Raw genomic sequence first — 109306 nt, 5'->3', positions numbered from 1 at the left:
ATTTATAGCCATATTATTTACTTAATATTTTTATTATAATTAATTAAAATTTTACATACATAACATTAATTTTTTTTTGTCTTCATATTGTTTAATTTATGGTTCTTTATAAATAAATAGATTCAGCATGTGGGAAAACGATTATAACAATCATAGTAGTGTTAATTTTTTTTCTTGGTTCTATTATAAAGTAATTTTGGTTTAAAACTAAATGATTTTTTTTTAAAAAAAAAAGAATTCTTCAAACATTACCAACAAACGTTCTCGTTATTACCAACTCAATCGTCATAATTACTTCTGAAGTAACAGAAAACCTCTTATGTTTCGAATATTGATTATGGAGTGTATTTCGATATAAAGATTTTTAAGAAAAACTTATATTGAATAGAAATTGCAGAAAAAAACGGGCGCTTGTTGTGGGTCCACCTAACATTCCATAACTTCAAGCACTATTTGTTATTTTTGGCTTGCGAATAATAATAAATCATCATCATCGAATTTCACGTCGTCTTTTTGCAAAAATTTTATTTTAAAAAGCATTTGTTTTATACTTCTTAATATCATTCACTAGTAGTTGTAACGGAAGAAGAAATTGTAACACAAGAAAGGAATAAACAATATGAAAAATATTTATAGCACGTCATTTACACGTGAAAGTTTTTTGATTTACATTTAATATTCCAAATCAATAATTGAATGGACAAACTAGCTATATTCTATTTCTCTGAAATTTTTTTTTACACAGTTTTCTTAGGAATATCCATTATTTGTTTACTATATAATAGAAAAAAATAATAACCTTAATGAGTGGAAAAGCAATCGGCATTGATTTAGGAACGTCATATTCCTGTGTTGGTGTTTGGCGAAATGATAGAGTTGAAATTATTGCAAATGACCAGGGTAATCGTACAACACCATCATATGTAGCTTTCACTGATACAGAGATTCTTATTGGAGATGCGGCCAAAAATCAAGCTTTTATAAATCCTCATAATACTGTATTTAGTGTTCATCGTCTTATTGGTCATAATTTCAATGATAAGAACGTCAAATCTGGTATGAAGGTATGTTCTATATAAAAAAAAAAATTTAAAAATATTATTTTGTAATTAGTATTCATAAAACAGTAAGAAATATTTATAATAAAAAAATATTAAACAATTAGTATTGGCCATTCAAAGTTATTAATAAACCAGTTATCAATGTAGAATATAAAGGAAAAAGAAAAGATTTCACACCCGAAGAAATTTTATCCATGGTATTGGTAAAAATGAAAGAGACCGCAGAAGCATCTCTTGGCACACAAGTTAATAATGCTGTAATTACGGTACCAGCTTATTTTAATAACTCCCAACGACAAGCTATAAAAGATGCCGGTTTGATTGCGGGTTTAAATGTACTTCGTATCATTACTGGACCAACTGCAGCGGCTATTGCTTACGGATTGGATAATAAAACTACTGGAGAACGAAATGTTCTTGTCTTTGATTTGGGTGGTGGTACCCTTGATGTCTCTCTCTTAACTATTGAAGAGGGGATTTTTAAAGTAAAAGCCGTTGCTGGTGACAATCATCTTGGTGGTGAAGATTTTGATAATCGTCTTATAAGTCATTTTGTACAAGAATTCAAAAGAAAATTTAAAAAAGATATTTGTTCCAATGCACGTGCTGTCCGTCGTTTAAGAACAGCATGTGAACGTGCGAAACGTACACTTTCAACATCAATAAAAGCTTCCATTGAAATTGATTCTCTTTATGAAGGTATTGACTTCTATACCTCTTTGACGCGAACCAGATTTGAAGAATTAAATCAAGATCTATTTAATTCTACAATGGAACCTGTTGAGAAAGTACTTCGAGATAGTAAAATTGACAAAAGTCAAGTCCATGAAATTGTCTTAGTCGGTTGTTCAACGTATATTCCTAAGATTCAAAAAATGGTATCTGAATTCTTTGATGGTAAAAAACCAAACAAATCTATCAATCCTGCTGAAGCCGCAACCTATGGTGCTGCCGTACAAGCTGCTATTTTATCTGGTGATACTTCTGAAAAGACTCAAGATCTACTTTTACTTGATATCGTTCCTTTATCTCTGAGCATCGAAACTGCTGATGGTGTAATGAAGCCACTAATTAAACGTAATACTTCAGTACCTATTAAGAAATCTGAAATTATATCTACAGATTTTGATAATCAGTCTAGTATATCAATTAAAATATATGAAGGTGAACGTACTCGAACAAGAGATAGCAACTTACTCGGAAAATTCGAATTATCTGGAATTTCTCCTGCTCCAAGAGGTGTTCCGCAAATAAAAGTTACCTTTGATATTGATGCAAATGGCATCTTGAACGTTTGTATTTAATAAGAATATATAATTTTATTAAATTAATTGTATTTAACTTTTTAATTAATTATAGGTTTCTGCAGTTGGTAAAACAACCGGAAGATCAAATAAGATTACCGTCACTAATGACAAAGGATTATCGAAAGAAGAAATCGAACGCATGGGTTTGAATCAATTTTTAATATTCACATTTTAATAATCATACTGTAATATAAGTTTAATTATTTTAATAAAGTTGCAGAAAGAATGCAATATGCGCAAAAAATGGAACCACAAAATTGCTTAGAGTCCTATGCATACAACTTGCTTACTGTTGTTCGAGTAAGTTTTTCAGTTTTTTGTTATAGTTCTGTCTACTTGATCAAATTTATAATCTTATTTTAAATGAATTTGAATTTAGAATATTGATAATATAAAGAATGAACTTCATGATGCAGCACAAAAATCAATTGCATGGCTTGAGAATAACCGAGAAGCAAGAAAAGATGAACATGACCAGGAACAAAAATTACTTGAAGAGATTGTCGACCAAATAATGAGTAATCTAAATAACGTAAATATTTCTTCATAGTTTTCCTAACTCAATAAGTACGTTTTGTAATATTAAATCTTAGGTAAAGTCAAACCAAGATCATAATTGTACGTAATAAAAGGTGAATAAATTGACATTAAAAATATGCGGATTTTTGGAGACGCGATTAGCAAACAAAATTATAAGTTAATACGAATAATTTTTTCCACATGACCACGAAATTACATTTAATAAGGCTTAGTGCAAAATGAATTAAAACCTTTATGTATAAATTTTTATATTATATTATATTTTACTTTTTATGGAAATTATTGATCAAGTTAGTTTAAAATAAATTACATTTAGATCGAACATATGATTAGCCCATGTAAGCTTTAAGTATTAAGCTAACCTCAAAATTAACCTGAGGCAATTTTCATTAACCGCTCTTCACGCAAAGAAAGAGAAATAAATAAGATCTAGGGAAAACAATTAATAAATTGCAAAATAATTCTAAATGCAATTCAATATTATTTGACCTTACACTCTGCTTTTCTTTGGAGCATCTGCAAAAAATGACAGAATTGTAGACAAAAGTTCTTCTAATATGATACTGTAGTCATGATGGTTATGAGTATAAATTTAGTAGGCATAAATCCTAATTTAAATATACTTTATATTATTTAATTATAAGTCATGGGAAAACGAACTATTATTACGATGGTTTATATAATTACGGGCACAAATTCTTAAAAAATGAAGTTAATTACGTATATATATATATTCTTATTTACTTTGCGCGTTTATGATTTAATTTATAACATATACTGAGCTTATATACTGTAGTTTTGAATTATAAATTACTACTTGAAATCTTATGAAATAAATTTTTTATTTATTTTTATTTTATTTTATTTTAATAATGTAGGCAATGACGGGAGCTATACAAGTCTGTGGGCTGAGCCCTTAAAAAAGGAAAGACTACTATACCCATAAATTTTTTATCAGTAATCCAAATTCTTTTTCGTCTTGATTAGTTCAATTCACGTGATCAACTCGAAGTATATAATAAAATAAGAAAATTATCTCTGTAAAAAAAAATAGAAGGCTACTGAAGGTTTATGAAATCTTTACTGCGGTGATTCTGTTAAAAATTATTAAAATTATTTTATTTATAATTGAGCAATACTAACATGTGATATGATGTTTTAAACTCCAGACTTTATAAGTTGTCTCATTAAATAATCTTTTATTTTTTATTTTTTATTTTCTTTTCTTACTGTTCATTCCATCATGATCCTTCATCTATATCAGTGTAATTTTTAAGGTTGTAATAAGAGTAATCTAATAATTCCATTCGATAATAAATAATATGCTTCATTACAAGAATTGAATATAATTTGGCCAACAAAGTTATTATCTTAATTAGATAAATTTAGATTATAGTCACATTAACAATTAATTATGTCTTAATATTTTAAAAATAATTATAATCAATGTGTAGGGAGAACGATTATAATAATGATATTAACTTTATACTATTAGTTTCATAAAACTAATAAATAAGAAACTAAATGATTTTAGATAAAATAAAAAAGAATTTTCAAATATAACCGAAAGCTAACTAAAAATGAATCCAAAAGCGTCAATGTTATACCAAACCAGTTGTTATTATTACTTCTGAAGTACTATCAGAAAATTTCTCTATGATATAAATGACGTAAAAGAGGAAACAAAATTATCCCTGTATTTGAGGGTTCAAGTCAAATTCGCCTTCAGTTGGCCATTATGTATTATGATTAATGATCACATGGTAAAAAATATTAGTGTTTCTGTTTTAGACATTTGGCTAAGTTATTGATTATGACTTGTATTTTGAAAAAAAATAGCAAAAAATGGGCACTTGTTGTAAGTCATAGGACCATAACGTAATTTCTTTGTAAACTGTTGGATAATATTTTCATAAAAATATATGGGTTGCCTAAAAAAAATCCTGGAAAGCTCCGATAAATGATTCATTTTTCTAGTTTTCATTCCGAAGAAACAGACACGTGATCATTTTTCTGAAAAATTTTTTATAGGGTTGATAAATTATAATAGATTTAATTTATACACATTTATAAAAAAAGATAGATACTTGTACTTTTTTTTGCTCGCCTTAAAGAAGGCACGACTGTTATTTTTTGCTTGCGAATAATTCCAAGTCATCTTCACCGAGTTCTATGTCGTCTTCTTTCTGCAAACCGATATTTAATATGATCAACCTTAAAGGAAGTGAACAAGAATTGTAACACAAGAAGGTGTATTACTAATTAAACCGTCCCATTAATCAAGCGTATTGTTTGTTGGTCAAAAATTTTCCTAGTTTCTAATTACTTTTCTTTATTAAATTGATACCATTCAAATACTGGTTTGGAAATGCTGAATGTAAATCTTTGTCATATATATTACTATATATATGTTTATGTGTCGCAAATATTTTAATAAATTGCCATATTCTATTTCTCTGCAATTTTTTTACTCAGTTTTTCCTAAGAATATTCATTTATTTATTTACTATACAATAGAAAAATAATAACCTTAATGAGTGGAAAAGCAGTCGGCATTGATTTAGGAACGTCATATTCCTGTGTTGGTGTTTGGCAAAATGATAGAGTTGAAATTATTGCAAATGACCAGGGTAATCGTACAACACCATCATATGTATCTTTCACTGATACAGAAATTCTTATTGGAGATGCGGCCAAAAATCAAGTTGCTATGAATCCTAATAATACTGTATTTAGTATTCATCGTCTCATTGGTCGTAATTTCAATGATCAGGACGTTCAATCTGATATGAAGGTGTGTTCTAAAAAAAAAAATTATTTGATTAAAAATTAGTATTTATAAGACAATTAAGAAATCTTTATAAAATAATTAGCATTGGCCGTTCAAGATTATAAACAAGAATGGCAAACCAGTTATCAATGTAGAATATAAAGGAGAAAAAAAAGATTTCACACCCGAAGAAATTTTATCCATGGTATTGGTGAAAATGAAAGAGACCGCAGAAGCATTCCTTGGCACACGAGTTAATAATGCTACAATTACAGTACCAGTTTACTTTAATGATTCTCAACGTCAAGCTATAAAAGATGCTGGTTTGATTGCCGGTTTAAATATACTTCGCATTTATACTGGACCAATTGCAGCGGCTATTGCTTACGGATTGGATAACAAAGCTCCTGGAGAACAAAATGTTCTTTTCTTTGATTTGGGTGGTGGTACCTTTGATGTCTCTCTCTTAATTATTGAAGAGGGAATTTTTGAAGTAAAAGCCGTTGCTGGTGATAATCATCTTGGTGGTGAAGATTTTGACAATCGTCTTGTAAATCATTTTGTACAAGAATTCAAAAGAAAATTTAAAAAAGATATTTCATCGAATGCACGTGCTGTCCGTCGTTTAAGAACAGCATGTGAACGTGCGAAACGTACACTTTCAACATCAATAAAAGCTTCCATTGAAATTGATTCTCTTTATGAAGATATTGATTTCTATACCTCTTTGACGCGTGCCAGATTTGAAGAATTAAATCAAGATCTACTTCGTTCTACAATGGAACCTGTTGAGAAAGTACTTCGGGATAGTAAAATTGACAAAAGTCAAGTCCATGAAATTGTTTTAGTTGGTTGTTCAACTTATATTCCTAAGATTCAAAGACTGGTATCTGAATTCTTTAATGGTAAAGAACCAAACAAATCTATCAATCCTGCTGAAGCCGCAGCCTATGGTGCTGCCGTACAAGCTGCTATTTTATCTGGTGATATTTCTGAAAAGATTCAAGATCTATTTTTACTTGATGTCGCTCCTTTATCTCTGGGTATCGAAACTGCTGGTGGTGTTATGACACCACTTATTAGACGTAATACTACAGTACCCACTAAGAAATCTGAAATTTTTTCTACGTATCTTGATGATCAGTCTAGTATATCAATTAAAATATATGAAGGTGAACGTACTCGAACAAGAGATAATAACTTGCTAGGAACATTCAATTTGACTGGGATTTCTCCAGCACCAAGAGGTGTTCCACAAATTGAAGTTACCTTTGATTTTGATGCAAATGGCATCTTGAACGTTTGTATTTATATATAAATATTATATAATTTATTAAATTAATTATATTTAACTTTCTAATCAATTATAGGTTTCCGCTGTTGATAAAATAACCGGAAGATCAAATAAGATTACCGTCACTAATGACAAAGGACGATTGTCAAAAGAAGAAATCGAACGCATGGGTTTGAATCATTTTTAATATTCATGTTTTAATAATCATATGTAATATAAGTTATTTTAATAATTACAGTTACCGAAGCCGAAAAATATCATGCAGAAAGAAAAAAATATGCACAAAAAATAGAAACACAAAATTTCTTGGAATCCTATGCATACAACTTACTTAACGTTGCTCAAGTAGGTTTCTCAGTTTGTTATTAAAGTTCTCTCTACTTGATAATTTATAATTTCATTTTTAAAATGTACCTGAATTTAGAATATCGATAATATAAAGAATAAACTTCATGATGTAACACAAAAATCGGTTGCATGGCTTGAGAATAACCAAGATGCAAGAAAAGATGAATATGAACGTGAACAAAAACTACTTAAAGGAACTGTCGACCAAATAATGAATAAACTTAAATAACATAAATATTTCTTCATAGCTTTCCTAATTCAAGAATATTAAGTACGGTTTATCTTATACTGAATAAAATCGAAGGTCATAGTACTATATTTAACAAAAAAGTTGATAAGAATAAGTTAAAGAATGATTATTATATAAGTGATTAATTATTTTGAACTTATATTTTTTATTGTTAGAAGATTATACATTAGTCCTGTATTTTTTTTACACTTGTACAACGAATGATGGACTTTTAGCCCGTGTAAACTCCATTCTGGGACTTTAACACTAAATTGACGGTTACTAATTTCCTAGTATTATAAGACTCGGCCTGAAAGACTGGCAAAATATTTTCCTAGATTTTAAATCCTTGACTCTAACTATTTTCATAAAATTTTAATACTCGTTAGATTTTAGAAATATGTAGTAGAATTTTTTTTCTAAATAGAAAAAAGTCTTAGCCTTTAATTCTCTATAAACGTAGGATAACGAATACCTTAAATGGTTTAATGTTTGTCTGGAAAAGTTGTCATAGTATAACGTTTGTCTGTTTACTATCATGAATCACGTGTTTTATAATAAAACAACTGTTCTCAACACAACTCTGCGTCCGAATGGATCGTATACAATACAATCATTTTATTTTTCAATGTATCATTCACAAATGTTGTAATTCGACCCAAATTCGACCCTTAAACCATCCTACTATGCCTCAAATAAATATTAATTAAACAATATATGTACAGTATGTCAAAAGCCGTTTATCAAGCAAGAGTCATTCATCAAATAATCAACTCAAGTATGTATTTTCTTGTTCCTCTTTATTGCTTTCACTGTTCCATATTAATTATATATACTAGCAACTATTGTATAAACTACTTTAGTGTCGCTCTAGCCAGCCATTTCAAAAGTGTCAAAATACAGTACACTAGCTTAAACAAATTGAAAAATACATACCACTTAAATATTCACTTTCATAATTGGTAGTTGTTACAGAACCAATATCTGTGAAATCAATCTTGTAACACGTTTTACAGATTTCATCTCTTAAATAAGTAGCTATTTTAGCTATTGGTCTTGACACCATGTCATTCAAGTGAACTTGTGATAATTGGTGTCGATATATTTTAATTGTAAGTTCCGTATGAGATTCATTCCAATCAAAATGGTCTTTTACTTATCATAAACTCTCATGATGATATCAGAATCTATTTGCTATTATCATTTATAGATTCAGTCTTATTACATTTGCGTATTCGTGTTTTCTCTGTTAAGTATTTCCACTAGTATTCAATCTCTACTATCATTGCCCGGCTTACCCGGCTAAAGTAATAATAATTTTTATTCAAATAAGAAATAATAAAATCGTCTGATTTACCAATATCACAATAACAACACATTAGTTTCACCATAAATATCCAATATAAAATTTTGTCAATTATGTAGAATATTTATTACAGTACCTTATTTAATACTTTTTAAATTCTTTATTATTAAATCTTGAGAGCGATCTCACACTCAGGTTAACGGTTAGTTGTTGAAGTTTATGATTCCACTCAAAAATTTAGCAATTAGACCTGCAAATTTGACTAAACCCTCATATTGTCTTTATGTTTTTCGCGGTTATTTCGTGCAGAAATATATTCTATAATTTGAATTTGTCATAGATAACTCTCGTCTGATTTTCAGTTCATTTAAAAAAGGATTTTTGAACATTATATCCGTGATTATCCAATTCGTTTCGTAACAAATGTGACGTTATGATAACTTACATCTTAAAGTTTTTCATCTTGTTACATTCATTACATTTCTTATCTTTGTGTTTTTACAGTAACAACGCAAGTCTTGCTTGGTAATCTTTAAAAATATATTGTACTGTAAAATTTATGCAATACCAAAATGATCAGCATACACGGGATTTCAATTCGACGATTAAAAAAAATTTTTTTTTTTTTTAGACATTACCTTACGCTAAGACAATATGATAATATAAAAACTCGTTTCAACCCATCTAACATAGTTACAACCCATCTAACTTAAGGTAGGTCATATTATGATTTATGAGTTATATGAATGGTTATAGTCAATGTCTTTATTTCATTTTTTTTAGTTGTTTTTCTATTTCCATTTCTTTATTATATTTTTATTAAAAAAATCTTGCTCTAACTTCATTTTTTCTTCTGTAATTCCTTACATGCAAAAATAATTTTAGAAGTAAACATTGAAGGAAACTTAAAATTGTAAAATTGCATTTTTAGTACTTTTATCTTTATTCTTCTATTACCTTTTCCCTTGTGAAGGATTGTTTTGAACGAATTTTAAATAGAGTGGCTTAGTATTAACATGTGATGTTACAATAATCTACATATTATATTTTTTAGATCTTGAGCACAAAATGCAATGTCCCAAACTCACAATTTATACAATCGAATGGTAAGCCTGGTATGTATAAGTATAATCTTGACATAAAGTGTCCGACAAAAAAATTTTTTTTTCTTACTTTGTTACTTTTTATATTATAGTCGGTATTGATTTTGGAACGTCATATTTCTGCGTCGGTGTTTGGCAAAATGATGATAGAATTGAAATTATTGCAAATGATCAGGATAATCGTATAACACCATCATATGTAGCTTTCACTGATACAGAAATTCTTATTGGAGATGCGGCAAAAATCAAGCTTCTATGAATCAACATAATACTATATTTAGTGTTCATCATCTCATTGGTCGTAATTTCGATGACCGGGAACGTCCCATCTGATATAAAGGTATGTTCTATATAAAATGAAAAATTTCATTAAAAAATAAATATATTTTTTTTGATCGAAAATTAGTGTTTACTAAGGATTTTTTACAATATAAAATATTTATTGTATTAGAATTTGCCATTCAGGGTTATAAATAAGAATAACAAACTAGTCATCGATATAGAATACAAAGGGAAAAGGGTAGATTTCACGCCCGAAGAAATTTTATCCATGATATTGGTAAATGAAAGAAACCGCAGAAGCATTCCTTGGTACACAAGTTATATATATTACAATTACAGCACCAGTAGTACCAGTTGCTTTAATTATTTTCAACGTCAAGCTATAGGAGATGCTGGTTTGATTGCCGGTTAAATGTACTTCGTATCTTTATTTAATCAACTGCAGCGGCTGTTGCTTATGGATTGGATAACGAAGCTCCTGGAGAACGTAATGTTCTTGTTTCTCTCTTTTAACTATTGAAGAAGGGATTTTTGAAGTAATAGCCGTTGCTGGTGACAATCATCTTGATGGTGAAGATTTTGACAATCGTCTTGTAAATCATTTTGTACAAGAATTCAAAAGAAAATTTAACAAAGATATTTGTTCCAATGCACGTGCTATCAGTCGTTTAAGAACAGCATGTGAACATGCGAAACGTACACTTTCAATATTATCCATTGTAATTGATTCTCTTTTCGAAGATATTGATTTTTATACCTCTTTGACACGTGCCAGATTTGAAGAATTGAATAAAGATTTATTCAGCTCTACAATAGAACCTGTTGAGAAAGTACTGCGAGATGCTAAAATTGATAAAAGCCAAGTCCATGAAATTTTCATGGTTGTTCAACGTATATTCCTAAGATTCAAAAGATGATATTAGAATTCTTTGACGACAAAGTACCCAAAAAATCTATCAATCCTGCTGAAGCTGTGTTACTGTACAAGCTGCTATTTTATCTGGTGATACTTCTGAAAAGAATTAAGATCTACTTTTACTTGATTTTCAACATTCGTCTCTGGGTATTGAGACTACAAGTGGTGATATATTAAGCGTAATACTATATTTCCTACCAAGAAATCTGAAATTTTTCTGCGTATTCTGATAATCAACCTGCTGTGATAATAAAGTATATGAAGGAGAATGTACTCGAGCAAGTGGTAATAATTTGCTAGGATCATTCGAATTGTTTGGGATTCCTCCGGCGCCAAGAGGTGTTCCGCAAATTAAAGTTACCTTTGATGCTTATGGAAATGGCTTCTTGAACGTTTGTATCTATATAAGTATATGTAATTTAATTAAATTAATTGTATTTAACTTTTTTAATCAATTATAGATTCTGCTATTAATAAAGAAACCGGTAGATAAAATAAGATTAACGTCACTAATACTTTTGGACGATTATCGGAGGAAGAAATCGAGCGTATGGGGAATCAATTTTCAATACTCATTTTAATAATCATACAATAATAATATACTAATTTTAATTATTACACGCTCATTAGGATTGTGCGGAATTCATTGTACCGATATTTTTGTTATCATGCCCGATATTTTTAATGATGATCGACAATATAATTATATTAGCACACGCACTAATCCTAATATCACGTATAATAATATTGTTATTGAACGGGGCTATATCGGCCTTCGGCCGATATTTTGACGCCCCGTTCAATAACATACAATTATTTCATAATTACAGTTTTTAAAGCTGAAAAATATCATGCAGAAAGAAAGCAATATCAGCAAAAAATAGAAGTGCAAAATGGCCTGGAATCCTATACATACAACCTACTTAATGTAGTTCAAGTTAGTTTCTCAATTTTGTTGTTAAAGTCCTATCTACTTGATCGAATTTACAATCTCATTTTTAAAATGAACTTGAATTTAGAAAATCGATAATTTAAAGAATAAACTTCAAGATGTAACAAAAAATTCGATTACATGGATTGAGAATAACCAAGAAGCAAGTAAAGATGAATGTGAACGTGAACAAAAATTACTTGAATGGATTACCGACCAAATAATGAATGAACTTTGTAATGTAAATATTTCTTCGTAGCTTCCCTAGTAATTCAAGGATATTTTATTAAATTATAAAATAAAATCGAAGTCCATACTGTATTTAATAAAAAGTTGATAGTAATAATATGAATGAATAATTACCTTATAAATAGTTCGATTTTATATTTATATTTTTTATTATTTAGAGCGAAGCGGAAAAATAATTTAATTTTGCATTGTATTTTTTTGTACTTGTACAACGAATGATTTAATTGCGAGGGACTTTAACACTAAATTAACGGTAAATTTTGCAACCTTGACTCTTGTCAAACTATAACCTGTTAGCACATAAAATTTTTAATACTTGTGAGGTTTGGTTTACTTTATGCAGTAAATACATATTTTTTTAGAGAAATTACGTAATTATTATTATTTTTTTTTTTAGAAATAGAAGTCGGTTGGGTATTTCTTAGCCTTTATTTCTTTATAAACAAGTTGTATGATAAAAACGTCTCGATTAAAAATACTATGATAATAAATATCTTAATGTTCGTCTCGAAAAAGTTCTATCATTCTAAGAAAAATAATATTTGTCCACGTTTCAGTTCAGGATCTTAATAATGTACCGAGGAAAGATCATAAATCACGTACTTTATAATAACTCAGTACAACTATGCATCCAAATGAGATCGTATACAACCAAAAATTTGCAAACTTGCTAATAAAATTTCATGTCATATGTACTACAAAAGAACGTAATCCAACCAATCCATCTGATGGATCAATACCATTTATTTTATTTTTGGCTTTGAGGTTACTCTATTTTTAAGGCTGATTCGGCAGCTAAAGTGTGCCTTACGTAATTCACCATAATGGGCCAGGATCGAATGTGGAACATGAATCGAATAGCTTTTGACCATGGGCGGGTTCAAGTTACAATTCCTTAAGCAGTTAATCAAGAATATTCATAAAGTTTCAGATAAGTGTAAATGTAGTATAATTGTCTCAACTCTCACTCAAGTACTATTTATTTTCTTGTTTCTCATTTTACTTTCGCTGTTCTATAATTATTATAATAACTATTGTACAAATTACTTTTAGTGTTGTTCTTGCCAAACTATTCATTTTTAAATCATTAAATAGCCTTCTTTTAAACAGATTAAACAATATTAAAGGTTTACTTTTATAAGTCGCACCTGGATTTAATGTAACAGCTCAATATCTTATGACTTATATACATTTAAATTTTATTTCTTTATGTAAATTGCTTTTGGTCTTTACTTAGATCGGACAATTAATCTAACATAGTATCCTTCAATGGTTGTAACATATTTTAATAAATTCTATATTCATTTCAAAATGGTTTTTTGTTTGGTATAAACTATAAATAATTCCAAAACTATATATGTCTGAAGTCTCTGGTGCTGTATATGGGATAATAATATTACAATTCACATTACTATTATCGTCTGTGGATTCAGTCGCTCATTTATTATGGTATCTCATTTAACTCCTTGGATACAATACTTTAGTTATTTATTAAACCTTGAGAATATCATTCTCACGGCAGATTATGATCATATTCAGAAATTTTACAATTAGGTCTGTAAATTTGACTAAACCTTAAAATAATAATAATAATAATAATAAATTTAACTAATTTTTTTACTTTTTAAACCATGTAAGTTTTGCTTGGTAGTCTTCATCTAAAAATGTAATATACAGACAAAGAGATTTATCACAGGCCGTTGACAATATGACAAAATTACAAAATAAAGCGCGCATGTATTAAATTTTTTTAAAAAAATCAAAATACTGTCAGGAATGTTTGATTAATTACAACTAATATTATTACAAGAGGTATCATTTTTCGACAGTTTAACATCTCTAATATTATGATAGATTAACTAGTATTAAGCTATTAGTAGGAACCCAACGCCAGTCGTTCTCTTTCATCTTGCAGAAGTTTCCAAAAGAAATTCGTTATATAATTTCCTTTAATGTCGGTATTGTAATTGATATGTTTAACGTAACACAAGAGGATAGAATTTCTAATCGGGATGAAATGAATCAACCATTAACGTCAGATGACATTTATAAACCATGCTATAATAGTATTAGTTTTAAAGAATATCTAGATTTTTATTTTGAATTTTATAAAAAAAAATTAAATTTGGTACTAGCCTTTTTAATTAAGATAAAATGAACTTTGGAAATTTCGTATCACCTGTTACAAAATATTTTATTGTTGTTTATAATTAAGCGTTACCTGTTACAATATTAGGGAGTTATATTTTTGCTCTTTATATATATCCTAATCGATATTAAAACAGTGTTACTACAACATCATACAACATTATTTGTAAATATCAATAATAAATATTTGACACTATGATTCGAGATTATTGGCTAGATTGATTAAATTGGATATATAACAATAAGGTCTTGAACGTACCTATTACAAAAATGCAATGTTTCAATCTACTCAATTTTTTTTAATATAAATATTGATTTAACCTATGTAATAGTAAAACATCAAACATGAAAGCTGGTATGTACACAATATCTCGATATAAATGCTCTTCCGACAAATATTTTTTCTTTACTTGTTATAACCTTTTAAAATATAGTCGGTATTGATTTGGGAACGTCATATTCCTGTGTTGGTGTTTGGCAAAATGATGGAGTTGAAATTATTGCAAATGACCAGGGTAATCGTACAACACCATCATATGTAGCTTTCACTGATACAGAAATTCTTATTGGAGATGCGGCCAAAAATCAAGTTGCTATGAATCCTCATAATACTGTATTTAATATTCTTCGTCTCATTGGTCGTAATTTCAATGATCAGGACGTTCAATCTGATATGAAGGTGTGTTCTAAAAAAAAAAAAAATTATTTGATTAAAAATTAGTATTTATAAGACAATTAAGAAATCTTTATAAAATAATTAGCATTGGCCGTTCAAGATTATAAACAAGAATGGCAACCCAGTTATCAATGTAGAATATAAAGGAAAAAGGATAGATTTCACACCCGAAGAAATTTTATCCATGGTATTGGTGAAAATGAAAGAGACCGTAGAAGCATTCCTTGGTACACAAGTGAAAAATGCTGTAATTACAGTTCCAGCTTACTTTAATGATTCTCAGCGTCAAGCAGTAAAAGATGCTAGTTTGATTGCCGGTTTAAATACATTTCGCATTCGTACTGGATCAACTGTAGCGGCTATTGCTTACGGATTGGATAAGAAAACTACTGGAGAACGAAATGTTCTCGTCTTTGATTTGGGTGGCGGTACTTGTAACGTCTCTCTCTTAACTATTGAAGAGGGGATTTTTGAAGTAAAAGCTGTTGCTGGTGATAATCATCTTGGTGGTGAAGATTTTGACAATCGTCTTGTAAATCATTTTGTACAAGAATTCAAAAGAAAATTTAAAAAAGATATTTCATCGAATGCACGTGCTGTCCGTCGTTTAAGAACAGCATGTGAACGTGCGAAACGTACACTTTCAACATCAATAAAAGCTTCCATTGAAATTGATTCTCTTTATGAAAGTATTGACTTCTATACCTCTTTGACGCGTGCCAGATTTGAAGAATTAAGTCAAGATCTATTTTGTTCTACAATGGAACCTGTTGAGAAAGTACTTCGGGATAGTAAAATTGACAAAAGTCAAGTTCATGAAATTGTTTTAGTTGGTTGTTCAACTTATATTCCTAAGATTCAAAGACTGGTATCTGAATTCTTTAATGGTAAAGAACCAAACAAATCTATCAATCCTGCTGAAGCCGCAGCCTATGGTGCTGCCGTAGAAGCTGCTATTTTATCTGGTGATACTTCTGAAAAGACTCTAGATCTACTTTTACTTGATGTCGCTCCTTTATCTCTGGGTATCGAAACTGCTGGTGGTGTTATGACACCACTTATTAAACGAAATACTACAATACCCACTAAGAAATCTGAAATTTTTTCTACGTATTCTGATAATCAACCTTATATATCGATATCAGTATATGAAGGCGAACGTACTCGAACAAGAGATAATAACTTGCTAGGAACATTCAATTTGACTGGGATTTCTCCAGCACCAAGAGGTGTTCCGCAAATTGAAGTTACCTTTGATATTGATGCAAATAGCATCTTGAACGTTTGTATTTATATAAGTATTATGTAATTTATTAAATTAATTGTAATTTAATTTTCTAATCAATTATAGGTTTCTGCTGTTGATAAAACAACAGGCATATCAAATAAAATTACCGTCACTAATGACAAAGGACGATTATCGAAGGAAGAAATCGAACGCATGGGTTTGAATCAATTTTCACTATTCACATTTTAATAATCATCAGTAATGTAAGTTTAATTACTATCTTAATAATTACAGTTGCTGAAGCTGAAATATATCATGCGGAAAGAAAACAATATGCACAAAGTATAGAAGTAAAAAATCACCTCGAATCCTACGCATACAACCTATTTAATGTAGTTCAAGTAAGTTTCTCAGTTTGTTAGTTAAAATTTTTGACTACTTGATCAAATTTATAATCTCATTTTTAAAATGAATTTAGAAAATCGATAATATAAAGAATAAACTTCAAAATGCAGCACAAAATTCGATTACATGGATTGAGAATAACCAAGAAGCAAGTAAAGATGAATATGAATATGAACAAAAATTACTTGAAAGGATTGTCGACCGAATAATGAATAAACTTCATAACGTAAATGTTTCTTCATAGATTCCTTAATTCAAGAATGTGAGTATGTTAAAATAAAACCAAAGGACACCTAGTTTGATAGGAATAATAAAAAAATAATGATTGTTATTTTATAAATGATTAATTATTTTACATTTAATTTTCTTTTATATTACAAAACTCAGTCTTGATAGTCTAATGGCAAAACATTTTTGCAATGTTTTGTTTAACTTTGACTAGCAAGAATTGTTAACTTGTTCACACGAATTTATCACATAGTAGTGATAGTACTCTGAATTATTTCTTTAGATACTGCAAATATATAATTATATTTTTTAAAAGCACGTCATACGATAAACAATTATTCTTTTTCTTCTAAAAATAGAATTTTTTTGATTCTCACAACACAATCGATATATATATATATAAATTGATTACAGACAAAATGTCATTTAAGTTATTCAAAATAGTCTGAAAAAAAAAAAATGACTGACGCAATTAATTGGATTTTAAATCGCTTACAACCGATTAACAGCTGCTATATCCGCAATTCACATAAATCGTATGTATGTATGAAATCGAATGAATAAAAGCACGTCTATTCTTTTTTTGAAAAGTTACTCCAATTTTTTTTATTTACTTATGCAACAACACACTAAGAATATTCTTGTTTGAATAAAATTAGATTTATATATAAATAAAAGTATTTGTTAAACTATTCGGTATCATATAGATACAACAAAATACTGTATATCAGATATATTTACCTTAGCTTTAATTGGATAAAAGAATTTTTTTTTAGTTCGACATAATCATTTGAAAGTTTTTGAAGATGGATTTATTATCACGCTTTATTAAAAAAAAAGAATTTATTTATCAATAAGGAATATTTTAATTCGATGTTACAATAATTTTTTTTTTTTCATCCAAGAAAATTAAGAAACTTGTTACCCGGCATTAATCTTTACGATACTCGCCTGATATCGTATAATTTACTTTTGTTTCGTCGTGAAACGATTATTGATTTTTTTAAAACAAAATACTGGATTATTACTTGTATATTATCACAAGTCTAAAATAAAGATCTTTATTTTGCTCTATACAGAAATAAATGTTCATATAAGACAAAAAAAATAATGAAAAAAAGAAAATTACACTCTATTTAAAGAAAAAGCCAAGCGGAAAAAAAACAAAGAAAAAGAAATCCAAAAAAAAGACATACTGATCAAACGATTGTGTTTGTAATAAGAAACGGAATAAATAAACTCGAAAAAAAAGCGAAAAAAAAATCTAACGAATACATTAGTTCGAGAAAAAAAATCGGTTGTTCGTTTGTAAATAAAAAGAGAAATATATAAATACAGAATAATATGAATAAAAAAATTCTTAAGATTTTTACATTATTTATACTTGGTATTTATCGGCATTTATGTCATAATCTTCGCAACTTGGCAAGTTTGACAAGTCAGAACCTTCGCTTTCTGATTTTTCTGTTGTATTGCTTGTATTGCTTTCATCAGTAGAAATAATATTATCTGATACACTGTTGTTTTCAGAATTAATACGAATAATAGGACCAATACTATTAAGTACTGAAATTACTTGATGAATATCTGGTCTATCATCTGGTTTATGTTGCCAACATTCTATTTAAATAAATAAATTTAATGCGAAAAATCGTTATAAAATTATACAATAATTTATCAATAATTTATACAATAATTTATCAATAATTTATACAATAATTTTATACTTACTTTTGTAAAGCACAACGAATTTATTGTTTGTATTAGGAATGGGATTTTCTCTTTTACCGTCAAGGATTTTAAGAATTATTTTAGTAGGTTCATTGTTTGTTTCGAAATTAAAAGGGGATGAACAGCTTGTTAATTCCCAGAATACTATTCCTAAACTATATATGTCGGATTTTTCAGTTAAATCATAACTTTCAGCATTGAGAATTTTAGGATCCATGTAAGGTATTATGCCACGAGGTTTAGTAAACCCTTTAGTGTAGTAATCTGATCCTTGTAAACGTGAACATCCAAAATCTGCTAATTTTATTGTATGTTGATATATCAAGATATTTTTGGGATGCTAAATAGAAAAAAATTAAAAAAACAATGTGTTAATTATACAATAAAGATAAATTATAATGACATGTAATTATACTTACAAGATCCCCGTGTATGATTTTTTTATAATGTAACCATGAAATTGCAGCTGCAATTTCACTAGCAAATTTTAATTGAGTTTCCCATTTAATTAAGGTTGTTGCGTTATCCCTTAAATATTTTTCTAATGTTCCACCGTCTGCATATTCAAGAACAAGCGATAATAATTCGTCTAAAAAAATAAGTAATATGTTTAATATAAAATATAGAATATTTTTTATGTATTAATTATCTTTTACCTTTTAATTTCGTGACCCCATAAAAATGAATTATTTTTGGATTAGTAGCAATTATCATTAAATTAACCTAGAATGAAATAAAAATAAATCAGTTATTAAATAAATAAATAAATATATATATATATCGAAATTATATTAATAACATACTTCATTAATGATTTCTTTCATAGAAATTTTATCTTTGTCAAATTTTTTAATTGCATATTTCGTTGATGTATCCTTCCAATATGCAACGTGAACCGACGCAGATCCTCCAGAGTCAATCTTGGAAACATTCTTAAAGTCCTGAAAATCATAGTAATTTTCTTCCAATAATTCATCAATAATATTTAATTTGATGCGTGGCTGTTATAATGAAGGTTGAATTATCAAAAGATGGCAAAGCAGATCTACAGCACAGCATGCAGGGAACCATGGGAACCATTACGTGCGGCATTTAACAAGCAAATTGTAGAAGATCAGCATGCTGGCTGAGAAAAAAAAAACCATTTTAGAAAAAAATCTCCGATCGATCTTCTTTTTTTAGCAATTGATTGATTGATCTTTTTAGAAACAGGTTCTGTGGCTAATTTAGAAGTTTTTGTGGCGAGTTATTTTCTTGGCTTCTTTCTATCTCTCCTTATCTTTATTGTAGCGAAATTTATAGGTCAACAATTTAAATATCAAGGTGAATAGACTTTCGTCAGCAGATAAAGTCTTAGATTTATCTTTTGAAATGTTGGGAGGTAAAATTAAGACAATAACCCACAAGTTTTTGACGGAACTTTTAACTTAAATTGACCATATTGAAAGGAAAATAATTTTTAACGAGCAAACCGTCATAAAAAACGAGTTCTGCCTCTTTTTATAGAGTTATGATATAGAAGCTATACCTAGAAAGACTTCATGATTGCACGAATGTACCTCTTCGTATAACGCATATGCCTGCATCGGGTCTCGGGGTAATATTTTTTCCGTACGTGACTTGACCAAAGTTGTGTTACACTATCCTTTGACAAACTATCACGTGACTAATTAATAATTATACGAGATTATAACAAAATATAGCTTTAAAACCGGTATCACTATTATTGATAAGAATTAAGAAATATAGATCAACTTAAAGTTTTCCGCCCTTTAAAAATATCGTCTCGTTTAATATGACATTTATTAAGGAATTTTATAGTGTATAGTAATCGAAAAAAAAATATTTTTTATTTTGTAACTTATTCGGATAAATAAGGGGAATACAGTTATAATATAATATTTTGTAGGCATTATAATTTAGTAGAAATTGTAAGTGAAATTTAAAATTTTATAATTTAGAATCCCTTTTTTTAATATATGTAACATCAGTATATAATATATTAATTTAAATGTTATTTAATCAAAATTTTAGTATTTTACTTAACTCGTTATTTGCATCTTTAATTCCCTTACCTAAGGACTGGTGTTTTTTATTGATAGCAATGTTACTTTTGTTTTGTAAGTCGTATCAGTATAGTATAATAATACCTACAAAAACAGTGAAATAATAAATTTTAAGATAGCGGAGTTTATAAAGTAAAATTTTATATAAAAATTTATGTCGTATAAATATAATTACCATATAATAATTACAGTATAATATAATATAACCAAAAAAAAAAATTCAAACGGCTTATACCTTAATGAATATTCTTGGGAAAAGTACGAATATTTTGCAAGCTTCACTAGGATAAAATATGAAGAACATTGACTATTGTTACTTGATTTCAAAATATAGCAAATTAGCAGGAGGATTTGGTATTATTTATAAGGCCTTAATTAATTAAAAAGTTGTTGCTGTGAAAGTATTTTTTTAAATTCTCAAGATCTTGGCAATAATTTTTGAATGAAGTAAAAAATATATATATCATACTTATTATTTATTACTACAAACATACGAGGATATATTGATTTATTATGCAGCCAAATAGTTTAGATAAATTATTATTGCGTAAATATCTTTGATGTTTTTTGACGCATTACGTCATATAGATTAAGTATCACACACATCTAATTTTTGTAGGTAAAATACCTATTGTTTACTATGCTTTTTATATGGAACATGATCTTGGTGCATGATAACACAGTAATTGAGTAAAGAACTGATTCACAGTCCGGTGATATTTCAACCCTCCTACCCAATTACTATTATATAATTTATCGAGACGTAAAATGTATTTAAGATGATTTAAATTTATTAATGTTTAATGATATCATTAAATGTTCCTTATTTCTTAATAATATATTCATTGGAAACCCCTTAATAGTCGTAAATTCATAATTTTATTAGTAAATATTCTTTTACAACAAAAAGTTTGTCATTGTGTAATAAAAATAGCATCGCAATTTGAAATCGTAATTGTTTAGATTATAAGCATATAACTCATGTAATGTTGTTATTATGGTCTTATTCAAGATAAAATTAAAGACAATAGTATTGATTGACTTCTTAGAATCACAATTAGCAAAATTCTAATTGTATAAATATTTAAAGTTAAAATTATAAGATGCAATTTCTTTTGTCAAACCTAGAAAAATACTGTCATACCTAAAAGATTTCAAGCATAAAGGCGTAGTTTAACTGAAATAATAAGAATAATTTCATGATTAATTTCTTCCAATTTATAACAACATGATAAATTTTTGGTCACTTTTTTATTTATTCATTAATACCTTATAATTATCAGTTCAAAATTTAAATTATATTTAATACTACAACATATATTTATTAAGACTGATAATTAATTTGGTAAAACATGAAGAAGTAGTTATAAGTTATTCTTATTACATAGTAATTTTTTAGTAATATAGGACAAGAATATGATTCTTGAATTATAAAATATTATAAATTTTTCAATTTCTATTCTAATTCTATAAGAAGATAATAATCTTTTGTATTTGCTGTATTTGCTGGTCCTGTTATTAATTTCTCAAATTTTTCAAAGTAATGTAAGGTCATCCTATGAGAAGCTTAACGATAGGCATATTAGATCTTTATCATTCCAATGCTTAGGTGATTTGACAGCTTTCTTATGGGTTTAAAAGAAGTTTTCCTAAAAGTATAGAGTGTAAGAATATACTAGTCTTTTTTGTGTTCTTTGAAATTAGCTTAAAGTCTGGTTTATTTCATATACAAAATATCATCTATAATGAGCTTTAGAAAATTGGTGGTAATAGACATTTTTTCTGCAATTATAATAAAGAAAAGAATTTTCTCAGTGAAATGTTCTCTAAGGAATATTTCACAATAATTTAATAGGTTTTTAATAATGAATTTATCAGACAAATATAATTAACATTCAACACTGTATTAGGGTAAGAATATCTTCAATTGAAGTAGGGTTCTCACAATCTCACCAGTATAGAGATCGGGCCATCTTTTGATGAATCTTTTATACTGTACTGTAGCTATTTGGAGAATTGTCGTACAAGCAAATAAACTCCCGAAGAACTTGGAAGCAAATGAAAGAAAAATTTTATGTACAAGAAAATGTGTATTTCAACCTATAGAAAATATCTCCATCTTCTGTATAATAATGAACACTATGTTTATGTAACTACCTATAGGAAAGTTTTTTTTTTTGATAAAGGCGTTAAGTCGAAATTAAAGAAAATTAAGGTAAATTTATGAAAATCTACTTCTAATAGACAGGTTACATTTTGAATTCTAGCAAGTTATAAACCAAATCTCATTTTCTCATGATATTACTACAATAGTTTCTCACGTTAAGCGATTATGATGTTATCCTTGGTGAATAAGGATTATATTAACACAACTTAATAACAATCAGCGTTAGAAATAATCTTGCATCATTCTGTCACCTTTAATTAGATCTAATTTTATTATTAGTCTATAGTAAGCTAAGATATTTAAGAGAATAACGTCGAATTAATTTATGGTCTACTAGTTATTTTCATCATGTATTTTTTAGGTGAATTTGTTGAAGGTTAGGTGAAATATCGGATATATGAGATTAAAATAAGAGAGATGAGAGAGTATGATAAAAGAGTTGAATTGTTTGGATTGGGTAAATTTACCAAATTGGTAGGTTGGTAATACTAAGATTGGGATTGGAAAATTATAAAGTATAGTTTTTTTTGTTGAACTTTTATGTAAACTAGTTTAACAGTTCTGATTAATTTTGTTTCCGTATTGGCGATGACAAGTTCTTTATATATTTACAGATAGATGTGTGTTAATCAAAAGAAATAAACAAACTACAATACATTTTAATTCACAAAGTGATTCGAAATGAAATCTAGATTCTTGAAAACAAAAATATTTGATGTTTAATTGTTATAAAAACGAATTCAATCAATATTATTCCATCTTTGATGAGAACTTATTTCCAAATTTTTAATCGTTTTCTTATGTTAATAATTACTCATTAGTAATTACTAACATTATTTATTAGATTTTTCACTTAAATAATAAACCACAAGACTACCACAAGTGTAATGCTTATAGTGCTTATTTAAATAAAATAATTTTGACGATATAAACTTACAATAATCATTTATTTTATTAAATACTTAAATGGAATACACCAAATATCCCACAAACTATTAAATGTTTATTAATTTAAAAATGCTAGTATTGAAACAAATGTAGTAGTACATAATATACACATCTTACATCTTAAAGTTCTCATTTACTACATTATCAAAAGACTCACATCTAAAATCTTTAATAATTCTATTATCTTTATATTTATTAATCAATCTTACATAATTTTCTTCTTTATAAATAGATCTACATGTAAATATGGAAAGTGCAGGTCTGCCTCTCCATTTTTCTAAAAATTCCTCCAAGGATTCCAAAGAAAATTTAACATCATAAAGAAATCTAATCTCTCTTAAGTTAATCGGTGCTGATTTAATTAATATTTTCAATAATTCTTCTCCATTTTCAAAAAGTATTTCTTCTTCAATTTCAACTTCATTCATATAAATAACTAATAATAATGACTTCAAATTTTGACAAGTTTTTAGTAATTTTTCAAATTCATCAAAATGCTGCTCTGATGGTGGAAATACAAGAGACAAATGTTCAATTGAAAGACAATTTTCATAAACTCTACGAATAAAAATGAGGGAATCATCATCAAAATCACTTATATAATCATCAAGTTCATAAGATGATCCTAAAAAAATTTTCTTTAGACGTCCTCCACTATTTTCAATTATGATAGAAGCTGCTTTTAAATCATAATAATCTATCTTAAAGATCTCAAGTTCACGATATACACACATTTTTAATTGTTCTTTACTAAAGGAAAATCCAAAACCAGTTATTAATGTTTTTAGTTTAAGAAATTTTGGGAATACATTTGGTGATGTACGACTAATAAATATAAAGTAAATATTTAGATGAGTGATAATATTTGCATTTTTTTCCAATGCAAGAAGAATCTCTTTGTAAGAATCTCGATCTGGTCCAGGAGCATATATATAATGATCATCTTTCCATTCAAAATATTTTAAATTTTTCTGAACTCCAATTAATTCAGCAACCCCATGATAATCATTTGGATCTACATTAATAATAATGAGCCTTTGAATATATTGACATAACCACGCCAATCCATAAAAATATGAAGAATCTATTGATGTGTCGCATATTAATTCACAAAGTGAATTTAAACGAAGCCTAGCTTCTGAAAAATAAAATATTTGATGTTTAATAGATTTCATGTCCAAATACTTTAATCCTGGAAATTTTTTCATAAAGAGACCATAAAATTCTTGTTGTAAAATAAATTGATTATAAGCTAAAGAAGATCCAATAGAAGATATTATATTCATAGTATTTATATTAATACTTCTACAGAAAGATAAATAATCAAATAAAAGTGATTGGTGCGAAAATGATGGTAGTTGGATCCCTTGTCTCGTTAAGAATACTTTAATATCATCACATAAATAAGAAGCAATGATTATAAATAAGTAATTTTTATTTTTATAATTAATATCATAGCACCAAGGATTTCTCCATAAAATCGGAATCACAGTTTCACACCAAGGTCTATTGACCATTAGACATGAGAAGAGGGATTTCGAATCATCATATATTTCTTCAAATATTAAGAAAAGAATATCTTTATTGAGTTTTGACATTCTTTATACAAAAATAATGAACAACATTTTAGAATAAATTGTTTATAAATGAAATATTTTCTAATAGGGTAAATTTAAATATGGTTTTACAAAGTGTTGAGACAATCTTTTTTTTTAAAAAAAAAATAAAATAAAATAAAATAAAAATAAAAATAAAAAGAAGAACGAATACTATTAATAAATGCGGGAAATCAAACTCCGGACAAATTAAATTGTTCTGTAAGACCATAATGATGATCATCACAAACATTACGCAATCCCCATGTTTTTATGTACTTTTTATTATATATGACAAAATAAATTAAATTTCAAAATTTAGACGTATTTATTTTTAAGTTCAAATTTAAATTTTTTGGTTACTACTGGTTTTTTAATAATCGTAAGAATGGAAAGTGCAGGTCGATCCCTCCATTTTCCTCAATCAGTTTGAATTTAATATATAGTTAATATATTTTCCGCGAATTTTCTTATAGCAAAAGATTATCCAATAAAGATATATTTATTGATTTCAAATATATTGATTTATTAAATTTTATTAAACAATTAGACTATCAACTTGTAATTACGACTAATAATAGATTTATATTGTAATTCATGTGAATACTCAAGTTTATGAACTTATCTTATGGAGTTGAATAAATTTTATAAAATTTGTAAAGCTTATGGATATGTTAATTGGATTTTTAATAGAATATTATTTATTGATTGCATGACCTTAATGGAACTTTTTCAATTAGTAACAGGGAATATACTAAAATTATAAAGCATATCTTGGAAATATCTTTTATAGAAATTTAAGATTTATCTCGTAATTCAAGAATCAATGTCTATTACTTTGTTTGACAAATTTAATATCATAGAATATATAACAATACTGTATATACAGATATTACACTTGTATTAGGGATGGCAAAAAACATGTTTTAAAACATTAAACACTTTACTAGCCTTTACGACGTAATACATATTTGCAATAAAAATTTAAGCACTTTATTATATAATATATATTTAGAGTAACCTTGTTGGGAATATAGCTTAGTGATACTAGTGATTCGTTAAATAAAATGTGCGCTAACTCTTAAAAAAATATAATATAATCTTCTAATCAATCAATTAAATCAATAACTAATGACATATCCCACAATAATTACACACTTTTGGAGAGGTGTTTTTCGTAACTTTTCAAAGTGTCTTTCGATGATGGTCTTCCACGAGAATAAGTTTAAAAAAAGGTTGCTTAAAAATACAAAAAATGTCACTAAATAATTGCGCAATAATCATGCCGATCAATGTACTAAGCTATTTTTTTTTTTTTTTGATTTTTTTCTTATTATCCTATTTTTCTGCGTTTTCTATTTTTCTAAAACACTTTACTACGCTAAAATTGAAGATAAAATTGCTAAAGTAGAATAAAACAAAGAACAAGAAAAACGAAAAAATTAATACATTAAAATAAGTTATATCTAATTTACGCCTTGACGGAAACGTATTCGAAATTAGCCAAAAATTCTCCACTTGACTACGTAATCTGCAGCCCTTTCCAACGCAAATTAAACAACCATTATATTCAATTTTGTTTAATCTTTGAATGACCTGTAAATTGTTTATGCGCACTCAGAGTCGTCTCGGCTTCCCTGAGATGTCACCACGTGTTTCTTATTTTCATTCAGATTGTCGTTTTCCAGCTCCAAAGCTTTATCATCACTTGGTCCTTTCGTTGACTCGTTGACGTTAAGTTGATTAATCCTCTCGCTAAAAGTATTATTCAGTTTGTCAAAATTTTCAAGCTCTTCTTTGCTTCTAGGCACCGTAGAAACCGCCGATAACTTAGGACTTTGCGGTGCGTCTTCAAATTGTTCGTCCTCCGATGAAGCATGTGCACCATCATTTGTCGTCCTACGTCGCAGTTTTGTAAAAATACCGTTCTTTCCTATTATCTCATCTTGATCTTTCATCTGTAAGCCCTTACCCATGTCTTCTTCCATTGTTGATGTATAAACGAATCTCGCTCATTGTTAAAATACATTAAAATATATTTATTTTGTTAATTTTAATGGTTTTAGCGAAATGGGCATTCTTTAATTATATTATTTTCAAAGTCCAGGTAAATAAAAACATTTCATTAATGGCTTAGAATTTTTTCATTATAATATATTTATCTAATATACAGTATACAATATACATAACTAATAAACGAATCGAATTCTCTAGAACCAATATGGAATTATTAGTCAACTTTATGAACCTGATATTGGAACTAACACAAACACCATCGAAGAAACAGCTACAGCCACTGCAACAACCAATAATGGCCCCGTCCCTTCGAATAATGGCGACGCTGCTACTTCTAATGATACAGCAGACGAAGTAATATAAAAGGCATTAGTTATGACTCTTATTCTGGTAAGTTATAAATCACAGTAAAGATAGTCCAATAGATGTTAAACTATCCGATCGAAATGATTTATAAAATTTACCCATATAAACACATGACTTATACCAATTATTACCATTAAATTCTGATGCTTCCCAAGATTAGTCGCGTCGGAACTCGGAACGATCGATACACAAGATATTGTGACTAAAAAGGTTCTCATTTAGAAAGCTACAAAAATCTCATTGATTATCTGCTAATCTCTATGCAAAGTTCTCCAATGAAAAATTTCATAGAATACTAAAATAAAGACCTAATAGCTTCTAGAAATGATGGTATATTTTACATTTGTTAATAAAACAAGCACTGAAGCATCGTAAAAATATAAAGAATACGTTAGCTTTCTCTAGAAAATCATTACAATGATTTTTACCTGTGGGAATTATTGCTAAATTGGAGTAATATCTTTATAATAATTTTTCGCTTGGGCAATTGATTTTTAAGAATAGTAAGAATCAAAAAAATTATTTATTTAATAAAAGACAAAAATTTTGTTAAAAAAAAAAAAGAAAGCTAAAAGATTCAATAATGGTTATTGGTTAGCTTGATGCTGACTCTTCCCGCATTTTTATAACATCATATACTGTATGCTTAAGCTTAAGCTTATTTCTAAGTTTGGAATATGTTTTAAGCTTTATTGGATCCGCAGCTAGATTCTTAGGTTAATTAATATATATGAATGAAATACATAATAAAAAAAATGGTAAACTAAATAAAATTAATAATCATAATCACTTACTTATGAAAAATGAAAATAATATTAACTAAGTTGTTTTGCGCATTTAAAGTCTTACTAAAAAAAAAATTGAAAAAAAATGTTAAAGTAACTTTGTTCACTTCTATATCATACGTATTCACGTTAATATTACCATTTGTAAATTTCTGAAAACCCCTTCGGTGTCTGGAAAATGTCTATATTCTGGACGCCGGCGAAACATTGTAAATTTCCGGAAAATGTCCAGAAAATGTCTAGGAGGGCTCAGGCCTGGTATCCTTAAAATGTCTGGAATATTGAATTTTCCAGACATTTTCATTGACAATTTCCGGACATTCTTTATATATATGTATAGAGACTCGGTTCATTGGTTATCCTAATTCCAGCTAACAAACAATAACTTTAGCTAGTTAATTGCTATTACACAAATATCTTCCTATAATTAATATTTATTATACTTACCAAATGCTTTATTTCACCACAAAGCATTTCAAGTTGAGTGCGCAAGCGTTCAAATTCCTGTTGGATGTTATATAAACTTAGATGTACGAAAAAAAAAATCTTCGTTAGCCAGGCAAATCTTAATCTCTTTTTCTTTTGAATAACGTTCGGCTGTATCTTTATTTCGACCTGTCTGACCAACATATTGAAGATTGGTGACGCGTTCCGATATTTTTCGTCGTGTAATTAAATCTAAATTATAATTCATACGATGAATAAAATAATTACCTCAATTAGCTCATTTAATCTTTGATCAGTTTGTTTCCATTATCTTTATTTGAGCGCTTTCTCAAATTCTTTTTCATACAATTCTCTATCCTTATTTCATAATTTACGTGGCTCGAATGCATTACGCTGTTCAACAGGTTCTTCTTTAATTCGTTAACTTAAAATATTGAATAATATCTGCATATTTAATTAAAGAAATTTAAGAGATAAATTATGATTGATAAGTACTGAAAATTGAATGAATAATGTAAATTCAATCGGTGTGATCCTATAACTGATAATAATAATTACTGCGTATAATGATCACATGGAAGTCTGTCGTAATAAGATCATTTGATCATTTATATTAAATCTTATTGAAAATGAAAAAATACCAAATTAATGTAGGGGTTTATATTATAATTATAATAAGCCCAAGACGCTAATCAACTTTATTTGTCTTTTTTTTACATATAAATTTAATTTTTTTTTCTGTACACAAAATATGTCCATCTAATTATGAAAAACATCTTTACTTTTTAATCTTCAACTGGATAGCGTATTGATTTTGTACTTAATGTTTTTATTAAAGATAAAGATATTACTATATGGACTCTTTTAATTCATTTAAAAAATATTTTGATAATAAACTATTGCCCATGGACACTATGATATTGTCGATGATATCGATAGTTTATCTCTTTTGGATGCACTACGTCATGGGAATTAGTTGTTGAAGATAAATCATCGAAAAAAGGAAAATTTTCTTTCCAGAATATCCATAACGGTGAATTTAACAATTCGTGTGAAAAAAAGATTGTACAATTTATGTTCGGCGTCGATCCATGATGGGATAGTACAGTCGAACCACTAAATAATTACACCCCTTGAAAATGTCATATGATGTGACTAAAGAGGAGAAGCTCAATCTGATATCCTAATTATACACTTATCACCACTAAAAACTGTTACCAAATTCAAGTCCATTATTACTTTATTTATTCAAACCTTTCATAATGCCAAAAAGAAATTTAGATAATTTATAAAAAAAAAAATTTATTTCAATAATAATGAAAATAAAAAATAATTTAAAAAAATTTTGAAAAAAAAAGAACTGAAAAATAAAAAAAAAATTTTTTAGTTTATACCTGCTACATCATCTGACAAATTGAAATATGATTTATAAGAATAAAACTTTTAGCACCGATCATCACGGGTTCGGGGCACACCACTATTAGTTATCTCAATTACAGTAATAAATACGGAATAGATCAGGCGCAGACACATCACGCGCTTCATGCTGCACAATTTATTTCTTAATAAACTCATTTCTTTTGTTAACGTTAAAATTATGTATCTGGTCTACAGTTACATTATTTGCAAATTTAACATGATTTACTATAATTAAATATTATAATAAAAATTTGTACAGTTATTGTTAACGAGATAGAACTTAAATGCGATAAGTTATCAATGTTTCCGCCTTATATCACGGAATTTATCGAGAATGTCCGTGAAAGGCTCATTTTACGGAGTTTTAACAGAAATAACTAATAAAGGGGGCATTGTTATCTACAGAGAGTTGTTACGGTATTGTATATGTATAATACATGCGTTCAAAAGACTAAATGATAATTTGCTCAAAACCATTTCAGTGAAATATTCGATAATAGTTATAAAGTCATATTTTAACTAATCGCTGACGGCACAGAGTCTTTATTATAAACCCTGCAATTTTTGAAGGATTTTAAATATAATCTGGTTTCGGATAGCGTTTCTTTTATGTACAGGATCAAGTTATTATTAACTCCGTCTTCTACGTATAATAAAATCATAAAATAAAATGCGACACTCTTTGTGGCACTCTTTGATGTTATGCATGCGGTAAATTAAAAAATGTTGTACCATTGTATATCTGTATGCAAGTAAACTGAAGTAAACTGATATCAACATTATTAATTAGGTTAGAATCTTATACAACGGTCATCTCCTGCGGCTAATGAAGAAGCCCAATGACATTGTAGGATGTTTATTAAGAAATTCCAAGTTTTTTCCAAGAATTTAAGAATTATGTAATGAATGCAGAAAAAAATAATACGATCTTTTGAAAACGGAAATGCATGGACAAAGGAAATCTGTGAAAGGAACAATAGAAAAATCTATTTTTAGTCATTTATTATAAAAAAAATGTTTTTGTACTAAAATTATAAATCAAGATTATGATTTCATAACAAATATATATGTAAAGAAATATGTCGTATGATTTCACAAATTTATAAAATGAACTTCCAAAAAATAAAAAAGAAAACTATCAATTAGAAATTTCAAAATCATATATATATGCATGTATGTTAACGGTTCTAACAGGTTTTAAATGAACAATTTATTGATAATAATTTTAAATATTATATTTTGGAGAGTTCAATACGTATTGGCGTCACGGAACTAATCAATTATCATCTTATTTATGTTCATAACAGATAATAGCTCTTTTAGTAATATCTATTTTTTTTAAAAAAAAAAAAAATTGAAAGTAAAAATATCCAATATAATTTGTTTAAATTATTCCTTTATTTCTACTTTTTTTTTGATTATTTATTTTTTATATTGTTTTAAACAAAAAAAATTGAAGATTGGCTAATTATGTCATAGAACTTTTAAAAAAAAGCAAAGTCGTCGACTGCCGATGTTGCACGGATGGATCTACATTATTTTAATTGATGGGCAAACAATGTATTTTCAAAATCGGGCAAAACATGATTTATAATACATTATATTTTTCCATTAAAAGTAAAAAAAAATTTTTTCTAATATAAATAAATCTCAGCCCTCTGGTCTAATGAATGCATATTATTGTGATATCCCGATTTTTGCATGAGTTATTGTTGCTTTTGTTGTAAATATATAGTAATAATTTACCGAATATACCAGAATATTTACAGTATATACCAGACGCAGTACTAACTGAACGCTGTAAAAATTTTATATACTGTAATAAATTTCATATTACGCAAAAAATCAATCGGTTGTTCCGAATATATTGTATTGTATATAAATAAATGAGAAGATAAAAATAATGTATACGAGATTACAATGACTCAATTTTCAAATAACTGATTTCGGGTGACAATGTGAACAGAACATTTAGTCTTTGAATTCTCTTTAATTAGTTAAAACTTTAGAAAACAGATTCCATGCTTAGACTTTTATTATAATTATTATTTCCGTATTTCCGAAAAATTTCTTTTTTTCGATCAAATAATAATTAAATCTGATTGTATCATATTACAGTATTACAATACATTATATATATTATATTATACTATATTATATTACATTTTCATTTATTATTAATAACAATAACTGTATATATAAATTTCTTAATATTTATTAATCAAATCTTATTATTCAATTAATAGTCCAAAAAAAAAAAGTTAATATATTAAGAAATCTTTCATAGATTTTTAACTAATCTTTTATATTCAAATTTCTTTGTTATTTAGAAACTCCGAAAATGGTTGCACACAAGAAACCGTTGTCGTCATCATTCTAATAAATACGAGGTCATCCGCGAAAGAAAAATTCAAAAACTCCTTTTTTTTTAAAAAAAAAGAGAGCATTTTTTTTACATTAAATTCTTGAATCGTTCAACCCATTAAACTCATTAAACCCATTTAACTCTTTTTTTTTTTTTTTTTTTTTTTTTTTTTTTTTTTTTTTTTTTTTTTTTCTTTTTTTTTCAAAAAAAAAAATCAATTTTTTTATCTTTTTTTCGTAATCACGAAAAAAAATTTCATAATACTTTTTTTTCTTTTATTATATTTACTATAATAAAATGTCTTTATTCGATGAAGCGGTAAATACATTTATATTATATATTACTTAACAAGAGTATAATACTTATCTATTGTTTATTATTCTTGTAGAGTAATGTCCTCATAAGAGAATATATGGATTTATATAAAGACAAACATAATAAGTTTGTCTTGATAAGCAAAATGATCCCGAAATATAAGCCAAACCAATTGTCTAATTGGTAAGTTAATTACATATTATGTATTCATATATAAATCAATAAGTAAGTATAAAAAAGTACTAACTATTTCCTTTTTTCCCTAAAAAATATTACAGTTGGCACAATTATATCAACCCGCATTGTATGTAAATCCTTTTTAAAAGTTTGATTTTTTAAAAAATACTGCATTATATAAATTAATAAAATAATATTACGTATTTCCCCCATTTTACCCATTTTAGTATGCCTCGAACCTTTAACTGATGATGAAAAAAATCTTGTAATCATTGAAGCGAATAAGAATAGAATGAAAGACGGAAAAATAAGTTGGAAACATGTCGTAGCCTCATTAAAGAAAAATTACGGATTGTTAAGATCCGAAAACAAGGTCAGAAATTTTTGGAATTCCAAAAAAAAAAGTGATGAAAGAAGAGCTAAAAGACAATTACGTATGATCGAAAAACGAAAAATTACTAAACCGCCTTCCGATAATTTAATATCTGATCAACCAACGCTACCCATAACGGAACCAAAAGTTTTAATGGAGCCAAAAATTTTAACGGAACCAAAAATTTTAATGGAACCAAAAGTTTTAATGGAACCAAAAATTTTAATGGAACCAAAAGTTTCATTCAACGATTTTAACATGCCACTTAAAATGGTGCCTCTTTTTTAAAGATTTTCGATTGCAAACTAATAGAATATATAATTATATCTTATCAATTTATTTTATTTTTATTTTTATTTTATTTTTTTATTTATCGATATTCTTTATGGATTAGTTTAAATAAGTATATTATTTAGTTAATCAACTATTAAAGATAGCTATTTTTTTTTTTATAATTCAGTCTTTATGTAAAGAAAGCTGGTATTTTTTTATAATCATGCTTCGTCTTTTAAATAAACACATCTTTTAATCTTGTGCAAATAATTATCGAACCCCAATTTTATAAAACAAATTCTATTTTCGCGTCCAGAATATGTTTAATAAAATTTATTATCCATAAACAAAAAGTATATGTTGTGCGTTAACTGTCTCATCTGACAGCTGATGTGCATCAACTTGGCATTATAATATTGGACAATATCAAGCCAATAATGTTGGCCGGCATCATCTGACGCAAATCGAGGGTTTTGCAAGGTAAATTTGAACGGATTCTTTTGGATAATGGATGTGGTAAGTTACTGTATTCAAAAGTTTAATTGAATTTTTTTTTATTATCAGCGAAGAGTTATAACTTTCACATATTTTATGTACGAGAAAAATTTTTCATAAAATCAGATCAATTATATCAAAGATCGTTGAATCGCGGGAAAACCGAAAATTTGATTTTCTCCGGCCGACACTCATTGATCACGGGCTAAGTTACAAAGATTTTTTCGCGTTTGAAATCTTAATGTTCAGTCATTCGCGAGATTATTAATTTAATAAAAACTATGGTAATAACGATTGGGTTATTTGGATTATTTGAACTATTTAGAATGTGTTAGACACCTATTACGGTTTAGACGCGTTTAGCTAGACAGCATCTAATTTGACTAAAATTGGAAAACGAACTTGGAAAAAATGTGTGTCGTACTTCCATTTCTTTTAAAATTGCGATGTGTTATTTCCAAAAATTTTTGTTTTTCTTCTTTACAACGAAGGTAAAATAAAGAGAGGAAAAGAAAATTTTGATTTTATAATTATCTTCTTACAGTAATAATGGCAACTGGTTAGTGCAATAATTAAAGTTTGAGCATCTAATAAACCATTTCTTTCTTTTCTTTTTTTTTAAAAAAAAGATTGATAATTTTTTTTTTCCTCTTAAAAAACTTCTTAGTCGGTATTGATTTAGGGAATACATATTCTTGTGTCGGTATTTGGAAAAATGATAGAGTTGAGATTATTTCCAATGATTATGGTAATCGTACAACTCCATCATACGTCGCTTTCACTGATAAAGAAATTCTTATTGGCGACGCGGCAAAAAATCAAGTTTCTATAAATCCTCATAATACCGTTTTTGATATTATCCGCCTTATTGGTCATGATATCAACGATTTTGATCTTCATATGATGGTATATTGTAAATCGATATTAAATCTTTTTTCAATTAATAATGCAATCTCTAACATTTTGATGTAATTTTTTTTTTTTTATGTATCATAATAATTAGCATTGGCCGTTCAATGTTGTCAAAAAGAATAAAAAGCTATATATCCGTGTTAAATACAAAGGTGAAGATAAAGATTTTGAACCTAAAGAAATTTTATCCATGATATTGAAAAAGATGAAAGAAATCGCAGAAGCTTTTCTTAACACTCAAGTTAAAAATGCTGTAATCACAACACCAGCTTTCTCTAATTATTCTCATTATAAAGCTTTATATGATGCTGGTTTGATTGCCGGTTTGAAAATACTTCGTATCATTAATTCACCATCTGCTGCTGCTATCGCTTATGGGTTGGATAAAAGATTCACTAGAGAACGAAATATTCTCGTCTTTGATTTAGGTGATGGTAGTTGCGACGTCTCTCTTTTAACCATTGAAGAAGGAATTTTAGAAGTAAAAGCAGTTGCTGGTAACAATCATCTTGGTGGTAAAGATTTCGATAATCGAATCGTGAATCATTTCGTACAAGAATTCAAAAATAGATTTAATAAAGATCTTACTACCAACGTTCGTACTATCTGTCGTCTGAGGGAACAATGCGAACGCGCAAAACGTACACTTTCAGCATCAACAAAAGCTTTTATTGGAATTGATTCTCTTTTTGAAAATATTGACTTTGATACTACTTTGACACGTGCTAAGTTTGAAGAATTGAATCAAAAGTTATTCCAATTTATAATGGAACCTATTGAGAAAGTACTTCAAGATGGTAAAATCTACAAATGTCAAGTTCATGAAATCATTTTAGTTGGTGGTTCAACACGTATTCCCAAAATTCAAAAGATGATATCCGAATTCTTTAATGGTAAAGAATTAAATAAATCTATTAATTCTGATGAAGCTATCGCTTATGGTGCTACAATACAAGCTGCTATCTTATCTAATTATAATTCTGAAAAGATTCAAAATTTAATGTTACTTGATGTTGCTGCTTTTTCTCTTGGTATCGAAATCTGTGGTACCATGATCCCATTTATTGATAGTAATACAACTATACCTACTAAGAAATCCGAAATTATATCTACAAGTCACTTCAATCAAAATTATATAATAATTTCAATATATGAAGGGGAGAATAACCTAACAAGAAATAATCGATTGATTGGAAAATTTAAATTAACTAAAATTTCTTCTGATGTTCCACAAATTGAGGTTACCTTCGATATTGATTCAAATAGAATATTAAAGGTTAATTATTTATATATAAAAAATAATGTAATAAGTTTTGTTAGTAAACAATTTACATTAATATTTTTTCTTTTTTTTTAATTAACTTTAGGTTACTGCTGTTGATTTAATAACTGGTGGATCAAATATGACAACTATCAATAATATTTATAACCGACCGAAGAGTAAAGTAATTAAACGCATGGGTTTGTAACTAAGTTTTTAATCTTACATTTTTAATGGTCGGATCGTTTATGAAATAAATAATTTCTTCTTAACAGGTGCTGAAGCTAAGAAATATCATACAGAAAGAAATCAAGTTGCACAAAGGATGCAAGCACGAAATGAGTTTGAAAGTTATGTATACAGTTTACGTAACTCATATCAAGTAAGTTTTTTTAGAGTCTATCGTCCTTCGGGATCGTATTGCGCATCTTCTTATCTGTTGAATCGAAGTTTTAATAAAAATTTCCAATCCTATCAAAAAAACAAATTTAGAGTATACTCAAAGAAGCAATCCAAGAATCAATTGCATGGCTTGAGAATAATCAAGAAGCAGAAAAGTATGAATATGAACATAAAAGAAAATTACTCGAAAAGTTTATCAACGTGAGAGAAGAAAGAGACAATATAGACAATAGAGATAACAGAAGAAGAACATATTAAGCAATTATTATTTTTTTTTTTGGATAAATTTATTACCATTATCATTCTGAAGAATTAGTAAATACTAAATGTTAAGAATGTATAGGTTTAGGTTTAAAAAGTTTAAAAAAAATTTATATTTTTCTTTTTTTTTTTTTTTGAAATTGTGCAAACTAACTATATTAAATATCGATATATCAACTTTTTATAGAATATAATATCTAATATATTATTTTAATCATTGTTTTAATTATTAATAATCAATGAAAGTAATTTAAGAAAAAATACAAAATTAGTAATATATTCTAGGAAAATATTGTTGGCGTTAAGTTTACACTAATGCGCACATACTTATTTATTGATGCAATAATTGACGTTTAAATCGTTTAATGCTTTAAAGTGAAAAATCAATAACAATTAATTAAAGTATATATTCAATAAAATATATTAGATTTCATTTTACCCAAACTAATATAATAAAAATAAAGAAAAGAATTTGTTTAAGAGATAAAGGAATATATTGTACTTTGATAGGAATAGTAGCAATAGTCACGTTAAATCATTGATCATTTAGGATCATTATTGAAGAAACTCAAGAAAGTAATTAATTTTGCAAATTTATTTTTTTAATTTACGTGAAAATCTTGTACCTTCTCATAGACAATCAATGATTAAGAACTACGGCCCTACGCTCCTACCATAAGGGACTTCCATTTTTCTGATCACACCGATTATCAGAATCTGCCGATATTTACGTCTTTTATTTGTGACACAAACAATTTATCAATATATATTCTCAAAAGTATTCTCTAAAATTATGTTTACGTTTAAATCATCCGTAAATAATGAAGAAACTACTACCAAAACTGAATGTCAATCAAAAGAATCCGAACGAAAATTTTGTTAATCCTATCATCAAGAAAGTAATAAAAGATATAACTTCGAATATGAAAGATAAAGATTTGACAAGATTATTTGAAAATTGTTGCCCAAAATACCTTAGGTAGATAAATAATTTTCTGATTCGATGATGATAATAATTTAAGATTTAATGTAATATTTTCCATACGCAGATACGACAGTAGCTTGGTTTTAATGTTGGTGAAGATTGTCCAAGAACGTTCATTGTTATTGAAATTCCGTAATTTATTCAATTTTTTTTTCTTCAAAAGGATAGTTTGTTTTGGTTAAAGACGACTAAATACATAAATAATTTTTTTTTTCTTAGTGCAGTGCAGTGGCTAAGAGATTCAACAAATCAAATTATCTCTTATATCCCTTACGCAAAATATGACGATAAATTGAAGAATCTTATTTAGGTGTTATACATGTGCAAGCAGAATTAATTATCAGTGTAGGTTTTATTTTTCAATGGTATTTTTTTTTTAAAAAAAAAATCACATCTTTTAATAAATTTTTTCTATAGGATTCATATGCGAATGCATATTATGCATCAACTAAATCTAGACTTCCTCATCCAAAAAATCCATGGTCAAACACTTCCTTCAAGTGCTACATGGGAAAGAAGTGGGAGCTTGACTCTTTAGTTTCTTTTTTAAAATTATCTCATAATTATTGGAGTAATACTAAAGATGATATATATTTAACAAATAAATTTGGTTAGAAGCCGTTAATTCGATTTTAGATATAATGGAAAAACAACAATTAGGTACAATGCAAGAATTTAGAAATGAAGCTTATAAATTTTCTTGATTAACAAGAACTACCACTGAAACCTTGGTGAAGGAATTGGTGAGAAATTTAATATGTACATTTTAAATCATATATTATTTTAATTATAAAAAGTCTATCCATATTTTATTATTATTATAGGAGTGCCTGTTAGAATGATATTATATTTCTATTATTATTATAATTATTATTAATTCATAATTGTTAAATAATTTTCAGGTCTTCAGACGATAGTACAACATTCCCTTTCTTGATTTCATCCAGCGCTTTTGCTTCAGTTGAACTTTCTCAACTTTATAGAGATGATTGATTTCACATCACCTGATATTACCAAGAAAGCTAAAAATTTATCTCAAATAATACGTGATACTATTTATTCAAATGCTATAATTAAACATTTTGAATATTATTGCTTATGAAATTAATGGTTATGTTCATCAAATTTAATGGATGATGCAAATTTACCAAGTTTATTAAGTTTATTTTATTTTGGTTTTATTGATAACGATGATATTTTATTTTAAGTAATTGGAATAAGTTTTGGTTTAATGGAGAAAAAATTTCAGGGTGTTGATAGTCCTCATACGGGATTAGGTTACAATTGCCAATGAGTTTATGTATGATGGTATAATAATAATGTAATTATAATAAATTTAAGATTTTTTTTTTAATTTAATTTTCTTATATATATCTTTCTTTCAAATGTAGATTTTAACGTCAACAAATGATCAAGAAATTTTAGAAACTTAGAGCTACTTAAAGAATCTAGTGCTGGTACTGGATCTTTTTATTATAATGATCCGAATAATTATACAGCGATTCTGTCAATTGCCAGGAATTCAAATTGTAGAGGACAAAGATCAGCTTCCAAGCATCAATATTTAAAGAAAAAAGTTCAAATTATGAGACTAGTAATTTCAGAAAAAGATACGTATATTTTGTATTACACGTTTCGTAGAGAATTTAGGAATTCTTTATTAAAAAAATATATTTCTATTTACGAGAAGAAAAAAAATTTTGTTATACATATAATAACTGAATAAAGTTCATTCATTTTCTATAAACTATAAACTACTAAAAGAAATGCATAATCTATAATAAATAATGAAATATAATGAAAAAAAGAAAAAAAAGGATTAATTAGATTGATTTCGTGTGATTTACATGAACATTTCTCCTAATGTTTTCCTTATTTAATGACTAAATAGAAGAATATTTTATATTAAAAAAAATATATATATATATTAAATAAATATTAATATTTTTGAAATATCATACTTGTCGTGTTTTGGTCGTAAACCTTTTTCTTTTTTCTTTCGGATCGGTATCTTTATGATTTCTTGGCGTTGCATGTTGATGATTACCATTATCTGAAATTCTACTATTTTTTCCTTCTTTTTCTATATCGTTTCTTCGACTTCTTATATCAATATCTTCTAGTAACTTGTCTATTTGACATATTGCTTTATTGATCCAATCCCAAGGCGAAATATTTTCATCTCTATCTTTATCATCATTATTTATTTTAATTTCAATTTGTCGAGGATTTACTTCTGTATTAATGTAAATGCGTGTACCAGTCCCTTCTTCAATGGGTTTTAGGTTACGTCCTTTACGACCAATCAATTTACCAATTTCAACATTTTTGGGAATTTCCATAGTAGTCGAAACGGTTGAGTATCTGATGGAATTTTGCATTTGTTTTTCCATTTTTTGTGAAGAATTTAAAGATGATATATTATCGTATTTATTATTATTATTAAAAAAGGAGGAAAAAAATATGATTTTTTTTTTGTGAAAAATGCAAACTCAAAAAGGGGAGCATTTATAATTTAACAGTTATCGCAAAATTATAAACAAAAACACATCGCAAAAAACTTTCTATTAACATAAAACCAACAGAATTTTTATATTATTATTGTCATTTATTTATTTTTTTTTAAACAAAAACATTTTTAACTAACAAAGCAATGGTTTTGATGACGAGCCAATCGAGCCATGAAAAAAAAATTTTTTTTCAACTGATAAATGAGGGAAACCTATTTTTAAATCATGTTTTTATTCTAAAAGGTAATTATTCTCTCTTAAGCGTGAAAAGTAAAAAAATTGTTATTGAATTTTCATGCGTTTAATAAAACTGATGGTCAAGACTATTACAAAAAAGGGATAGCTGGATACTTTTTGTCTTGATCATCGGTCTTGCGCCACAAATTGTTATTCTGTTATGTTTTTGTTATCAGTTATCAGTTATCAAAAAAAAGTAATTCATACTGCGTTATTAATATCAACTATTTTTTATTCATTATTCATAAAAATTAAAAACTTTTTTGAAACACAAATAAAATTTAATGATATAATTACCATTGTAATTTGAAATATTTTTTATCGTGTTTGCCCGAGCCGTGATATGTCCAGATTTCTAGAAACTAATCATTTGTTATCGTATACTTCATAAGATGCTTCGCTTAAAAGATCATCCATTATTGTCACGTTTAAAGAATCATCTAGATGTTGCAATAATGAAAAGCCAGTTTATAGTATCAGAAGATATTTTACTTAAATTATGAGTCATGCTTTGTATACACCTAATAATTTGTCACGTAAAAATGATTTTATGATAATCAGTTAAACAAAAGTTTATGTAATAGAGAAAATGATGTAATATCATCATAACAAGTGTTATTAGTCATAGTGTATCGAAAGAGGTTTTTACAAGTATATATATACCCTCAAACTTTTTCCAAACCTCTTTTCAACTTCAAACTTCTTTCTAACATTTTATTATTTTACAAAAATATTATTACTTACGAAACTTCAACCTAAAAAATACACCTCAGTCTTTCCATGGGAAATACCGTAGTATATTTAATATAAATTTTCCTTACGTTGTTTATACTTCCTGGCAGTCTAAAACTTTGGAAGGTTGACTTTACAAAGGTTGAGTTGTGAAAGCCGTTCCTCCAGCATAAGGCTGGAGTGGCTGTAGCGCTCAGTGCAATAGTTGGTACCACTGTTGTAGCGTCGAAGGCACTTTCAAGAAGTAGCAACAACTCCAAAAATAAATAAATAACCAAGAATTTTCTACAAAGATTCGTGATTTGCGGTAAACTATATTAAGGTAAGCTTGCGCTCCCTGCTTAGCATAGTTTTAATGATACTGGTTTACAGATAAAAAAAGCTGAAGAGTAAGAATATAAGAGAAACTGGCTTTCCTGGAGCAGGATTAGCCTATGTACCTGGCTCTTATAGTTGGTGTCATGAATTATCAGTGGTTTACCAAAGGACTACATGGTGGGGATTTAAAAATAAAAATAAAAAAAATAAAAAAAAAAGAAAAAATAAATAAAAAATTAGCAAAAAATAAAAAAAAAAATTAGCAAAAAAATGAAAAAAAAATAATGAAAAAAAAATAAAAAATAAAACAAAATTTAAAAAAAATAAAACAAAAAATAAAAATAAAAACAAAAACAAAAAAAAACAAAAAAAAGAATTGTCTTTATTGTGCAAGTTCTAGGTGAACCACTTGGTAGCATGATACTAACACTTTTCTGGAAGCTTTTTTTTATAGAGTATGGTCCAACCATACTAACGTTTTTTTTATCTTGCTTAGATATCTTACGTCTTACGAACTTTATCATATCGTTATCCACGTGTCAAGCTTTCATAGATGCTAAGTAAATAAAAATTTTGTAGATCGATCAAAGTAGCCCTACACGCGCGAAAATTTTCCAATACGCGCAAAATTTGCCCTATATGTGCAATTTTTCATAGAGAATTCTAGCTTTGACTTTGAAAAAGCGTACAACAATTAGGCGGGAATGTAATAAATCCTCAAGAGTGAATTATAATTTTCTTTAATAAATTGTAAATAAGCATTTTTAGCGGGTAGGACATGTAGACATGTAAGCGTACAACAATTAGGCGGGAATGTAAAGCATTTTTAGCGGGTAGGGCATGTAAGTACAATAACATTTAAAACATTTTAGTAATAAATAATTTTTTTTTTATGCGCTTATAATCTTACTTTTATATGTAAAAAACATAATAATTTTTTTTGCGCATATCTTTTTAAATTTGACGCACCTCCTGCAAAACTTCAATAATTGTGTCTTTTGACGACGCGATAATCGTAAATGAAGTCCTCAGCATAATAGAATTCATCATTTATAACTATTGGTCTTTAGTTTTATATCCACAGTTTATATACTGAATATGTTTATGTCATGTAGGTAAACAGTCTTAGTAAATCATCTGGGAGGAAATCTACCAGTCCATCTATATTACGTTGTTCCGGACATAAATAATATTTTATTAATTTTCGTTTTCAGAACTATGTTACAACAGGAGGCGACAAATATAAAGGATGGAATGTAACTACTGAATGGATTTGTAATAATATATTAACCAATATATTCTCAAGATCGACTTATTAAAATATAAAGGATGGAATGTAACTACTGGAAGGATTCGTAATAATATAACCAAATATGTTCTCAAATAAAGTTCGATAGATTTACCTTTTATATGTGAATCATGTGATGTTGAACCAAAGTTACGTGAATAATAAGAGTAAAATTTTAGGTTTTAAAAAAAACCATGACATTTTGTCACGATTATTGTCAGTATAAAAAATTTTTTATTACGTTGTTGGTCCCATCTAACTTATTAATATATATATACAATACTCCCACTTTCTTCAAATGTATTCATAAATTAATTTCAGAAATCTGTAACGTTCTATCTAGTTACTAATAAGTTTACTTTCACGTAAGCTTTTATATTTTTCAAGGGTAGTATTTTAACTTTAAAAATATCAAAAATCATATAATTGATTATTTCTTATGCATTTGAATTTGTATTTTAAATTAATTTTTATCATCTATTTAATAGCTTTGACGCCTAATTTGTCATAAATTATTTAGAGCCATTAAAAAATTCTTTGAAGCGACCAAACCAATTTCAGTACTTGACCTTCATCAATTTTAGCATCCCTTCTATATTTAACGCAATCAATCTATGGAATTCAGTATTATTCGTTACTGTATATTCAAATATTATAGTTAATTTTAAAATTATAATTTTAAAAATTTTTAATGCGTTCATTAATACGCTCTTTTATAACTAAATAAGAATAAATGCCGGACGACCTAAATCCAAAAAGGGTTGGTTCATTAGTTTGTTTCCTGTTAGGGTAGGGAGGAACAAAAGTTACTGGGAGAAAATACCATTGGCCACTGAATACAGTAGTTACAGTACCGTGATTAAGTCGTACGGTACTAAAAAAGATCTTAATAGTGATTTAAAAATTGTAAACCACAATATGTAATTTTTGATGCAATTATTTAACAATCTTTAACTATTAATATTAGTACTGATCGTAATCTATTTACAATTATTTTTACCGGAATACTAGTATATAAGAACTACGTAAGGCCCGCATATACAATATCCCCACATAGTATATCCCCGGTACCCACGGGTACTATTCAATTTTAAAAATCAATAAGACCGCGTGTACTGTATGCAGTGGCCTATTTGGCGATGATTATTTTAGAAATCGTAATGTATGTTGACTCCCGTTGCTAATTGTAGTTCATATGCTATATCATCAATTTTTTGTAAATTAATACTAATAAAGTTAGAATTGGTCATTTAATAATCAAATTGGATTAAAACTTGATCCCCATTTATCCAAAAGAATATATTGTGTTCTGTTGATCTTTACTGAAACCATATTTAAATAGTAAGAATAAAAAATCAAAAAGATAAAATTTCATATTCCTTTTATTTTTTTTATTTCGAAAACATATTTCTTTACAATTTAATAAAAAATGGATATAGAAGTAAATACTGGTATATATATATAGTATATGCACTAATTTGATATAGATGTTTTTAAATTTATTATTAATTTAAATAATGTTAATTATAGTTGGTATCGATTTGGGAACCACGTATTCTTGTGTCGGTGTTTGGAAAAATGATAGAATAGAAATTATTTCTAATGAACAAGGTAATCGTACAACACCATCATATGTCTCTTTCACCGATACAGAAATTCTTGTTGGTGAAGTAGCCAAAAATCAAGTTGCCACAAACCCTTATAATACCGTTTTTGACGTTCATCGTCTCATCGGTCGTAATTTCTACGACTCTGACTTCCAAAATGATATGAAGGTATCGTACGTTCTATCAAAAATTACTCTTTGAAAAGTTATTTATTTATGTTGGAAAAGTATTAAGAAAGTTTTTTCTGGTACAAAATATTAATCAAATTTAGTACTGGCCGTTCAGAGTCATCGAAAATAATGGAAAACCATATGTCCGTGCCAGATACAAAGGCGAAAAGAAAGATTTCTCACCGGAAGAAATTACATCTCTGATATTGTTAAAAATGAAAGACATTGCAGAAGATTTTCTTGGCACATCAGTTAGAGATGTCGTAATTACAGTACCAACTTACTTTAATAGATTTCAACGTAAAGCTATAGAGGATGCAGGTTTGATTGCAGGTTTGCATGTATTGCAAACCATTAATTCACCGTCTGCTGCTGCTATCGCTTATGGATTGGACAGGAGAATTGTTGGATTACGAAATGTTCTTGTATTTGATTTGGGTGGTGGTACTTGTAGCGTCTCTCTCTTGGCTATTGAAGAGGGAATTTTGGAAGAAATAGCAGTTGCTGGTAATATTCATCTTGGTGGTGAAGATTTTGATAATCGTCTAATGAATCATTTCGTACAAGAGTTTAAAAGCAAATTCAATAGAGATCTTACTTCTAATATACGTGCTCTTTGTCGTTTGAGAGAGCAGTGTGAACGTGCGAAACGTATTCTTTCGGCGTCGTCACAAGCTTTCATCGAAATCGATTCTCTTTTTGAAAATATTGACTTTCGTACTTCCATAACACGTACAAGATTTGAAGAATTGAATCAAGATTTGTTCCAATCTATAATAGAACCTATTGATAGAGTACTTCGAGATAGTGATATCTACAAAAGTAATGTTGATGAAATTGTCTTAATTGGTGGTTCAACACGTATTCCCAAAATTCAAAGGATGATATCTGAATTTTTTAATGGCAAAGAATTAAGTAGATCTATCAATTCTGATGAAGCAGCCGCTTATGGTGCTGCAGTGAGAGCTTTTCATTTAACTGGCAATTTTTCTGAAAAGATTCAAGATTTATGCTTAATTGAAGTCAGTTCTTTATCACTGGGTATCGAAACCCTTAATGGTGACATGTTGCCGTTTATTAAACGTAATACCTCAATGCCTACCAAGAAACTTAAAATTATATCTACAGATTTCAATAATCAATCTAGTATATCAATTCAAGTATATGAAGGCAACAATACTCGATCAATAGAAAACAATTTTCTTGGAGAGTTTGAATTAACTGGAATTCGTCCAGCACCAAAAGGTGTTCCACAAATTGCAGTCACTTTCGATATTGATTTAAATGGAAAATTAAAAGTATGTACAGTATTTAATGTAAAGATTTCATTAGCGTTTTAACCTTGCTAATTTATAATCAACTATAGGTTTCTGCTGTTGATAAAACAACAGGTAGAATGAATGAGATTACCATCATTGGCGGGCTTTTAAAGGGAGAAATCGAACGCATGAGTTTGTAATCAATCTTTAATATTTAATCATTTATAATAATTAAATAATATCAATTATAATATTTTATTTTTTGTAATAACAGTTACTGAAACTGAAAAATATCGTGAAGATAGAGAAGAAGTTATGCAAAAAGCACAAGCACGAAACGCCCTAGAAAGCTATACGTACGATTTACGTAATGTGATACAAGTAAGTTTTCTCTGTTTATTGTTAAGTATTCGAGTTTATAATAGTATAATAAAAAAATGAACTTAATTTAGTATATCGAAAATTTAAAAAACGAACTTGAGAATGTTGCACAAGATTCAATTACGTGGCTTGATGAAAACCAAGAATCAGGAAAAGAAGAATATGAATTTAAATTAAATTCGCTCGAAGAAATTGCTAACCCAATATTAAAGAAGCTTTACGGGAATTATTCTGATTTCTTTAATGGTACTTAGCAAGCGATCGAGTATATAATACACACACATATTCGTTTATTTTCTTAAACGTAATTAATTTTAAATCTTTTAAAGTACAATGTTTAAAATAAATAGCGACTTTAAATTATTATAAAAACGTAACAACATTAACATTTAATTTATAAATCTACGTATTTAAGAAAAAATTAATCGAAGAAATCGAGCAGCTTAGGGAGTTGTTATTAATACAACACATATCTCTGCTTCATTTGTATAAATGCATTTTAAAAGTTAATTTAATTCCGGCCGGAATTAAAACCTAATTTATGATCGATCTCTTAACCGGTTAATCGTCTTAACTAATTCCCAAGTTCCGCTTCAGAATCTATTTCGACATATCTCTCAATTTCATTTACCGTTTATAAAGTATAGTTTCACAATAACTCATTCATCTCAATGAAAACTTGTGATCAGCACGAGTTTCTCTATCCGCAACGTGATCGTCAGCCAATGGATCGCAAAATTTAGTAATTAGTTTTATCTTTTTTTCGCTTTCCTAGTTTTATCAATGCAATATATAAGAGCCAAAAAAAAACAAAATGATTATAATGGTATAAAACTTCAATGTCAAAACAATATTACCTATAGAAAAAGTAAACGAATAATACAATAAAAAGAGACAAGTCAAGCATCACAGCAAATTAAATGCAAGGTATGAAAATGGTTCATGTAGTGGTGAAAGCCGCTATAAAAATGCCAGCTGGCTGTGGCGCTGAGCCGCGGAAATTAAATGATTGCCAACTAAAGTCGCTGAATCAAAATAAATAACACTTAATTATTATATTATAATCGTTATAAAAATACATAACAAAGAGAAAATAAAAATTTAATGAATAACTACAAATAATAATTTGTCTTTAAATAAAACTTTCTATTGTGGAATCGTGGTGAACCTTAGGTAGTTACGTCATTTTTTTCAACGTCCCGTCAGTAGCATCACAATTGTCGTATGACGCCATAAATGACTTTTGGCATATGGATTTTTTTAGATTTTTAGACTTACATAAACTTTTGACGTAATTACTTTTAAATTTTTTAGGCTTTATATAATGAACTTTTGGTGTAACTACTTTTAAACTTAATATACCTAATATAAATAATATAAACTTTTATTTTTTATTTTTTTATTTTAAGTTTCGAAATTTAACATATCGCCATATACTACTACTTTAATTTTAGAAGATTTTATAGATCTACAAATCCAATCTTTCAGGATGGAGAAAATGGATTGCGTGAAGAACTAAATATACCTAATACTAGTAAAGAAGTTAATAATAATATAGAATTTAATCCTATTAACATAGTTGATGATGTTTTAAATACTAGATTAGAATAAATTGTTATGATTTTATATTCTTCGTTTATATACTAGTAATGCATATAGAAAAATGTTAAATAATGCTGTTAATTATAAGAAGCAGTAATCGTTATTATTTTAATTATATATAAATAATATAAAATATGCTAATTTAATTTAATATTTTTATTTGTTTTAATTATTTAATTGTTTTTTTAATTACGTCATACGTCATAACTGTATGAAGCTACGTCCATGATGTTACGTACTTGAGACCGCACGCATTACCATCAAAAAGTTTGCACCACTATTGTGGAATAATTCACTTTTTATCATTACCATTCTGTATATAGATTTCGAGTTTCATTTCGTAGTTATCTTCACTTTCGGAATTTGATTCACTTTAAGGAATTTTTATTTACATATGTTTTCTTCAGCCAATTTTTATAATTTAAGGCATCAAGATCGAAATTTTATTACTTGAAAATGTTCGTCGGTTTCGTTTTAAAAGATAAATTTATCGGTACAAAAAATTTTACATTGATTACCCAGACAATATTTATTTTATTTAATTCTGGCTAAATTTATAATTCAGAACAGAATAATGAAGACATGTGCAACATACTTGGTCAGAAACTAATACAAGGCATTAAAAATAAGTAATATGCTGTTGAGAAGTGTTGTCAAATGACACTGAAATGACATTGAAATGACATCAAATGATATTAAATGACCGATTTTACTATGAAAAAGTATGAGAAATGACAAATGACATTTGAAAAATGGGCAAATGACATGGCAATTTAACAACACTGCTGTTGAGCAGTTCTTCTATTATCGCTTTTCAAACGTTTTATAATTCGCATAATACAAATAAACTAGGAAAACGGAAAACGTTAAAGCCCGTCGCGTTTATTTACTCAGTTTAAAACATAACAAACAATAAAAAATTGATTACGAAAAATTGCACATATAAAATATAAAATAAAATAAGCAGTGTTACAAACTCATCAGTTACAAGGTATAATCCAAAAAGGAAAAAGCAAGGGCTAAAATGTGAGGCGACGTCAGGGGATGAAAGGGAGGAAAATTGCATGGGTTAACACAGAATCGTCTGAGACGTCTGAGTCGTCTGATGCAGTACAGTAGAACGCTCCGAACAATTATATTTATTCTAAAGATAGACGTCTAAGTCGTCTAACTTACCAATAGTCGGTCCTAATGTAACAGACAACTTCTTTAACTTCTTTATTATAACTTTATTGCAATCGAAAAGAAAATGTTGTAGGGATGGAAGTAAAGAGATATAAAGAGAAAATGTTGAAGTCTTAAATAAATCGAGAAAGAAAAAAAAACCATTTGATTATACTATAAAATAGTTATAAAATGTATAATGTTAGTCCTGATCCGGACCCGGTTTAATCGCAGAAAATCCCCTGGAATTCCACGACGATCTACGCCTGAGCCGGGTCCGGATCACGGTGCGGCTAATTATTTTTCTGCTAACTACAATATAAATATGAACGATACAACTTTCTCTGTATTTTTAATTGGCCAGAGCATCAAAAATACCACATGAATTGAAGTCGGCTTCGATATGGTGATACAAGTGATTCAAAACCAGTAGCTTGAACGCATAAGTTCGTAATTAATTTCCATGAAGTAGTAAAGAACATCATAAACTACACTACGGTATTTAACTAAGAAGATTACTATTTATCATATTATAACTATAAATTTTTATAATTAAAATTCGTCTTATCTATGTTCCATTCTAATTCTACAAAAATATTTCAAATTCTTGCTGTTTCTTCCATGTAACAATAAAATTTTTTAAAAGTATACAGTATATTTGAGCTAAAAGATTTAGGATTTTTAATAGGAAATGTTTTTAATGCTATTAATAAATTTTGTTATACCTTTTTTGCAGGGAGTGAAACTATTGAAATGTGACAAGTAGCACATACCGGCGGTCTAGATTCCTTTCGTCTTTATGGTGTAAATATATACACATACTAATTGTGATACTCGCATCATTTTATGCCGCAATTTTATTAAAACAATACATTTTAACTTACTTTCGTCTCCAATTTAATAAATTATAAATACAAAGATTATATATATTTTACGAGTCAGTATATATTACCCTGTTCCCAAATGCTTGATAAAATATATATTAAGATTTTCATTAAAAAAATAGATTGAAATTTATCTTTTTATTGAATACTTCTGCAATTGTACTTGAAAAGAAAATGTGTATACAGTTACTGCAGCACCAGCAACTTGAATCAACGTCATACACTAAATATTTAACCGTATTTAACGAATTGCAACTTTGATTCCTTTTTCATAAGTTATTACTTTCCTTTAGTTTCCTTATGTTACAAAAAAAAAATTGTAATTTGAAATTTTGGCTGATAAATTTAATTTTGGCAAAACAAACTATTATTTGGCTTTCAATGTAATTTCCAACGAGATTATGAAATTGGTAGCATAATATCATTTATCACTTTGCCTATTTCCAGTACATAAAAGTGTATACAAAAATAAGTTTAAAATTAAAAGTTTCTCTTCTTTTAATATTATGTAACATTTTCCATAATTCCATCATATAAATTATATTAAAATTTTGTATCAACAAAATTCTGCCTTTGTGCAGTCTGATCGTCCGTTGTCCGTGCCTTTACTTTGAAAATATTGTGAGACATTTTATTAACATAAATGTAAAATTCTATCAAAAACAAATAAAGGCTTATAAATTAATCTACATTAAGTTAGAATTATTTTGATCAGCTTGTTGTTGAACTATATGATAATTTAAAGAAATCACTATTACATAAATGTATAAGAATCTTTCAAAAAAAAAAAAATGATCACGAGAAATTTTATTAATTAATCTCAGTTATGATATTATAAAGTCCTAATAATTGATTCATAATTCTAATTTTTTTTTCTCCACCGTAGTAACATCATTGGTACTTCCGGTGTAACATTGTCCATAAAACATGAGTTGAAGGTTGAAAAAGATAAACAATTATGCACACTATGTGAAACCTAATAACTAGAGAGAGTCACATGAAGTAAAACGTGTGAAATTTTTGATTCTTTTTTTTTTATTTTTAATTTTCCTTATAGAAAACGCATTAAGTTACACCATATCGTGAAAGAACGCTTTATTATGATAAGTAAACGGACAAAATCGGAAAATTGGGTCATAAGACAGCGGTCAAGTGACCACAATAATTATTTCGCGCTATATTATAAAACGAATGGACTTTGAATTTTTTTTCACTTACATTTTTCTTCGATTATACATATATATATATATATATTTATTTATTTATTTAAAAGTAAGAAGAGATATATATTGCATTAGATTCGTTATTTAATCAATTTATTAATTTATTTAATTTATTACATATTTATTTAGTTTATTAAATTCATTAAATTTTCAAATTATCATTTTACGTACGGTAAGAAAATGATTTAAAAAATGACACACTTCCATAAATTTCTAGTTCAGTAATTTCATTAAAATTTCGGTAATACGTTATAATTTCAAATAAAAGAAGCATTCGCTACTTTCTCATTTGATAAATTGATGTGATTCCTCTCTTTATACCTTCTAATTTTCTATCGATTTTAAAAAGTTTTTTTATTGTGAAATTTTCTAATGAATTTTATTTGTCATTATTATCATTATAGAATTACGTAATTAGATGATCACGTTTCTTCCTACTCCAATTTTAGTTTCAATTGAATCGAACGGATTAAAAGCTGGTGATGAAATCATTGTTGTATATAAAACTAAGTTCTTTCTTCCTGCTTACTTAACCGCCCTTTTAGCATTGAAACCTTTTGATCATTTTGATGTATTTCATGTCAAATCTTATTTATCACCATCGTCAACACAACTTAGAGAAAGTTCCAATTTGTTAGATAATCATTATACCTATGAAACTAGAGCGACTTTAATTAATGATGTTGATCATCATGAAATTGGTTGCTATTTGATTATAATCGATAATTTCGAGAGAATTTGTGGTCAATTTTATGTTAAAAGTCTGAGTGGTAAGTTAGAAAAAATTAAATTTCTCTTCTCTTTTTTTAAAAAAGACACAATGATTAAAACCAATTTCCTTCCTTTGAAAGTTGTAGATGATAATCCAAATCCTGCTGTTAATCCTAATATTACTACTACAAACCGTGTAAAAGTTAAATGCACAAATTGTACTATTAAGAAAACTCCAGTTTGGAGATTCTTAGAAATTGGAAAAGTCTGCAACGCCTGTTACATGTAGTAAGTAAAAAAAGAAAAAAAAATTTTTTTTAACATCAAACTTCAAAATTATTGACTTGAAAATTTAAAATTGTTAGTTTTAAGAAAAATAAGCGTCATAGACCTTTTACAACAAACAAGGGTAAGGTAAGTATTATTAGGAAACAAAGGGGTAACAAGAAGAAGTAAAATTGGAAATGTTGGTTCTAATTGTAGAAACTTGCGGCGGGATCGATTCTTTTTACCATTACAAAAATGGAAATATCAACAAAGCAAAGATCAGCAAATCGTGTAGTAATACAAATAGTACAATAGATATATTCTTGTCTTGTGATATTTTTCTGGCAGGCTCAGAACTTTATTATTCATTATTTTTTATTTGTGTGAGGAACAAACTTCCTTTTCTATTTTCAATAAAGTTACATATATATATTTTGAAATCAAAATTTTGTTAAAAATGCTGCTTCTCTTATTAAGAAAGTAATAAAAGCTTTTAGAGAATAGTTTTAACAATTAAAGTTACTTATATAACTACTAATAGTAAATTGTACAAATATACTACACTTATTTTTTACTTATTGAAATACCCCTTGATTTCTTTATTGTATAACAAATTACTATTTAATCCGTAACGTGAGCAAGCACATGGCCATTGTCTTGAGAAGATTAGATTATCATTGGTTATAAATAACCATATATAGAATCATTATACGAAACGATCCAGAACGATCGCTTACAATTCTTACTTTAATTGATAATAAAGTAAATTTTAAATAAGTAAATAAATAAATCATAAGATTTCTTTGAAAATACAACAAAAAAACATAAATGGTTTATCTTTGAGAATAATATCAAAAAGTATTACTAACTTTGTATGTCCTGGTTATCAAATAAGCATTACTAATTTTTTGTATCCTATTTTTTATTGCATAAATTGTGGTATCTAATTCTTTAATATTCTTTGAATTTACTGCGTCATTAAAAAGGTTGTCTTTTTTTCGATATTATTTTAAATATTTCATGTAGTAAATAAACAGAAAAGTTCATCTAATTTTAAACACAGTTACACGCATGGGTTCTTGGCTTTGAAATATTTATTTATCATTTAAATTTGATCTAACCTAAATGCTTTGTTAAAATGTTTCATAATTTGGTGATATGTTGTACCTAAACGTTGCTCAATTTTGTCGATCTTTGCCTATAAATTCACGGAGTTGATTCTTTATTACGGTGTTACTGACTTAATTGTTTTTTGCAGTTCTTTAAGTTCTTTAGCAGTTTTTTGTAGTCATAATATTAACCCGAAAGAAATACTTCTAAAACTAACGAAAGATGTTCGTAAAGGACCGAATTTTATATTCTATAAAATAAAGGATTTGTGTTTCGAATATTAAATTTCACTTTTCTTCGTAACGAAGATACAAATTTGTTTGTACAAATATTTTGTGCTTTTTTCTCATATATATATTTTGGTCAATGTTACCTTTTTATTTTTCGTTTTTAGTCTGTAACACTTTGACCGGAATTTTCAATAATTTTCCTAACCGGAACGTGACAACACATGGGCATTTGTGTCAAGAAGATTAGATTATCAAAAATCATAAGAAAGTGATCATATATACGGAACCCATGCAGAATGGTAGAATGATCGCTTATATTTGATATCTTAATTGGTTAGAATAAGTTAAATAAATAAACAAATAAATGTTCATGAGATCTCTTTGAAAACAACAAACAATCCATAAATGGGTTATCTTTGTGAGCAAATATCAAAAAAGCATTACTAACATTATATACCCTTTTTTTTTATCGGTATAAATTATAGCATATTAGACTGTACCATTAAAAGAAAATGATATTTCAAACCTTTATGAATCATGAAAATATATATATATTTTTTAGTATTAATTTTATCATTGTGTGTTTCGGATATTAGTTTTTTTAACTTTTAAAAGCCAAGACTTATGAAACTTGTGTAAAAGTTTATTGTTTACTATTTATTGATCTAACCTAAATGCTTTGTCGTAAATTTCGTGATACGTTGTTCAAAGGAAAATCTTATCACACGACCTTTGAGAATAAGAATGGTTTGTTCATTTTTGCTGATCTTTACCTATAAATTTATGTCATTTCAGGTTTCTTTTGTTTTGCTTGTTAACCTAAATGAGATTTAATCGTCCCTTATTATTCCTTGCATTCATAGCATTACCGAATAAAATTAAAAGGTATAATAATATATTATTTTAACCATGACAAAAAAAAGAAAAAATTTAAAATAACGAAAAATCAAAAAAAAAATGGTTTCCGAATTTGCCCACAGCATCCGGATAATATACCGAACCTTTCATGTTTTGGCTCCTTTTTCTGAAATATTTTAAACTTGTAACGTTCCGAATATCATATTTTCATTTAAAAAATATTATCCCGTTATCTAATTCTATGTTTTTTTACAGCATGTTCACGGAATAAACGGATTTTTATTCACTCAACTGGTTACCGTACACTGAACAATTTATGGAGTCAATAAGATTAATCTTGAAAAATATAAATATTATTGCGTTTGAGTAATTTACTATTTTCAGCGTGATATTGAATAATAAATAGAATTTCACACCAAAAAAATCCAAATCTCTAGAATACAATTCTACCCGGGTGTGATGCGAGGCGACCTCTCGATTTTATTTAAAAAAAAAAATTTATATTTATCTGATATGAATTGTGATGATTACCCTGACGAGTGATTTTACTCGGTTAGAATTATCATCAATCGCACAAACAACCCAGAAATATTTTTTTTTAGGGCTGGAATTATGAAACGTTCAGCCAATCTAAAAAAGGTAATAAAATATCAGTAGGCATTATCACAAAAGATCTACACAACGCAACTCTTTTATACCGTATAATATAAGGGAGATCTTGACTTCCGTAGGTTGGCTTACTGGATTATGGATGAAGCTCATTACACAAGGCTGCTGGAGGGGTACACTACATTACTAGTTATGATCGAAATAAAATAGGCGGCGTTACAAAGAATAAAGAAGACATTTCTGATAAATTGCAATTCATAATGAAACAGATGCTTTTATTCAGAAATACAATAAAATTTTAAATTTTTTAAGTTTTTTAACTTCAAAATCACCGGGGGATCATCACCGTTGGCCAGAATTATCGATTTTTACCGGCACTATATTTTTTTAATGCTGGTCGATCGTCATAGTTTCAGTCACCGGTGATCATCACCCCCGGTGATAGAAAAATTCTTACAGAAAATAATAAATTTTATTCTTTTTGCTAATAATGATGATGAATTAAGTCATTAGGGCGGTGGAAATAGATATTCAAATAATTAACAGCGATCCACTATTCTATTTCGCTGTAATTTATGATCAGATTAATCTGTGCTAATAAACGATAAATAAATCTTTATATATATCTTAATTTTCACCCTATGATGTCTGGTGAGAATATCTTTTATTTTTCGTCAATCTTTGTTATCTCCTTATTTACTTATAATATTGCTTTCAAGCAATGTACCCAAAAAACATAAATCTAATTATAATTGGGTTTAAAATTTGTGCACACCCGCGCATGTGCGCATCCCCACGTGATTTATTAATTTTATAAAATTTAATTTTCTAAATTTTATTTGTTGATTTTTTTACACACGATCATATTACACATCTCTTATTTTTCATATTATACACTTCTTTTTTTAAAGCTTCACTTAACAATTAACGTTAAAAATTTAACCCTTCTCCCTATCTTTTTCCGGTATTTTTCTAGCTATAACTTTGAAAAATGGTAAGTTTAAGTGTTAATATATTATTGACGTATTTATTTCTTTAATTAACTGCTGTTCTTCTTTTTCTTTTAGGTATTTTAAATCTCGGCTGTTAGTAGTATTCTTTAACACATTTACTTAAACTTGGTTGCTTTTTCTTTTTAGGCGCGACTTTCTACTTCTCAAGGGTATTTAATATGAAAAGGGAGATCAGTTCCTTTTGTTATAGGCTTAGGTACAGATTTCTACACATTACTTATAGATATTATTATGTTCTTCTTTCTTGTTTTCATTCATTCATTCATTCTTTATAGCTAATTCTGATTTCTTTTCGAATATGATTTTCTACTTCTTCTGTAGGATTAGGTACAGCTTTTTGCTCCCCTTGTAAGTGATTTTATGCTTTCTTTTTTTTTTATTTCGTTCTTTTATGTTCTTTCGTTTATTTTTTGCGTTAATTTTGGTTTTCTTTTAGGTGCAACCTTCTACTTCGCCTATAGAACTAGGTGCAGCTTTCTACTTTATTTGACGTAAGTTTTTCTTCTTTATTTTGATTTTTTTATTCATTTTTCATTTATTTTTCGTTGCTGATTTTGAATTTCTATCTCTTGTAACTTAGGTACAACTTTTCACTCTCTTATAGGTACAGTATTTTTATACTTTCTTTTTTTGTTTTAGTTTTTTTATTCATTTATTATTACTAATTTCAGTTTTCCTTTTTAGATATAGTTTTTCTAAACTTACTGTACACTTACTTCGCGGGTAAAGATATAAGGGAAAAATGAACGTGAATTTGCATTTAAGCTAATTTATTTATTGAATATTTCTTTTTCTAAAAAGGGGATATATTTGAAGAATGTTTTTTATTTAGAACAATAAAATGAGATCTATAATAAAAGCTCCAGAAAATGTTATTAAACATTTTAAACTCGTTTCCATTTTCTTTTTTTCTTTTTAATCTTTTAGCAACTTTTATTCTTCTGTTTGATTAGATCAAGATTTTAAATTAGTTTTTGTAAATGTAGAAAATAATTACTGTAATTTTTTTTACACTTTAAATAAATTCAATAAAAAATAATAAAGTGGATTTGTATATGGAGAATAATAAAATGATTAAATTATGCAGTATCGTTTTTTGTAAATGAATCTATTCGTTAAAAATATGTTAAAATTAGCGTAAAAAATAAATGAAAGAATATAAAAGAACGAAAATAAAAAAAAGAAAAGCATAAAATCACTTACAGGAAGGACAAAGCCGTACCTAATCCTACAGAAGCATACCCAAAAAGAAATCAGAATTAGCAATCAAGAATGAAAGAATGAACGAAAACAAGAAAGAAGAACATAATAATACCTAAATAATGTGTAGAAACCTGTACGTACCTAAGCCTATAACAAAAGGAACTGATCTCCCTTTTCATATTAAATACCCTTGGGAAGTAGAAAGTCGCGCCTAAAAAGAAAAGCAACCAGGTTTAAGTAAATGTGTTAAGGAATACCACTAACAGCTGAGATTTAAAATACCTACAAGAAAAGAAGAACAGCAGTTAATTAAAGAAGTAAAATATATGTCAAAAAGATACATATTAACACTTAAACTACATTTTCAAAGTTAAAGCTAGAAAAATACTAAAATGTTAATTGTTAAGCGAAGTTTTAAAAAAAGTAGTGTATAATATGAAAAAAAAGAGATGTGTAATATGATCGTGTGTAAAAAATCAACAAATAAAATTTAGCCAATTAAATTTTATAAATTAATAAATCACGTGGGGTGCGTTCATGCGCGGGAGCGCACAAATTTTAAACCCATAATAAGAATAATAATTTACTATTAAGTTGAAATATTTAAATATTGAAAATTATCATTTTATATTATAAATACAGTATATATCTTTGGTGCTTTTCCGCCTAATCCTGACTATGGTTTTTTTAAACGGATCATGAGCGTTCTGAGAAAAAAATGCATATATAAGGAGTAAACTTCTTCATCCTGCATATGGTATTTGTGAATAATGAATCTGTTTATTTGAACTGAGTTTAGTTAGCAAAACAAACAAGTCTCTTATTTCAAATTATCAATTTCAGAACTTTCTATAATTATTAGCTTCTTAAATCCGTATATAACTATATAAGCCACAGAATACATTTTAAAATCTTTCAATATTTCCGACATCACACTTTGTAACAGGTAAATAGAGAATCATTAATAAGATATACTAGTACTTGTTTGATCACGTAATTTTGAACTCAAATTTTCCCTAATTGTTTTAATTCATTGATTACTTTTTTAATAATAGCTACAACCTACTTCATATGTTAAAATTACTTGAACAAATAGGAGAAATATTTATATTTACATTCCGCAAGTAGATAATAATTTATCCAACTTCAATTTTTGGCGTGAAACATGATTTCACATGATTAATAGGCGCAGTAATCACGTTTAAGATCATCAATTTTAAATAGCGTTCGTTACACAGTTGAAAAATTACTTATCAGTTATACTTTAAATGAAATAGAATATTGATATAGATGTACCAATTATCGTTGGACTTACCCAAATATTAACAATTAATTACGTATTATGTAAAAAAAATTTTTTTTTTGATCTGAGACCATTCAAATAGTGCTTTTTTATATTAAACCCGATAAAGGAAAAATTGGTTGAAAATAAAATTCCTTAAAGAAGTTGCACCGACGCAACGTGTGAATGCAAAATTTGAAATTATACCAAAATTTGAAATTATACCAAATAAGGATTTTGATGTGAACTTGAATTTTATTTAAATTAGGATTAGATAGCTTACACCAAATTTATGTCATTATCATACAATAAAGCCACAAAAATTAACAAACAAAAGCGTAATTATAGAACATTTATAGAACACCTATTAGTCATACTACGTAATTTGTATACACTATATATTCTTTGTTATTTTACCTATTTTATCTAATAAATATTTTTGCTGGTAACAATAGCGCAGTAGATTGAGTCTTGTTACCTATATATATATATATTGTGCTTTGCATAATAAAAAGTATGAAAGGTCTTTTTTATTTTAGATTTTCCCATGCTGAAAAAAATGCTGAAATTTTCAATGAAAGATGGGGAAAAAAATAATTTAGGATTTATTCATGATAAGATGATTTTTTCAAAGATGTCGTAATGTTTAAATTCTAAAAGATTTATGACGCATTTTGGCATGATATGACATAATAATTATATTATCCGATTATAAATTTTTTTGGTTACCCGTTCGATTGTTTATATTACCCTGAACTTCCGTGGCAAAAGGAAAAAAAATTCACGCAAAATTTTTTTTCCTGTGCATATGTCTTTACGTGTAAAAATTCTCTATAGGGTTAGCACCGTTAACCTAGATTTTTTTTTATAAATAAAAGCTGCGTTTCGGAGTGGAATTCAAAAAAAAAAAAAAAGAAAATTTTCAAATCCTGAAGTAACATCCCCAATAATATAAATCTAACAATAATTCTATAAAAACCTCATTGTAATATGTTTGCGTAATTTTCATAAATCTTACAAAAAGGACACGGTTCCTTGATTTTTTTAACTAATTTAAGACCTAAGAGAGAACAGGTCTACAACAGGTCTACATCAAAACAACCTTTCATTTCTAGTTCTTTGTATATAAGTAGTATATTCATATCTATACTCAATAATCGTGAGCAGTCTTAACCACAGTCTACTGTTACAGTACATTCTATTCAATAGAAAGAAATATACAACAATATATATATTAAGCCCTATATAGATATATAGTAATATAGTACAAATGATAACACTACAATTCATTCGTGACCAATTAGCTTTTTTAATATATCAACCAAGAAATGAGGATTATATTTATTTTATAGTCTGTAAAAAAGTTTTGCTAAGTCATCCTACTTCTTATCATGATGATAATTACGTTAATTATGATTATGATTATGAGTTTATTATAAAAAGTTCAGATGATCCCACAATAGTGTTTCATGTGACATGTAAAGTGATACCAAATCCCCTAAATTTAATTTTTAATTTATTATGTGGATTTGATTCTGATGTAACTGAATTGAAACGTCGATATTTATTGACTTTACACCAAAAGCTAAGTCTTGAACAAGACTTAGAAAGAATTCTCCCTACATACTTCCCACAACATCCTATCTCTGATAGTGAAACTACATTAGATTCTAATGAAAATTTAAATTCTTCACGTGATACTATTGATAGTGACACACAATGATTGTAATATTCTCTCAATTTTTACCATGATAATTATTGTAACAATGCAGGATTTGCGCAAAGGATGCAAGAAATAAAAACATTTATTGTGCACCCAGCGATCAAAATAAACATATTACTGTAGACGGTGTAGAGTACAGACAGTAGTAACGCCGGGTATTTACATGATAATTATTTATACATATAATGAAAGGTTACGTTGTATCATTATTTATGGGCTTTTTTAATTCTCTAACTTTGATACATAAATATACACATATTTATTAATTTTTTTTTACATAATAAATTAATTAATTCCTATAAATTATCTCTTGATACACAATCGAATCGATTTAATTTTTTTTATTAATAATTACTTAATCGATAAATTTCATAATATTTCATTGTTACTTTCGAGTTCCAGTTACAGAATAATGAATGATTTACGATATCGTGAATAAGAGTCGCTTTTTTTGTTTTTAGAAGTGTCAGAAAAATTTTATATCATATAAATTTATGATAAATTGTTTAAAATAGAATTTTTTATGACTCGCTTAAACAATTAATTAAGATCATTGCTGTACATTTAAGGGAAATGTCATATATTATCTAATATTTATTATCTAATATTAGCTAATATATGTCATTATTGTCCAGCATTTTTCGGATGTGAATGTGATTATAAAATTACTTAATTCGTTTTTATATTGTAATGATAAATATTTTGCATAAGCCCTTTCAAAATTTTCCAAATACAGTACGTCTAAAAAAAAAATGTATTGAGCGTAAAATTATTATTGATTATTTCTATGACCTGATGGGTTGAATGCTTTAAGCACGTGTTTATTAAATACAATGAATCTGTTTGCGTGAATTATCTCTCAATTTATTATAAAATATAGATATTTGAGTAAAAAAAAAAGAAACCCGAAAACCGGATGATAACCGGACAAAAAAAATGGCCGGCCCATATCATTTATAAAAAAACGTCGATAAAGAAAAGATCGTTATACAAATTTCTTGTCAAAAATATTTATTTATCGTATAATTCTCTAATAATAATTTGACATATTAGAAGTAAAGTTTTATTATTAAAATAATGGTATCAATATTTTTATGTTTCTTTTTAATAATAGAGACGAAAAATAATTATAGTAAGTGTTAGTGTATAATTGTGATTAGAGATTTTTTTTTTAGAAAATTTATATTTTTTTAATTCCGGACTAGCCGAGGAATGAGCCGCTATCCTTTAATTATAGGAACCGGACAAATGATTATATAAGGAATAAAATTAATTATAGATATTACTAAGTAGAATTTTATTGGTATCAAATAATTTGGATTAAAATAAATCAAATAACAAACTATGAATTCTGTGCACGTAAAAAATTTCATTATAAAGTGACCATACTTCAAAAGTTTATTTTTTTTGATTAATCTTTGAGTTTTATCCGCTTGTTAAAAAATTAATGTGACATTCTATCTTAGTAATCAATCCACAAATACATACAATCAAATTAAAAAGTAAAACTAAACTAATCTCTGAATTATTCGTATGTGTATCTTTTCCAACTTTTTCTTTCTTTAAAATGATATTTACCATAGCCAATGAAATGCTGATCAGATTTCGCCAAATATTATTATTATAAGAAAGAAAACTTAGAAATACCGACATATCGTGTAACCATTTCTTTGTTTTTTTTTGTATTAGAGCACATATTTTCAAAGCCGTGTGCGATCACGTGATTTACGCATACCTTGATATAGCCAGACATTATGATTGGCTTATGATCACGTGAACTAACATGGCTCAAAATATGACGATTCAAGATATCAGATTTCCATCAGTTCAAGAGTTCGAAGCGTTGAATTCACTCATTATTTGTGAATTCTTAAACATTATTATAAAGATCAATAAAAATGATTAATGGTAAAGCCTTCATGTTATTAACTATACAAAAACTCGAAAATTCTCCATTCAAGTTTCCTGACAGAACTATTTTGCTGATCGAAGATTTAATCAAAAAATTCAAAAAGTTCAGAAGGTAAGAAATCGTAATATATAATGCTGTATTTAACACAAGTAAACGACGTTAATTTAACAATACCTTGTAAACTGTTTGAAATAGAGATATCACCTTCCTCGTCTGGCGAATTCTCTGTATACAATGTTTGACCCAAAATGGTAATGAAATTACGTTTCTTAGAAAACAGTTCTTCAAACGAGACATGTACATAACTACGTGTCGAACATTCGCACTTATATGTGCCCTTGTGATTTTTTTGTACAACTCTTATATTATGAATTTTTTATAAATAGATACCAATATTGGGACTTGGGGAGTATAGAAACCTCTATGGAAAAATGAACATAACAGAAAATTCAAGTATGATAATTCGCTCATTGATGATTGTGTAAAGTAAACTATGCCGTATTAATATTTTTTCTTTTTTGTTCTAAGCCCATTCCATGAGCGTCTTGCCGCTCAACCACGCTAGTAGACAAGACTAGTAGTTTTTTTCGTAAAAAAGGCATGGTTGAGTGGCAAGACGCTCATGATATAGCTGAGGCTCATGAATTCACGTTTAAGGCTATCAATGATGAAATAAAGTCAACAAATCATTCTATCAGTGAAACCACAGTAGGAAAGTTTCGAAGTGTGATTTTAGTCAAGTTGGATCTCGCAGGTAGCACGAAGTAATTTCAAATATATTATTAATTCTCGAGATCGAAGATATATAGAATTTTTTCATAATGGTGATCCCAATAATTTCACTAAACAGCAAGATCAGGATCAACTCAAGAGAGATGTGTGAAGAGAATCAGATTGCCTTTGGTATTACGAAGACCCATATATAATTATTCCAAAGCATCTTCGTGAATTGGGATAAACATAAAACTTTAATTACATTTGTGCAATTTATTTTTTTTTTAAATGTGCTCGAAACCAGAGTGAAAAAATCACATAACTGCGCGACTCAGGGTATTTAAAAAATTATATAATAATATATGGGGCGTAAGTTATTTTTTAAATTTTATTATTCTTTATTTAAAAATTATTTATAATATAGAAAGTTATTTTTTTACATTATATCATAGATTTTGCGAAATCTATGAATGAGGGATTTCAAGTAGCATAGCACAATATATTTTCCAGTTAATGATAACAGAATTTAGCAGTGCAAAAAAAAATGCTTAGTAATTAAAAGATAAACCCGAACAGATTCAATCAGCATGATACGCAAAAAAAATTGTTAATACTGAGGCTACAATATCATATGAAGTAGTCCTAATAAATGTTATATGCTTGAATGATTGCACGTTGAACAAAATAGAAGTCCAGTGGAATAGTAGCATTTTGAGAGATTTGGATAGGAGGTGAAGGGGGCGTAGGTTGCTTCAAGTCATGGTATAGACATCTTGATGATATATTGATGATGTATGTACCTTGCGTAATATTTAATTGAGCTCCAGTGTCATCTCTTGTTCCGAATTCAAACTAATAATCATTATACATACATTAGAGATTATTAATATGTTAACAGAAAAGCGAATCGCTATAGTCTAACTTACTTCATTTACAAGAGGAACTATATTTCTTGTTCCTCTACCTGCTGAGATACAGTAATGCCAAGCCTACAATAAATTAAATCTCGGAATGTTATACAAATAATATGATTGCTACACTGTATAAAGATACTGTAACTTACCCTCATACGGACTGGTACTTGGCCTTGAGGAACTGGATCGATTTTTACAATAATACAATCGTGGGCACGACCAGGGCTTAACCAATATCTCAAAGATTCTTCGACGTGATCCAATGTTTCGCTATAGGCTACTTCCACAACCAAATTTGGCCAAGGAAAATCCTAAATAAAAAAAGGTATATAAAATTACTGGCTTTAAAAAATTCAAATCAATAAAAAGAACAGAAATTACATTTCCATCGCTCCCATTTGGTGCAGTTACAGCTGGTTTTACCGGACGAAACGACGCGTCGGCCTTTTTTCCACGGTTTCTGTCACACGTTCCTTTAAGCAATAAAAATAAATACAATACCATAAACAGGGCAATATATTATAACATTAATACTTACTGGTAGCACCAAAACCGTAAATCTGAGCGGGAGTCCCTCTAACATGTCTACAAGCGTTCGATATTTCTCCAGAAACTGCGGAGATACAAACTTCATGTGGCATAGAAGGAAGTTCATAGATTATGACTTTTCCATCTGACCATTCCCAACATCCGTGTATATTAAACTTTTCCGTACGTTGTTCATATTCCTCTATAGTAACGTCCGTAGCAAGCACATAAGGTAATCTTATATATAAATAGTAATTTATATCAGCCACTAGCTGAAAAATATCAAACATCAAACAAGTAGGAAAAAGTGACTTACGTTACTTCTTCCCACTTAGCTTTTTCGCTAAATTCTCCCTTATTCCACCACAGGTTTCGATAAAAGAAACAATCTGGCATTCTTTCTGGAACTGTATCACTACTAAGAATACCGAAAAATTAGCAAAGAAATAAGGAGTAACAGTTACACATATCTACTTACGCATAATGCATTTTGCATAAATATTGTTACCATCTTATTGAACTTATACTGCTAAATCTGCCATTTCCGTATTGAGTGACATTTTGTTGTCTTTGGAAAAATTATTTACGATAATGTTATATATTAGATTAAATTTGCGTCACAATTATCTCATTAATTCTGCGCCCTCACCCTTAATTATTAAAATAATCATTAAATAGATATAGTGATTGAATTTATAATAGTTAAAAAATAATAATATATTTATATTTTATATTGTTATACAAAATAGTAAAGCGCATTTGATTATTATTAGACAAACATGAGATTATTCACGCTATTACGCATTAAAATAATCATTTGATTTATTTGTAGTTGAAAGTCGACATATTACACCACAAGAAAGTTTTGCATTATTATTACTGCAAAAAGTTAATATTGTAGTAAAAAAAAAAATATTAAACCGGGTCTAATCCTATATATCTAATTCAATTTTAATATATGACATAAATATATAAAAGTAATTTTCTTGAATATGTTAGAAATGTAAATGTGTTTTCGAGAATTATGTTAATTGTAGTTCACTTCTCTTATAGAAATGCAAAAATAATCATCAGGAAGTGCTTCTTGTTTCCACAGTATGACAAAGATTCCACTCTCAAAGGAACTAATCTTTTCGGGACAAGAACATGTTTTTATGTGTGAACGAAAACATTAAACTTTCAAAGCACGTATGACACCAGCAGAATTTTTTTATTGCACGCTTTCCATGTGGACCTTTGATATTACAGACCCCGGCAAAAATAATGGCGGTCAGTTTTTTTAATATAGTTATTTCATATTACTCGATTTTTGTATATATATAAATGATTCGCAAAAAAAAAGTTGAAATTTAAGAAAAATAATGATAAAAATTTAATCACAAAAGAGTATCATATCGCTTTGTAAGGTTTATAAACTAAGAAGCAAATACTGCACAAAATAATATTGTAAGATTAATTTAAGAGGTATCTTCTTACACCAACGTACGCACAAATCACATACAACCCAAGATTGTGTTTCTGAAAAAAAAAAAACGTTTTATATTTTTAAATAATTTCACATTCTTATAAAAAATAGAGAAACCCTTTCTCAAAATTCTAGAATAAAAATACGAAAACTTTTCCCATTTTCAGAAAATTTTAAATTATTTTCAAACTTTATAAACTCTAAAATAAAATCTAACGACGCGGTTTAGAAAATTGTTAAGACGTTTAATTTTTTATAAATAAGAGAACGACCCTAAGAATTTAAACTTTTCACTAATTATTCAAAGTTTTCTCTAGAAAAAAGTATCATTATCAATTTGGTTCAAATTATGATTGAATGTAGATTATTTTATCAACCGCAATATGATAATAATATTTATTATGTAATTTGTAGAAAGTTCAATTTAATGGGTCAGAAAGTTCTATTTTAACATGATTATGAATTCATTTTTCAAAGTTTGAATGACTCCTTAATGACATTTCATGTTACATGCAAATTATTATCACGTTCATTATTTGTAAATATATTAAATAAGAAAATTTATGGAATGGATTTTAATGTAACTGATTCGAAAAGTAAATTAACTTGTTTCTTTGGATGATGATGATTATGATTATGAATTCATTTTAGATGATTCTGAAATGATATTTTATGTTACATGTAAATTATTATCATATTCTTTAATTGTAAACATATTAATAAAGAAACTGAATTAAAACGTAGATATTTATTAACTTTTTAAATCTTGAACAAAACTTGAAACAAATCCTTCCTTCGTACTTTTTACAACATCCTACCACTGATAGTGTAGATTTGAATGAAAATTTAAATTCTTCCCATGATGAAAGTGATGTTACGGTCGACAATAACTGGCCACATAATGATTATAATGATTTTAGTATTTCTCATCAAAGTTGAAAATTGACTTTAATTCATGTCAATAATCGGTAAGAATTAATCCATTTTAGTGATAAAAATTTATAACTAGTACTTTATGTATTTATAGGCTTTAGTTCTCAAGCTTGTACAGATTTTAATGTATGTGCTGCATATATAATAAAAAGATTTTAACATTAGTGTCGTTAACTCATTAACAAAGCTTACAATTAATGATTGATGTACTAATTGTTTTAGATGCATTAAATAATTCTTTTATTCGTGGAACACCAAACATTCAAATCCTGATTCACCAACGCGGCAACGCCAAAATCTTCAAGCGTCCAACGGCCGTTCCTAAATGAAAATATTAATTTTATATAAACCAAACAATGAAAAAAAAAAAAATTTTTTTTACCTAACTTGTTTTTTGCGTTCGTAGATTTTATCAAAATTTTTGGAGCTATTTTTTAATATTTTAATAGGATTTTATAATCAAATAAATTCAGACAAATAATCAATAATTAAATTTTACTTGAATCCAACAGTGCTATAAAGTATAGAGTGTATCATCAAAAACTTCCTAAGTCTCATATAATGTTTACGTATTATTATATATTGTAAACAAGTAACCATTAAACATAACAGGGAGCTTTAATATTAATGAATAATAAAAGAGTATCTATATCAATTTTAAATAATAAAATTGATATTAATACTCTATGACTTTTCAAGTTTCAAACATAAATATAAATTAACACTTCAATTTGTAAATGCTGTAAAATGTTTGCATAATGAGGGAATTATTTATTGTGATTAAGTAACATAATAATTTACTGTATATTGATTTGTTTAATTTGATTACATCAAGCAATAAATTAAATATATATTCATTTTAGCATACATAAATGTACTTGTACATCAAAATAGAATAAAGTAAGCAGACTTTGATTTATCAAAAAAATAACCAATGCATTATATAATCTAGTGTAATTCCTATATTGACCAAAATATTTAAATAAGATTAAAATAAAGCCAACATACTTACAAATCTTGGTTTTCCGTTCTTTTTAAGCCCACCCACAATACAAACTAAATACAATCAGCTATTAAAATAAGTATAAAAATTTTACATTATTCATTTTTAATTTATGTATTAGAAATGGGTTTATATACTTATTATTTGATAATTTATAAAAAACAAAAGATTTATTTAAATTACAAACTAAGAAATTTGTAAAATATTTACTGCTCTAGTCCTAGTGTTTAAATAATTCTAAGAAGAGGATACATATATTTAATATTTGATAAAATATAAAAAAAAAGGAATTATTTAAATTACAAACTAAGAATCTTTAAAATATTTTACTACTCTAGCCTTAGTGTTTAAATAAATCTAAAAAGAATAAAATGAAGAACAATTTTTTGCTAAATGCATAATATCAAATATTACAAAAAAAACTGTCTTTTTTAAAACACAAATAATTAGTTAATTTTCATTTGTTTTAATATCTAAATATTAATAAATAAAATTAATTAATTTGTAAATTAATTTATTTTATATTATACCAGCTATATTATATACACTTTACATACCTAATGTCTTCGAATCAATCATACATTCATTCAAATCTTTGCTTACTAGCATTTCACTCACTTGTACACTAGTTTGTGAATTTTCACTTTCAAGAATTTCATTTAATTGTTTACTAGTAAAATTAAGTAAGCGACTTGTATAGAAAGCCTGTGGGTGAGATTCAGTAGCAAGATTATTGTTATGCCCAATTGGTGCATTTATAAATTCCATAATATTGCATTTTAATTCTTCATTAATGTCTTCAATTTTTTTACCATAAGGAAGAAAAATCCATTCTTTAATAATCTTTGAAACTTCCTTAGAAGATGGCCTTTTTAATGGATCTTCATCCCAACATTTTTTCATTAAATCTATATAACATTGTGGAGTATTTTCAATAATTTTAGGACGTTCACCTTCACAAATACTTAAACTAAGTTGAATATCATGTGCTCTATTATTAAATGGTGGTATTCCAGATGTAAATTCCCACATAATCATAGAAAAACTATATATATCACTAGCTGGAGTATAAGTTTTGCCTCTTAAAACTTCAGGTGCCATAAATGGTACAACACCATAAATATTATGTTCTTTCAATAATGATTTTACAGGTTGACATAATCCTAAATCACATATATAAATTTTATGTTCATCATGATTTAAAATATTGCCATCATGAAAATCATGATGAATAAGATTTTCTTCATGTATATCATTAAGTCCAGAAATAATGTCATACAACATGCATAATTTTTGACCCCAATCACTTTTAATTATTCTTGTTAAGTTTCTTCTTAAATTACCTTTGTTTGCATAATCCATTACTGCCATATATTTCGAAGTATTTGGATTTTTTGTAAATCCATAAAAATTAATAATTTCATATGATCCTAAACAACTTCCATGATATTTCCACTATAAAAAATAATAATATATTAATATAAGTAAATTATAATTTAAATTAAAAAATAATAATACACTATCATACTTCATTTAAAAATTCATCTAAATTTTCATTTAAATTACTATGACACTTAAGAATTACTTCTCTATCTCCATCATAATTTGACCAAATAGCTTTGTATATAGTACCAAATCCTCCTTTATCAAGATATTCAACACTTTTAAATTTATTATAAGGAATCCATCTTAACTTTTTCTCAAGAATAAATTCATCTATGATTATGTTTCCACTTTTTCCAAATCTATAAATTTAAATAATTAAAATTATATAAAAGTTTATAATAAAATTTACACTAAAATTAACACTTACTCTAAAATTTAAATAGGAATTTAAAATAATATATGTCTTAGTTTTTGTATAAATATATATAATAATAAGCTATATTTCATAACTTACCAACTAAAGTAATAGAAATTTTAAAATAAAAGAATACAGCTAACAAATAAATATTATATAAAATATATAACAATAGAAATAACTTATAACTTACAAGCTATATTATTAAATAATTTTTTAAATAAAGAATTTGATTAGTTTAAATATATGTAAATATTGTAATAATAAGTAATAATAGAATTAAAAAATATAACTTACCATCTAAAAGAAATTAAAAATAATTTTTCAAATAAAGAGTATAGTTAGTTTAAATTATATGTAAATATTATAACAATAAGTAATAAATAATAATAGAATTAAATAAATAACTCACCATCTAAAAGAAATTGCAAAATAATTTTTTAAATAAAGAATTTATTAGTTTAAATAATATGTAAATATTATAATAATAAGTAATAAACTAATAATAGAATTAAATAAGTAACTTACAAACTATATTATTTAAATAATTTTTTAAATAAAGAATTTAGTTAGTAGTATAAATTATATGTAAATATTATAACAATAATTAATAAATGAATTAAAAATAAATTACCATCTAAAAGAAATTACAAAATAATTTTTTAAATAAAGAATTTAGTTAGTCTAAATTATATGTAAATAATATAGCAATAAGTAATAGTAGAATTAAATAAATAACTTACAAACTATATTATTTAAGTAATTTTTTAAATAAAGAATTAAATTATATGTAAATATTATAATGATAAGTAATAATAGAATTAAATAAATAACTTATGACTTACTAACTAAAAGAAGTTGCAAAATAATTTTTAAAATAAAGAATTTAGTTAGTTTAAATTATATGTAAATAATATAACAATAAGTAATAATAGAATTAAATAAATAACTTACGAACTATATTATTTAAATAATTTTTTAAATAAAAAGTTTAAATTATATGTAAATATTATAACAATAAGTAATAATAATAAAATTAAATAATAACTTACTATCTAAAAAAATTATAAAATAATTTTTTAAATAAAGAATTTAGTTAGTTTAAATAATATGTAAATATTATAACAATAAGTAATAATAATAAAATTAAATAATAACTTACTATCTAAAAAAATTATAAAATAATTTTTTAAATAAAGAATTTAGTTAGTTTAAATAATATGTAAATATTATAACAATAAGTAATAATAGAATTAAATAACTTATAACTTACCATCTAAAAGAAATTACAAAATAATTTTTTAAATAAAAAATTTAGTTAATTTAAGTTATATGTAAATAATATAACAATAAGTAATAATAGAATCAAAAAATAAATAACTTATAACTTACCATCTAAAAGAAATTACAAAATAATTTTTAAATAAAGAAATTAATTAATTTAAATTATATGTAAATATTATAAAAATAAGTAATAATAGAATTAAATAAATAATTTATGACTTACCATCTAAAAGAAATTACAAAACAATTTTTTAAATAAAGAATTTAGTTAGTTAAATTATATGTAAATATTATAACAATAAGTAATAATAGAATTAAATAATAACTTATGATATAATACCAACTAAAATAAATGCAAAATAATTTTTTAAATAAAGAATTTAGTTAGTTAAATTATATGTAATTTATAACAATAAGTAATAATAAAATTAAATAAATAACTTACAAACTATATTATTTAAATAATTTTTCAAATAAAGAATTTAGTTAGTTTAAATAATATGTAAATATTATAACAATAAGTAATAATAGAATTAAATAAATAACTTATAACTTACCATCTAAAAGAAATTACAAAATAATTTTTAAATAAAGAAATTAATTAATTTAAATTATATGTAAATATTATAACAATAAGTAATAATAAATTTAAATAAATAATTTATGACTTACCATCTAAAAGAAATTACAAAATAATTTTTTAAATAAAGAATTTAGTTAGTTAAATTATATGTAAATATTATAACAATAAGTAATGATAGAATTAAATAAATAACTTATGACTTGCCATCTAAAAGAAATTACAAAATAATTTTTTAAATAAAGAATTTAGTTAGTTAAATTATATGTAAATATTATAACAATAAGTAATAATAGAATAAATAAATAGCTTACAACTTACCAACTAAAATAAATTACAAAATAATTTTTTAAATAAAGAATTTAGTTAATTTAAATTATATGTAAATATTATAACAATAAGTAATAATAGAATTAATAAATAAATAACTTATGACTTACCAACTAAAATAAATTACAAAATAATTTTTTAAATAAAGAATTTAGTTAGTTTAGATTATATGTAAATATTATAATAATAAGTAAGTAATAATAGAATTTTAAATAACTTATGACTTACTAACTAAAATAAATTACAAAATAATTTTTAAATAAAGAATTTAGTTAGTTTAAATTATATGTAAATATTATAAGTAATAATAGAATTAAATAAATGACTTATTACTATCTAAAAGAAATTACAAAATAATTTTTTAAATAAAGAATTTAGTTAGTTTAAATTATATGTAAATATTATAACAATAAAATTAAATAAATAACTTACTATCTAAAAAAAATTACAAAATAATTTTTAAATAAAGAATTTAGTTAGTTTAAATTATGAAAATTTCTAGGTTTACACGGGGTGTTTGTACACAGGTCATATAAATATAATTTTTAATAGACTAATTTTTTGTTTTTTAATTTGAAATTGAATGCTACCGACATTATACTCTTTTACTTTTTATTCTTATTATATTACAGATAAATATATGTATTTTCACCTGCTCTGCAAGTTTACTTAAGGCATTAAAGGAGGTTTTGAATGCCGTTTTTAATTTACTAATATGACCCGTGTTTAAACACCCCGTGTACAAATAGAAATTGCCTTAAATTATATATATGTAAATGTTATAACAATAAGTAATAATAGAATTAAATAAATAACATACCATCTAAAAGAAATTACAAAATAATTTATTAAATAAAGAATTTAGTTAGTTTAAATTATAATGTAATATTATAACAATAAGTAATATTAGAATTAAATAATAAACTTACCCTCTACATTATTTAAATAATTTTTTAAATAAGAAATTTAGTTAGTTTAAATTATATGTAAATATTATAATAATAAATAATGATAGAATTAAATAAATAATTTATGACTTACCAACTAAAATAAATCATAAAATAATTTTTTAAATAAAGAATTTAGTTAGATTAAATTATATGTAAATATTATAACAGAAAGTAATAATAGAATTATATAAGTAACTTACAAACTATATTATTTGAATAATTTTTTAAATAAAGAAATTAGTTAGTTTAAATTATACATAAATATTATAACAATAAGTAATAACAGAATTAAAAAAATAAATAACTTATAACTTACAACCTATCAAATAAAGAATTTAGTTAGTTTAAATTATATGTAGATATTATAAAAATAAGTAATAATAGAATTAAATAAATAACTTACTCTCTATATTATTTAAATAATTTTTTAAATAAAGAATTTAGTTAGTTTAAATTATATGTAAAATTATAAAAATAAGTAATAATAGTATTAAATAAATAACTTACTCCCTATATTATTTAAATAAATAAAGAATTTAGTTAGTTTAAATTAAAGTAATAATAAAATTAAATAAATAACTTACAAGCTATATTATTTAAAATAAAGAACTTAGTTAGTTTAAATTATATATAAATAATATATAACTATAAGTAATAATAGAATTAATTAAATAACTTACACCCTATATTATTTAAATAATTTTTTAAATAAAGAATTTAGTTAGTTTAAATTATATATGAATATTATAACAATAAGTAATAATAGAATTAAATAAATAACTTACGAGCTATATTATTTAAATAATTTTTTAAATAAAGAATTTAGTTAGTTTAAATTATATATAAATATTATAATAGAATTAAATAAATAACTTACGAACTATATTATTTAAATAATTTTTTAAATAAAGAGTTTAAATTATATGTAAATATTATAACAACAAGTAATAATAAATAACTTACACCCTATATTATTTAAATAATTTTTTAAATAAAGAATTTAGTTAGTTTAAATTATATATAAATATTATAACAATAAGTAATAATAAATAACTTACACCCTATAATGTTTAAATAATTTTTTAAATAAATAAATTTGTTAGTTTAAATTATATGTAAATATTATAACAATAAGTAATAATAGAATTAAATAAATAACTTACACCCTATATTATTTAAATAATTTTTTAAATAAAGAATTTAATTAGTTTAAATTATATGTAAATATTAATAGAATTAAATAAACAACTTATGACTTACTAACTAAAATAAATTACAGAATAATTTTTAAAAAAAGAATTTAGTTAGTTTAATTTATATGTAAATATTATAACAATAAGTAATAATAGAATTAAAAAATAACATACGAGCTATATTATTTAAATAATTTTTTAAATAAAGAATTTAGTTAGTTTAAATTATATGTAAATATTATAACAATAAGTAATTATATAATCAAAAATAACTTGCTATCTAAAATAAATTACAAAATAATTTTTTAAATAAAGAATTTAGTTAGTTTAAATTATACTGTATGTAAATATTATAACAATAAATAATAAGGGTACTGTCAGATATTACCTAATATCACTTTAATATAAGAGCTTACCCTCCCCCCTTAGGTAAGATATATTATATATATAATTCCTTATATTGTATTATATGTAACCTAAGATCTTTAGTTACCCCCTAAAATATTAGGTAATATTTGACAGCACCCTAATAGAATTAAATAAATAATTTATGACTTACCAACTAAAAAATAATTTTTTAAATAAAGAATTTAGTTAGTTTAAATTATATGTAAATATTATAACAATAAATAACAATAGAATTAAATAAATAACTTACTATCTAAAAGAAATTACAAAAATATTTTTTTAAATAAAGAATTAGTAGTTAGTTTAAATTATATGTAAATATTATAATAATAAGTGTTAATAGAATTAAATAAATAACTTACCATCTAAAATAAATTACAAAATAATTTTTTAAATAAAGAATTAGTTAGTTTAAATTATATGTAAATATTATAATAATAAGTAATAATAGAATTGAATAAATAACTTACCCCCTATATTATTTAAATAATTTTTTAAATAAATAATTTAGTTAGTTCAAATTATATGTAAATATCATAACAATAAATAATAAGGGCACTGTCAGATTTTACCTAATATCACTTTAATATAAGAACTTATGCTTAACCTCCCCCCAGGTAAGACATGTTATATATATAATTCCTTACATAGTATTATATATAACGAACCTAAGATCTTTAGTTACCCCTCCCCCTAAAATATTAGGTAATAACTGACAGCACCCTAATAGGATTAAATAAATAATTTATGACTTACTAACTAAAATAAATTATAAAATAATTTTTTAAATAAAGAATTTAGTTGGCTTAAATTATATGTAAATATTATAACAATAATTAATAATAGAATTAAATAAATGACTTACGAACTATATTATTTAAACAATTTTTTAAATAAAGAATTTAGTTAGTTTAAATTATATGTAAATATTATAGCAATAAGTAATAATAGAATTAAATAAATAACTTGCTCTCTATATTATTTAAATAATTTTTTAAATAAAGAATTTAGTTAGCTTAAATTATATGTAAATATATATTACAACAATAAGTAATAATAGAATTAAATAAAGAACTTACTATCTATATTATATAAATAATTTTTTAAATAAAGAATTTAGTTAATTTAAATTATATGTAAATATTATAACAATAAGTAATAATAGAATTAAAAAAATAAATAACTTATAACTTACAATCTATTAAATAAAGAATTTAGTTAGTCTAAATTATATGTAAATATTATAACAATAAGTAATAATAGATATGACTTACCAACTAAAATAAATTATAAAATAATTTTTTAAATAAAGAATTAAGTTAGTTTAATAAATTATATATAAATATTATATCAATAAGTAATAATAGAATTAAATAAATAGCTTATAACTTACGATCTATTAAATAAAAAATTTAGTTAGTTTAAATTATATCAGATATGTAAATATTATAACAATGAGTAATTATAGATTTAAATAAATAACTTATGACTTACCAACTAAAATAAATTACAAAATAATTTTTTAAATAAAGAATTTAGTTAGTTTAATTTATATGTAAATATTATGATAACAATAAGTAATAACAGAATTAAATAAATAACTTATAACTTACGATCTATTTAATAAAGAAATCAGTTAGTCTAAATTATATGTAAATATTATAACAATAAAAATAGAATTAAAAAAATAACTTACGAGCTATATTATTTAAATAATTTTTTAAAATAAAGATTTAAGTTAGTTTAAATTATATGTAAATATTATAACGATAAGTTATAATAGAATTAAAAAAATAAATAACTTAAAACTTACGATCTATTAAATAAAGAATTTAGTTAGTTTAAATTATATGTAAATATTATAGCAATAAGTAATAATAGAATTAAATAAATAACTTACCATCTAAAAGAAATTACAAATAATTTTTCAATAATTTAGTTAGTTTAAATTATATGTAAATATTATAACAATAAGTAATAATAAATAACTTATAACTTACAGTCTATTAAATAAAGAATTTAGTTAGTTTAAATTATATGTAAATATTATAACAATAAGTACTAATATAATTAAATAAATAACATACTCCCTATATTATTTAAATAATTTTTAAATAAAGATTTAATTAATTTAAATTATATGTAAATATTATAAGTAATAATAGAATTGAAAAATAAATAATTTATAATTTACGATCTATTAAATAAAGAATTTAGTTAGTTTAAATTATATGTAGCAAATATTATAACAATAATTAATAATAGAATTAATAAATAACTTACCATCTAAAAGAAATTACAAAATAATTTTAAAATAAAGAATTTAGTTAGTTTAAATTATATGTAAATATTATAACAATAAGTAATAATAGAATGAAATAAATAACTTACTATCTATATTATTTATATAATTTTAATAAAGAATTTAGTTAGTTTAAATTATATGTAAATATTATAACAATAAGTATTAAAATAATAATAGAATTAAATAATTAACTTACCCCCTATATTATTTGAATAATTTTTTAAATAAAGAATTTAATTAGTTTAAATTATATGTAAATATTATAACAATAAGTAATAATAGAATTAAAAAAATAACTTATTACTTACCAACTAAAATAAATTACAAAATAATTTTAAAAAAGAAGTTTAGTTAATTTAAATTATATATAAATATTATAACAATAAGTAATAATAGAATTAAATAAATAACTTACTCTCTATATTATTTAAATAATTTTAAATAAAGAAATTAGTTAGTTTAAATTATATGTAAATATTATAACAATAAGTAATAATAGAATTAAATAATTAACTTACCCCCTATATTATTTGAATAATTTTTTAAATAAAGAAATTAGTTAGTTTAAATTATATATAAATATTATAACAATAAGTAATAATAGAATTAAATAAATAACTTACACTCTATATTATTTAATTAATTTTTAAATAAAGAATTTAGTTAATTTAAATTATATATAAATATTATAGCAATAAGTAATAGAATTAAATAAATAACTTACTCCCTATATTATTTAAATAATTTTTTAAGTAAAGAATTTAGTTAGTTTAAATTATATGTAAATATTATAACAATAAGTAATAATAGAATTGAAAAATAAATAACTTACTCTCTATATTATTATAATTTAAATAATATGTAAATATTATAACAATAAATAATAATAGAATTAAAATAAATAACTTACTCCCTATATTATTTAAATAATTTTTTAAATAAAGAATTTAGTTAGTTTAAATTATATGTAAATATTATAACAATAAGTAATAATAGAATTAAATAAATAACTTACACCCTATATTATTTAAATAATTTGTTAAATAAAGAATTTAGATAGTTTAAATTATATGTAAATATTATGACAATAAGTAATAATAGAATTAAATAATTAACTTACCCTCTAAATTATTTAATTAATTTTTTAAATAAAGAATTTATTTAGTTAAAATTATATGTAAATATTATAATAATAAGTAATGATTGAATTAAAAAATAACTTATGGCTTACCAACTAAAATAAATCATAAAATAATTTAAATAAAGAATTTAATTATATGTAAATATTATAGCAATAAGTAATAATAGAATTAAATAAATAGCTTACTCTCTATATTATGTAAAATAAAGAATTTAGTTAGTTTAAATTATATATAAATATTATAGCAATAAGTAATAATAGAATTAAATAAATAACTTGCCATCTAAAAGAAATTACAAAATAATTTTTAAATAAAGAATTTAGTTAGTTTAAATTATATATAAATATTATAACAATAAATATATAACTTACTCCCTATATTATTTAAATAATTTTTTAGATAAAGAATTTAATTAGTTTAATTATATGTAAATATTATAACAATAAGTAATAATAGAATTAAATAAATAACTTACCATCTAAAAGAAATTACAAAATAATTTTTTAAATAAAGAATTTAGTTAGTTTAAATTATATGTAACAATAAGTAATAATAGAATTAAATAAATAACTTACCATCTAAAATAAATTACAAAATAATTTGTTAAATAAAAAATTTAGTTAGTTTAAATTATATGTAAACGTTATGACAATAAGTAATAATAGAATTAATTAAAGGGTTTAAATTTTATATGCAGGTGCATTGCAACACATCCTTTATAATATATCATATATAAAAGTCAAAAACACCATTCTAAACCATACTTCAGTCTTTAAGTAAAGTTGTAGGGCAAGCTAAAATACGCATAGTACGTGTCTTTTAAAAGCTTTATAATATGTGCATAAAGTTTATGCGACATTTATTCAAAAATCAGAAAATTTAATGATGTTATGGGATAAAAATTGATTGACATATTTACTATACCAAAAAGCGGGTGCATTGCTACGCACCCGCGTAAAAATGTTCTTTCCTTAAATAAATAACTTACTATCTAGAAGAAATTACAAAATAATTTTTTAAATAAAGAATTTAGTTAGTTTAAATTATATATAAATATTATAACAACAAGTAATAATAGAATTAAATAAATAACTTACAAACTATATTATTTAAATAATTTTTTATATAAGGAATTTAGTTAGTTTAAACATTATAACAATAAGTAATAATAGAATTAAATAAATAACTTATGACTTACCAACTAAAATAAATTACAAAATAATTTTTAAATAAAGAATTTAGTTAGTTTAAATTATATGTAAATACTATAATAATAAGTAATAATAGAATTAAATAAATAACTTACTCCCTATATTATTTAAATAATTTTTTAATAAAGAATTTAGTTAGTTTAAATTATATATAAATATTATAGCAATAAGTAATAATAGAATTAAATAAATAACTTACTCACTATATTATTTAGATAATTTTTTAATAAAGAATTTAGTTAGTTTAAATTATATGTAAATATTATAGCAATAAGTAATAATAGAATTAAATAAATAACTTACTCCCTATATTATTTAAATAATTTTTCAATAAAGAATTTAGTTATTAGTTTAAATTATTTATAAATATTATAACAATAAGTAATATAATGATAGAATTAAATAAATAACTTACAAACTATATTATTTAAATAATTTTTAAATAAAGAATTTAATTAGTTTAAATAATATATAAATATTATAACAATAAGTAATAATAGAATTAAATAAATAACTTACTATCTAAATGAAATTACAAAATAATTTTTTTAAATAAAGAATTTACTAGTAAGTTTAATTATATATAAATATTATAACAATAAGTAATAATAGAATTAAATAAATAACTTACTATCTAAATGAAATTACAAAATAATTTTTTAAATAAAGAATTTAGTTAGTTTAATAAATTATATATATTATAACAATAAGTAATGATAGAATTAAATAAATAACTTACTATCTAAAGAAATTACAAAATAATTTTTTAAATAAAGAATTTAGTTGTGTAAATATTATAACAATAAGCAATAATAGAATTAAATAAATAACTTACCATCTAAAATAAATTACAAAATAATGTTTTAAATAAAAAATTTAGTTAGTTAAAATTATATGTAAATATTATGACAATAAGTAATAATAGAATTAAATAAATAACTTATGACTTACCATCTAAAAGAAATTACAAAATAATTTTTTAAATAAAGAATTTGGTTAGTTTAAATTAAATCTAAATATTATAACAATAAGTAATAATAGAATTAAATAAATAACTTACAAACTATATTATTTAAATAATTTTTTAAAATAAAGAATTTTGTTAGCTTAAATTGTATAACAATAGAAATATAGACATCATATAACTTACACCCTGAATTATTGTTAATTTTTAATTAGTTAAATATAAATATAATAGAAATGTATTCACTATAAATTAAATATATTACTTACAATCTATTTATTTAAATTAAGAATATAATTAGTTAAATTATATTAAAACATTAATCAATAAGTATAATATTAACTTAAGTATTATAACTTACCAGCTGTAATATAATTAATTAGTTATTTAAACAAAGAATTTAGTTATTTGAATATTATGTAAAATAAGTAAAGTAAAAAACTAAAAAATTTAAATAATTGATAACTTACAAACTATAGTATTATTAATCATTAAATAGTTACATAGAGTAAAGATAATAATTAATTCCATTATCTGTTATAATTTAATTTAATTTGATTATAGGATAACCTATTAACTTACGGGCTAAATTATTTAATATAATTTTTATATACTATAGTTAGTTTATATTTGCAAAATTGTTTAAAGGTTTTGACAGGATAATTCTAATTTTATATTATATATTTATGCTGTATAATTACCTCTATTAACACATCCAATACATTGTTCCATTGCTATATCAAATTCTTCCTAATTGGAAAGATAAGAGTAAATATTTTGTTTTCTTTTTTTTTTTTATTATTTATATATTAAACATCTTATTAGTACGTAATAATATTTATGCAAAACGCATTGTATACAAATGTTGATCACAAGTACAAGCATTGCATGTATGACAAACAAAATTTGCAATGTTCGGAATGCATGTCAATCATCTCATTATTACGTATCAAAAATCACAAAATAGAGAAAATTTTCTTAATACATATTAAATATTAAAAGTCATTAAGATTATATTTGGCTACTTTGCAAGTTTACTTAGAATAACAAAGAACAGCAAAGAAAGTTTTAATTATCACTTTTGATTTTTCATTAAAACCAACTTGAAAATGATCGGCATATACTTATTTTAATATTTAACGCTTATAAAACTATTATAAATTAAATAATTTCATGATATTATATTTAAAAATAATAAATTCATATTGTTAAACAGGTAGATAATGTATTATTGTTTTATATTAAAATTATTTACAATTAAGTATACGCTAAATTTTTTAAAATAAACCTGGAAAATAAGTTTATTAATTCGTGATCCAAATGTCGATCAGTGAAAATTCGTAAATAATGAGAATCTGCTGTCGTCACAAAGACAAGTCATTTTTTAATTTTATTTGAAGACATACAATCAACTAATATTATTTTTCTTTGTCATATTTTGTTATAAAAGCCATCCCTTTTTTAATATAAATCACAAAAACTCTTTCTAATCTTTTGCAGGAGATATGAGATTATTGGTAACTTATTAAAAATATTGACCTGTCTTTAAATAATATCTGATATGTTATTCTTGTTATTTACCATAAAGAAGGCATGTACTGTTTAATTTGTAAGGTGACCAAAGTTGCTATTACTAAAAATGACTTATTGAACCTCTTGAAATCTACAGACTTTAGAAAAATACTTCGCGAGATTCTACAAGAGAAGCTTGAATCTGCTGGTAAAATAACGGAATCGCAGTTGATTATAGAGAGGATGATCCCATGGACAGGTATTTAGGTTGTGTACACAGAATCATTTTTCAGACTCCAGAGTACGTGCATAGACTATTGATTATCTCTGTTCAATACAAAGAAAGCATACGCCAAAGATTATTTTTGGGTTAATACTCTAAAATTTGAGAATATTTATGGGTATATTGGAACTCGTCCTTTTTTTTGTTATTTTGACAAGTTTGAAGTTCCTATCTTTTTATTTTTCCACGTATAGTAAACAGATATTTTTATATATACCGCTGTGTATTTTTGTTAGATGATGATTAGACTGGTATTTTATTTATTCATTATTATTGTTTTCTTATAATGAGTAAGATATCAAATTTTCCATAAATGTAGGAAAAAAGGAAGATTTGGAATTAATTCAGAAGGACATAATAAGGCTGGCGTTGAATGATTCAAGTAATAAATTAATGAGAGAATCGTTTTTAGAATTTCGATATAATAAACAATAATTATTGTATTGTTCCACTTTCCAGCAGTAAATGATAAAATAATTTCATGTCTATTTTTACCTAAAAAAAATTTTTTTTTAAATTCGGTTATCATTCGATTGTTTAATCCCAAAATGATGCAAGGTCACGAAATTACCCTGTAAAAAATTTTATCCGTAATTTCTGTAAAAACTCCGTGAAAATGATACATTTACGGAAAAGTAACTAAGAATCTATGGATAATTTCCATGTTTTTGGGCTATAAATTCCGTGAATATGATATATTTATGGAAAAATAACTAAGAAGAATCTATCCATGTTTTGAGGCTATAAATTCCGTGAATATGATAAAAAAAAAATACGGAATAAATTTTTTATAGGGTTACACGTTTAAATAATTCAAATCCTTTAAATCCTTTTATTAATGTTTCCTTTACCGGTTAGAATTTTAATGATTTTTTTATTTTATTCCTATTATCAAAAAATCTCTTTAGATTAAAAAGAAAACGGATTTTAAATCAAAAATATCGGATCAGGTCCGATTTCAAGATATTAACCCAGATTTTAATGTTATTCTTTTGTATTATCGGAGATTTCATTTTTTATTTTTAGATAATTGTATTTTAACTAAAGTAATATTCTTTTTTATTAAGGTAAAGAAATGATATTACACGGTTTACTTTTTTCGTATAAAAAAAAATGTGATAGTAATTTTGCAGATCAACTAATATTGCGTCATCAAATGGCTGCGCTGCTAAATTTGATTACGATTTTTTCTTTAAAAGAATTTAAAAGAAATAAAAATTCTAACGATAGCTGAATCATTAAAATCAAAAATTTACTAAACAAAATAAAATGATATAATGAATAATCAAATAATTTTTAATGCAAATAAAACCCGAAAAGTAATATTATTATCAGTTAAGTAAATAAAGAAATTAAATTACAGTTAAAAAAAGGTTATAAACTACTTTTAAAGAGTATAATAATCTACATATATATATTAAAATATAACATAATATGTCTTTTTATCGTAAATGAAACAGTATCAGATTTGCTAAACTATTTACTGTAATTCACTCGGGTTTGAACGGGTAAGCCACAATTAGCCACACATCTTCAAAAAAGGAAATCCCTATTGTTGTACTCCTTGTCACATCGGTATATTTTCGATTTTTTTCTTTGTGAAATTATATTTGTCACATAATTATTTGTAACCGGTGTGGCTCAACCTGGCAAAGATTTCCTTAAATGATTAGCATAAGAATAATTCAAAACGGAACTAGACTCCGATATTTTTCTTATATATACATAAATTTTTTTTTTAAAAAAAAAATAAAAACAAAAAATAAAAAAAAAAGATAAAAATTAAAAATAAAAAAAAATAAAATAAAAAATTAAAAATCAAAATATTTATAAATTTTCGCTTCCATACTTTCGACATTCCCTAAATAGATTCAAGAATCTTGCACTTTTTGCAAAGTTTAATAATTATAAAAACTATGCAAACACTTTACGAATTAAACTTTTAAGAAAAATATCCTCACACGACGTACAGATTTCAAACATTGTTTGTGCAATAGAAACACACGGTAATCTCAACTATTTCTATCGAAAATCATATTTGTAGCTGTTATATATTATAATAAAACGTAATAGAGTGTGAGCCTTTTTCAATATTTTAACATAAAAAGAACCTTTTTTCCTTATTCATTACTAATTCAAAACTCTCTTTATATAAAAAAAGAAACCTTTGCATTTAAAGTTACAAAATTAATTCAACACAGCATTCAAATTATTCGTTATCGTTATAAATAATTAACGAACAATTTTGCGAACTAAATTCGATTTCAACTCGAACTATGTCCGAATGTAGATTATTTTATCAACTGCAACATGATAATAGTATTTATCATGTAATTTGTAAGATTCATTTTCAAGGGTCAGAAAATACTATTTTGCTTGATGATGATGAACATGAGTTCTTTTTTGAAAATTCGAACGATTCCGTAACGACATTTCATGTTACATGCAAATTATTATCACATTCATTAATTGTAAATCTATTGAATAAGAAAGTTTATGGAATGAATTTTAATGTAACTTATTCTAAAAGTAAATTAACTTTACATCAAAAATTAAATCTCAAACAAACCTTGCAGCAAATTCTTCCTTCTTACTTCTCACATATTTCTGATAATGAAGTAAGACCAGACTCTGATGAATATTTTAATTCCTCACCTGAAGAAATTGAAAGCAATATTATGACGACACATAGTACAAGTTCTTCGATTATTGATAGTCAAAATATGCAAAGTCATTTATCAACTGAAAGCTTGGAATCTAATGAACTCAGATTATTTTATCAAGCACCAGATGATGATAATATTTATCATGTAAGTTGTAAAATGTTTTTACAAGATTTGGAAATTTCTGCTTCTCCGGATGATGTTTATGATTATGAATTCATTTCAAATGATTCCGAAATGATACTTTATGTTACATGTAAACTATTACCATGTTCTTTAATTGTAAATATTCTAAATAAGGAAACTTACGGAATTGATTTTGATATATCTGAGTTGAAACGTAAATGTTTATTATCTTCGCATCAAAAGTGTAATCTCGAAAAAAACTTGAAGAAGACTCTTAATTTGTACTTTTTACAACATACAAGTGAAACAGGACTATATTTCAGTGAAAATTTAAGTACTTCTCATGAAAGTATTAATGATAACATAGTTAATAATCTCGACAATGTTTGTCCACACAATTGATTGTAATATTTTTATCAAGACAACTATCTATAAGGAATATTGGATTTACTTCGTAATTAAATAAATTAAATCATATATGATGAAAAAAAGAAGAAATTATAAACAATGAAACAAAAAACTAAAAGATAATTACTAATTATTTTAACTTTCACGTGGAAGGAATATATATATGTAAGAAAAAAGGATAGAAAAAATATTTCGTACATAGGGAATTATAAAATAATAGCGTAGAAAAAAACAAATAGCATGTAGAAAATGGATAGAAATTGATATAAATCCTAAATAGTAAAATTTGGCTTTATTATATAAATGTATCATATTGTGCTGTGTATCGATTAGATTGTCTTTTTTAATTCTCAAATTATAAATCTTAAAATTTTTTATCTATCGAACTCTTGTTTTAATATATTCTATGTCATATAATAAAATCATCGAAATGTACAAAAGTATAAATAATTAATGATAACAGATTTATTTAACTTTTACAAGCAAGTAAAGAAACCAATGTTATGGGTTCATTCGAATGCTTTTTGATACGCTCTTCATCCAATTATTAATAAATTATTGATTTAACATTAACAAAGATTTTTCTTTTTACTTAATATTTATTTTTCTTACAAATTTATATATTTACCCTTACGAAAAAGAACGTGAAAAGCCCGTAGAAATTCAAAAGAAGAACCGATATTCCTGCTTCTTTATTCCAAAGCGCTGAAAATGTACGGGACACAGAAGAAGCACGCACGAAAGAACGCAAATTCTTTGTTTTTAATTATTTGCGTATCATGCAAAATATGATGCATGACAAATTTTAAACCTTTCATACAATATTTTCCGGACGTCACAGTCGTCACATGATACACTATTATGGTTATAATTACTAAAATTAATAATCGGTAGTTAAAAAAAAATTTTAATTAATTGTCCTTAATAAAATAAGAAAGTATTTTTGCAAAAATATTTTTTTAAAAAAAAATAATAATTAAGTGTTTTGCTTTATAAAAAAAGAGAGAACAGCTGAAAATATATAAACTCCATTTATTTTAACAAATTATAAGATACTTGCACATATGCGAACGTACAACAACTTCATATATTTGAGATTGTTTAAATTTTTAATCCTATAAAAAAAGTAAAACCTTTTTCAATATCTAAAAGTTCTATAAAATAAGAGCGCGAAAATACGATTCATTTTCGGCAACAAAGAACTTTCCTTTAACGAATTTTATTTTGTTAAGGAAGAACGAATATCAATTCGATATTTATAGGCTTTGGATTTTCAATGTACTGTACGTATATGAAAGATTTCTATAATAATAGAAGGAATTAAATCCTTTGTTTTGCCTAATTTTATTACAAACGAGAAAATATTATTTTGTAAATAAATAGTTATCTAGGCCAAATCGAGCTAAATTCAACTAAATTATACAAGTAGTCGAAATAATCCCATTTCCGTAAATGGTATTTAAATTTTATATACAGTCAGAACTCGATGTAAAAAAATCGTTATATCAAAATTTATAAGCGATTTTTATATGTTCATATATAAAGACAAAATATTAAAAAATCGCTTTATCTGTTATCGTAAAATTCGTTATATCGCATAGTCGTTATATCTGTAAACGTTACTATTTTTTAATTTTACAAATTAAAAATTATTTTTAATCGAAACGAAAAAAACTATTTAGTATATAATACACAAAATAAAAATACCTTTATAATATTAAATAAATATATACTATTTTTTGGGAAAATAGTTTAGTATAATAAATTTAGAAATATAATCTTAATCATTTTAAATGATATTAAGGTTCTCGAGGTTCGAGACGTTGAAAGATTTATCTACTTACCGTACCAATGTATTCTACATATAATAACTTAATGAAATAAATTGAACTGCATTGGCTTAATATTTCAAGTTATATTAATATATACATTTTAATATACACTTTAATATATCTTATCTCACATTAAATGACTGAATTAATTGAAAATAAATTTATTGATGAAGATTTAGGAATCAGAGAACTCGATGGCCTCTTGTAAAAATTTTTTTGAGATTTTTCACAAAATATGGATCATAAACGATTTCTTGTCTTCTAGAAAAAAAAGGAAATAAATATTCTCCTTTCTTTTTTAATGATCAATTTTTTTTTTAAAAAAAGAAACGTTATTTATAAAATGTCAAAACAAGAACTCTTCACTTCAATTCTTCACTCTAGAAATCGATAATACCTATCATATATAGATCTTATGAAAGTGTTTAAAAATCGTTATGTGAGGACTGTTGAAAAAATTTAAATGATTGGTATCACAACGAATCATGTAAGATAATACAATTACGGTATATAATTCTTTATTTATTGGTTTTATTATAATTTAGTTGGAAAATCAACTCGACCTAGATCGTAAGTAGTTTGAATTTACTATAACTTGGGAAAAATTTTACGAAGATGAATGGCATAAACCTAATTTGAATGGGTCAGGATTGAAAAAAAATTCCCCAATTATGGTCAAGGATATTTATAATAATAAAAGAAAATTCCTGCCAATAGAAGACTTAGTACTACTTCAGCAATTATTATCCCTTTATCATTAATAATTTAATTATAATTCGATTACATCTACATACACAAGTTTTCTTAATACAATATATATATGTATATTTATTTTAAAAATGTTCATTTATTAATTTTATTTTTTTTTTCAAAAACTCGCAAATTCAAATAGTAATACTTTGTTTAGTAAATGTTTCACCAGTAAGTAGTGACGTGGAAAAAAAAATCGCAACATTAAATAAAATATTAGTCACATGAGTTTCAGACCGATTCTCATTTACCGTAGTAACACCACCAATTTTATAGTTAAAATTTCACCCACGTGACCGGTGACAGTTAAGGGGTTGTGAAAAAAATAATTTTGGAAGGCAAAAAAAAAAAGTCCCTCAGATAAATATAAACAGTGAAAACGCTGTGGGGTGTGATGCCGGTGATGAATATCATTAGGTCACGTGGGGTGAAAAATTTAGTGGTGTTACTGGGGAAGTGACCGATTCTCACGTCAATCACGTGCAGAAATGATTAATTATCCACCCGCCCCTATACACGATTAGTAAAATTTATAAGAATTCGAGTCCAGACTAGTGATGCAGTTGGAACTGTCCCTATGAATTGGCCGGCATATAGATTGTGACCACAGTTACGGCAAACCCGGGTGAAACCCTGCCGTTAATGTTATTAATTTCGTAACTTTTACTGTGGCTAATGATGCCGTAGAGTATAAATAGTCTAAGTAGATAGCATAAAATAGTTTAATAGTATACATGGCTTAACAGTATAAATTTTTTAAATCTCTCCGAATTTGTTATAAAAATTCAAAGTTTCCATACTGATTTTAAATAACTTCTTTGACTATAAATTTCATGGAACAATAATTTTAATAGTAATGAAGGAGAAATGAATTTACTTTTAATCAAATAAGTTGTTGTAGCAGTTGTCATTCATTTTGAATACGGATCCCCTTTAAATTTTATTTTACATCAAATTGTATTTTTAAAACGAACCACCACTTAGACCTGTGTATATAATGTATTACTAAAATAGTTTTTTTTAAAAAAGGTGAGGCTTTTGCATCTTCAATTTTAATTTGACACGAATAAAGGAAATTTTGCAAGTATTGCAATCACATCAATAATATCTGTTAATATTATATACAAAAACCTGGGTATCTTGAGAAGTAAATAGTATGAATGTTTTATATTAATTATTTATGACTTTTTATTAACCTTTATTTTATTTGATGCTAGTATATTGTATTTGAAATATTTGAAGCATACGAATACTGTTAATATCTAAAATATTTTTACATATTAAACTTTCCTATCATAAACTTTTTATAACGCAACAATTTATAATTATCTGTAAAAACAAATTTTCATTTAACGTATCAAAATAGTTAAATAGCTTATTAATTAATCTTGCCAATATTTTATTAATAATAGAGATTAATTTACCATTTTAATAAACTTATTCGATGGAAATATGGTTAATAATATAACATTAATAAATATAAATAAATTATGATAAACAATAAATAAAGTAAATAAATTCATAATAATAATTTTAACATAAATACTGTATAGTCATAATCTTAAAAATCTTGAATATTAAAACCTCGAAATTTTGAAGAATTAAATATCAAAATTAAGTTCACTGGTAATATAATCTACATAATAAAATAGATTTTAATAAAATAATAATTAGTATTACAAATATTATTAATTGCTTACCATTGTCTTCAGATTTGTTAGAATTCGTATTACACTTAATATCAAATTCGAGTTCTTGTGTTAAGTAATCTACAAGAAAAAAAAAAGCAAATTTTGATTATTTATGCAAGATATATATTATGAAAAAAATATTATGTGTGCATTTACTATCATTCTGTTCTTCACAATATTTAAGTCTTTTATGGATTTTATCTAAACCAATATCATTACAAATGAATTAGTTATATTATAATTAAATTAATTGATAAAATACTTAATTTAATACCTTTATCATTATTATTATTCTCAATCAAATTATTATTAAATTTTCTTTTGTCTTAATTAATAAATTATATTAAAATGATTTAAATTCTAAACTGTTAAAGTACAGCAGATATAAATAACATAATTTTATTACCAAGTCCTGAAGCAGCATTTTGACCTTTTAATCTTAGACTTCTTGTAAAGTTGGCAGATTTTATCATTGTACTTAATGGCCTACTTTTAAAGATAGCGCCTGCATTATTTGTTGTTACAGGTCCGATATCCGGTGAATTTATAATCTTAGTTGGATTTTTACTTTCTTTTTCGGGATACAATTTACCATCATAACAAAATTCATTCCGAATACAATTAGCACTTGGTCTTTCATGTGGATCAGAATGCCAACATTTTTGCATTAATTCAATATAACCTTTAGGTGCATTTGTGACAATTGGAGGTCGAAGACCATCACATATTTCAATAATAAGTTCTGTATCATGGCTTCTATCCCAGAATGGTCTTCTACCTGTCATTAATTCCCACATAATCATACCAAAACTATATATATCTGATGCTTTAGTATATTTTTGTCCTTGAAAAACTTCCGGAGCAACATACGGAATGATTCCATAAACCTCATTATCATCATCTGATGTTTCAATTGCAGATTTACTTATACCAAAATCGCCTGTTACTGCAGTTACATTAAAAATACATTTTGTTTCTATATTAAATATTTCCACTATGATAATCTTGATGGACAACACCTTCATTGTGTAGCATTCTAAGTCCTCTTATCATGTCACTTAATTTATATAATTTCGTGTTCCAACTAATATTAAAAAAATCTTTTGAAATATAATGTGTTAGATCTCCTGATTTGTAATAATTTGTAATTATCATAAAATTTTGTGTGTTGGGATTTTGAGTGATTCCAAAATATCGATTAGTGTCATTAATAGTATCATCAGAACGAGTATGTTTTAAAATAAAATTATAAAATATTTTAAGCTAAAATAAAATTAGTTAGTTTTGCTATTTTTTAGACTATTAATTTGTGAATTAACAAGATACTGTACCTCATTTAACTCTTTAGATTCAATGTTTTTAGAATTATTAAGTTCTTTGAGAGCAACTGTTTTTCCACCTTTACGATTAAACTCTTTTTTTTTATAATTCCATTTGTTGGTTAATGGACCATCAATCCAAATAGCTTTATAAATTTTACTAAATCCTCCTTCAGCGACAAATTTTATATTCTTGAACCTTTCATATGGAACAAATTCCAAATTCACCAATTTTCTACGTTTGTAAATGGCACTATTACTTAATATACTGATTATAAAATCATCAATAACTTTATTTCCACTTAGAGTAACTGTTGCTTCTTTATGATATGGATGACGAATCACATGCATTTCATTCGCAAACTTTTCTTCTTTATTATATTCAAGACATTTTTTAATCTCAGGTTTAAGCGTGTTCTGTGTTGGATAATTTAAAGATGTTAGTTCCTTAGTTTGGTCAATTGGTGGATAACTCAAAGACGTATTATTTGATAAGTCAATTGATGGATGACTTAAAGATGTGTTGTCTGGTGGTGAATTTAAAGATGTGTCAGATGATAAATCAATAGATGAATTATTTGAGGTAGAATAATTCAATTGTGGATGACTCAGATCATTTAATAAGTCAATTTGTGGATTGTCATTTGATAAGTCAATTGGTAGATAACCTAAAGATGTGTAATCAGTTAGGTTATCACTTAAAGATGTATTATCTGATAAATTAATTGTGGATAATTGTAATCCAGTAAGTTAACAGGTAAATAATTCATAGATGAGTTATTTGATAAATCAATATAATATGTATAATTCATTGGTTGTAGATCAATTTGGGAATAACTTAAAGATGTGTAATTCGATAAGTCAATTGATGGATGACTTACAGACGTGTCATTTGACGGGTTGATTAATTGATCCATAATTTAAATTTTATTCTTTACTGGCACTCTAAAAACTACCATAATATAAATACATTTTATAGTTACACTAATTTGTTTGTAGCACGATGATTTAAAAAAGGAAATTTTACAATAAAAACGGTCGAAAATTTTTAATCGTATCCTTTTAAAGAAACGATCAACTTAAAGAAAATTCTTTGACCGGAGTTTACGAATATAAAAGTATAAATAACAACCCTTTCAAAGTAAGGTTCTATTATAACATTCTCCATGGAATATTTATTTATCACTACTTTGTATTTCCGATAATAGAAAATAATAATTAGCTAAAGTCTTGGCATTTATTAGATAATACGTTAGATATTTACTGTATTTTGTTCTTTTCAAGAATGATAAATTAAATGCCGATCATCCTAAGTTTCAAGGGAAAACAGTCTTTCGACAGATTTATACCATAACGGGGATCTGCATCTAAATAACAAAAATTGTAATTATTTCCTTGAATTGTGTAACATGAAAACCCTGTGATATGTCTGCGCCTGGTCTATGTCTGTCGAGGAAATTTTTTTTCCGGGTTTTTGAAAATCGGATTTATTATTTTTTTTCAGTTTTTTAAAACCCGGTTTTTTTCTTTATTTAAAAAAATTTTCTTTTGTTCTCTTTACCGAATTTTTTTAGAAAAAATTTTTTCTCTTCCTTCTGGTTCTTTTGAGACTGGTTTTTTTTAATAATATTTTTTTTTCCTTTCTTGGAAGCTTCCAATGCGCATCACTGCCCTTTAGGTTTGGACCAGTGATCGGATTGGTGACCATTTTTTTTTTTTATAAAAATTTTTTCAACCCGAAAAAAAAGATTTTCAATACCTATTTTTTAATCATTTTTTTATTTTTTTTCGGTTCAAGTCGAAAAATAAATCTTTTTTAATTAGTTTTTCATTTTTTATTGTTATAATACATTTTGTTGAATAACACCAATAAAAATAGACTTTTTTTTGCTACTATTTTTTTATTGTTCATTTTTTATTGTAATTTTTTTTGGACTCTATTCTCTAACATAAGTTACAGTAAATTTTAATTATATAACGATAAAAACAAAATATTTAAAAGAAAGACGAGCCTGTAACAGAAAAGGGAATGGCCTGAATATAAATTTTATAGAGCAGCATATTATTATAAATTAACCTGTTGCAACGTAACAGGCTACAGCTAGTAATAGTTTTAAATCTTGATTTGCATTTATTTGTATTAGGTTTAATTTAGAATAATAATATTATTATTAGTGTAATTCTGTGAAGGTTTTGCTTGATATTAGGTCATAGTTATTTTGGTTTGGTTTTACTTTTAAGTATTTTCCACCAAAATAATTTTTTTGGCAACGTTATAGGTTTTACATATTATAACGAAATATTTTATAATTTTATCTTTTACAAACAAACCAAATGACTATCGAAAATAGGCATATGGCGAACGTAGAAGATACAGCTCATCATATATTATCGTATTTTTTTATTCAAATAAAATTTGGTTTTAATTTGAATCTCTTTGTAAGTAAATAACTTTTTTTTAAATTCATTTAATGCGTTGTACTATATAAAATTCATCAACATTCCCTATTAAATTTGAAATATTCTAGTGTTAACCAATATTTCATTTATTTATAATAGGGTTTGAAATTATAATTATGCCGGGAGATTATAGACTTTGAACATAACGCATTAGCTTGTAACAAATCGGTGAAATTTGGAGTAGTGTATAACAAGCGTAGAATTCGAAGTTGAAACTTGGAAATGGTATGTTGTGATAATTTCAACAAAATGAATGAACCTATTTAATTAATTCAAATTTTTTTTTCTTAGAAGAATTTTCTTATTTCCCTTTGGCAACTGAACGATTTCGTCCCGTATCGCGGAATCCTGAAAATCCAACATAATATGTTGCTTATCGTATGTATTAAAATTGTCTTGGGATTATATTGAAACAATGCAAATCAACGCTCACATTACTATGCTATATTTTGTAATTTTTGGTTGTCCGCCTATTCCTAGGTATTGCCATATGGATTTTAGATGCTCATCATCGATTCACTGCCGAAGAAGATCAGGGGCTTTACACGATTTTCTTTCTGAACTACATAAACTGTTTGTCCCAAAACCAAACTTGTAAATTAATCAAATTAATCAAGAATTATTCGACCAATATTACGATACTTGCATTATATTATAGGTGGTTTATGGCGTAAGTATATTATCGATTATTCACAAATATTCTATTTATGATTACGATAACCTTTAATGTCCCTGGGCTTTGTTTTTAATCTTTTCATATGGTTATGATTCAAAGGTGAAGATGGGATGTGTTGGATTTATCGGATTGAAGAACAAAGGCGCTACGAAGTTATACAAATTCGTTACTACGATCACTTTATTTTTTCGAGATTTCCGTAAGGTTGGTCATAATACAATTATTTAATAAAATATTTTTTTTAATTGGGACGTTATTAACATTCTCTTTCTTAAAATTATAGGTGGTCCATCAAGTTTCCACGGAAAGATGGTGAAGAATTCCCTTGGTGGCGTAACAGTTTTCTACAATTTTGCGAACATCACATATTTCCGTTAAAATGATTGAATTAACAGAATAATTCATTTGATTCTTTTATACACTACGATGTGCAAGAATTTAACAAAGTATTGCAAGATAATTCTGAAGGAAAATGAAAGTAGTTTCTTCAAACGGTAAATTTTTTTTTTTGTGTTCATAGTAAATCTGTTCTTTCGTTCTTTATGATTATGTTGTTAATTATGTTGTTTTTTATTGGGGTCAAAGGTTGATGATGCGTTTACTAAACTTTTTCTAGTAGATCGAAGGGTTATATCATACGTACCATGTTGAAAATTTATCATAGTAATAATAAAGTGTTGATATAGTAATATTATATGTATATATTATATGATTAAAAATTCAGTTTCCCAAACTTTAGAATTATTTATAGTTAGATATTCTAACCGAATGTGAATAGTTGTAGGTATTTAAGTGATTCTTCCATCAAGAATTATATTCAAGAAAGAAACATTAAAAAATAATAAATATCAATTATGAGGTTGAGTTTTGAGCAAGCTTTACGATCCGGATAAACTCGCTTAATTCGTTTTAATTTTAAACATAATCATAAATTTGGTATTCCTTTTTATGTTATGATAAAATGTTATTTTTAATAAAATGTTACTGTATTCGCATGGTTGAGCCAAATAAATTGATTAAGATACATATAGTAGTATTAAAAATAGGAAAACCAACATTTTTTTAATACGGATGAAACAGATTGTAACACTAATTTCGAGTGAATGAAATGGTTGTATTTTTTTATTCGGATTATTTAGAGATATTTTAGTATTACGCAGGATATCAAAAAAGAAATATAATATACGAAAGGATGCTATGGAATATATTTGATGATTAAAAATTCTTTTTTTATTTACCAAGTATTAATTAGATTGATGATCGTTACAAATTTCTGATAAAAATTAATTTAGAAAAATTCTATTAGAAGATGCAAATAGATTCATATTTAACATACAAGTTTATAAATCAATTAATTTATGCATTATCAACTAGTTTTAAACTTTTCAAATTTTGTTAATTTATTTTTATTTATTATACAGTTTAATAATTCATGGTGATTTACATTAGGGTCATTGTTTTTGCTTTACTAAACTTGAAAAGATTTTTTCATTTAAATATATCTATTTAAATAAAAACAAGGCTTGTGCAAATGAATTTGTAATTTATTATTTAAGCTTTTATTAATGCATTTCTATCATGTATAGATTAATTTTCGTAAGGAACTATTTCAGGATCTATCATTAAATTATACAAAACCTAAAACAAAGATGATTTAGAAATATTGAAGAATAGAGGTTTATAAAATTATCTAGATTAAAAGGGCAAAAAAAAAAAATAGTATATTATATTGTTCTTTATCTTGATGAAATTAAAATGAAATCATTAAAATGCAATAATAAGTACTACGGCCCTACCACCACAAAAGGATTTCCTAAGAAGCGCACTATCCTGTAAAATCATTACGCATAACACCATGCCGTTCCACAACCAACCAGTCCTATCGTTGTATCGCAGGACTGCAGCAATAAGCTGGTACCCATGAGCTTACTAAAGCAAGCGCCTATGCTCCAACCCTCGCATAGTACTTTTATACCGCTCCAAAAAATTTCCAGCCAGCCCTGCTGAGAGACAAAACTGGTACTCACAGGCTTACAAAGTAAGCATGCTATGCTCCCACCCATGCATAGCATCATGCTGCTCCAACAAAAGTACCCAATATTTACCTGAGCATACCAATAATATTTCTTTAAAAGAAAAATATAATAAACAGATATGAATGAAGGAAGTGAGAAAGGAGGGAAGGAAGAGAAAGAAGGGAAGGGAAGAAAGAAATATGGAAACGAGAGAGGGAGGAGAAGAAAGAACAGAGGGAGCAGAAGAGACAGAAAGAATACTATCTTGGGGGAAGAGCAAGAGGAGAAAAGGGGAAGGTGAGAGAATAAAGAGTTAATAAGTAAAAAATGACATTTGTAGTATACTGTATATACTGTAGATTTGTTAGTTGTAACGGTCAGAGTATAACAAATAGTTGACAATAGTAAAAGATGAATCATGATTATATTGATGAGTAATCATCATAGAAAATCGTTGATGATGATATTTTGAACTGATTTAATGACCGTATCTATCTTTTCTGTAATATGTACATATTTGTTTTCTATCTGCATATTTAAAGATTGATTTTAGAGAAAGTTGAATATTCTTTAAATTTAATCAGACATATTTCAATAAAAAAGAATCTGAATGAGAAATTACTAGACGTAATTTAATAAATTTATAATATTCAAAATTAAAAAAGTTTTTCTTCAATTATTGCTTAACCATTTATTTATTAAATTACATGTACAATAATAGAAGCTAGCAATAATAATTCCATTCAATAACTATTGTCTACGACAAATTAATTGCATGAAAAAATTTAACTCGGATAATATTAATGCTACTTCATACTGTATATTTTTATTATTATAGAGTTAATATTCAGTTGAATTATATCAAAATGCAGAAGATTTGACATAATGATGCTCAATATACTATCTAGGTCGACTATTTTGGATGGTATAAATCATACATTTAATGACTTGAAATTTATTCTTTTTGAAACGTGTATTATTATATCCGTATGCTTACTAAACCTGCCATATATACACAGTGAAATTCGATAAACCGGATATTCGATAAACCGGATTTGGGCCTAAACCGGACTATTTTGCTGGAACCAAATCACGTATATTAAAATAGGCTCGATATACCGGAGTTTACTAGTAAAAGCTCGATATTCGCTATAACGGATCAATTTTCTAACCAGCTATAGTAAAAATGATTCGATAAACCGGATCACGTGACTAGGAACCAATAAAATTTAAGTAACGTGATTCGGTAAATCTTAAATTTGGCCGGAATTATAAAAATCTTAATTCCGGCTGAAGTTAAGTATTACTTATATATTCAATTAAAATATTTTATATTCATTTTCATGACCTCTATAACTTAAAACTAGATGAAAAAATCAAATTATAGTGTATATTAGTTTTATTAGCATGAAAATTTTTTAAAAATTCAATATAATAGATTTTCAATATATCAAAATTTTTTCGCTAAACCGGATATCCCGATAAACCGGATATTTTTAGTGGAACCGATAGATCCGGTTTATCGAATTTCACTGTGTACATGGAGTTCAAAGAATAAACACCAAAATTAATAATTTACATAATGTAGTTAAAAATTAATAAAATACTATAATTGCAAACTTTACCATTATTGTTGTATTTGTCAGTATTTATTCTATTATAATTATCAAGTAAAAAAGAATCATAAATTTTGATTGTAAAAAATATTTGTTGAAAATAATATGATGCATGCATTTACTATCATTCTTATCTTTGCAATACTTAATTTTTTTTTGTAATACTTTAATTATTTTAATATTATTCACAATCAAACTATTATTGAATTTTATTAATATTAAAGGGCAGTAGGTTTAAAAAATTTTATTATCAAGTCTTAGTATTAAAATAAAATTATATGGAGGTTCATAGTTAACTTCAAGTTCATTAACAGGTTGCAATAAATCTGCAAGTATAAGCTGAAATTATTATCAGATGGTCATAATATATATATCAATAATCCTAATGCAAATGTTTCGTTTTAAAATGATATGAGTTTTACAATATTTGTTGATCAATTATTGACATTGGTAAAGCCTTTCAGAATTAACTGGAGTCTTTAGTACTTTCCAGTTTATCGTTCTAATCTTATATGCACCATTTCCTATCAGTGTTCGGAAATGACCTGGTCATTTGACCATTTAAATGATTTATGAAATCATTTGTCATTATTCATAATCATTTGTCATTTGGTCATTTCAATCATTTGATTTTGATTGGCTAATATTTATCACATAAATAATCATGTGACTATAATTAAAAAATAATGAATGTAGTGTAGGCAAAAATCATAATGCTGGCCAAAATTACATTCAAATGACCAAGATCATTTGTCATTTGAGCATTGAAATGACATGTCATTTGTCATTTATCATTTGAATCATTTGGTCATTTCAAGTCATTTGCCGAACACTGTTTCCTATAATCTTATAAACATAGTAGGATTCCTTCTATCTATCATACTTTCAGTTTTTTCTTTAACTTCTATATAATAGAACTAAATCTTCCATTTTTTTAAATTGTACTTCTTTATATTATTATTATATCTTTATGTCTGATAAATAACATCTCGTGTTTTAAGTCTATCTTCAGTGGCTTTTCCAGAAATTGACTGTATTCTTTTTAATAAATCCTCCTGTAGATCATTTTTGTTGTCTAATCTTTTTTCAGTTGGAATTAAAAATTCAATTGCAGTGTTACATTTCTTTTATACATAAGGTAATATGACTCATGTCAAATAGTATTGTACTTTTTGACGCTATATGCAAAGAGGGCTGAGGAAATATACTGGCTTCAATCATTATTTACATTAGCAAATTTTGCTAATGTTTCACACAGGATCCTGTTGAAACATTCTACTAAGCCATTAGTTTGTGAATGATAGGCAGTGGAAAGTTTATGCTTTACTTTAAACTTGCCACATAAAAAATTAAGCATTTCATTTACAAAGTGTATACCATGATCAGTAAGGATTTCTTTAGGATATCCATGATGACATATGATGTCCTCATAGAAAAATGAGATAACTGAAAGGTGTGGTACTAACTTCTGGCAATTTAGTTAAGTATTCTGTAACAATAACAATATACATGTTTCTATTTTTTGTTTTCAGTAAAGGTTCTACAATATCCATTCCAAGGTAAACAAATGGCTGTCCAATTTTGATAGGATGTAGTGGTTCAATTTTCTTGTTCTTTCCTCTTCTTTGGTATTCATTACAGGTCTTAAAATAATTTCTTGTATCCTTATACATTTGTGGCCAGTAATAGCAAATTTAGATTCTTCTATATATTTCATCTAAAGAAAAATGTCCAGCAAGTGGATCTGAATGAGAGTGATATAAAGTGTCTTCTACCTCATTTTCTTTTACTACTTTAATAGAGAATATAGGATTATCTTTATTTTCTTATATAACTGATCATTTAAAACAATAAAATATCTTGATTTTTTCTAATAGAAGTCTGCTGCTCTTTTGTTAAATGTGTGAGTAAAGAATGTGTTGACAAAATTGTATAATTGAATAATATGTGTTTAAATCCATTATATTAACTCAAAAGGGAAATAATTAGTATTAAAAATTGCAAGGTAAAAATTTAAATGAAAACTCTTATTGGTGAACTATTCAATTTAATGTATCTACATTTGAATGTTGTTTTTCAGGTTGTTTGATAATTTCTAAATTATAAGCATTGAGAGTCATTATTCATTATCCAAGTTTTTCAGTTGGATTAGTCATGTTAAAGAGATATCTTAAAGCATAATCTGTGATTACAGTAGATTTTTGTCCGTGAAAATAGTGATAAAAATGCTTAACAGCCTATACTACTGCTAAGCATTCAAATTTAGTAATACCATAATTGTGTTCATGCTTATTCAAAGTATGACTAGCATATGCAATAACATGTTCCTTTTTGACATCATTCTTTTGAGATAAAATTGCCCCAGAGAAAAGTAGAGGCATAAATATATAAAACAAAAGGTTTTTAAAATTAGGATATGCAAGGGTAGGTGGAGTCATTAGACAAGTCTCAAAAGCTTTGACTTAGTAATCTATTCCCCAGATATAAGGAGTATTCTTTTTCAACAATTTATTTAAGATTTGCAATATAGGGAAAATTTTTAACAAACCTTTTTGCTCTTTATAGCTCTTGTTAAATGTAATGCCCTTTTCAAGTACGCAGTCTCTCATAATTTCCTGCACACAAATGAATAAGCTCATTACAAAATTTGAAACGTGCTTCAAAAATTTTTAATACAAACCAAGTAACCCAACCAATGACTTTTTTGGTTTTTCATTGTGGTAATAATAGGAGGCTAATGCAATGAATCCTCGTAGTTGAGTCAAATCTTTAGGTATAGGGAATTTTTTAATAGTTTAAGCTTTTCAGCTTGAATACCATTGTGACTAATCATATAACCCAAAAATGGTAATTCTTCTTTAAAGAAAAAGCATTTTTCAGGACTTAATTTAAGGCCAGCTTTTTCTAATCTAATAAAAACTTGTTCAAGATGAGCAAGGTGTTCTTCAAAAGTTTTGGATTCTACATGAATGTCATCAATATAGTAAATATAGACAACTACAAATAATTGCCATAAAATATCTTAAACTGTATCCATTAATTGTTGGAAAGTTGCGGGGCATTGCACAGACTAAAGGGCATGACTGTGAATTCATATGTCCCAAAACGAGTTATAAAAGTGGTCTTTTCTCTATTTTTAGGGTCAAGTTCAACTTGCAATCAAATGAGGAAAACAATTGAGAACTTTACAAAGTATCTAACATATCATTAATTCTGGGTAAAGGATAACAAGTCTTTTTTGTTACTTTATTTAGTTTTCTATAGTTAACAAATAATCTCTTTTTGCCATTCTTCTTTTCAACTACTACAACAGGAGAGGTTTATTGACTGTTAAATGGAGTTATTAGGCCAGTTTCTAGTAATCTCCAAATTTCTTCTTCAATAAACAATTAATTTTGATAAGAGGTTTGATAATAAAATCTTCGTTTAATAGGTATAGCATTTTCAGTATCAATATTATGTTGATTATCAAGCAGATTAATTAATCAAGCTGGCTTGCAAGCCATCAAGCCAACTTGGCTTATGGAGAGCTTTAATTGAGAGTGGTATTAGAAAACAGTAATTATATGATGATTTCATTATACTTTGGTGAATCTTTATTTTTATAGTATACTAAAATGCTATTGCTTTAAAAGTACTAAAGTTCATTAATTTTTTTGCGAAGTGAAGTTATGCAGACAGCACTTTTTTATGATTGCCCTCTTCTTTTCCTTTTCTATACTCTTCTATCCAATTACACTCATATCCAAACTTCAATTCTCTAATTTCATCTCCAGACCATCTAAATTTCTTTTATTTCTTTTTAACTGATTGAAGAGTTTTAAACAATATTTTGAAAAAATTGACACTTATATATATAGTCCAGGTATTTTGCTAATAGTTTTACCATTTGGAATTATTATTTTGTAGCTTTAATTAGCTGAAGTTAATTTTAATAAATTATTAATTTTGGAAGTAAAAATAATTTTATAAATTATGCTTTTCCATGGCTTTATAACTTAAGATTCATAATATTTAAATTTACTTTAAAAATAAATAATAACAATATTACTTATATGGTAGTATATATAAAAGAAATGTAAGTCCTTTGCAATTAATTATCTATTATGTTAGAAACACTAAAGAATTCTTAATGAGTTGTATATTATCTAGGTAGAAGAATATCCTGCTGTTTAATAATTATTTTATATATACTATATAGTATTAATGTTTTATTTTGTCTTATTATCTATATACTATTTGTATTGTTTTTGATTTCTTGTTATAATAATCAAAACTAACATATTTATTATATACTGTAATATCTTCTAGATTCTGACTTTCTGTAACCTCTCCACAATTATCATGAAGTATATTCACCTTCTCCTCAAGCCTTTGCCCTTTTCCCTTTAATCTATTATTTAAATTATATTGAGTATTGTAACAATTTCATTACGCTCATATATGATAATAATATACAACAATCTAAATGACGTATAGAATTTGAAAATTGTAATATTGCGGAAAAAAGTTTTTCCAGGGATGAATAAAGGTGTAATATTAATGTATTAAGAGTAATTTCACTTGCTATATGTTTAAAGAAAGATCTATTTGAAAGTGTTTACATTTTATCCATTCTAGATAATTAATTGTTCGGGTGTAGTACAAAATTTTTTTGATGGTATGATTTTATTAGTAAACATATTAATTGCATAATGTTTCAATAATTATTCAATAATAGTAAGAATCTAAGAATATACCAGTGATAATATATATTTTGAAATTTTTTGATTGTAATACTAAAGTATACAGTAACTCATTTTAAAGAATCTTTAAGTAATAAATACCAGTTATTCTTTTTTTGAAGGAAAAAAATGAAAGGATATTAAATATGTAATAATTTTTACATGGCTGTGTAAAAAGAAAATTTTTATTAAGCCACATCTAACTGATTTAAGCTATGCTCTCCCATGATTTTAAAATTTGTAACAAAGCCACATGTATACTTAATTATAGATAGATGCGTAGTACCTGCTTATTTACCAGTTTGTGATTAATGTTTAGTATATGTAAACAGCTGTTATATGAAATTTTTAAATGTCAAGGAATAATAAGGAAATTATAATAATTGTAAAAAAATGTAGTTAAGAAATTAATAATGACAACAATCTCAAAGAATTACTCTGCTAAGGTCTATTCATTATATTATAAAAAGTTTTAAGCAAAATCACAAATAAATGTCATGCAGTTTGATGGACAAAATGGCAATGAGATATAACCGAAGTAGTAAAATTAATAGTAACAAGTTGACATCTTGATGTGCGAAATACTGAAATTCTGGAAAAAACCAAAGATAGTAATCAGTATTACAGCAATAAATATTAAGCCACATTTTAACTAATAGATACCATCTTTTCATTAATTATTTAGTGATTGATTTGATTGATTAAATAAGTTTTAAATGTTTATTAAGCTATTATCATAAATCTGGTTTAGTTTAACTTTAAAATATGGCTTATTTTATACTCTTAATTTTTTACGAATAGAAATATTGAATTTTTTGCTTACATAATAAAAATTTACATATTATTATTATTATTTTTACATAATAATAAATAAAAACAAAAATAAATAAACAAAATAATATCATTCGTTTGATAAAATAATTATTAATAATTATTTCAAGTTAAAAAATAATGAAAATAATGAACTATTCTTATGAAATTTTAATCGTCAATAAACTTAATTTAAAAGTAAAAGTATCGGAAAGCTTAATTGTAATAATTGTTGCTGCAAGCACAATAATTTATAATATTTATATTTATGATGATAAAATAAGTTAAAATGATTTGATCAATATTAATGACATTTCAAGAAATTTTTTACAAGTTTAAATAAATAATTAATATTTTTGACTTTGTTTCCTTATAACAATTAAGTAAAATAAAAGTTTTTAATCAGTAAAAAATAAAATATTAAAACAATCCTAAAAAAAAAGAAAAAAAATTTTTATCGATCATAATTGTTCTTGTGATGTTGCTGTTTAAACAGTATGAAATTGACAAATTTTCCTTAAATAAGCTTATTATATCTTATTAATATATTAGTACTATAAAGTTTTTTAATAAATTATAAATAAGTGTTATTTTATAATAAATATCCTGCAATCTTTTACTATTGACTTGTGATCATCCTAAAAAAATTTCAGATATAAATTTTGATCCGGAAAATGAAGCATGTGGCGATTATTGTTTAACACAATGAATTTCTGCAACAGATAAAAACTTTTTATAAAAATACTAATATGAAAATTTAACTTGGCTTGAACTGCCTTTGTTTATCACTATAAAGACAAAGATATTGATGAGCATATAATCATTAAAAGCAAAACAAATTAAAGTACATTAATCTTGGCTCGCCTGATAATTTATTATCAATACACATATCTTTGTATGGATGGCTTCAAGTCATTGATAGTTTGACGTATGGTACATTTGAAACAAAACACCAATAAAAAGTTTTATAACATAACCAAAGATTTATCTGCGCCATCATCTAGAAGTGAGAATAATATTACTGATAATTAATTGATCTAAATATCATTATTGTAATATTAAAATTATTTGGTTGCATCCATTGACTGTATGAGGAACTATGGAAGTAAAATAAAATAAAACAACTCCACCAAATTTTCTCATTATCAAGCTAAAGAAAAGAATTAGTTATAAATAAGATTCTGCAGGTAATTATAATAATTATTTTTATGGCCTTTAATTAGGTAGTATTATGCAAGTAGATAATGGATAATTGACTTATAATTTTATAAACATATTAAAAAAAACTATATTGAAAAAAGGTGTAATGCCGCCAAAGTTAGCTTTAAGCTGAAATTTTCAATAATTGATAATTGCCGATCATTCCTGCTATTTTGCTTTGGGCGAAACTTGAAATTTTTAAAATGCATTATTTAGGTATACAAGAAGTAATATTATCTAAAATAATCATATGGAATTAATCAAAAAGTTATCATTGAATGGATGTTTATAAATATTAATTTGGCAAAATTTTATACTAAATATTTTTTTTTTAATTTAAATTTGTTCATTAAACATTACGTTGTTACCTTTTTTATAAATAGTCCCTAAAATTTTGTAAAAAAATACTTAAAAAAAATCACATTTTTAACATTTATTCTGTTTTAGCGAAATTTATAATATATCATGTTTCTACAATAATTTAAAATTTTGGCCTATATATTTCGCAAAAATTTCCATTAATACCTTCTATTAATGAAAAATAGACATGTGATAAGACGATCAATAAATGATCGGCGAAATGATTGGCAAGCCCGTGATAAAATAGAGATGTCCCGCATTTAAATTGGAAATGATCGGCAAATAATTTGTTGTAAAATTTCAGCCTAACCGTTATAATCAATTAATGGGCAATACATAATTACGTATAAGTATTGTTCTTCCAGCATCGAGCAAATGTTTTTTTCTTACTACTGCAAAATTTTTTTTTTAGTACCTACCTTTTATATGTTATTAATTTTGGCTGAAAAAATCCTAAATGGATTCTTTTATCAAAAGTGGTAAAAAGCTGATTAAATCATGTGATTGTAATTATAAATGTAACGCAAAACGGTTTAAACGAAATTTTAAAAATTGGACTAGCGGAAATTATCATGTTAATAAGCTTATTCAAAATACTCAACTAACAGATCATAATCATTTTACGTGTCAAGCATTAGAATGGATACCTTATGATAGACTTTGTGATAGTATATTATATGTTGATAAGATTAAAACGTACAGAGCAAAATGGATTGATGGATGCATAAATAAATGGGATGATGAAAATCAAAATTGGATGAGAGAAGATCAAAATATGTTTGTATTTCTGAAAATTTTAAATAATCCATCAAGTATTACATTAGAATTTATAAATAAGGTATAGTAAATTTATCCAAAGTTTCATTTTTTTTATAAATTAATATAAATACTATTGTACTGTGCCATTTTGTGAAAAAATTATCAGCTGTTTAAAAAATAAAAAATTAAAATTTTATTTTTGCCAATATTTCTAACTTTAATATATTGTAGATCACAATACCTCATAAAGTTTATGGAATAACTCGAGATCCAGAAACCAAGAACTATATGGTGGTTTTAAATGATATATGTGAAAAATGTAATGAAGTGTGTATTTCAATACATTTTCAACGAAATTTCAAAAATTGGACTAGTGGTAATAATGATATTGATAAATTTATTCAAGATACTCAGCTATCAGAACATACTTATTATCAGGTAGAAAATGCATTAGAATGGATACCTTATGATGGGCTTGATATATATTTTGCAAAAGATGATGAAATTAACAAAGTGTACAGAGCAAATTGGATTGATGGATGTATAAATAAATGGGATGATGAAAATCAAGATTGGAAAAGAAAAGATCAAAATATGTTTATAATTCTGAAAATTTTAAATAATCCAGCAAGTATTACATCAGAATTAAATAAGGTATAGTAAATTTATCAAATATAAATTGATCATATTGTACTGTACCATTTGTGAAAAATGGCCAGCTGTTTAAAACTATAATATATTGTAGATTGCAATACCTCATAAAGTTTATGGAATAACTCAAGATCCAGAAACCAAGAACTATATGGTGGTTTTGAATGATATATGTGAAAAATGTAATAAAATGTGTATTTCAATACATTTTCAACGAAATTTCAAAAATTGGTCTAGTGGTAAAAGTTATATTGATAAATTCATTCAAGATACTCAGCTATCAAAACATACTTTTTGGGTACAAAATGCATTAGAATGGATACCTTATGATAGACTTGATACATATATTACAGAAGATGATGAGCTTGATAAAATGTATAGAGCAAATTGGATTGATGGATGTATTTGTTATTGGAATAATAAAAATCAAAATTGGAAAAGAACAGACCAAAATATGTTTGTAACTCTGAAAATTTTAAACAATCCAGTAAATATTACATTAGAATTTATAAATAAGGTATAGTAAATTTATCAAATATAAATTAATCATATTGTACTGTACTATTTTGAAAAATTGTCAGCTGTTTAAAACTTTAATATATTGTAGATTGCAACACCTCATAAAGTTTATGGAATAACTCAAAATCCAGAAACCAAGAACTATATGGTGGTTTTAAATGATATATGTGAAAAATGTAATGAAGTGTGTATTTCAATACATTTTCAACGAAATTTCAAAAATTGGACTAGTGGTAATAATGATAGTGATAAATTTATTCAAGATACTCAGCTATCAGAACATACTTATTATGAGGTAGAAAATGCATTAGAATGGATACCTTATGATGGTCTTGATTTATATTTTGCAAAAGATGATGAAATTAACAAAATGTACAGAGCAAATTGGATTGATGGATGTATAAATAAATGGGATGATGAAAATCAAGATTGGAAAAGAAAAAATCAAAATATGTTTATAATTCTGAAAATTTTAAATAATCCAGAAAGTATTACATCAGAATTAAATAAGGTATAGTAAATTTATCAAATATAAATTAATCATATTGTACTGTATCATTTGTGAAAATTTGCCAGCTGTTTAAAACTATAATATATTGTAGATTGCAATACCTCATAAAGTTTATGGAATAACTCAAGATCCAGAAACCAAGAATTATATGGTGGTTTTGAATGATATATGTGAAAAATGTAATGAAGTGTGTATTTCAATACATTTTCAACGAAATTTCAAAAATTGGACTAGTGGTAACAATGATATTGATAAATTCATTCAAGAAACTCAGCTATCAGAACATACTTCTTGGGTACGAAATGCATTAGAATGGATACCTTATGATAAACTTAATACATATGTTGCAGAAGATGATGAGCTTGATAAAATGTATAGAGCAAATTGGATTGATGGATGTATTTATAATTGGAATAATAAAAATCAAAATTGGGAAAGAACAGATCAAAATATGTTTGTAAATCTGAAAATTTTAAACAATCCAGCAAGTATTACATTAGAATTTATAAATAAGGTATAGTAAATTTATCAAATATAAATTAATCATATTGTACTGTACCATTTGTGAAAAAAATCGATAGCTATTTAAAAATCAAATAGTTAAAAATTATATTTTTACTAATATTTCTAACTTTAAATTATTGTAGATTGCAATACCTTATAAAGCTTGTGGAATAACTCAAGATCCAGAATCCAAGAACTATATGGTGGTTTTGAATGATATATGTGAAAAATGTAATAAAGTGTGTATTTCAATACATTTTCAACGAAATTTCAAAAATTGGACTAGTGGTAATAATGATATTGATAAATTCATTCAAGAAACTCAGCTATCAAAACATACTTCTTGGGTACGAAATGCATTAGAATGGATACCTTATGATAAACTTAATACATATATTGCGAGCTTAATAAAATTTGGATTGATGGATGTATTTATTATTGGAATAATAAAATTCAAAATTGGGAAAGAACAGATCAAAATATGGTTGTAAATCTGAAAATTTTAAACAATCCAGTAAGTATTACATTAGAATTTATAAATAAGGTATAGTAAATTTATCAAATATAAATTAATCATATTGTACTGTACCATTTGTGAAAAAATCGTTAGCTATTTAAAAAACAAATAGTTAAAAATTTTACTTTACTAATATTTCTAACTTTAAATTATTGTAGATTGCAATACCTTATAAAGCTTGTGGAATAACTCAAGATCCAGAAACCAAGAACTATATGGTGGTTTTGAATGATATGTGTGAAAAATGTAATGAAGTGTGTAATTCAATACATTTTCAACGAAATTTCAAAAATTGGACTAGTGGTAATAATGATATTGATAAATTAATTCAAGATACTCAGCTATCAGAACATACTTTTAGGGTACGAAATGCATTAGAATGGATACCTTATGATAGACTTGATACATATATTGCAGAAGATGATGAGATTGATAGAGTGTACAGAACAAATTGGACTGATGGATGTATTTGTTATTGGAATAATAAAAATCAAAATTGGGAAAGAACAGATCAAAATAGGTTTGTAACTCTGAAAATTTTAAATAATCCAGCAAATACTACATTAGAATTTATAAATAAGGTATAGTAAATTTATCAAATATGACTAGTTATATTGTACTGTACCATTTGTGAAAAAAATTGTCAGCTGTTTAAAAAACATATAGTTAAAAATTTTATTTTACTAATATTTCTAACTTTAAATTATTGTAGATTGCAATACCTTATAAAGCTTGTGGAATAACTCAAGATCCAGAAACTAAGAACTATATGGTGGTTTTTAATGATATGTGTAAAAAATGTAATGAAGTGTGTAATTCAATACATTTTCAACGAAATTTCAAAAATTGGACTAGTGATAATAATGATATTGATAAATTTATTCAAGATACTCAGCTATCAGAACATACTTATCAGGTGAAAAATGCATTAGAATGGATATTTTATAATAAACTTTATGATATATATGTTGATGAAATTAACAAAATGTACAGAGCAAATTG

At 25.5% G+C, this 109306-nt stretch overlaps 21 protein-coding genes across 21 annotated transcripts; 14 read left to right on the top strand and 7 right to left on the bottom strand.

The window, feature by feature from the left end:
- Positions 1-803: 803 nt before the first annotated feature.
- Positions 804-2918, top strand: OCT59_009088 (Homospermidine synthase 1; the record flags this gene model as incomplete). The annotated part of the gene is made up of 6 exons (XM_066133300.1): positions 804-1064; positions 1166-2138; positions 2226-2353; positions 2421-2511; positions 2583-2668; positions 2748-2918. 6 exons carry the CDS (start codon positions 804-806, stop codon positions 2916-2918), a joined length of 1710 nt encoding a protein of 569 aa, XP_065999751.1.
- Positions 2919-5441: 2523 nt separating this feature from the next.
- OCT59_009087 (Homospermidine synthase 1) lies at positions 5442-7549 on the top strand (the record flags this gene model as incomplete). The annotated part of the gene is made up of 5 exons (XM_066133299.1): positions 5442-5702; positions 5782-6978; positions 7049-7142; positions 7211-7317; positions 7397-7549. The coding sequence occupies 5 exons, from the start codon at positions 5442-5444 to the stop codon at positions 7547-7549; spliced, it is 1812 nt and encodes a 603-aa protein (XP_065999750.1).
- Positions 7550-9581: 2032 nt separating this feature from the next.
- Positions 9582-10217, top strand: OCT59_009086 (70-kilodalton heat shock protein; the record flags this gene model as incomplete). Its single annotated transcript, XM_066133298.1, has 4 exons — positions 9582-9604; positions 9756-9768; positions 9910-9970; positions 10051-10217. 4 exons carry the CDS (start codon positions 9582-9584, stop codon positions 10215-10217), a joined length of 264 nt encoding a protein of 87 aa, XP_065999749.1.
- A 51-nt stretch (positions 10218-10268) lies between these two features.
- OCT59_009085 (uncharacterized protein) lies at positions 10269-12346 on the top strand (the record flags this gene model as incomplete). The annotated part of the gene is made up of 8 exons (XM_066133297.1): positions 10269-10298; positions 10410-10635; positions 10763-11131; positions 11412-11548; positions 11618-11704; positions 11787-11892; positions 11987-12093; positions 12176-12346. The coding sequence occupies 8 exons, from the start codon at positions 10269-10271 to the stop codon at positions 12344-12346; spliced, it is 1233 nt and encodes a 410-aa protein (XP_065999748.1).
- A 2483-nt stretch (positions 12347-14829) lies between these two features.
- OCT59_009084 (Homospermidine synthase 1) lies at positions 14830-17037 on the top strand (the record flags this gene model as incomplete). Its single annotated transcript, XM_025326164.2, has 6 exons — positions 14830-14839; positions 14919-15163; positions 15246-16442; positions 16512-16605; positions 16683-16789; positions 16867-17037. 6 exons carry the CDS (start codon positions 14830-14832, stop codon positions 17035-17037), a joined length of 1824 nt encoding a protein of 607 aa, XP_025177437.2.
- A 1362-nt stretch (positions 17038-18399) lies between these two features.
- On the bottom strand, positions 18400-19844 carry OCT59_009083 (uncharacterized protein; the record flags this gene model as incomplete). The annotated part of the gene is made up of 6 exons (XM_025326165.1): positions 18400-18641; positions 18753-19092; positions 19172-19341; positions 19409-19475; positions 19556-19753; positions 19836-19844. The coding sequence occupies 6 exons, from the start codon at positions 19842-19844 to the stop codon at positions 18400-18402; spliced, it is 1026 nt and encodes a 341-aa protein (XP_025177438.1).
- A 4088-nt stretch (positions 19845-23932) lies between these two features.
- OCT59_009082 (uncharacterized protein) lies at positions 23933-25655 on the bottom strand. The gene has a single exon (XM_066133296.1). The coding sequence runs from the start codon at positions 25529-25531 to the stop codon at positions 24047-24049; it is 1485 nt and encodes a 494-aa protein (XP_065999747.1). The 5' UTR covers positions 25532-25655; the 3' UTR covers positions 23933-24046.
- A 1480-nt stretch (positions 25656-27135) lies between these two features.
- On the bottom strand, positions 27136-27516 carry OCT59_009081 (uncharacterized protein; the record flags this gene model as incomplete). The annotated part of the gene is made up of 1 exon (XM_025310887.1): positions 27136-27516. One exon carries the CDS (start codon positions 27514-27516, stop codon positions 27136-27138), a length of 381 nt encoding a protein of 126 aa, XP_025177439.1.
- Positions 27517-27584: 68 nt separating this feature from the next.
- OCT59_009080 (uncharacterized protein) lies at positions 27585-27907 on the top strand (the record flags this gene model as incomplete). Its single annotated transcript, XM_066133295.1, has 2 exons — positions 27585-27635; positions 27743-27907. The coding sequence occupies 2 exons, from the start codon at positions 27585-27587 to the stop codon at positions 27905-27907; spliced, it is 216 nt and encodes a 71-aa protein (XP_065999746.1).
- Positions 27908-33223: 5316 nt separating this feature from the next.
- Positions 33224-34079, top strand: OCT59_009079 (uncharacterized protein; the record flags this gene model as incomplete). Its single annotated transcript, XM_025332088.1, has 4 exons — positions 33224-33244; positions 33315-33424; positions 33520-33545; positions 33646-34079. 4 exons carry the CDS (start codon positions 33224-33226, stop codon positions 34077-34079), a joined length of 591 nt encoding a protein of 196 aa, XP_025177440.1.
- Positions 34080-35030: 951 nt separating this feature from the next.
- Positions 35031-38035, top strand: OCT59_009078 (uncharacterized protein). Its single transcript, XM_025323514.2, has 6 exons — positions 35031-35118; positions 35227-35465; positions 35563-36747; positions 36839-36932; positions 37008-37114; positions 37225-38035. The coding sequence occupies exons 1-6, from the start codon at positions 35109-35111 to the stop codon at positions 37390-37392; spliced, it is 1803 nt and encodes a 600-aa protein (XP_025177441.1). The 5' UTR covers positions 35031-35108; the 3' UTR covers positions 37393-38035.
- Positions 38036-38216: 181 nt separating this feature from the next.
- Positions 38217-39373, top strand: OCT59_009077 (uncharacterized protein; the record flags this gene model as incomplete). The annotated part of the gene is made up of 7 exons (XM_025317845.2): positions 38217-38374; positions 38445-38512; positions 38600-38608; positions 38691-38725; positions 38798-38862; positions 39118-39123; positions 39283-39373. The coding sequence occupies 7 exons, from the start codon at positions 38217-38219 to the stop codon at positions 39371-39373; spliced, it is 432 nt and encodes a 143-aa protein (XP_025177442.2).
- Positions 39374-40203: 830 nt separating this feature from the next.
- On the bottom strand, positions 40204-40773 carry OCT59_009076 (uncharacterized protein; the record flags this gene model as incomplete). The annotated part of the gene is made up of 2 exons (XM_025317846.2): positions 40204-40263; positions 40342-40773. The coding sequence occupies 2 exons, from the start codon at positions 40771-40773 to the stop codon at positions 40204-40206; spliced, it is 492 nt and encodes a 163-aa protein (XP_025177443.1).
- A 4121-nt stretch (positions 40774-44894) lies between these two features.
- On the top strand, positions 44895-47136 carry OCT59_009075 (Homospermidine synthase 1; the record flags this gene model as incomplete). The annotated part of the gene is made up of 6 exons (XM_025331139.2): positions 44895-44916; positions 44996-45240; positions 45344-46540; positions 46609-46693; positions 46776-46882; positions 46954-47136. 6 exons carry the CDS (start codon positions 44895-44897, stop codon positions 47134-47136), a joined length of 1839 nt encoding a protein of 612 aa, XP_025177444.1.
- A 5037-nt stretch (positions 47137-52173) lies between these two features.
- Positions 52174-53048, top strand: OCT59_009074 (uncharacterized protein; the record flags this gene model as incomplete). Its single annotated transcript, XM_025330405.2, has 4 exons — positions 52174-52525; positions 52607-52754; positions 52832-52880; positions 52950-53048. 4 exons carry the CDS (start codon positions 52174-52176, stop codon positions 53046-53048), a joined length of 648 nt encoding a protein of 215 aa, XP_025177445.2.
- Positions 53049-60308: 7260 nt separating this feature from the next.
- Positions 60309-60761, top strand: OCT59_009073 (uncharacterized protein; the record flags this gene model as incomplete). The annotated part of the gene is made up of 1 exon (XM_025317847.2): positions 60309-60761. One exon carries the CDS (start codon positions 60309-60311, stop codon positions 60759-60761), a length of 453 nt encoding a protein of 150 aa, XP_025177446.1.
- A 3268-nt stretch (positions 60762-64029) lies between these two features.
- OCT59_009072 (uncharacterized protein) lies at positions 64030-65318 on the bottom strand (the record flags this gene model as incomplete). The annotated part of the gene is made up of 7 exons (XM_025326167.2): positions 64030-64239; positions 64314-64376; positions 64451-64612; positions 64683-64774; positions 64840-65066; positions 65146-65247; positions 65308-65318. The coding sequence occupies 7 exons, from the start codon at positions 65316-65318 to the stop codon at positions 64030-64032; spliced, it is 867 nt and encodes a 288-aa protein (XP_025177448.2).
- Positions 65319-68680: 3362 nt separating this feature from the next.
- OCT59_009071 (uncharacterized protein) lies at positions 68681-70331 on the bottom strand (the record flags this gene model as incomplete). The annotated part of the gene is made up of 6 exons (XM_066133294.1): positions 68681-68703; positions 68788-69138; positions 69574-69685; positions 69759-69946; positions 70131-70227; positions 70329-70331. 6 exons carry the CDS (start codon positions 70329-70331, stop codon positions 68681-68683), a joined length of 774 nt encoding a protein of 257 aa, XP_065999745.1.
- Positions 70332-84469: 14138 nt separating this feature from the next.
- On the top strand, positions 84470-85384 carry OCT59_009070 (uncharacterized protein; the record flags this gene model as incomplete). Its single annotated transcript, XM_025329167.2, has 1 exon — positions 84470-85384. The coding sequence occupies one exon, from the start codon at positions 84470-84472 to the stop codon at positions 85382-85384; it is 915 nt and encodes a 304-aa protein (XP_025177450.1).
- Positions 85385-89573: 4189 nt separating this feature from the next.
- OCT59_009069 (uncharacterized protein) lies at positions 89574-91899 on the bottom strand (the record flags this gene model as incomplete). The annotated part of the gene is made up of 8 exons (XM_066133293.1): positions 89574-89608; positions 89673-89741; positions 89820-89864; positions 89938-89988; positions 90070-90609; positions 90683-90926; positions 90995-91650; positions 91821-91899. The coding sequence occupies 8 exons, from the start codon at positions 91897-91899 to the stop codon at positions 89574-89576; spliced, it is 1719 nt and encodes a 572-aa protein (XP_065999744.1).
- A 1765-nt stretch (positions 91900-93664) lies between these two features.
- OCT59_009068 (uncharacterized protein) lies at positions 93665-94434 on the top strand (the record flags this gene model as incomplete). The annotated part of the gene is made up of 5 exons (XM_066133291.1): positions 93665-93667; positions 93734-93820; positions 94101-94112; positions 94218-94322; positions 94402-94434. 5 exons carry the CDS (start codon positions 93665-93667, stop codon positions 94432-94434), a joined length of 240 nt encoding a protein of 79 aa, XP_065999743.1.
- Positions 94435-109306: the final 14872 nt, after the last annotated feature.

Source organism: Rhizophagus irregularis, chromosome 17 (genome assembly GCF_026210795.1).
Source record: "Rhizophagus irregularis chromosome 17, complete sequence".
Lineage (NCBI taxonomy): Eukaryota > Fungi > Glomeromycota > Glomeromycetes > Glomerales > Glomeraceae > Rhizophagus > Rhizophagus irregularis.
The sequence above is the reverse complement of the archived record's forward strand: the minus strand, read 5'-3'. Positions and strand labels throughout refer to the sequence as shown.

Coding starts and splice junctions, on each gene's coding strand:
- OCT59_009082 (XM_066133296.1), bottom strand. CDS start 25,531: ATGTCAAAACTCAATAAAGATATTCTTTTCTTAATATTTGAAGAAATA.
- OCT59_009078 (XM_025323514.2), top strand. Junction 35,466..35,562: donor ATTTTGATCTTCATATGATG/GTATATTGTAAA, acceptor CATAATAATTAG/CATTGGCCGTTCAATGTTGT. Junction 37,115..37,224: donor GTTTACGTAACTCATATCAA/GTAAGTTTTTTT, acceptor AAACAAATTTAG/AGTATACTCAAAGAAGCAAT.